This window comes from Ixodes scapularis, unplaced genomic scaffold, assembly GCF_016920785.2.
Source record: "Ixodes scapularis isolate PalLabHiFi unplaced genomic scaffold, ASM1692078v2 PGA_scaffold4__175_contigs__length_147842914, whole genome shotgun sequence".
Taxonomy (NCBI): Eukaryota; Metazoa; Arthropoda; class Arachnida; order Ixodida; family Ixodidae; genus Ixodes; species Ixodes scapularis.
In genome coordinates this window covers 49,400,961-49,510,788 of record NW_024609879.1, presented here as the reverse complement: position 1 = coordinate 49,510,788, position 109,828 = coordinate 49,400,961, and the positions used below count along the sequence as shown (strand labels likewise).

The 109,828-nt window shown below is 44.5% G+C and overlaps 1 protein-coding gene across 1 annotated transcript; it reads right to left on the bottom strand.

The window, feature by feature from the left end:
* Nucleotides 1–14,314: 14,314 nt before the first annotated feature.
* On the bottom strand, nucleotides 14,315–88,538 carry LOC115312829. Its single transcript, XM_040211260.1, has 11 exons — nucleotides 88,405–88,538; nucleotides 78,609–78,674; nucleotides 75,099–75,208; nucleotides 74,024–74,095; nucleotides 47,942–48,093; nucleotides 47,811–47,857; nucleotides 30,759–30,867; nucleotides 22,336–22,485; nucleotides 19,723–19,858; nucleotides 16,291–16,407; nucleotides 14,315–14,374 (listed from the first exon to the last, which is right to left on the bottom strand). The coding sequence occupies exons 1-11, from the start codon at nucleotides 88,457–88,459 to the stop codon at nucleotides 14,315–14,317; spliced, it is 1,074 nt and encodes a 357-aa protein (XP_040067194.1). The 5' UTR covers nucleotides 88,460–88,538.
* Between the last annotated feature and the right edge of the window lie 21,290 nt (nucleotides 88,539–109,828).

Below are 109,828 nucleotides of genomic sequence, written 5' to 3'. Positions count from 1 at the left end.
ATCCAATCTGCAGGCTTCGAAAACTTCGGTACCAACTTTGTGTTTCGGGAGCCAAGCGACCCAGAAGTGCACAACCTTCAAATCTTGCGACTTTTAAAAATAAGCCAAATCCCACGTTTCAATTTCAATCACCGGTAGTGGATTATTCCTGGATCTTGGTTGGCCAGAAGACTCTTTAGACTCTGCGCAGGCTCAAAAAAAAAAAAAAAATCCCGTGAAAATATGAACGTTCCAGAGAATTTGGATTTCCCACGTGCTCCTCAAATGGTCTATAAAATCTGTGGATATGAAGGGCTTAACTTGGATTCCGTTAAAAAGTCATGATTATCCGAGAATTGCGCGCTTACCTAGCTCGGTTACGGGTTCCATGGCTCGAAAAATACCTATTAAAATTGAATGCATCATCATGGCGCCGCAGAGGTTGGTGCTACGGGCAACTCTCCTGTCTACGGTGCCACAGATAAACCTAAGCCGAATTAAATATAAATATTCAAAAGTGCTCAAGGTGTCCCAAAACTTATTACAAGGTTCCTACCTCAAAAATATACAACGCATTGCCTAACGCTCATTCTGCACCAAAATGTACTGCGGGCGGTTCGAACAGGGTGTGAAAGTTTCAGCATTATCCGTTATCTTATAAGAATGAAATAATTTATTATTTTGACGTATTCATTGGTGAAATGTCGGCCCACGGAGCCATCGATTATATGGAGCTGGTTGGCCTCAGTTGCCAAAGACATACCTATTTTTCCTTCAAAAGTTTCAGAAAATTGCTGACAATATTTTAATAGGGTCACGATAAGTTCTGAAACTTTGCTATGCGGTTCAAACCGCTAGAGCTACATTTGGGCGGATGATGAGTTTTCGCGATGCGTCGTTTATTTTTGCAAAAAAGATTGAAAAAAAAGCCACACATATATTTGTGGGAGCGAAGTGGAAGGAAGATTTATTGAATTTCTCGTATGATTACGCTTTAGCACAGCCATAGGGGCACGTTGTATTCACTATTCCAGCGATCTAAGGCCTTTGCCATTGTCGACAAATATGGCAGCCGAAAGCACGTCGTATTTGTGCCATACGTCAGTTCAATGCACACGCCCGAGATTATGCAGGCAAGCATTAGCTTCAATACTGTTTCCAGCAATTTCGACCCGCTGCGTTCCAAACCTACAGTGATGTGCTCGCGTAAGCTAGCTTCAAGATGCTTCGCTTCCTTCGGAGAAGCGATCGCATACAAGAATGGTATATGATAGGCTATTAAAAATTCTTTGCATGACCGTCTGTAGACAATCAGCTTTTAAGGCTATAGCAGCCTTAAAAACAGCTATTGCCTTAAAAGCTATAGCAGCTTTTAAGGCTGTCTATATAGCCTTTTAGGGCGCAGCTCTTAGGCGCGCGTTTTCGACTTGAGCGGCGTCGGCGTCACCGCGCGGTGCATTATGGGAAATGTCCCATAATGCACCGTACGGTACCCTCGTGACGTCACGTGTAACGTCACAAGAATGGCGCGCGGTACATTATGGGTAGAGTTGTTCGTTTTTGGGTCTTATTTTTTTTTAAATTCGGGGGTAAATAGCGGGTGCTATGTTTCAAGCTGACAATCGGGGAGAAATCGTGTGTTTCGTGAAAGCATTTCCAAATTAGGGTTTTTTTTCGGGTAAAATTCAGAAATGTACTCAAAATTACATTCGTTTTTTTTTTTTATTGGTGGATATTACGAGTTTCTTAACGCTAACGCCTTAAAATTAGAGATCTGTTTCAATCTGGTGATAGGGGGAAATAAGGGTTTTCCAGCCCCGATTGCCGTCGGTCGCTTCAAGGGAAGAACCGCCCAGGAAATCCTCCTCTCCTTCAGGTGTCAACAAAAACCCCGACCGTTCGTCTTCGATCTGACACTTCGCTGTAAAATAAACCTGTTAAGTTTTCCCGATCTGTTTACGCGACTGACTAGTTCGGACGTTGTTCGTGAAAAAGGTAGTCCGCCAGCGAGATGGACATGCTACCGGAAAGACCAGGCTGGGCGTCGACACCTAACAGCGGCCGAAGGAAGTGATAGTACATTTCATAACCTGCGTGCAGCAGGGCCGAAGCTACCTGGCGTGCCGAGGCGGTTCCACCTGCACAGCGGGGATGGAAATGTCCCTCCGAGGCCCCAACGTCTGTTGTGGCTTTTCTTCAGCCGGCCTCCGTAGAATGTCACGGTGATTTAGGCGCGCTCGTTGGCCGGTTGGTTGAGAATTGTATAGCGTCGACACTGCTGCACGCAGCTTGCTAAAGAAACTATTCACCGCATTCGGCGTGAGTTTAATACCATGAGGGCGCCACAGTATTCGGTGCCCAATAGACTTCCGGTGGTGTATTTATTTGTTCCTCACCGACGCGCACAGCGTCGGCTAAGAAGCGTTTCTCTCAGCGTTGAATTCGGCCGCTCAGCTTAGAGCGCGGTGGAAGCTACGGGCTCGATGGAACAGTCGCAAGTGTCTGTAATTAAAACCTGCGTTCGTTGTAAGAAATAGGAGGAATAACAAAATGATGAAAAACAAAGAAAAAAAGAGCAAAACTGGAAGCGCGCAGGGGCCCGCCTGTAGCAAATAGTTGCGAGCTTGTTTGGAAATAAACATCGGTGAGGTAGGGTAGCTAGCTTGTGTGCACCGCAAATTCCGTGCGGCGTAGAAATAAAGAGGTTTGTTATGTGGCTTTGGAATTGCGCAAGAAATCGGGTTTAACTCGATTCTCCTGAAACATGTTTGGGGTGTAAAAATCGTGTAAAATCGGGTTTTACCGGAAAACGAACAACCCTAATTTAATGCAACATATCCCGTGATGGAACGCGCGGGGAGGAGAGAGGGGATAACGTGAATGTCCTATAATGCACCACGCAGGGAGGAGGAGCAGGGAGGAAGGGGAGGGCCACGAGGAGAAGGGGAGAAGTGCAGGAGTGGAGGGGGAGGAGGGGCCTAACCTTCCGCTCCGTGCACTCCCCTCCTCCTTCTTAAGAGCTGCGCTCAAATTCGGCATTACAGATAATGCGTCTTTCATTTTTTATTGTCTCCGCTGTAAGTGTCTTTATACACCGTTTCACCTGATGTTGTACAGCAGAGAAGGCTAAAACTGCGAGCTCGTAGGGTTGGGAGCTGCTCTTAAAGCACGAGAGCTTGTGCCGCCGAGATGTGCCATAGAGCAAGGAGCTCGCGTTTGTAGCCTTTCCTGCTGTACATCATAAGGTGAAACAGATTATAGCTTTCTCTATCGCCTATCACTGGTTAGGTACAACTGCATATATATATATATATCTATCTATATATATCTATATATACCTTTCAATGGAGAGCTATAGGATTTTCTGTCGTTTACTATATGGGTCTCTCTCCAAAAAATGCTATATTCGCCTATGTACTTTCTTATGATTTCTTTAACCGTCTATAGCATATCGTATGGCCTGCTATAGATATTTTTAGGTGTTTGTTTTTTCTCTGGGACTCGTTAGCCAGAGTGATATAGCGGCATATGCTTTTCCTACGATTTCTTTAGTCCTCTAAAGCATTTCGCAATGTCTTATATATAGGTTTTTACGGCTTTCTTTGTGGGTTTCTTTAGCCAGCGTGCTATAGCTGCACATGGTTTATTTTCGTTTTTTGTCATTTTTCGTCATAGAAATATCAATTGATTACCTAATGAGTCTCTTTAGCCACCTTCCTATAGACACCTAAGGCTTTTCTTGTGGTTTCTATAGACATCTATATTTTCTTGTATGGTGTGTTAGAGAGGTTTCTGTCTTGCTACATGTGTCTCTTTTGCCGGAGTTCTATAGATGCCTATTTTTCTCCTATGGTTTTTAGTTATCTATAGCTTCTTGTCGGTTTGCTCTAGAGATCTCAATGGACTGCTCTATGTGTCCCCCTAACCCGCGACCTATATAAGCCTATGGTGTTTCCTTTGGTTTCTTTATCCGTCTATTGACCTCTTTATGTGTATCTTGTTCTATAGCTTTTGGTTCACTATACCACCTAATAAGGCTGACACTGCTTTTTGTTCTTTTTATTGCAAAAGTATAAAATGCGAAACGAATTATTTGTTGTCATTGCACATCTTAATGACTAAAAACGCCGACATTGTATCTCAATAAAAAAGAAAGTTAGACTTCTGAGAATTATTTAAGTCATTTTAATCTTTATAAACAAATTTTCAGCATCAAGCCACCCCTTTAACAAAAAAATATTTACTCGCCCAGGTGTTTGAGAAAAGGCAGGTAAACGGACAATAGGGTTTGTTTTTAATTCCGTATTGTAGATAGGTACAAACTAAACCATCTCTAATATGTGAAGAGGTACTACTAAGCCGCTATACAACTGGGAAGGTTGCAAACCAAACGAGAACCAGGGTTAGTTTTGGGTAGTGTCTATTCTTCCGGCAGCCAGCAGAATTTTTTTCTTAAAATTCTAGCGGCAGTGGTGGCTGATTCGCAGTGCAATCAGTTCATCGAATGACGTTTCATTGACGGATAGTTTCATCGACACCGGATGTTTCATAGACATCTCAGATTAGCTCTCTTATTTTTGTAATAAACCGCCCCAGACTGCTGCCTGGAAGCGGCGCGTGCAGGTGGGCCCCACTCTAAACGAAGCCTGTGCGCCTACTTTTCCCTCACGACACTCGGAGAGCCAATCACCGCAGCTTGCGGAGGCAGTTGAGCAAATGACGATGCCGATACATATGTTTAAATAAAAAAAACGCTGTCTGAGTTGTGACATTAAGCAATGCAGAATGTCGCTTGCATTTGTCACGACTCAGACTGCGTTTTTTTTTGTCTAAGCAAAATGTTTCGGCATCGTCATTCACTCAGCCGTCTCAGTAAGTTGCGCTGATTGGCTCTCCGAATGTTATGCGGGAAAGTAGAAGCACGGTTCTTTTTTAAGAGTGCAGGTGGGTTAACATTTTATGTAATGAGTCGCCGCAGAATGTTTCCACGAAGAGGCGTAAACGACTGGGCTGGATCGGTGAGCAGGCGGCTCAAGAATACATGCGCGACAAAATGTCCCTACATAGTGCATTTCGCCTAACAAACGTCGATAAAACGTTAACACGTGTTTCCAAAAAAAAACGGGAAACAAGAAAGCCCTCAGTCTATAATAAACTGCGAATTGGGCTAGTTGGTGCTTTTCATAGGTGGCCAAATTACTCATTTATTGTAATTAAATTAAATTACTAATTACTTTTTAAAAGCGACTGCAATGTAATAAAAGTACTTTATAAATGGCCACTATAGGAACGTAATTAATTGCAATTGCAAATTTCCGCATAAAAGTAATGAAATTACTTTCAAATTACTGTTTCATGTATCTTAAAGGAGGAGCTCAACAAAAAGAAAGAGCGCACTCTGCTCTGCATTTGGAAAGAAACAACCACCAACCTGACACCAAGCCAGTGGGCAAAACCAAAGAGAGATAAAACGAACACATGCCCTCCCAAACCGAACCGACTGACTTGGGTCTGTCTGTGTTGTGGGGTCACGTTTCTTTCCGAAATACCTATTTTGCACTCTGTCGATCCCCGGATGCGTCTGGTTCCGGATTGCATTGATATTGATTATTCCTGTGGGTTGTGCCTTCTTTGTGTGAACTTCGGGGCAAGATAATCTTCAAAGGGGACGGAAGCCACTTTGGGGGAAGCCTATTCTTGGTCACAGCAACACAAACCCAGCAGGATTAGGTGGCACGACCCTTTAGTCCCACCTAGAGTGCCTTCATGCAACGCGCACATGAAAGCCCCTAGTCCGACCGTCACACGAGTCAGTGGCCACAAACGAAAGCCGAATTCGTCGTTTATTTTTCGTTATTTTTTAAATAAGGAAATTTTTTTGAAAATGCAAGAACTGTTCTTTTTGTTCATTTCCGGGCAAATAAAAAGTACATGGTTGGGATATCCAAAAAGTAATTACGATTTTAATTACAATTACCGCCACTAAAGTCATTTATTGCATTACTAAGTTACCTGCATCTAACAGGTAATGAGATATATTACAAATTACTCTCAAAAGGAATTTAACTGCTGTAATTCAATTACACTAATTTCATTACTGCCACCTCTGGTACTTATGCATGGTGGTATATGCGCCTAAAACACGGACAAAGAAAAAAGCACACAGGATGAGGCGTATAGTCTACCATTAGTCTACCTGCAGTTGCCACGTTATTTCAGAGAGCCAATGGCAAGCGAATGCCGATAAACTTTTGTGGCAATTATTATCTCGGCTGCTAGGAGATAAACACTGCTTAATTCTAGATTTAATCCGTACGTGAACCCACTGATGAACGGTCAGTTGTAAACAAGAAGTACGTTACAGGGCGCTCAGAATGAAAATACCGGTTCTTAAAGTTGTCATCCAAGATATTTGTCGGCACGGGCACTGCAGAACAACCACTCGAACACAAAAACGAAAAGGAAAGAATCTGTGAAGATTTCACACGATGCGTCACAAACTGACATTTGCAGAACCGAACACAAAACTCATCACAATAATTTCTTGAGCTTCTTTGAAGAAATCGCTTGTTGCCCATATACGCGTGGGACCTTTAGGACACTGGTAGCCTTACCACACATTGAATGCGTTGTTGCGAACGGTACACTATTTAACAGCAAATCCACGGCAGCTCTTAGGTCGCAGCACACGAACGCCACAATCTCTCGACAACACCCGACAGCCGGTCTTGAACGAGCTCACCTGGAATCGCAACGCAACCATCGTGAGGATGGACATTGCTGGCATCGTAATTCTTCTAATCGTCGACTTGGCATTCGTTTTTCTGAACATATATTTATATGGGCGGCTGGTTTACACCGTGACTGAAATCAGGGCCAACTACACAACAACAAGTGGGTTTCTGAGCTTCTTGGATATAGGCATAAGGTTGCAGCTTGAGTGACAAAGCTATAGTCATTCACGGTTTGAGAAGTACAGAGCCTGGTGAGTCCCGAACATTCTATTATCGCTTCGGCCAGTGAGATTCAGAATTGGTCGATATGGACACCGAAATTATGAAGCAGTGTGAAGATCATAGGCAACGCGCTGATTTTATTTAAATGTCTGTGACCATTGGCAACCTGCAGTGCTGCTTGGTTTGGTGCTATGTAGCAACTGAAGCAAGACACATTGGGTAAGTCTAGGTGTCGCGGCTGCATTGTTCAAATAGGAGCTGTTACTCTGGTGCCGCCGCTTAGTTCAATATCTGAAGCAAGAAATACTCAACCCGGTGGTGTGGGCAAAAGCGCACACGTTTCGCATGGGCGTCATAGCATTTCAGCATGCCACGAAGCTGTGTTGCCGTTACTTGCACCGAAAGGTACAAGAAAAGCAGCGGAGTGAGTCTCCACAAGTTCCGGCAGACTCTGAAAGGCATAAAAGGTGGATAATATCCGTGGATTGATAAAAATGGTCGCCTCGCGCGAACGACCGTTTGTGCGGCAAGCACTTTCTTGATGGCAAGTCCAGCTTCCATTTCAATCTCCGTCCCGAGGCTTGCTTATGTCTAGGGAACCGTTGTCTGATCGAGACCACCCTGATTACGTTCCCATGGTGTTCACGCACAAAGCATAGGCCAAGCGCTCGTCGGAGGCTCGCTGCGCCCGTGCTATCCATTGAAGGAGATCGGCGACAGAACGGCAGTGTTGTAGGTATTACCGAAAAAAAGTAACGAAATACGTTACTCGTTACTTGGAAATAAAAGTTTCGCGCTACTGAGCTACATTACCTAAGAATAAACGGAACGCGTTACCGCTCCTAATGAAAAGTAACGCACGTTACTTCTGTGTTACTTTTTAAAATTATGATTTAACACATTTTACGGTTTTGACTATACAGGTCATATATCAAGAAGGATTATGTTCATGCAGAAACTGAACATACTAACTTTATCTCTTTCTACGATTTCACCTACGTACTCACGAGAAAAAAAAATACAAAGAAAAACGTGGCTTGACACCTAAAGCACAGAAAAGATTGAAGTGTAATTTCTAGTAACGAGTAGGTTACTACGTTATGTAAAAACGTAACGCGTTACCGGCAACGCCGTTATGTGTAACGCGTTGCTGCCAAGGCTACAGAACGGACAAAGCGTTACTGCTTGTCATGCCTTGTCGTCATGAGGGTAGGAAAAATATCATACCTTGACTCGAAGACGTTGTGTATATTTAATCAATTAATGAATTCACTTCCGCAGACCCAGAGTCTGCTGATCCCTCCGGCAGTGCGGAAACCGACTCGAAGTAATCCCAGGCCCCGAGAGACTTGGACGCCTGCACCGTGTCGGCCGTGAACTGGCTTGGCGAAAAAACTAAATAAACGACGACGTGAGCCGTCAACTTCGGTGGCAGCAACGTTACGTCGGAAGTCCAGCAGGGCTTGTTTACGGTGTACGGATGCTCGTAGGCAACGCCGTCCACGCACAGTTTGTTTCGATACAGCTGCCGTTTAGGCTCAGGCATCGAGCTCAAATAATTCGGGCATAGCATACAACATGCGTTGTCAGGAAATACGACGCACAAATAAAGATACAAGTGTCCCTACAACGTCAACAACGAGCGCACGCCAAACAACGCAATGGCGAAAACACGGAGAACCGGGCTGCTTTTGCCCACATAGCTACCGGGCATGCGCGGCCTTCCGGCCGTGTTGGTAAACACAGTCGCTCCGCGTGTCGGTCTATATTCATGTGGCTGAGAGCGAACACGACGACCGTTTCAAGCAAATAAGACCATTGGAGAAAAAGACGTGACCACTCTCCGTAGCACATAAACGCTTGGACGAAAACGTGTCCAGTGACTCGCCATGACTCGCTGATGGGCTCACGGCGGCCGTAGTCTTCACCGTTTGCCAAGTCACGATGATGGTTACAACGCCACGTGGGCCCGGTTTCTGAAATTCGCGCTTGTGTGTTCCGCTGCATTTCGCGCGTTGCAGTCGCGGGCGCGATTTTTCGCCGTGCACGGCTGGAACACGTCCATGACTGCTTTTCAGTAATGGCCGTTTTCTATGTCGGAGTCCATGGAAATATTTTGCTGTGTTCTTTGGACGAGCTTCAACAAAGAACAGCTCATCGGCGACAGCGAGACTCTCGTTGAATGCGGTCATCCTTCTTTTCTCTCTACTTCGTGCTTGCCTTTCTCTGTGCTTCCAGAGTCAGATATGCATATATCACCGATTACGTGATGTCACTGTTTCGAACACAAGTAATCTCCAAGTGTATATCTGACAGTAGTCCTGCTTCCGCCTCGATACACCATTTTGCTGTTTACAAACACAAACAGAGGCTTGCGCCCCAAGCGACTACCGGTCACTTCGTTTTCGGAAGCATGTCGAGTTTGCTTACGTCACCTGTGCTTGAAAGCATTAATGCTGCACAGAAAGCAAAGTTGGAGATTTAACTGGTGTATTCAGTTGTACAAGTTAAACGGGTTGCGAAACGATATTAAGTTGAAATGTTCATGACCTTACAGAGGCGTACTGGTCCTGAACTTGGCCAAAGAAACTCCCACGAACCGGCACTGATTTTACCCGCCTGACCTTTTATTCCGATTGTTCCAGACGCCAACGCGTGCACATAAGGCTGCTCCAGGTGGCTAGCCGCAGTGAGCGTCGCCCCAGCGCTTGATTCTGCTGTTACGCCGCTACCGAACCCGCGACGCCAGACTTTTTTCTATTTTGTGTTGGGCGCAAGTTCGCCAAAATACACGTAAAGTTTTCCTTGAGTCTTTCGTCGCCGCATCAATTGTTACTTGTTGAGTGAAATAGAAAAACAAGCGACTGGACTAGGAGCTGTGTTTGCATGAACCAGGTTTCACACTGTGCTCGTAGAATGCCTCAGCCGTCTTAAAAGTGGGCTTGTGTAGTAACGGTAAATCCTGTGGTACGGGGTCTATGTCGTGACTATGCTCCGTCTCAAACAAACCCCAAGTGCAGCGAGCAACGATCCGGTAGAGCCCAGCAAACAATGTCAAAAGTGAATCGTCACGGCCTTTACCGCCTTTATGAGTGGCATCATTGGCTAAACAAACCACGCGCTGAAAACAAATGCACGATCATGGTGCATTCAATCTGCGCGATTGATTTAGCCGATGATAGCAAAAGCATGAATACGACGAAGACCGGATGACAAAGCACTTTCGGGGCTACTTGATTGGCTATTTCAAATAGCACCGTCGGTGGCGCACGGATTTATTGTGAAACGCAGTATAGCCGTTTTTTTTATTTTTTAGAGTACGCTGTAGGAGTAATTATTGACAACAAAGGCATGCTCTAATTTCTGACACTTCACTATAAAAACTTAATGTTTGGAAGGCTTCAAATTTTAAAAATGCAAAAAGTTAGTGATGCCGTAGTCTTGTTTATATGGTCTCGTAGTCAGCCGCAGCAAAGCATAAACCTGGGCTAGTTGGGGCATGGTTTATTTTGACGAAACATAGTGCCGCAAGTGATAGAGCCTGACCACCTTAGGCGCAGGGCCCGATTATTTGGGGTTAAAAGTACTCAAATGGACCGGGCCCAGCTCGCGAAGGTGGCGTCCCGACAGGGGCGCAAATATGGCTGCGCTCATAGCGTGTCCCCGAAATATAGAACTTTACTCCTTGCTAGTAAACAATTACTTATGATACTAGAAAATACTTTTGAATAATAACTGCTGATACCTGCATACATGTTTTATCATTATCACTTTTCTCAATGTTTCCCTGGCCCGATGGGTTGTGTAATAAACGACAGCAGAAGCGATTGCAATTCTGCACAGACTCCAGTTACCAACTCGCAAAACTTGAGTTGGAAAACTCGATGAGGTAGCACGCAACAGTTGCGCAGGAAATTAAGGGTGTGGCTCAAAAGGAAAATGGGCATGATTTCTGTTCACATTTCCCCGTTTTTGGGGTGACTGTCTCTATTATGGGCTGAAGAAGCTCGCATAGCCTCGGCTTCAAGTATCGTCTGCCATCTAGCGGCCACTGAAGTGACAGAAATTAATTATGACAAAGATATCTTGATATACCACCTATTCTCGGTTGCGTGAGTTCTCAGTGCTTTAAGAAGGGCAGTGTCACACACGTCTTCGTAGAAGCACAGTCTTTCTGGTTTTTGACAGGCGATATACTTGTTTTCTGGGCACCTTTCATTGTGAGACGTTCATTGCGACAGCCCGCGCGATCGTCATTACGAGGCAGGCCGCGCAATTGTTGTTATGTGCGCCAACCCAGAATCGCCCCTTTGAAAAAAAAAAAAAAATAGAAACCGAGAAAAATGTAAATGCAAAGGCTACTCGAGACAAAAGAGCACACAAAAGCCAGAAACAGTTTTTGTATGCCGAATATATCATTACGCACACATATCCTAATAAATGTGACGCGAGCATTTTGTTCGTGTTTTTGCCGTTTACTTGCCTCTGATGACAGGGGCAATAGCTTTACACACTAGAAAAAGATCAGAATAAGATATCTTGAAGTTTTTATTATGTATTTATTTTCCTTTTTATAGATTAGAAATGACGTTCGCCGTTTGAATAAGCATCAACCTTTTCGTTTTTACCTGCTCCTTTGCTCACTCAAACAAACGCTCTGACGTGTGGATTCCTGCTTTCCTAAAGTTGCGTTTGCTGCAAGCAGTTTCCCCAAAGCTGCTTGCAGCAAACGCCATGCGCCGAACGTCTATATTGGATTAGTCGGCGTCCGCAAAAGTTCATACTACCTCCAAAACACATCTGGTATATAAGTGTACACTGGATGGTAAATAAAATCCCTGTTGGTGGAGTTGTCCTTCATAATTGTGTGCCATGCTTGGTGGTTTTTAATTATCTCTACATAAAACCTTTTTTTTTTCTTGGTTGTACATCGCATTAAAACAGTCTTCGAGCGTGAGACCAACATTGTTCGAAAATTGCGAGTTAGGAAGATTATGGAGTTAGATGCAACTGTGTAGATTTGGGGAGTTGAACTAAACAAAACTGAACAGGTGAATTTCGATAGTAGGTTGCTTTTTTTTCGCTTTTACAGCAAAGCAGTTTTTGTCTAAGCTTCCGTAGATTCCTTGTGTGCGTGACCAGAAACTACGCTCGCACCGCACACAAGCGCCGTACCCGCCGTCGTCTTGAGCAGTAAATGCTATGAAGCAAAATCCTAAAACAAATGCCATCTTGCACGCGAGTTCGTCAACGCTTTATTTTGGTTACTTATTTCGAATATTCGATACGGGGAAGGCGTGCACGTGCGGCGCGTGGAACACCATCCCTGCATTCTCCTTGAAGGCGGCGGGCTGCAGGTGCGTGTGCGCACATTTCGTCACGATGACCACTGATCAAGACAATGAATGTGTTTGTAGCTTGTTCAAAATGTTGTATATTTGTGGTCTGCTAAACAGCTTCGCTGGTCGTCCACCTTTAGAAAGTGAAATGGCTCCTAATTTTCGTTTATTTCAATGTATATATAGCAGCCTGTATTCACAGTCTTTTTTGTTGCATGGTGGTTTAAATTCTTGACAAATAACAAGTTTGTCTTGGAGATTTTGGAGCCACGTGAGAAGGTCTCCTTAGAATATATATATATATATATATATATATATATTTACATTTAGCCAGCGTATAACTTGAAGATAGAATGATGAAAATTAAAAATCCAGAAGTACAAGTTTTATTAGGAGCAAAATATACAGGACAACTTATTTAAGAAGGTGGATTGCCTAGCTCAAAGCTTAGAAGATTGTTTAGAAGGTATTTACAGGGTGACCAGGAAAGAAAACACACTTCAGAGCTTCTCAGCAAGCATAACGTTTCTATTCGTAAAAAATTACTTGCGTATTTAAATGTGAAGTACTTTACTTTAATATAATTTTTCTTTACAAGTCTCCTCTAAAAATGTTTTTTTTTTAGAATGTCTAACAAACTTGCTGCGTTTTGGAAGCTGTTTCTATAAAGTCTTCACTAATATAAAATTGTTCGATTGCTTGAAGGTTCTTGATACACCATAACTGATACTATTAAGTGTTTCCAAGAGATCTGCCATGAATGCGACCATCCCGAAAAAGGGTGAAAGCGTGGTGTTACCACCTCCATCAACCGTCAGATTATCGGGAAGCGAGTCAACCGAAATCTGAGGGTCTCCATGAAAAACTTTGGTCGCGAGACCGGAATCTAACGTGAATCGGTGCGGCAAACGGCAAGAAAGTAGCTCAAAACTCAAGACTCACAAGCCTCAAAACGTTGAACTGCCTACGTACCGACAAAAGCGAGTCCGGCTTTAGAGGTATACCGCCAACTTCAACGCCGTGTTGCAGGTACGCTGGGAACGTACCTAATTTAAAGACGAAAAACACTTCACGAATCTCAGCCCGGTCGATTACAATGAGTGGGCAAATTTGGAGGCCAGGAATAGTATTAAGCCCCACACAATTTTGGAGTTGCTGAAGCAATTGCTGCGCCGGGATTGGGACCGAAATGTTCGAAGGAGTTGCGGCCCATCAACCAAACTTTCAAGAAGCACCTTCACCTGGGGCTCTGCATCGACGCTGACGGTTGCCAGCTAGACATCTGCTAAGAATTGGCTTACTTAGGAACCAAAATATTTTATTTCCTTGATCCTTTTTTTATTTAAAAAATATTATAGAAATGCTCCCTGTTTTTTTTAGCCATGCTGTATACTTTCTTTCCAACTTGAGCTCTTAATAAAGTTGTAGCTATTTGTGTGTGCCTTGGCGAGAACCTAAATTGTCTTCGTCTCTGGTATTTGATTCCTGTACGAAGTCATAGCTTTTTGTATATTTGCTACGATTATCCTGTATAAATATATAGGATATATTGTTGGTAGAAAAGTACTGCAACATTAACATTGCCTTAGCTGCACTAGATAAAAAAAACTTATCCAGCTAAAACCATTGCGTCCTTTTCTGAAACGTCTGTAGATCAAATATTTTTTGATGTTAATGGTCATTGGCGGTTTGTATTTATTCTCAGAACTGAATTCTAAATGGTGTCGGTTCACAAAATAATGCCCCTACCCCTCCTCCATTCACGCGCATTTTGTTGAACTGGGCCCTCCTCTCTTGCCTTAATTCTGCCCTGCCTGCAGGGAAGCCACTGATCTTCCCTTCTAATGTATAGAGAGGAATTTACAGGCAAGGTGTTCACAATGGCTAGCTTATGCAAGACGCCTTGCGCACGCTAATAACCCCTGCAATATGTATGAACGTTGCATGATCAATATCTACGTTGAAGTGAATAAAAGAGGTGAAACATTTTGTACTGTTCAAAACTAGACAAATGCCTTCAATGCTTGAGTCAGGCCTGATTTATTGAGAAATAGTGATGTTCCTTTTTCTCTCCATAACACAAGTTCCTTGAAGGCACACCTGGAAAAGAAAATGAATGACACCATATAACTAATACTGTCTGTACAATGGCTGCAGTTTAATTTTACACCGGAAGTTTAAAACTATAGATGGCCACTATTTGCGGTCGAATATGTTTGTGTCATGACATAGTAGTATGCATGTTCAGAATTTTAGTTATGAAATTAAATCACAGACATGTAAACATCATGCGATCTGTAATTTAAATTTTCTGCGATTTAATTATCGTATAAACTACTCACTCACCACTCTGATTCACTATCGAATGGCCAACAATGATTACCTTCCTGGTGTGCCATAGAAAGCATGAACAATATCTATGAAAGTTTTCCGCACATGATGTTACTGAGTGCTATATATAGTCAAACATGAATCTACATTCAATATTTACGGTTTTTGATTAGTTATATCATTTCTAAATTGTAAGGTGCATGCAGAATGCGTCAATAATTATAAAACGGAGGCAAACACTAAGGGGTGCCCACGTGGGCAACACGTTAGAAAAGTGGTCTGGGGCACCCCTTCGTTACCTTCGTGTGTCCGACGTAGGTGTGACGCTGGAATGTACCATTAGGGGTGTGCAACACACCCGTAGGTCGTCTCTCGGCTATACGAGGAAACTTAGCGTAGATCTGAGCAAAGCAAAGGCAGGCCCACTTGGGCTGCCGACGCTGTACCCCCATGGGTTAGTCTTCGGCTCCGCGAGAGCATGCCCAATTCGGGCTGCCTCTGAAATACCCCTGTGATTCCCACCTCGGTTATGGGGGACAATGTGAGCAAACATAGGGGCTCCACCCGCAAAGAATGTTGGCTAGGCCAGACATTTGGATGCACCTGCAGTGCCGACAAGCGTCCCACCTAGGCAATGCGGGGGCAGAGCTAGCACAAACCTTGACCTAGAACAGGGGCACGTCGTGGACATCCCAAACTTGGGCTGTGTGCAATTCTCTCGTGGATACCACCTCGGCCATGCAGGGACAAAGCACAGAGGTAAACTCTGCGAGAGTAAGTTGTGAGCATGCCCAACTTTGGCTCCCCGTGCAATGCCCCCGTGGGTCCCTCATCGGCCGTGGGGGAAGGGGGGAGGGGGGGGGGAGGGGGGTGGTGATGGCGAGGTACAAACTTAGCAGATAGTTGGGCTTCACGGGGCAGAGCGAGGGACTGCCCAACTGGGACTGCCCGCAGAATTCCCCTGTGGGTCCCACTTTGCCTATACGGAGATTTAGCACAGTTTGATCCGGGGGGTAACGCGTGGTCATGACCAACTTAGACCACACGCACGATTTTCAAGATGACACTCTCTGCTTATATTACGAATGTTTTGCACCTTTTGTGAGTGTTTAAAAGATCGGTTTTCTGTGACACCCGATTACCAAGGCAGCGAGGAAAATGACAGAGCTGCGGGGGTTCGGCTACTGCGAGCTCCCGCAGCATGATGCCAGCTGATAGAATGTTTCATGACATGCCTGCGACGGGGTCGCATTTGGAGGTAATCGGTCGTCAAGGTGGAAACCTCAATAGTGTATACAAAAGAGTTTGCAGGAATTATCAAACATGAGGTGCTGGGATGCCAGTTGTGCATGTTTATAGCAGAGGAAAGTTTTAGATAACGTAAATAACCTGTCTAAGGTTCGCTTCTTTACATTGTTTATCACTAAAATGCATGACATCATCGTACAGGTTGTTGTAACGTCCTGTCTGTTGAAACCAGCCGGACTTTTCTTTGAAGAGTATTTAAATTATCTAGGTTCTACCACTCTTCTTTAAATACCTACTTTACCTCGACAGGTAATAAAAAATGAATGCTATTTTGTATTATTCTATTAGAATTATTTGTGTTCTATGTAGTCGCAAACACCGGCCAGGACCGATAAAATTAATAATGAACTAAAGTGTATTGCTTCATTTGACAGTACCTTTTCCTCGTCACATCTCGTACCATCAGGCGAGTCTACAATAACACTTGAGCTGTCAAAGCAGCACCGCATATGGCATGGTGTGTCTGCCGTACCGTTCTCAACGGCCGTCGGTAACTGCGAACAAAAAGCGCGTAGTGGTATTATTTAAAAAGCTTATCTCTTGTATATAGGGTGGTTCAAGTCACCAGGCTCAATCTAAAATGGACCGTAAAAATCGACTCCTGCACGTAACAGTCTAAACTTTTCGTGAAAGGTGGAATTCACGGGTCGTTTTTTTTTATAAAATTACAAGCGTAGCTCTCTTTCTGTAAAAATAAGGTCCAGAAACTTGCCAGAATCTACGGCGGGCAGCAACGCAGACGACAGGGGTCCAGTAGCGGGGGTGCGTTTGGCGTTCGTATTGATAGATGGCGCTACCTCCTTATCGCGACGGCTCGCGCCCACTGTGGTTTTAAAAAAATAAATATAATCTTTTTGAAATGTTCCTTCGGTTAAAAAGCCGCCAGAATAGGATAGTATGGGGCATGGCATGTCACTCCAATATAGGCTTTAACAACCTGACGTACCTGGGGCTGCCGGCATTATATAAGGCCGCTGTGCCGGCATATGCTATTTTACCTTACCATAACTAGTATACTGTAAAGCAAAGCCCATAATACCTTAACTTCCATACTGTAAAGATTACGGATATTATTTTGGTGACTTAACTTTAAGGCTCACTTTAAGATAGACTATGTAGAAGAGAAGTCGCTAATCTTACTTTCAACTTGCTAAATTTTCGCCGGCTTTTCAGTTACATAAGAACAGGTTATAATTATCATTTACTCGCCCCTACGCCACATCCGTTTTCATTAAAGTTAAATTTAAATTATATCAAACGTGAACTGTCAAAGTAGCTACCCTACCAACGTCGCAGATGCGTGTCAAAACATGTTTTTCTTTTAAATTTAATAGCCGGTGTCACCGGCGCCATCTTGGTTCTACATTTGGAGCCACTTACTGAGCGCAGGTAACAATATATAGATGGTGACTGCTAAAAAAAACCAGCAACAGCTGTCCCTCAGAAATATGACTATTACTCTGCCAGTCAAACACTATCCCTTGAAGAGTGACTTCACTGACCTCACGGCCTGACGAATTATTTTATTATGACGACGTTGCGCGATTGGCTACAGCAGCGCTGCGTTCTTGCAGTGATATTCAGCACTGCCTGCCCGGGTTTACGTCGCTAAGTCTTGCCGGTGTCCGCTTTGGTCTGTGGGTTTTCTGTGCGACGACGTGCGAAGTCAATGCTATGGGATTTTCGCAGTCAAAGTGCTTAGTGTGCCCGCTTCATCCAGTCGAGACCTAACAACGGTTGGCACACTTCGTCAGCAACTATGGCTTCTCCTCGTAGGTTTAGAGCTCTCTCCCATCTAAGGAAACTGTAGTGATATCAGCGCTTCTTCCCGATGGTTGCTATGGGTCAACATAAGGATCGTTTTCTTGCCTCAGTACGCTGCGTGAGACTATCGAGCGACGCCGCCGCCGCTCTGCCTCACTGGAATCCGTTTTGTTCTTGTTGGCTTTAACAAATTAATGACCCAAGAAATGAGGCCCACAAAGCAGTGTGCATTTATCCGTATAACGTGGCACTTATGCGATGTCTCGTCGTTGGGTTCGGTTCACGGAAATTTGGGTAAGCAAGGATCGTCTGCCTTGTCCTACCACTATTAAACAGGAAGGCGTCATCTCTAAAAGTTGCAATCGTGTCCTGGCATCATCGTCGACAACACTAGGTGAAAACGTTTTTTTGTCTTCACGATGGCCGTGCGACGCCTTACAATGATACCGTCCCGCTCTTTCAGCAGCGGACCTCTCTCCTTCCACTTGCGCTTGCAACCGTTGTTGTCAATGTCGCCACGGGGCACAGCAGACGAAGCACGATGTTTTCGAAAGCAGAGCGGACACACTAAATTTGGTAGAAGACGCCTTTACCGGGTTCTTAATCTCTCATTTGCTATAGTTTAAACAACAGCTGTTCACAGTCAAGCACAATGAACAGCTACTGGAAGGACATAATACAAATCTGCATGTAAAATAAGAAAATACAAAGAAAAATTTCCTTATAAATACAACTCAATTGTTAGGCAATCATGCAAAATCTAAGCGACTGCAGTCTCTGAGATGTTTTATATTAAAATTAAGCACTGCAGAACCGGAGTGGCCCAATGCAACTTCACTGTAAATGCTAATAATCCACTTTCACGGACAGCGCACCCATAGATGCGCGAGAGACTACCGAGAGAAACTAGTTGCTCCTTCCCCCGAATGGAAGTTGAACCAGCTTTGGGAAAGAATGCGTATTCGAATGCAACGCCACTGTTATATGACTCGTCCGATCAAGTTATGAACGCTTTGACCGGGGCTGACATTACGGGCCCCCTGGCTGGGTGTTTGATTTTATTCGAAGAGATAAGAACAAACAAAAAGCCATTAAAGTTAGAACAAATCTCTTTGGGCAGATTAGCTTTACCGCCAAAGAGAAATAATACGAAGGGCTAATCTTCACAATAGCTTCAATAATCAAATAAAGTTTGTCATTACTCTCCTTAATACGTGATAATTAATATATAGCTTTCAAACGGAAACCTGCAAAGCATGCTCCAAATCCACTAAACCTGTCTAATAAAAAAATAATAAAACAGCAGCACCTGCCAAGCGCGCTGGAGAGCTGAAGTTCAATAATTGAATTAAGATGATGTATTGTCCTATTGGAAAGTCGGGATGTTTTTATAATTATTCCAGAGTCAGGTTGTTGCAGGCGCTAACACAAAAAAAAAAATGTCAAGGCAACGTTTCATAACGACAAGTATTTTTTAAGTATCACCAATATATCGAATTCAAATTTTTTTTGCAATACCCATATTGAGAACGATTACCTTTATATGCCTGATGTTAACCTTTAAATAGCGAATTATATCTGTAATATGATTTAGTATGACAGGATTTTTGATGGGTAATTTATGTGTTTCATCTCTTTGAACGTTTTTTTTGTTTTTTTGTTTTTACTTTGGAGTGACTTCCTTTGCACCAACGTCGAAACATTCATAGTGCTTTTGGGCACGTAATAAACATGAGCATCAACACCAAGGTTCATTGAATTCTATCTCTAATTGCATGAAAGGCTTGTTGATGGAAGGTATCGCCTCAGGTTCCACCATGATCACATTCTCAAGTTAATTCAAAATCTCGTCATGTAAACGTCGGTCGTCGCGCGAGCGTTCCAGCTTACTCTGTCTATGACTCGACAAAAAACTCTCCAGTAGGGCTATCAGTAAACCTTCTAGTATGGGAGAGTTTCTTCTAAAAAACACTTTTTTATTTTGAATGTTAAACCTTTCACGTAAATGGTACCCTGGCCAAACCACAAAATAATTGAGCAGTTACCTCGCATGTGGACGCATTCTTGCGTACAGATAATACTTCGCAGTAGTCAGAATCATTGAAGAAACTCGCCGGAAGTTCGTTGTTTTCAGAATCCATGGGTTCAGCAGTGCGATTAAAGCATTCCTTATGATTTGCACTGCAAAATTCGCCGTAAAATCCGTAAAAATATTGTATGGGTTAGCTATTAAATGATTAATTTCTCAATCAGGTCAGATATAAGATTTTATCAGGTTGTAAGACGATTGTTTTCTTTTTTACCTTTATTCACATGTTGGTTTGTCGTGCTTTCTGGTTATATCGAAATATTGGCAGATAATTTGAGATGTACCTACTGCCTATGTACAAAAGGTTGTCTCCTTACGCTGTTTTTACATTCATTTGTTGGTACGGGTTTGGATCAGATAATAAATCTTTCGCATGAACATATTTGCGGGAAGATCTTTAATCTCGTGTAGAATTCAAGAGTAATATTGAAACAACGTCTTTATGGAAGAAAAAATATACGGGCGAATTTCTTAAAGACGAAAAACGTTCTCAGGCTCACCTCGTCCTTAAATTAGCGAATTTAGAACGGTCTATAAATTGCACAATGTACCAACGAGTTTTAAAACTTATCATAGATCAGTCAATAAAAATCTGTCTCCTTAAATAGGTCACGACAAAGATGTACTAGCGACTAAGAGGCCTTAAGCCTAATGGACCGCGTTTTCTTACTTTCTGAAATATTAATGGTTCAAAGGAGTCATGAAAAGCTTTTCCAACTTTTTCCTGTTTAGCTTTCCTCCTCAATTCATAAATCGCGCATTCTACCAAACAGTTCAAGAAGACGGAAAGGGGGGAGCCCCTCTTGCTCCGAATCTCGTTTTTGTAGCCGGACACAGCCATTGTCCCCCTGGAAGATTATCCCGTCGCTCTCTCGCGCATACCCACGCGCAGAGAATGAGGTCTGGTGATGAGAGGGAGGTGGCTGATTGGTCCGGCAAGCGCGTAGCTTCCACCACAGTGTCAACTTAGGGGTGAAGGGACTAAGTGAGGTCCGGTGCCATATGACGTGCGTTTGGGCCCGATGACGCGCTGCGGGTGCCCGGGGACGCGCTGCGGGGTCCGCAGATGTATCACAGTGAAAAGCCAGAGAGCTTACGAAGGGAAGGAGGTACGAAATAGTCCGCTGTGTTTTCCAAATGTTCGTACCGAAAGTCAGGCGTTTGATATTCTACCTTTGTTCTTTTGGCCCACTGAACGATGCGCTATTAGTAAAATTTCAATATAAATTGATTTACTCCAGCCCAAAATTCGTTCCATGGGCCCTTCAAGATTTAGTGTGCCATGTTTAACAGCTAAATATTCATCTATCGTTTAGGACTTATATAGAAAGTAAACGTTCCATTACAGTATAAATATTTAGGCTACGAAAAGCTTGATTTATCGGTAGCTAACGGCTCGTGTTCCTACCTACGGTTTTCACAGTATTTGATATTGTTTTATTACATTACAGACTTCTTATTTTTGCCTTGAAAATCTATAAAGAGAAATATACAATCTCCTAGGGAAGTACTGTAGAAAGTTTATTTAAAGTTAATTTTTTTGGCGATTTAGAACAAAGAAGTTATAAATTGTTGCATTAATATATCGAAGGCTTCTGATACAAAAAAAAATGTTTCTATTAATGAGGAAACTTGGTCGTATCGGCTACGTCCTTTATAACTTACATGATGTAATCCACCTGATAAAGAAGAACACCCATTAGTTCTCTCATAATATCTGATTGGGTATCGTGTCTCAATTCCATTATGTTATCTAAATTGATATTTGTGTTACACTACACAAATAAATAAAAGCTGGCTTATCGCGCTGTAAGGTTAAACTTTATTTGTTTCCTGCTGCCCGCTGTAAATAGTTTCAATGAGGATCTGTTTGGTAAGACTGGCTCTCATGCTCTTTAGGATTTTTTAAATCTTTGCTCTGTTCAATCTTAAAATTGTGTACATTTTGCAACGTATTTGAACCCTTGCTCTACCAAAAATGCAAGATTCACATATTTACTCTTATGTAATGCAATAACAAAGAAAAAAAAAAAAAACAGGCGCGCATTGCCTCTCGTACGCGTCAAAGGATCAGATTATAATAAGGAGTCGAGTCCAAGATGATGTTTTGCTGGACGGAGCCTTTTAAAATCTGTCGAGCAGAACAAATACTGGAAATAAGATAAAGCGGGCTGCAGTATTTGAATGATCTTCTATACTATAATGCAGGTGGTTCTGCCATTCGTTTTCAAATTTTAAATAAAGGAAGTTCGAAAACAATATTTATTTTTCGAAATTATCTTTACATATAACATCGCAAAGAGAATCTTACGCGGGAAAGAGGGCGCTAAGTACAACGATAAAATATGCCACCCATATGAGTGACGAATGGCAGAACCACCTTCATTAATTATTGCGGGTCTAACATCCGCGACACATGATTTTGGGTGACTTTTCTAATCCTAGTCTTCTAAACGTTCAAACACATGCTTTACCAACGTGTCGCCTGCCCGAATAATATGTGTCAGTAAAGAAAATGTGACCTAGATTGACTGATCGCAATGTTACTTAACAGCAAGTGTTACTTAACAGCAAAAAGTAGTTAAAGTCCCAGGCATCGTAAGAGCAGAAGGAAAAATTTGCTGATTCGGTACGCTCGCCATTTTTAGTCATGATGTAACCGTCAGTAACTTTGCACGGCTTTTCGGTTGACCTCGAGTCGTCCCATTTTATGCCAAGCCTGCAAAAGACAGACGCAAAGGAAGAATGCATAGTGAGGACGCGTGCACAGGAAAACAACGAAATTGATCATAGATGTCCGCTCCCTACTCTATTAGTTAATTATACGAAGCTGTAAATATACTTCACATAAACACGGTAAAAAGAATTTCTCAGTAGGCTCAAGCATGAGTCTCATCGGCACATTTAGAAAAGAGCGAGGCAAGCAAGCTGTGCTCAAACCAAAAAGAAATTAGACATGTGTTACAACGGTCAACAGTGTCCTTCGCACCACCACTGTGAATTCAGAAATCCTATAGGACTGAGCCATTCACTCCAAACGCTTCTAAGGTAGCTATTTTATTTATAGATAAATATACAGAAAGCTCCCCTAGAAACAAATTAACTGCTCTTTGTTTTATGAGCGCCCATTACAAGAGAGAGGGCGGGCGTGACAAAAAGACTTTCACATCGCTTTGAAGAAATATAATCCCTCTGAGACCACTTGTTATATATTATCCTCGTAGTTTTTTTTTAGAATACTTATTATTTATTAAGCGGTTTGATATGGCGGACTTCGGTTCCAAGTCCGCCGAATTCATGTTGGTGAACGTCATCCGTGTGTGTGCTTTCCTGGTCACGGAGGCGGCGGTTTTCAGCTTTACCAAGTTCTGTGCTGTGATCAGTAGCGCCAGCCGCAGTAGTTGTGCTAAAGGAACATCGGCTAGTACTCAATGCTTCAAGTTACATTCGGAGTTTATACAACCCAGAAATTAAAGCGGCTCTTCTGCTCCTCAGATTTTCACTGCCTATGCCCGCGGGCGGCTATGAATGAAAATAAAGAAATATAAGAAATATAAGCAGGCTTGTTTTATTTGCCGCAAATACGCCTCGAATTCGTGTTTCTCTAGTTCAGTCGTTAACGGAGACAGTCGCGTGCTTCTGCATTTTACGAACACCAAAACCAACGCTGACCAAGAATCGCTTAGAAGCCAACAAATAGCAACTATTGCAGAATATTTGAAGAAATACGGCCACAAAACAAGCAGCGAAAGGTTAAAAATCGTTTCGAAAAAGTGCCCTAACGTTTGGTCAGAACTTGCGCTTGCACGTTTTGTGATACGAGCACGCGTTGAATATAGTGCATATAGTTTTTTGTTTGTACCTTGTAGTGGTCACCTATCTAACAAATATGCGCGCACTCTGAAGGGATAAATAAAAAAAACAACTTTACTTTAAATAGATGCCAGCTGTGTAGCGTTGGTAATGATCAAAACCAAACAAATTGTCATGCGCAATTTCGATGCCTTAATCATACGTTAGTAAAATTGGTTTGTTCCGCCGTTGCTTGAGGCTTTATCGTTCTCGTATGACTACAGTAAAGGTAAGCATCACCTACAGAATATTTATTATTTTTGTATAAGCAAATAAGTGGTCTAATGGAGTAGCAAACTGTCCTCGAAGGCAGGCGTGAAGTTCCCTCAGCCGACGCCGCTGCTAGATTCTAAACTCTCGCCTGAAAACACTCTTTATTCAGTTGAAGTAAACGTTAGCTTGACATCTACGGATCTGTATACTCTTTACCTTACGTAATGATACTGGCGTCTTAATTTCACTCTATTGCAAAGGTGACTGCTGACGAGCGCAGGCGTTCATCATCCGCTTCCCGAGTTCGGAAAGGCATACTGCGCCTCGACCTCGTCTGTTATATGTCCACACGAAAAAACAATTCTGACCGGATAGTTCATCGCTGAAAAATAATAACAGGGATGTCGATTTCAGCACTGAACGTAAATGTTATTGGATATATCAAAGATATTTTGAAGTTCGCTGTCGCATCCACGAAGAAGGCGCTGTTGAGATAGTGACCACGTCGTGTAAACAACTACGTTACTCTTCTCAGCGTCCTTGTGGGTGATGCTTTTTGGACTTTTTTTTTTTGCGGGCATTATTGAAATCAGGAGTAAACACGCGAAAACTGATGGATGAGTATCTAAGAAACTATTACCTTTTTTACAAATTTTGTAAATTGATCAAGCCTGCGATAGTTGTTGTCGATACTGTAATTGGAACATCAGCCATGAAACAATTAGTTAAAAAGTTAATCAACAATTTGTTCAATAAATCGACTTACCATGATAGTTATTACCTCATCTAATGTCTGCCGAGCATGACGCTGTAATGGCGAAGACGCCAATCGTGTAACTCCTATCTATTAACAAACAGATTTCCTCTAAAAATACTCGAAAGTTCAAAATTCAAGACATGTTCCCTGGGCCTCCAGTGTACTCTGGAGGCTAAAATTATGCACATTTAGGTGACCTCAAGGCTTCGGCTGCGAAGAGTGAAATTCTTTTTTTATCATTACGCTGCTTTCAGTAGCACATGTTCTATCTAAATACCCCTAGTGAAAAGAGTCATTTGTATGAGAAATTTGTTGTGTCCAATAACACATATCAATCATACAAGATATATAAGAACATATAAGAACCATATAAGGACTGTATAAGAACTATATAAGAACTATACAAGATATATAAGAACCACATAAGAATATGGTGCTTGCATGTTCTTATATACCTTATATAGTTGTTATATAGTTCTTATATGGTTATTATACGGTTCTTATATGTTCTTACAGATCTTGTATGATTCATATGTGTCTATTGGACACCGAAATTTCTCATACAAATGAGAATTTTCAATAGGGACATTTAAGCTCAATGTAGAAGTTACATCACAATTACCATATCGCATCGGTAGCGAGGTATCCGGTCTGAGTAGTATTTATATGTGGACATACGACAGACGAGGCAGACGCGCAGTATGCATTCCCAAACACAGGAAGCAGACCGTGCAGGCCGGCATTCGTTGGAAACAGAGTTGGGCAGAGATACCCCAAAAAGTATTAGGAAATGCAAATACTGAGATATACGTGTTTTAATGCCCAAAATGCAGATACTGACATACATTTCTCGTTTAGGCATCCATGAGATACATTTGCAACATCGGCGAAAAAGAATTCCGGATTGCAGATACAAATACACGTAGAAATAAATTTGTTTCCGAACGCTGCTAGGCGGGGAAGAGTAGTTTGCGGCGAATACGAATGGTGATTGATGCTTGTGCTCCTCTTTTGTGCATCTTTATAATGTTCCGTTTACCTCGAACTTTTTATTGACCATTAATGCCGCTAAAGAAAACACGTCACCGCCGTTGAACTACATAGTTTCGAAACGGTAAAACTGCGAGCCATTCTTTACAAAAAGCGTCTGCCCGAAATGAACCCTGTTTTGTTGTGAGTGTGCATCTCAAACTGTCGTCTTAAAAAGCTTCTGTGTCACCCACAGAGTGGGGTGATTGACAACAGGAACATACCTTTGGTTCACTCAGCTCCTTTACAATGTTTTTCTGCTAGATTGGAAAGAGTGGCGGGCTTAGTGGGAGGAGCTGATTTTGTTAATTTGGCCCGTAACATTTCTTAAGCCGCAGTGTTTTTGTTTTATATTAAATTTCGGTGCCTGAGGTTGATTGTGCTAAGGGCGGGCTCATATAATAAATTACGAAACAACTAGCACCAAACAAATATTTTTATATTTTAAATTTATTTTAAAAAGGACAACCAATGTAGCGACATGCCGAAGCCTGGCAAAGTGTCGCGATAAACGCGATGTAACATAAATGTATCTGACTACTAAGATGCATTGCAAATACAGTTTTCAAATGTAGCTCTATACAAAGATAGATGCTCGAAAGTATCTCTAAGATACTATCGCAGTAGATTTGTATCACGATAGTGCCCAGCCCTGGTTGCATGTTACTTGTGTAGAAGAAGAGGAAACGTAAGAAGCCAGTAGCATTTCCTACAATAAAGGGGATACGGATTACTAGATGTCAGGATAACGTCCTCATCAAGTGACTAAAACGTGTTTTCAGGAGAGCGTTGACGACCTTGCCACGGCATCTCACACCGTTGACACCTCGTTGGCGAAAGCCAGACTGCGTCGCCTAGGATGCGGGCAAATGGACGCATGGTCGGAGAGGTTTATCTTCAAAAAGGAATTTCTCCGCAACAAAGAAAGCAAATACTTTTTTTAATTTTTATTTTTTTTATTTTTTGCTATGGTGAAGAGATGAGGTGGATTGAACATTTGGCTATTTCGGAAGTTCCAGGCCCCGATGCCCACATTGTTTTTTTTTTCCTTTATATTAGGTCGTTCCTGCATCAACTTTATATTTCGTAATATATTCCAAACGCAACAAAGCGATATTTGGGAAGTTTAACACGTGCAATTCAATTATTTTCTCCATGAAAGCAAACGAAAAAAGTATTGTAGCTAATAATCAACTCCAGATTGACTATAGAAAACAAAGGAATCAAAGTGAATTTTTTGGAGCTTCTAATTTGGACTCAAAATGGCGTCTGTTAATATTTTTATTCTAGTGTAAGGTAGGGCATGCTGTTAAGTATTTAGGCGGCCACCTAAATTTATGTGGTACATAAGCGTTTTTGAACAATGATTCTATTAACAACACGGGATTTATGCAAATTCAAGAAATGTATAGCATTATTTCAGCAAAAATAAGATTTATATTTTCGCAAAAGTATTTTTATAGAGTTCAGAAGCCTCTTTACACAAATATTTTTCCTGCATATGCCCATTTCCGCGTTTTTATTTGGCATGGTATGACCCTTCTGTAACTTGCAAGCTATGAGGCCAATCATTAAGAAGGAAAAGAAGATATTGCTACCTCAGAGACATTGTTTTATTATTCAACCACAAATTAGTTAGATTCAAAAGTCTTGCCGCGAAACCGGTTACCACAAAGTAACAAGTCCTGCTCATGGACGTAGCCTATTCTTTCAACACACTGCTGTTTCGTTTTAATGCTTTATTTGATCCTTCGAAATATGCCGATATAGCCACCAACGAGATATGAAAATAAAATTATTTTAGCGTTCTTTTTTTTCTCAAATAGGAATCACGCCGCGATGGCTTTAACGATGCCGATACCTTTGCATATGGATGTGCACTGATCCTCAAAGTGTCCGCTTTATTCGGAACGTCCACTCGCAGACGCGCCATAAATTCCGCTTTTTTTTTTGGTGGGTTCCATGCTATGCCTGCGCTGATTCCTAAATCCACTTTACTCTGACATTTGTCTCATGTCTTGGGGTGCACAAACTTTCAATACAGGAGTGTGTAAAAAAACGTTTATTGAGTCCAAAAACAACGTCTGACTTGGTAAAATGGCGGCCGATGAAGCTCCCCAGTACATGTGGCTGAATGACGCCATGTTACTAAAATGGCCCCATTCCTCCATTGAAATTAAAAAAAAAAGATCCCCATAACTTTTTAATATAATAACGGTTAGTTAGGAAAGTTTACCGTTTGGTTCGGACCAGTAGTACTAATATACGATTAGCCAGATGATGAGCGTTCGGTGACGCGTTGCCTAGTTTTGCGGTAAAAATACAAAGTTTTGCGGAGACATGAAGTACTTCATGATGTACATGTATAGTTATTTCTGGAGAAATTCGCGATAACTAAAAAAATGCTCCACAGACATGCTATACGTAATGTGAGCGGAGTCAGCTGAAGTGCTAGGTCAGGTGACCAGAAAAACTCCTGTTGCGGCTATTTTAGCCGCCGGGAGCGACGGCTGGATTGATCAGAAAACCACCCTTGGTATTAGCGGAACTACATATCGGGTATCGGGAACTGTACCACAGTCAACGTGTGGACGGTTCGGCGCCGCCAATGGTGGCCGCTGAGACGAACGGCGGTAATGGCGTCATTAAGTTTATTCGGTGCCGCTGTCGTTGAGAGTCTTTCAACTGGCGTTACCTATGGCGGCTTCAAGCTCGCCGATCAGATTGCCGAAATTGGACTGTTGACCTACTGCACAAGCTTTTCCGAATGCGCGGACGCGAACACCACCGTAGTCGCAGACCGGCCGGAGGTGTGCAAAGTGGCATCCGTACATGCAACTGCTTACGAAAGCCCCTCTAACAGGGCGGCGACCCCGGCTCTCAATACAAAAACACTAAGCGCCCAATAGTCGGGCGTGTGGCGCCATATCCGTATTGGCGAGACAAGTACACGACTGCGTCGTCTACGCTCTGCCTAGTTCTATCTTCGGCTATCCGATTATGCGCTAGTGAAAAACTGAAACCTGATAATATTGATATTAGTAATGATATGCACGTTATTTTTGTTGTTAATGATTATGTTATTTGGTGGGAAACGTACACCAACGATCGAAATATAAAGTTCATCAGACTGAGAGAATGCAATGTTAAAAAACGTAGAAACAAAGATTAAGAGCGTGAGTTACTACAATGATGAATAAAAATAAATGCAACACTCAGCAACCTGAGAAATCGCAATGTTCAATAAAAGCACAAAACTAAAAAAATTGAGGTATTGCACTTTTAAATAAAAATGCAGAACTCAACAAAACGAAGGAGTGCGAGGTTGGATAAAGACAAAAGGCTCAGAAACCTGGGAGATCGCAATGTTAAACAAAAACATAGAGCTTAAAGGGCAACAAAGAGTTGACATTTTTGCACGTTTAAAACGTGCTAGGTCTTACCTCTGCTTTGAATGAATGTTAAGTTCGATAAAGATATCCCGCTGCAGTGTCGATCGAGAATAGCTTTTACAATTCAGTAGGTGCTTCGGCGGCCCGGTACGCACACAATAAAACTGAAGTTGGTTTAATTTCAGAAAATTACTTCTACAATTTACCACTTCGCAAGGTTTGTTAATTTTTCTAAACCACTCGATAAATATTTTATTTTAGCGTGAATATTTTTTAATAACAATTACATTAAACGCCCTAACATACATGTACACCTGTCGCTAACCATGCCGGTAGTATCATGGGTCGCTCCGGGAAGATTCGGACGTCCGCCATCTCACAGCTCCAGGGCTCAGGAGACGCGGGGGACAAAGACAGACACACTGGGGCGAAATGGTTTGTGGACACACTTAATACAAAAAGATTATTCCGATAAAACAAAACACGCAACGGAGGGTACACGAAGAGTTAAGCAAGTTACTAATAATCGCACATGAACTAATAGGAAGGTTTTACGATTCGAGGGCCGGATGCATAAGTACAAACAGGGGAGAGAGACGGTACGGCATAGTTGAGCAGTCTAACAAGACGGGGCTTGTGACGTAAAGCCGAAATTCCTTCAACTTGCTTCGTCGTGGTGCGGTACTCAATGTGCGGCAAACGGTCTTGAGAGGGCGTAAAACTGGGGCAGTCGTGCAGGGGAAGGACTAGCCAGGCTGGCGCACGGAGATTATCCAATAGGTGATCAGGCTGAGTCCTCATTGCTGCAGCGGTGCGCGTAAGGCAACGTACGGAGTCGAAGATTCTGGTGACTGCTGGCTACCAGTTAGCCACATCGACTCGGACAACTACCTGCCACCAGCAGCTAGACCTTCGACATTGGACGTCACCTTGCGGGTATTACTGGTCTTAAAAACGGTCCAAATTGGCCCTTTCTAAGACGAGTAATGCGTAGCCCAGGAAGATGGCAACGTGCTCCAGCTGAAGATAGTTGGATTTTGAGTTCTTACCCTGAGCTGGTGTCCTTTATGGACTTTCCGAATGACTCTCTGCACACGGACGGCGCAATGGGAGAAGCCATGGTCTCTATATTGTACTTATAGCATGTAAGAAGCGGAAAGGCACGTTTATTAATGGCAATCGTTTTGACAAGCGTTTGTTCAGACAGACGCAGCAATCTTCGTAAGCCGTATCCTACAAGAATGGGAGAGATTCGGAATGATTAATGGCTTTGGTCATCATCGTTTACCACCGATAAGGATAGCTGTTTCTTTAAAAATGCTTCAGGCTGGGATTAGAAATATGTTATGACGTGTACGATGGGTATTTAAATCTGGGAGACGGGTTGAATGAAGTACAAAGAGTGTGAGCTATCTATTAACGCCTCTCTTTGACGCAAGGTCTGAAGGCCGTGTCAACGTGGATTGCAGTGTATCCTTCGGAGATTTTGATATCAACAAATTTCACTGGAAAGTTCTCGCAATGCCAGCTGAGTTTGCTTGCCTCTGTTCTTGTTTCTCGATCCCACATCCTGTGAGATAGCGGTCGTCCGAACCTTCCCGTTGCGACCTGCACTACTACCGCCGTTCGTGTCACCACCTAAACACGGAACCCAAGTAGACATTGCTATAATCTCTGAATTTGTTTCTAATTCTCGATGTTGCTTACGGAGAGTAATGCTTCGTGCAATCGTTGAGTAAAATTGCTCACAGTCGGGCGATTTGCTGTACCATAGCAGGAACGCCAGAAAATGTCTTTCCATCGTCGATAGACAACGCTGTTCGTCGGTTATGACATGGTCCCGAAACATAAGATGCAGCTGCAATGTTTTGAATTGAAAAAGTGGTAGCAAAAGTCAACTTTTAGTATTGAAATTTTCAATTATATAAATCGTAAATAAATCTTCTGAGAATCGGTAGTTATGTACCAAACATTAATGTCGACTTAGAGTTTGTCATTCATTTCATTTACGCTCCACGTACTTCCCCCTCGCTCTTGGTCCCCATCTTTTTTTCCAACCCTTACAGCTGAGATCACAGACAATTAGTGGAGCCCTGGAAACCTCCCTTGAATATGTTTGCGCATTTCATTTGGAGCGGATAACTCAAGGAGTATTTCTTCAATTTCATTAAAATATGATGAAGTCAGTTTCTATCTTTCCACTGTTAGCTACCGCTGAAGATATTCATTGAAACGACGGGAAAATGTGGCACAGCTACGCTATCTCCCGCATAATATGGGATTAAAATTATGCTCCGTTAAAAGAGTCGTTAAGAGACTAAGGAATGCGACCAAAGGATTTGGCGAAGCGCCCTAATAAATTTCGTAAAGCAAAAAGCAAATGAATATCGCACATAACAATAGTAAGTAGGGCTTGTTGATTTGTTCCTCCAGCTGAACGCGCAAAATGACAAAGAGAGGAAAGACACAGCACGAGGCGTAATTTGCAATGAAAGCTTACTTTGAAACAGTCAGTTACAAACTGTACGTGAAAACAACACATCATTTACAAATGCAAATACTTTATCAATAAGGGCCAACGGTGGCCAACGTACACACACTTGAGTATGCTGCTGTTTTTATTTCATAGGCTTCCTGTAATTCCCTTGTCATTTTGTTTCTGTCTCTCTTCATGGCCTTGATGTTCGAAAAATACGGTGCGCGATCGCAAACATTGAGACCCACTGCCAAGTGACCCGACGATGACTGCTTAGTGGTGGCCGCGTCCTCCCATGCGCAGCCACTGACGTATCACTCTTTTGGGCCTACGTAAGAGCGACCGCATGAAGGTGAATTGTCATATATCATCCCCGTGGTGCATTCCACGAATTTGCTTTTGTGCTTTTTCTTTCAGCCGTCACTCTCCAAGTCAGGGCAATTTATATTTCGACACAAACCAAATGTCTTGTTCGGAGCGGAAAAAAAAACAAAAAAAACACCATGACATGTTAGCATTCACCAAATTTAAAGTTGAGAAATAAGGAATGTACAACAGAGCTATCTCCGGCATTTTCCTCTCGCGCTATCAAGTTCTCTTCTGGGTGCCGAAAAGCTTCCTCTTCGGGCCCTCTGCAACGTCAATCAAGGTTTCTTGCGCAAACGCTCTCATCTTAAGTCGGTCGACATGTCGTTGGAAGCTTCTCCCCATTTCCTCAGGACATGACTTAGTCAAAGAGGTTCCAAGGCACGAAGTAGCAAAGCCTCTTTTAATGGGAAAGGATTAACTGTCCCGGAGAGCAAAACGGCGTTATCTGAGTGGAGCCGGCGTTATCGTTGTCTGAAGCAGCGATAAACGGCACCTCAATTCCCATTGTCTGAGCGAAACGGCACCTTATTTCCGTCTGAAGATGCGAAAAACGGCACCTAAATTTCCCTGAGCGAAACGGGACATAAATTCCCATTGGCTGTGACGCATCATATGGCTCCATAGCAACGGTGTTATCGCAGCGAAGGAGCCAGCCGAACTGCTAGCGGCGCAGCGGGAGGGGTGGGCACGGGTCTGCCCTGGCCTGACGTTAAGCCTAACGTTAAGCTTAGAGGCGTTAAGCTTCGTGAACCGGTACCCGCAGCTATGGCGATGATGATATTGAGAGGACACGTGATTTCAGCACACGCCGCGTCGAGCTTCGCCGTCCCGCCCCTGCCTCACCCAGCGGCGCAGCAGACACAAGCGAGGGGAAGTTATGCTTCCGCATTCACAACTTATAAGAAGTGCTTAGGTGTCCTCGGAATTTTATTCACCCGCTTGGACTGGGTCGAGTCCTATAGTATGACGGCTTTTTTGGAGCGGTGTTCCTAGGCCGAGCGAATGAGGTCATCCGGAAATATAAGTTGGAAACAAAAAAATTGGAGGTGTCCGTCACAAGCTTTTTCATGAATAACTTTCAGTCCATCGGAGCAAGCAGTGAAGGTGCCCAACCAATCGGCCACTGTTGCCTCCTTGAGGTTATTAAGTGGTAGAACAATTAAAAGGTAGTCATCAATATGAAGTTTTCGTAGACCGCGTTTCCACCTCCACTGAGGCCTCCGGAATGTTGAAGTCGCTACTGTGACTGTGCGCCGATGGCTTTGACTGTAGAGTTTCCGGCTATCGTAGCGGGTTGCGGAGAGTGTTACGGGACGGAGAAAACGATCCACAAAAACTCCCTAATTTATCTAAAGATCGTAGAGGTCTCCTTCACCTCAAGCCTTTGAAAAATAGCGTCGTCACAGGGAGCTAAGTAAATGTTACAAAGAACAGGAGTGACTCGCGACCTGATAAAAATAACCTAGTTTTGCACCCGTCAATAACCCGTCAAAGGAGACACAGTATGGCCTAGGTAAGAAGACAAAAGTGCAATAAAGCTGTCCACACTAGTCCCATACGCACCTCAGAGGGCCGGCTTTCCGTTGGTGCCTCTAAAATGTCTTACTGCGTTAAAAATATATTGATGTGGGACAGAGTAAAAAAGGTCATCTACGTCAATCGAAAATGTCAAAATTTCTCCTAGGCCTGCTCTCTCAAAAAATTCAAAACCTCGTCCCAACTGGGAACCAAATTTTTTCGCCAGCTCCAGTGAGGAAAAGTGGATACTGAGAGAGAAGACATTTAAAACTGCCACAAATTACTTTCCGTCAATATGTCCCTAAACGGAAAGTCCATTCTGCGCCTTTTGGCTGTGAAGAAAATACCCAGGAAAAGCTCTTTCTTCCTTGAAGGCACCTTCATTTCTAACCCCTGAAGTACTAAAGCACTGCACAATTACTTAACCCTAGACTTCATCTTGATCAGGAATCTTGGCTGGATCCTATCGGCGTCTGCTCGACTTTCGACATGCACAATCACAAAGCTGTGTTGAGATATGTGTTTGTCCTTTGTACCCAATTTGTTAATATCATCTGTTTCTCTGTTGTCCATGTATTATTATAGTTTATTCCGGCTGCACTGACTTGACGTTTGTGAAGATAGTTTACCCGGAGTCGGGAGCGAAGAACTCTTGAGGCCGGGAAACGAAGACTACATGCCAGCAGTAGTGAGCAGCACGCCCACTCTGTAAGCAAGGCACCGATACCTGTCTTGGATCACAACTTGCTCTAACATGCTTCTGACAAGAGAGAGCTTATCAGGGGCAGAACTCTTGGTTCCGCACTGAACTCGAACCAATTGTTCAGGGTCTGTCGGGTTTTATCGGGCAGTGACGAACTGCCGAGGAAAGCTACACCCTCACGCTGTTCCTTGTTAGTCCGTGGCTTTCTTGGCAAGCAAGCCAATTGTTTCTACCATAGAAATTTCATACCCTGCTTGGCGCACGGAAAGAGGAATGCAAAACTCCTCTCAGCTTCTGCTAGTTTTTGACCTTCCGTAGAGTGCAGTCCCTTTAGCAAGCCCTTGAGCATATCTGCTTGTTTCCATGTCTTGGATTTAATGATTTCACGTATCATTTTGGCGTGACCAGCAGACGAGGAACGGCCATTGAAGAGTGTCAAAACATCTGGTGGGAGGCGTCTGGTGTGAAATGCATAAACACACTCTGTTGTTCGGTAGCATCATATGGCCATCAGGTTTTTAAGATCGAGAGTGTACTGGTAAAGGTTTCGAGAAGATAAAAATGATGCGTTGGTGGAAGAAATTTAATGAAGCAAAATATTGTGTTGTGTTAGATGTTTTTGTCATCTCGAAATAAACGCCAAGGCAAAGCAAGTACGCAAGGTAGGAAAACACAAGAGGCGTAACTTGCAATTGAAAGCTTAATTCGAAACACACTCACTTATATACTGTTTGTGAAAATAACTCGCCATTTACGCACTCCTTCTGCAGAGATACAAATTATTTATCAAGAAAGGCAAACAATGGTTCGCCCGCACACATGCTTCTGCCCCTTGTCTTAATTTTATATGATTCTTGTTTTCTGCGTGTGTGTTTTTTTTTTTATTCAATTGCGAGTTACGCCTGCTACCTCATCTTTTTTTCCTGTTTTTTGTTATTTTTTTCCGGTCAGTTCGTGATGAAAAAGCAACTAGGCCAACTTAGGATATTGCCACAATTAATTGCTTCTTTTATTGGTCATTTCTTTAGGTTCTCCTTACACTCTTACTTTTATAATCTGATGATCGTATTGTGCTACCGACCATGAGTATATGTATTAGCCGTTCACACTGCATACCTGGCACCATAAGTGTTAAGGCCCTTCAACGGCTGTCTCCCGTCTGCTGCCTACGCCAAAAGTATATTCAATGTCATTAGGACTGAGACTAGAAAACAAGTGGATAGCTACAAGGAAAGCCTAAATGTGCCATGACTAGCGAGAGAGCAAGAACGAGCAGCAACTGAGAGGAGTTTTGCATTCCTCCTTCGAAGCGTGAAGCAGATTACGGAATTCCGCAGGCAGCAACATTTTGCTAGCTTTCCTAGAAAGCAGGGGATCAGCAAGGACAAGCGTGAGAGAATACTTTATGTCGACGGTCCGTTACTATCTAATGACATCCAACACACACTTCACAACAGGCTGACGTTCAACATGCTACCAAGAACTCCGCCTTTTGAGAAGCTATTGCTGGTCAGAAGCGTGGCAGAGAAAGTGCTGATCCAAGACAGGGACCAGCGCATTGGTAACTAAGTGGATCGCTCTGCCGCACCTATGACCCCCGGACGAGAAGCTCCAGGATGGGAGGCATAGCTGAATAAATCAGAGGTAGCAATCTAAAATTGTTCACCTCCTACAAAGGAATCATTTGCCGCCAGGTTTGAGGAAACTATAATAAAACACTTCAAGTCAGTGCGGCCAGGATTCCTTTTCGAAGTCAAGACTAGAGCTAAAGGATCTTGTAGTGCTTTTGTGCTTTAGCAAAACAAAATTCGTGGAGATTTTCAACACTGGAAAAGCGCACAAAATGAACGTTCCGTTTATACGACAGTGACGAAAGGGATTTGTGACAGTTTTATATAGTCTCCTTCATCAGTACCCAAATTTCCTCAGTAGAGCTGCATGAACAATGTTTGGTCCAAAGTTTAGAGGATATTTTGGAGTTTCCGGGAGAGAAGTCTAAGGGAAAGTGTGACGCCTTTTGAAGTGACGTAGAGGCACTCTTTTATTCTGTCCAGCAACTGCCCATTTTTAACGCAGTAAGGAATTGTATCAACAGCAGCGAAGAGACGGTCTTCCGAAATGCGTGCGGGACAAACGTGGACGGCTTAATTAGACTTTTGTCTGTTGATCTAGACTATACTTTCGTCTATTTGACAGCTAGGTGCATGTGCAAAAATAAGCCACTGGTGTTAGGTCCCGGGTATCTTTTTTGATTTGTGACATTTGCTTAGCGGACTGTGAGGACGCTATATTTAAAGGTAAGGGGAAGGGATATTCGAGATATTTAGATACGTCGATGATTGCCTTGCCATTATTCTACCACGCAATGAATTCGCAGACGCAGTGGTGGCCGATCTGTTTGGCACCTTCTGAAATTGCTCCAATGTATTGAAATTGATTCATGAAGGAGACTCGGAGGGAGGATTCCAGTTTTTCAGCGACTCTGTACATGACTCGTTGGTCGGGTTTTTTCGTGTCCGTCGACAGAGCAGTAGTCGATAGAATATTCGACGTCAACTATCGCACTTGGCTTATTTATCAGTTTTCACGCGCACCTTTCCACTTCTCATCTGGTTTTGCCACTTGTTTTAATAAAATAAACGCAAGACAAATATAAAAATTGCGAAATCGATGATTAGCGCAATCGAACAATGCAAGGCACGTAGAACTCCCCGCATGCTTCACTCGGTAAAGATTGCAGTTGTATAGGCTGCCGCGGCAACGGGAGAGTTAGAGGTGCGGCGTGACGTCACTAGCCCTGCAAACGATGCGAAGCACGTAGCGCTCCCCGTGTGTGTTTCACGGTAAATATTGCGGTTGCATAAGCTGCCGCGGCAACGGCAGCGTATGAAGGTTTTCATATATAAAAAAGTTTTTGTACAGTGCATTTAGTTTTCTCTCGTCAATCATTCTCTAAAGACACTTTTGCTGTTTACAAACGTGAACTGCCGAACACCCCCCCAGCGAATTTTGGTCACACTGTCTTTGGAAGCCTGCTGAGCTTGCTTATGTTACCAGTGCTAGAAAGCATAAAAGTTACAGGGACGACAAGGTTAAAAATTTAACGAGTGACTTCGGCTGTACAATATTACATTTTGGAGGAGGCAAGTTGGTACAAGAATACTGGAAGCATTTTAACAGATTCCGCACTCCTTCGTTCTTTTGGGTTTCACCTGGTGAACTGATGGTTAAACGTTTCATCTATATTTCAAGAAGCGGTGTTAAGGTGGCCTATGTTCATTATTTTTATAAAGGGAAGTACTCTTGGGCGTTAAAGACTGGAGCACCACTTTTTGGCGTTTGTCATAAAAAGGGTCTCTAGGGTGATTTCAGATAAGATCGAACAGGCGGTGGCTGGTCGACCTTTTTAATTTGCTTCATAATTTTATATGCTATTTCCCGATGTCTAAAATAAACAAAATCAGAATTATTTTCACCAAGAAAAAAAATTGTCGGACGCAAAAAATCGTACATCACGTAGAGGTAGAATGTCGCATTTGCTTGCATAGCCGGAGGGGGCAAATTTGGTGATTAATAACTAAAGTTATACTTTTTAGGTGAGTTTAATAATATTTTAGCATAATCTATATGTACTTAGAAATACAAAAAAAAATATTGTTATTGTTTGGTATGTTTTGAAAAATAAATAAAAAGCATCAATTTCGGCTCCTTGACCGTTTTTCCCTCAACTTTGCAGGCCTGTAGCTTAGGAAATAATTTAGTCAGAAACGTCATATTTTAAGAAAATACACTACTTATAAATGGAAGTACATTCATTAAAATTCAAATTTATTCAAGCGCGCGTTGGGGAGATTTTGGCAAGCAAACACGAGACAAGCACCAAAATAGAAATATTTTAAGGGCGATTAAAAAAGAAATCCCGTTCTCGATTGTTTTTAAACTCTGACCAGTCATTCTACTCTATTTGGGGGTTAATATCCATTAAAAACATGTTGCATTATGTTGATGGTGTAATAGATACAGCACCTCTACCGAGCCCCTTCCGCGAAGATCGGCACGGTGTACCCCTGTGGTGCAACGCAGTTATTGCGACTTCTTACTCTGAGAGAAAAGTATTTTTTTATTCATTCGAGAATAGCAAGTAATAGCGTGTCACATCTTTGGCACGTTATAATAAATTGAGCATTAAATATAATAAATTACACATGATATACAACACAGTTCTGCCTTCATAGGTTTCAAAATGGATAGATTTTGACGCAAACATTTTCTGACAGTGTGCACTTGGAGTTTCTTCCAAGGGGACCCGACAGTCCGTGCCACTTCCAAGTCACAGGTCGAAGCTTCTGATGTTTTGCATAACCACACATGCCACGACTGAATACCAGGAAAGGCGCGCTCTCCCACCCACCCTTCATTTTTGCGCTCACGGAATTCAACAACCTCGTCTTCGTCCAGAATTGTGAAATTCATTCCTTTTAGTTTTTGGGAAAGACTGTTCACCATGCATTTTGCAGACTGTATGGCCTTTCCTGGGAGCTGTCTCAAGTTGTGAAGCGTTGCTTGGTGTTTGACAAGCCCTCCAACTCCGTCACAACCGTTTTTTCCGTGCCCAGTGGCCATTGGGCCTTGGGAAAAACATTTTTTTGGAATTCATGAAGTTGGAAGCGATTCTTCATGTGACTGGCGGCACCGTTCCTTACATAAGTCAAATGAGAGTACACAGCAAGGTTGCCATCGACCCACTCTCTCACTTTTTGTACAGCCAGACAGGCATGAGAGGAGTCATGATGCAAGTCGTCACTGATGACGGCAAAAGTGTATGTCGACTTTCTAGTCGTCACCACACACGTAAATATTGAGACCTGTTTTTTGTTTCCAGTGGTACGCTTGAATCTCGTCAAGAAGGATAACAGTTCAGTTTTCAGCAAAGTCAAAGTGGAAGACAATGCTACCACGCTGCGCGCACTGCTTTTCTTCATAGATGACTTTGCCTTGCGTCTGTCTGATATGGTTGTGAATGGTCCACCTCGAGACCGACACACGAAGCTCTTCCATAAAAGTGACCGGATCTAAAGTCTTTTTCACAAGCTCACCTGACTCCAATGCTGCCAAAACTATCTCTTCATCCTCGGAAATGTTGAGTTTTTCCAGTGTAAGAGACTGGCCTTTGGGACAATGGTCACATTCGCTTATAAGGCACTGGCGCGATGGCGGGTTGCAAATGAATGCCGAGTTCAATTCCGCTGCGTCAAGTTGTGAGCCGGCAGCGTTTCGTAGAGAGGCGACACAGAGGTTATAGTTTGCGCAGTATACACAGAAACGCACGCTTGTTGCTGGGGATTGCATTTAACCGATCGGGGTCGCAGAGAGTAAAACTTCGTCAATCCGATGCCGTAATCGGGATGGTCACTTTTATAATCACGAAACGCTTCTCTGATTGACCGTGTCAGAAGAAGTTTCGGTCTGAGCGTTTTCTGGCCATTGAGCACAACGGAAATGACGTCCTTCTGATTGCGACTCTGCCTACAACACTAACTCGTCTTTCATGTAGTACTCAACCGCTGCAGATATGTTTTCAGGGCTCACCTTACACCTTGTATAGGGTTCGGGCACATACCACACGCCGTGGTCCTCCCACAGCTTCCGGGACCTATTAATGATGTAGATCGATGCCTCTGGGAGGATCGTCTGGACTTCATTTCTTGCCAAGGTTGATGGCAAGAGGGTCAGCAATTGACAGCGTTCCCGTGGAGAGGCTGTGGTCGCAAAGGCGCGGCGAATGTTGTCCGCCCACTCGATGCATGTGGAGCACTTTTGCTCCGACGACCCCGATGCCACGTTTTCATATATATATATTTTTTTTCTCTCTTTTTACAAAATAACAAGTTGCAATCATTGCGTCGCAACACAGGGACACCCCGTGCCGAGCTTCGGATAAGGGGCTCGGTAGAGGAGCTGTATCCATTGCACCATCAGTATGATGCAACATGTTTTTAATTGATATTAACCGCTAAATAGAGTTGAATGACTGGGTAGAGTTAAAAAAGAAATAAAGAATGTTTTTTGTTAAGTCGCACTTAAATATTTTTATTTTCGTGCTTGTCTCGTGTTTGCTTGCCAAAATCTCCCCAACCCACGCGTATAGAGATTTGAATTTCAGTTAATTTACTTCCATTTATAAGTACCGTATTGAATTAAAATATGACTCTTCTGACTAAAGTATTCTCTAAGATACAGGCCTGCAAATTTAGGGGAAAACAGTCAAACAGCCGAAATTGATGTTTTTTTATATTTTTTTTAAACATAATAAACAATAACGATATTTCTTTCGTACTGCTAAGTACACATATTTTGTGCCCAAAAATTGTGAAACTCAGCTAAGAAGTATAATTTCCGTCATTAATCACCAAATTTTACCCCTCCGGCTACGCAAGCAAACGCGACTTTCCACTTCTACGTAATGTGCGAAATTTTGCGTCGGAAGATTTTTTTTTCTGGGTGAAAATGATCTTGATTTTTTTTATTTTTTTTTATTGCGGACATCGTTAAATAACATATACAATTATGAAGCAAATTAAGAAGGTCGACCAGCCACCCTCTTTTCGATCGTATCTGAAGTCACCCTGTATCTGTTGTGTAATTTATTCTGTATAATGCGCAATTTATTTTAACGTGCAAAAGATATGGAAGAACTATTACTTGCTATACTCAAATAAAAAAAAAAACTTTTCTTTCAAAGTAAGAAGTTGCAAGAACTGCGTCGCCCCACGGGGGCGCACACCGTGCCGAGCTTCGCAGAAGGGGCTCGGTAGACGTGCTATATCTATTACACCATCAATATAATGCAACATTTTTTTAATCTATAGTAACCCCTAAATAGAGTAGAATGACTGGTCAGAGTTTGAAAAAAATCGAGAACGGGATTTTTTTTTAAATCTCCCTTAAAATATTTTTATTTTGGTGCTTGTCTCGGGTTTGCTTGCCGAAATCTTCCCAACCCGCGCTTAAATAAATTTGAATTTCAGTGCATGTACTTACATTTATACATAGTGTATTTACTTAAAATATGACGTTTCTGACTAAATTATTTCCTAAGATACAGGCCTGCAAATTTGGGGGAAAAAATGTCAAGGAGCCAAAATTTATGTTTTTTATTTATTTTTTAACACATACTAAAGAATAACAATTTTTTTTTTCGTATTGCTAAGTACATATAGATTTTACTGGAAGATTAGTAAGCTCACCTAAAAAGTATAACTTTAGTTATTAATCACCAAAGTTGCCCCCTCCGGCCATGCAAGCATATGCGACTTTCCACTTCTACGTGATGTACGATTTTTTGCGTCCGACAATTTTTTTTCTGGGTGAAAATAATTTTGATTTTGTTTATTTTGGACATTGGGAAACAACATATAAAATTATGGAGCAAATTAAAAAGGTCGACCAGCCACCCCCTGTTCGATCTTATCTGAAATCACCCTCTAGTGCAGTGGGCAATCGTTGCAGGTGATGCCACAGATTCGCTGTCCAACCACCTTCACAGCGTGGATCGAGCCGCAACACTTTGGACTTAAATCTTAAATTTTCGGATGATCACTTTCGAGGGGCCTATCAACGCCGCTCCAAGAAAGTCCTGCTGCAATGCAACTAGACCCACTCCATACTGGGGAAAAGAAGGCATTGCTACTTCGTGTCTTGGATCCTCTTTGACTAAGTCATGTCCCGAGGAAATGGGAAGAAGCTTCCAACAGCAGGTCGACCGACTCATGAGTGCGGGTTCTCCGCACAATCCTTGATTAAAGCTGCAAAACGCCTGAAAAAAAAAAGAATACGTTTATCGGCGCCTAGAAGACAGCTTGAGAGCGCGTGAGGAAAATGCCTGCGATAATTTCATAAATAAACGCCTTATCTCACCATTTAAAAAAAAAAAAGTTGCTGTCGGCTAGAATGTTTTAGTATTTTTTATGCTCCGAACAGACCGGTTTGTGCCGATAACTCAATTCACCTAATGTGGGTAGTGACGGCTGCAAAACAAAGCACCAAAATACTTTTGTGGAATCCAACACGGGTCTTGTGTGAGACATTTTCACTTGTCATCGTTTGCTCTTACGTAAGCCTAACAGGGCGATGCATTAATAACAGCGCAGGAGACCACGCAGCTGCCACTAAACACTCACACTCTGGTCGCTTGGCAGTGCGTTGAATTAAATGGGAGTGAACGCCGCTTTTTTCGCCCATTAAGACAATTGCGAAGCACAGGAACAAGACCACAGAAAACCTTTGAAATAAAAAAGGAGGCACCAGCAAGAGTGTCAACGAGGAACCGTCGGCCCTTCATAAATAATTTGTATTTTTGCAGAAAGAGTAAAAAGGTGAAAATACGTGTTGTTTTCAAGAGCAATATATAAGTTGTTTGTTTTTAAATTAAACTTTCAGTTGCGAGATCGCCTCGTCTTGTCTTTTCGTTCCTTTTTACTTATTTCTTCTGGTTTGTCTTCAGCTCGAGAGAGCAAAGGAATTACAAGTATCTACGAACAAAAACACTGAACAATCAATGCTCCGTGTTTCTCCTTTCGGATTTTATTTTTAGGAATTACGAATATTATTCTAATATATTTATTTTAACATAATCCTTAATTTTGGTCCCGTCAAACCAAAGCGGTTACTGGTTTTCAATTTCCTTAAAATTTTCTTAATAATAGGTTCTTTTGTTGGCACTGTGAAATAGATTTTTACTTTCACACTGCATGGATTGACTGGTGTTCTTTCACTGCAAATTTATTCAGCAAGAATAATCGTCTTCCAATAAAAAAAGTCAAATTTGGGGGTTTTACGTGCCGAACCTACGACGGGCATCTGGCACGCCCCAGCGGAGGACTGAGGATTAATTTGGACCACCTGGGGATCTTTTGACGTGCAACCGAAAGCTCGGTTACACGGCGCCTCCTCCGCAATAAGCCTCCGTCAGATTGCGGAAACCTCGGCCGGGATTCGAACCCGCCACATGGGGATCCGTAGGCTAGCGCTCTCGTCTCGGAGCCACCGAGGCGGCTAATAATCGTCTTCCAGATTTGTAGTGTGTTAAATGACTAGGAGTCATTACTTGCTTGTTCTATTTGTTTCGTAGTTTTTTTTTTTTTTTTTACCGAATACACGTTAATGAAAATATAGAAAGATCTGCGACTCCTTAGGCCCGAGCGCCTTGAAACCTCTTAAAATCTCTATGACAGAGACAGCACACTGACATGCTGGCGCCACTATGTGGTGACCCTGGAACTGCATTTCACTAGAGCGAACATTTAACGGTATTTGTAAAGTCGAATGTTCCTTCAGAAATGTTCGCTTATATCATTGACAAAAGGTTGTCGAACCAAGAAAGAAAGAATGATCAGCAAAACACACAGAACATAAATGCGATTGCCATGCGTTCCACTGCTGCCCGATAGGTGGCGCCAGTGTGTCCTCTCGTCGTAAGAGATGTATAAGAGGTTTCAAGATTCTCAGTTCTAAACAGTCGCAAGTGTGGGAATGATTATTTAGATGTTTTGTGTGCTTGCGCCAGCTCAAAAACATTTAGGGCGTTTTTTTGTGTGTGTGTTTTTTTGTTGTTTTTTTTTACAACGAATTAGCGGTGGTGTCGTTTAGGTATTCACAGCAGAGAGGAGACATGCTCTTCTTGCGACACGTACAAAAAGGCCTTATCGAACAAACAACGCGCTGACTACGTATCTGCGAAGGCTGTGCAAACTAAATGCGTGGAATTAGTTTCTTGCGTCTTTTGCAATATTTTACGTTTCACGGCGCGATTCATACCTGTTTCGACATGAAGCGCCACGAAGCGCTTTTTGCATTTTGCTTGGTTGAAGTAGAGTAACGACTTTGGGGAAGTATTTTGTATACCTTTATATTGTGTTCGTGTTTAAGGTGAACTTTATGCGTTTCGTTATTTTTTGTTAACATAATTTAGTTGTCATTTTTTTAAAGTTTAGAAATGAGAGGAATGGAATGAAACAGTTCAGCAATTGAAGGAGCGGGAATGGACCCAGCGTCTCCATTCCTTTGAGTTGAAAGCGATATAATTATCAGAAACCGTAATTACCCGCAATAAATATGTAATAGAATGGGAATGCCCATTCGGCAAAACTGGTACACGATAACCCTTTTTTTTATCGTAAAGTGCTGAAAAGCGAAGTGTTTTATATAGGAGAGTGCGCTGAACAATTTCATTCCTAAATGTAAAGATTGCTCTGTCTTCGATTCTTCTCCGGTCGGTTTTTGATGTCACGATTTTGGATTATAAAAACGCTTCCAGTGGCATCATTTGTTGTTTGGACACCTAACTCTCCTTATTTAACTTACCTTGTACTTTTCTATACACATATGTATGTGCTGCTTGCTATTAAATAGCGTGAATGTGCCTAACTTTTATTTTGCATATAATTTGGAAAATATATCATGTATTTTATAAGGTTCCGGGGTTGGCGATTCTATGAGTTTATAGATTAGTATCAAAACCAAATTTCGCGAAGACGTGATTTTTTTTTCATTCTTCTTGCTGCATTTGGTTGATTGGCGTATTTGGCATTTAAATTAAGAACCCAACGTAAGTAAAGATTAGTCGTAAGTCAGCAGTGTGGTGTGTTCATCATTCTGTCCTGCGTTCTTCACGCTTTCTTATGCTCTTCGTATGCTGGTAGTAGCTATAGAGCTTGATTAATTAAGAGGGTAAGCTATTACGCGGGGGGGGGGGGGGGAGTGGCAAATTCCCTGTAATGCAAAAAGTACAAGCACCCATTTGCACAAATATGAAAAAAAAAATATTCCGTGGTTCAAATTACACGATCGAGAGGACAATATTAAAATGCCCACTTCAGTGTAGAAGATTTCCACTTAATTCGTGTTGCTAAAACATGTGTATTACCGTAGCCTCCTTTATACTGAAAATGCCTGCCCAATGGTTGCTTTGTCGTCGTGGCGCCTACTTCACATATCTGCTACTAGGGGCGCCAAAACCCTATGCCGAAATGCAGATGATGCTTGTCCGCTGTCTGCTGCTACAGTTTACTGTAGCTTGTGTAAGCTACATTATCCGTTAATATACGTGATAACGTAAGTTTTCCCTGTTAGGTTACGCGGGAACGTGGCCTTACGTGTTCAGATAGGTCACTTGATCACTTAATTTTTTGTGACACGAGTAACTTCTGTCGGTCGTCGTTCGACACGCAGAGCTCTAGAGCGCTTAGCAATAGCCGTCATAACCCAATAGCATGAGTCTGTCTGCGGCTCGTGGCACGCACACCGTGACGCCACACGTACACGCGCGGTCATTTTATTTCTTTTATTGGTCGTGAGCACTGCAGCACCTTGTACTTAGTCCCGACTCCTTGTGCTGCATTTTAAGTCGCATCTCAGATTACTGTTCTGTGCCTATTTGTAACTCGTACTCGCGAGTTGCACTTTCTGGTGGTTATTAAGCAGGCTTCAATGGCTCCTAGTGATTCCCTTCTCAGGCACCATGATAGGGGAAGACTATACTATCCATCAAAGAAGTAGTGAGGGCGTTGTATGCGCTGAAGAACTTCCCTATTGAAAATTCCATCAAGGTACGTAATTTGGGACACTGACTGCCAGTCAGCAGCCTTGGTGGAACGTGATGGACCATCAGACGTCATCTGATGGTCCATCAGATGACGTCTGACTGCCACTGCCAAAGGAATCTCATCAACAAGGGCAGCATTTATATAAGAGTAAAGCTATACGCACTCAGAAATATCGCCAAATGCCTCGATAAAACAAAATGTTCGAGAAAAAAAACGAAAAAAAAAAGCAGAACCACCGTGGATCGAACCCGCGACCCCTTGCGTACAAATCGGACACCGTAACCGCTATGCCACGCCGTGTCATAGAGAACTAGATTTCACCATCCGCTTTATACGAGATGCTTCGGTTGCAAATGCAGTTAAGACTTCCGCATGTTATGCAAAGCACTCGTACATCACTCGCCGTACTTCAGTTCTACTCACCTGCCATGTAGAGTACTTTCGCGCCGTAGAACGATCCTTTTGTTCGCGCGTCTCCGGCCCAGTAGACCTGGTACACCTTGTCGTCTTCAACTACGCCGCTAAAGTCCCTTACATCGTCGGAACTCACAACAGGCTGGGTCTTGTCGAGTAGAAATTCTACTAAAACATAAAACACTGTAGGGCCCGTGCAGGATCGACAGGTTGGAGCAAGCGGGCAAACAAAACGAGTCGAGAGCGATCGTTCATGAAAGCTCGGCGAAGCCTCTATGGGCGAAGCGAAGTCAGTGAAGTGGCGTTTTCGGCGTTTCGGCGGGCTTCTGATCAAGGTTGTCGGTCGGCTGCGTGTCATATCCCTAACATCAGCGGTTTTTTGGGCTCACGTCCCGAAATCGTTTTCTTGTGCATAGACTATTTTTCGTATTCATAGATTTGACGAAATAGTGGTATCCGAACGAACTTTACGTCCTTTGACCGTACGTCTGTCCGCACGTCAAAGCTTTTTGACGTACAGTCAGAGCCCATCGATGTACAATCAGAATCGCCACCAAGACATCTTGATGGCATTTCGCGGCGGCCAACTGCCACCAGGAAACCATCAGAAAGCCGACAAGTGGAGTCTGACTGGAGTTTGACTGTCGGTCAGAGCAACTTCTTGGCCAATCAGACATGTTTGACGTACAGTCAGGCACAGTCAGCGGTCCACTAGAAAACGTTGACTGCCAAGCAGGGTTACATTGATGGATTTTTCCTTCGGGTTCGTAGAGATTTTACTGCAAAAACGAAATATGCTGAAAAAAGGCCTTTGCATGCAGCTGCCGAGAGTGCGGTGGATACAATTAGGCACCATGGGGCTCTGAAATACGCAAAGGCAGAGAAATATTTCAACAATTACAAAGATTTCCTACAACTTCTGTGTACTAACACAGAAGTTCACAAATTACTCGGCATCCGTGACTAATAAGAATGACCTAACAAGATCTCCAACAAGCTACTATCTAGGAAGTCGTTAAAGCTCTATAACTGCATACGCGAAAAACAGTGCGGACCACAAGAGACCTGTCAAAAACATGAATGGGCTGTGCGCTTAAAAAACAAATTGAAAATATTTCTCCAGATACCCGGTCAGAGCGCTGCCAACGGGTGCGCAGGTTTTCGGTTAGCGGGGACGCGTTCGCGATCCTGAGAAAAACCATTTGATTGCCTCATGCGGTCCACGGGCCGAATGTTTTGCAGCTCTGCTCCAGAAACAATAAAAACATTAAGTGGTCCCTGTTTAAAGGTTGTGAAAGTCCGCCAGCCTGTCTATCTCCATTTTAATTTGCATTGACGATTTCTGTTGTCGATATGACAAGCGCCAGAGGTTTGGTAACATTTCAGCATAAAAACAAAACCAAGACGTGAAAGGTAAAATAAAGGTGTAATACTTGTTGTATATATGAAATCTATGATGACGGTGCCCTGCGCTTGCTATGTAGCACGGGTTACGAATGTATTCAATTCACAAACGGCATCACAGTGGACTGTAGCAGCGGGCAGCGAAGAAGAGTCGTCTGCATTTTTGTGTGGGGTTTTGGCGCCTCTAGTAGCAAATATATAAAGCAGACGCAACGATGACGAAGAATGGGGCACCCAACTATCCCGCAGGCATTATCAGTATAGAGGATGCTATGATATTACAGACACGATTGCGTTAAAATATTTTGTGTTACCTTTCATTTCCAGTTTGTAGGCCACCGTGTAGTCCCGAATGTCTTCACTATAAAATGAAGAACAAATACAATTTTATGTGTACTTTTAAATTGATCACATTTTTAGCATTAAGTATTTTGAATACACCAACCTTGTCAGTAGGTAGACAACATCTGCGTCTTGAAATCTTGTGTCATTATTTACCCACCGGTTAAATATACTAAGTGTGAATGTAGGGTCCAGTTTTTTGGTCGTTTCATTTTTAAATGTTTTATATTTCTTGAATTGTTCTTCTTCCACACTCTGAAACAGGTCATTTTGCATTAGTATAAGTTTATTTTTTTTTAATTACAGTAACTCCGTCATGGGTAATGCTATTTATCTTTGACACTACAACGTATCGTGTCTGTATTTTTCAGCACCGAATTATTGTGACTTCATTAGAAGTATCTTTATATAGATTGGTTTCAGAACAAACGCCTTGAATATGATGCTGGAACAATAGTTAGTATTATTACGAAGTTGCTGTGCTCACAGTATGAAGGTAACAATTTCTAATATTGTAATTTGAGTGTACTGTCTTTGAAACAATGTGAAACGCTAAACTATTTTAGATTGCCCTTTTTACACTTCGGCGTATCAAAACGCGTTATTAAGAGTGACCCGCACGAAGCGTTGTTTTTGCTCCTGAAAATCCTACGGCCGACGAAGGGGCACGCGAGCACCGACGCAGGTCAGTGCAGAGCTCAAGTTACTCTACTTCTTTTCCAATGGTTATAGTGACATCAGAAAGACGCCGAGCTCTGACTGGCTCCGGTCGAAGTATAGTGGGTAGACCTTACGGAAGCCTGCTTCCAGCTCTATCCACCATTCTTCAATCCGACCCAATCAGAGCTCAGTGTTCTGACGCCCCCTGCAACAGAAGCATACGAACTAGCAATCCGCATACCACCTATTTTCGTGGGCAACTGAAGTCGCCCGATCATAGAAAAGTAGCGCAAATATCCCTTTATGGTCACCATTGTGGTCCGTAGAATGAACTGTTTGCATTTGGCCTCTACATCCTAATGAAGAGCCTTTATATTGAATGCAACATTTGCATTATAAATTCTTTGTTTTGTATACCAATATTTCGTTATCCACACACCAGCGAAGCAACTGCACAACCTAACTCAGCCACGACTTGCGGCGTCAGTGCTTGGCGGCATCTAACTTTTTCTGTCTCGAATTATGCAAGAATAACGACATCATTGTAAGAGATATGTAGAGATAAGGTTGATTGATAAATTGATTGCATCACAGTGCTTAAGACGCTTATACACCGACAAGGGGACCTGACGTCACGCCGCTGAGGTGGCGCTACTATAGACCTATCTCACTAAGCGTTCCGCGCATGCGTGACGCCGCCACTAGTTTAGTGCATGGGCAGCAGGCGGCCGTGCATTCAAGGGCTCGTGCCGTCTCGTGCTTCACATGAGCAGAGCTGCAGGAAGCTTGTTGGACGTGCAGAAACACTAAAGAGCCCTTGATGCACTGGCTGGCTGGTGGTATCGGCTGGTGGCATCGGCTGGTGATATCGGTCTATTGGGAGGGCGAATGCGGAGACGCTTTCAAATGACCGAAATGGCAATTACCATGGCAACGAGTACCCCCCAGCCAATCGCCTTGCGCGTTTTTGATCGTGTGCATGTTATAAAAAAAGCGCATAGCTTATATTTGCGTTGTCATATCGCCACGCGCATATGTCTTTCTGTATTGATTGCGCGTGACGTGCATCTGATGGTAATCGGTCCTGTCAGCAAAAGGCACACCGTTGTACTGTCGTCTTGTTGCGCGCGCTGGGACTGGTGTGTGAGACGACGGCGACGATGTCTGTGTGTGACGGTTGGAAAGCAATGCTTTCGACCTTGTATGTATAGCGTTCTGGCTGGATGTCTGAATGAGTAAATGGTTGACTCAAACTGAGTTACCTATCTACAACCGGTACCGTTTATTAATGTCCTGTTAGCAGGCAGGGAAAGGCAATAGCGATAATTTTTCAGAATTCAGAACTTTATGTGCAACTATAAACGCTTTGCACCAGACGTGCATGGCAGCCACCATTCTCGTTCTTTTGTTGGTGTTTTCTTATTTTCATTCGCTTTACTTCATTATTACCATAGCAGGCCAGGCTATTGCTCTGTCATCTTAGAGTTTACTGTGCCCTCCCCAGCACTGGTATTTTATAGGCACTCGTGAATGCCCGTTTCGGTGCCTTAATATCTCGGTAAGACAAGGTCTCCCGTGGCAGCCCTAACCTGCCGCGTTTATAAAGTGTCTATGCGTGGATTGTACGAGAATAGGCGGGAAGAAGAGCGTGGCCAGAGCTTTGATCGGCGATCAGTTCGGTAGAGAACTCGCGTGTCTATGCACTTGACTGCATTGTCATAGAAAGTTGCTCCTAAGCATAAAAGACAAAGACTGAGTATGATTTCATCCTTAGTAAATTCCCAAAAATTTCAAAGCAACAAAAAAGGTGAAGCATGACGAATGACACCGCATAGCGGTAGACCTATCCATCTTGGTGCCGCGGCGAGCTGGCGTCGCACTCGTTGCCAGACGTTGCACGGACACGCCGACATTGACACTGAACTGCGAACTAGGCCGCCCTGTTTGTAGCACCCAGCGATGAGGTATGGTGGGGAGGGCGGGGGGGAGCGTATCTATTGTCTTCTAGGTGTTACTGCGTAGGCGCACCCGCAGGCACCAACAGAGAGTAGCCACCACCGGCAAGCTCTCAAGAATTGCTAGACGACACAAACTGCAACCCTCGTAGATATTATGAACACAGATATAATACAACAATTCTTACATAGATAAGTAAAGTTTTCACGTGAACTTGCCGGTCATAGCATACTTTGTTTTGTTTTTAGAGACAGTAATAATTGGAAAGTTTTTATTCGGTTAGGAGTTTTCCGGCAATCCGGAAAGGTAAGCAGTAAATAACATAAATGCCTGTTGGGCCGTATCTAATGTTTTGGTTAAGAGATAGTGTCGCGATAAAACAGAGAGGTTCTGACAATATTTAAATGGAGCTTTTGGGCGAGGGTGAGGGGATAATAATTCCGGTGATGACCGGCCCAGTGTTTTTAGTGAGCTGCTCGATGTGCCGGTCTTTGTTCCAGCTGTTATCAGGACTTACAAAATATGATGGCGGGGGCCATGAGATACGCCATCTCAAGCCAGAGAAGTGCCCCTGGAAGCTACTAAGAGAGAAACAGCGCCAAAAGTACGGAGGACAAAGAACGAGGAGCACACAAGCCGAGTGTTGACAGAGAGGGAAACGGCGCCAGAAGTACGAAGGACAAAGAACGAGGAACACAGCGCTCGGTATTTGTGTTCCTCGTTCTTTGTCCTCCGTACTTTTGACGCTGTTTACCTCTTCATAACTATGCATAAACAACTCGCTTAATTTTCGACGGCGCCCCTGGAAGCGCCAAGGCTGGATTCCGGAAGCGTACCCGTCCGCTAATTAGGGCTTAGTATGATTGAGATGCTGAATGATCTGCTTGAGTCGAATCAGTTCCCTCTTTCTGAAGGCCCGTCGCCTCCCGTAAACAGCTCCTAGATAATAATGTCCAAGGGCTAAATCTTTTTGCGTCACTAAAGGAGGCCACCGTAGACCACAGATTGGACACCACTTTGGCATCAAGTTTTGGCTATTACTCATGTCGAACCTTCGGGAGCACGACTCCTAGCCAAACGCTGGCGCTGTAGTCGTCTCAAAACTCTGGCCTACGGTGGAGTACTTTGGAAGCCAAGGAAGATTCAGCAATTCTAATTTACGCTCAAGATATGTTGGTCCCGTACTTTAGCGGTCAATAGGTGCAGGGTCACTGCCAACAAAGACGACGACGCCTCTCATTGCACTAGGCAGACGGTACGGGAATAAAGCGAATGTTGTTAGTTAAGATCGGAAGTGTTTGTACCCTATATTTTGTCCTCTAACTCGAGCGTGCTACAAACTCGTGCCCGGACTTGATCAGAGAGCGATTTCTCGTCTGAAGGTACCTCGTCCCGTCTTCGCAGGCTTCAGTTTCTGTGAGAACAAACCAGCTGTCCGCCACTTGCGATCAGGAGGCTGCTGATGTGTAGCCTCTAAGTCAGTGGTAAAAGCGTAGGCTTGAGCTGCCAGTTTCCACACTAAACTATGCCATTCGCCGACAAATGGTATCATGCCAAGCTCCAGCATGTGTTTGAATTTCTGCGTTCGATGCTAAGTCACTCGCCGAAGAGTTACTTGCCGAGGTCGCGCAGAGCCTGGAGAACCGCTACCTGCATTGTAATCCGAATCCGAGCTGAAGCGATAGCGTTGTCTTTAATTCCGTGCCATCAGGCTCGTGCCAACGAGTAGCGTCGTAGTCTTTGCTGCGGGGACGCTGAACCAATTGACCGCTACATATAGCTACACTGTAAAGGGCTCATATACTACAAACGTGACAAAGACAACAGTGCAAATTTCTGACCACTAACCTTAATATCTCCTCTAATCTGTTCGTATCTATCCTCTTTCGTTTTATCTTCTCATTCATTTAATTTTATATTTTTCCTTTCGCACGTGGGACAATGTCGGCCTAGTGGCAAGACTAACTCCAGCCGGATTTCCTATTGTTTTAATATAACAATTCATCTCCCTCTCTCTAGCTCTCTGGCGCCCTGGCTAATACCTCAGTGTAAAATATGGCACCCCTGGCTCACGGATAAGCCCAGGACACCAAGGAGCCCATATTCCTACTTTTAGGGCGTATATACAACTGTCTAAAAAAAAAGAACTAATTTGACAGACATCACAGTGAACGAGAGAGCATTATGTCCTAGCGGCGCATGTCGTAAAAATCTTAAGCGCTCAACCCACGTAACCTACTTCCTGCGGCGCCTCCACGCGAGCGACCTTCTCTAACCGAGTCAAAAACAGGCGGGTATAAAAAAACAAGAGCGCGCGCTTGAAAAAAAAAATGACGCCGTGACGACGCCGGCACGCGCAATTCCAAGTCAAAAACGCATCATGAAAGTCAAAATTTTGACTGTCTCCGCCGATAAATTTGTTTTCCCATTGTAATAGTTGAAAACTATCGAGATGCGTTTTTAAGCGTACTCAGACCGGAAGTGTTATAAAACGAAAGAGTGTACAGTTGTCACGATACTCATAACGAAGGCTCGAACGGTGTTTTAATTTATGAGAACGCTAACCTGGGGTGCTATGTTGCGCTTTTTGGACTCCCAGGAGACTTGGAAGAAGGAAGTGACGTCAACGACTAGAGTAAACGCAGATTGGATGTTGACAGAAGGAAACAAAATCAACATTCAATCTGCATTTCTGCGCTGTTTACGTCACTTCCCTCTCCCTAGTCTCCTGGGAGTCCAAAACGTGCAACATAGCCCCCCTGCGTAAAGGAAGTAGAGCTCAATAGAAATCCCCAGAAGGGAGGCCGATCGCTGAACCGTGTACACCACATTATTTAATTGCTCGGTCGTTCTATACTTATCAACACCTTTTCGTACGAAGATGCTAGGGTAGGGAGTAACACAGTCTTGAGGTCACGAAAAGGTACACGGAGAAGATGATAAAGATGTCGCGCGACCACAGGCAGGAAAAGCAAGTCTCACACACTCACGCAACGAGATTCGGCAATTCAGTCACGCCTCACCACGACGACCAATTCAGTCCAATTACTAGTTTCTACATATTAGTGATCCAGACATAACGCAAAGTATCTGCACATTATTTAAAACATATCAACTGCATCGCTGCGTCGTTGGTATGTAGCACGTTACTCACTCACCTTGTCTGCTGAATTTGTTTTAATTTTTCGTATATATCACTTAACACCGCGCAAAAATGAAAGAGGAATACGTTCAGCAAATACGTTTCCTGATGCAGTATCTTCGTACAGTTCTCTCAGGGGTACCCTCCGCACGAACCGTTTCATTTGCCGCGACATTAAATAATCCAGATACATTTTCTTTCGACATTACAACGTGACGAAACCCTCGCATCCTCCATACTGCGTCGCGATAACAAAAGCATGAAACTTGGGGTCAGCAACCGCGACCAATTTTTGCCACCGAATGTAGTTAAACCGGTCAATCTCGAGCCCGACCTGTAAAATTATGAAACAACTGCACCTAACACATGCCACGTCTGATACCCCTACCGACATCGTCGACAACAAAAGCAGCGACCAGTTATTTCAAGGCTCGTCCTTACCATCTAGTGAACGTTTGTCACCTCCCCTTTCTCACTAAAGAGGCAGTATCTGTATCTACCAGTCACTCAAAGAGCCTTCTCCTGCTCGGACTGTACTATCGATCACTGTCATGAAAGAGTTTTCGGCTTCTGCCTGGATAACGCTCCCATGAGCTATGCCTTCGCTCGCGTGTTCCGTATACGTTTGGCGAGCTGTCATGAGAACAGAGTGTGTTTAGCGCTACTTAACGTCAATAAATTGAGATAAGGTACAAATGCTTATAAGATATTGCCAAGGGTGGCGAGGTGACGACGTAAACTAGAGCTGAGGAAACTGAAAGGTTAAATTTAGCGAACTTTTGCCAAACCAAAAAGGAATCTGAAAATAACAGAGAAGTGTGGCGGAAACCGAAGTCGGCGTAGCACGAGGCTCGAGGCTCGAGCGCAAGAGCGAGACTGACTGGGGCTCGCCATACATTGCCCCTTCTGTACACGTATGAGCTTCTTGTACAATTGGTGCAGAAGGTTCGGTGACTAGAGCATTCCAACCTGGAATAAGCAATAGCGTTCTCGAATTCACCAGAACGCGACACCTACAGAAATGACAAAATGGTACGTCCGCTTCAGGGAATTGAACCTCGGTCCTTTGCTTGTAAGTCAAGCATGATAACCATCCGGCCACGGGTGCCCTTGCTCGGAAACGTCCGTAGTAAACCTCCCACCCCTTAGAAGGGCATCGCCGCGATGTAACACAACACAAAGCAAGACAACGCTCAGCTAAAATGTCATCTGAACACGAAAATACCACAGTCCTAACAAGCGTAAAAAGGTTTGAGTCGAACAACATCTACCACCTTGGGTCGTGGTCGGCGTCGTGATGATGTCTGCATTCCGTCGCGCATCACTTCGTAGTTGAGATCCCCGAGACGACGAAGTACGTCGTATAATCCGAAGTACCGTTTAAGCAGTTTCTCGCTGGGTCCGCGGTGACGAATGGGTTTCCACACACACACCCTGTCTTCGGTATTTGAGTGAACGTCCCGACGATGGAGGATGTAGCGGCCACCGTCGACACGTTGCTGGTCTTGAATCTTGAGTCGGGAGAGCTGGCAGACTATTTTTGCCCGTTGGGCGTCCATCTGGATCTCGTCGAACGAATCGTCAGTTCTCTCGTGGAGCAGCATCGCGTCGAGCATAGCAGTCGTTTCGGCCATGCACCAGCTGGAAGGCTGTTACTCCGGTAGTTTTTTTTTAACTACCGCGTTATAGGTAAGCAAATGTGACGTACCGCAGCACATCGTCTTGCGTCTTTTGCTCCCCGTAGACGTACATGAAGGTCATGTCGGCGGTTGTCTTGTTGAGTCTCTCCGTCAGCCCGTTGTTCCACGGGTGGTACGGCATGGTGCGACGATTGCTGGTGTGGCTGATACGAAGAAATTCTTACGTCTGCTACGCCATGAGCGCCGACCCGTGATCTGAAATTAAAACCTCGTGAGCGTCGTGCCTAAGGACGATGGACTTAATGAAAAATATAACGGCTGCAAAAGCAGTTCCGGACGGAGGGGCTTTAATTTCGGCGTATAGTGTAAGATAATCCGTGGCGACAATTATCCACCGGCTCTCTTGCGTCGGTGGAGGAAACTGTACAAGCAAGTCTATTGCGACCTAGTGAAACAGGAAATTTGGCGTTGTAGACGGTTGAAAAAGTTTTCAGGGTTTCGTGGCCAGTTACTTGCGTCGTTGGCATTCGTGGCACGATCGGGTGTGGAGATGAACTGTTTCGGGAAGCTTGGGAAGTAGTACTTTTAAGGATTCTGGCAAGTGTCCTGCTGCGCCGGAGCTGCTCTGCCGTCGGATTGTCATGTTATCAGTGGGTGATGTCTTCTCGAAGGCTGGAAGGGATAACCAACAGCTACGTTCTGAGGTTGTCGTCATAGATGTCCTTGTTCAGCAGGCCTATTTGAAACGTGAAGGTAGACAGGATTTGCTAGAAAGCACGGGGAACAGTACTTCACTCTACCTCTAGGTGCTCGATTAGTGCTTGCAGTTCAGTGTCGTCTCATTGGAGTGCTGCCATAGCGTTGACATCAAGAGCGCCGAGGAGATGCTCATCTTCGCCGTCTTCGGTGCAAGCAGGACCAGCGTCGGCGGGGGCCCTTGACAGGCAGTCGGCGTCGTTCTGCTTCGAACCGAACTTGCACACCACGGTCATGTCAAACTCCTCCATTCTTAGCCTCCACCGCGCGTGGCGTCTGAAGTGTCCTTCAGATTCGCGAGCCAACAGAGCGAGTGGCGGTCTGTGACCATGCTGAAATGAGTTCCATACGAATACGGGTGGAATTTTGGTACTGCCAAGAAACCAGCAAGGCGCTCCTTTTCAGTCGTTGCGTAGTTCCTCCCTGCGTTACATAGCGTCCGAATAGCGTACGTGGTGACTGGCTCTGCGCCTTCCTTCCTTTGGCCGAGTGGTGGGGCGAGTGCGGTATTACTGGCATCCGTATGGATGTAAATTTCAGCGAACTGGTTGAACTAACCAAGAATTGAGGACGTCTGTAGGCTTCGTTTGAAATCATCGAATGACGAATTGTATCCTTCTGTCCACTCAAACTTTACGGCGTTCTTCGTAAGGTGCGTCAGCGGTGCGGACATGTTTGCGAAGTCCCGAGCAAACCGCCTGTTGCAGGTGCAGTGTTCGAGAAATCTCACGGAATTCTTGTCACACGGCGACGTAAATTCGGATATGGCGCGCGTCTTGTTGGTGTCAAAGCACACACCTTCGTGGCTCACGACGTGATCAAGGAACTTTATTTCATCATAGGCGCCACTTTGAAGGCTTGAGTAACAAGCCTGGAGTCTTGATACGTTGAAGCACTGCTCGAAGTGGGCTCAGCTGCTCGTCTTAATTCAACTAAAATACAACGGCATCATCAAGCTGAAAGACAGCTCTGCCTTTTCAGACCTGCCTGCACAGGAAGGTCGCTGGTGCTATACAAAGTCCGAACGTTATTACTTTGAACTCGTACAGTCTGTCAGGAGTCACGAAGAGAGGTTTCTCGTGGCCGCGTTTGTCGACTTCAATCTCCCAGTAGCCAGTCTTTAGCTCAATCGACGAGAAATATCTAGAGCGGCGCAGGCGGTCTAACATATCGTCCATGCGGAGGATCGAATAGACGTCATAGTTAGTCACAGCGTTCAGTCGACGACAGTCCACACAGAACCTCGGGGTTCTGTCCTTCTTTACAAGGACGACGAGAGGCTCCCACAAACTCGTTGAAGGTTAAATTATGTCGTCGTCAAGCATAATCTGGACTTGATCTTTTGTCTTTTGTCCATAGAGAACCTGAACTGTGTTCAAATGAGTCTTGTAGTTACTCCCTGTCCGGAAACGAAAGCAGTATTTTTTTACATGCAACCGACAGTGTAGAGGTATGTTCAACCTTTCTTGGACTCAAGAACTCTTGCAGCCGTGATGCTGACGGTATTCAGATAAGACCTGTCAAGTACGTAATTAATGAAATCGTCCATGTCTTGGTTCATATATACAACTTATGTATTTCCACAGGAACCTTTCCAGACAAAATGAAAGTTGCCAAAGTTACAGCACTATATAAAAAAGGTGATAGGTTAGACATAAAGAACTATCGCCCAATTTCTATCCTTCCAATTTTCTCGAAATGCTTAGAAAAAGTTATTTTAAATCAAATATCGTCATTTTGTGCAAAATATCAGCTAATAACTAAAGCTCAGTATGGATTCCAAAAAAATAAGTCTGTGGAGCTGGCTCTTCTTGAGCAAAAAGAATATATTTTACAAAACTTCGAGCAGAAGCTTCTGACTTTGGGCATTTTTGTTGATTTTACCCAGGCCTTTGATCATATCGATCACAATATTCTAGTTAAAAAACTTGAGCGGTATGGCATAAGGGGTCTACCACTTGAGTTCATAAAATCCTATCTCGGCAGAAGGCGACAATTCGTTTTTCTGAATGGCTTAACGTCTAAAAGCAAAGAAATAATCTCTGGTGTGCCTCAGGGTAGCATTCTTGGCCCGTTGCTTTTTAACTTATACGTCAATGATATTGTACATATATGTCAACAGGCGAAGTTTATAATCTATGCGGACGATACTAGCATATTTCTATCGTCCAGCTCCTACGCCGAGATAACCAATATGGCAAATGATGTTCTACGTAAATTAAGCTCTTGGTCAAAACAGAACCGTCTAAAAGTTAATTCTAATAAAACTAAAGCCGTTTTCTTCTATACAAGAGGAACGCCTATCCCATTGCATCATAACATAGCGTTTAATCACACAAACATCGAAGTTTTGGACACTATAAAAGTGCTTGGCACGTACTTCTCCAGTAACATGCAATGGGACGAGCATGTTAACTTTGTACTAGTCAAACTTAGTCAAATAGCTGGTATACTGAATCGAAATAGGTATATTCTTCCGGAATCAGTTAAATTATTAATCTACAATACGCTATTTGTATCTCATATTAACTATTGCCATCTTGTATGGGGCACAACAACAGAATCTAACCTCCATAAATTACACTTAATGCAAAAGAGAATGATACGCGTTATTGCCAATGTCTCATACACCGAACATACTGACTACCTTTTCAAGAAATATAACATTCCAAAAGTTCATGACATATACCGAAGGAGGCTTATGCGAGATTTTTGTTATAGCATTAGGAAAAATACCTCTACACTCTTAGAAATAGGAAACTTAGAAAAAAGGCAACCTTCGCATAAAACACGAACTCCAGAACCATGGATAGTTCCTCGTTCTCGGACAAATTATGGTGACCAAATGCTTAGGAATACTTTGCCTCGACTACTAAATTCATTTGAGGAGGCTGGCACCGATATATCCTCTATAACACCTTCTGAACTGAGATATCTTTTATGTTCATTTTCTGATACCGGTGCCCTTAGAACTGCCTGAGATGAAAACGAGCTATTTCCTAGAATTGTTTTGTGTTCCTTACCCGACCTAATCATGTTAAATTGCAACTGTATACTAATGTGTGGAGCTGTATCGAATGAGTGAATCTGATTGACCAGGAAGTGTTTTGTTACTGTGTGTGAGTGTTTTGTGAGTCCAATGCTGCCATCATTTAAAGGGGGCCGAGGGCCCCACAAGCTGCGTTTGTAGCTTTTTTCCTCGGCCTCCTCCATTCTGTATGAAATGGAAAACCAATAAAGAAAGAAAGAAAGAAAGATTACCTCCCTTTTCCTCAAGGAGACTCGGTACGGCGACTGGTGGACAGAGAGCGCGTCGTCGTCAGTAACGATGCTTTTCTTTTCTACCATTTGGTGTCGGATCCTTAATGTTGTGACAAAACACTTGGCAAACCAGCTCAGAAAGTAAAGCAGCCGACCTCGTTAACTACAAAGAAGGTTCGAGTCGATGTCAAATTCAGAGGGCGGCATTCACTCGTCCTTTGATGAAGTCGAATCTTCTGAAAGTGCAGCAATTCCGGCTAAGTTCTGGAGTTCGTCGATGCGGCCCACGCCAATACCCTTCGTAGGCTGTTTCGATTCTTATCGGAAATTTGTAACCGGGGCCATGGCGTTAACGTCTTACAGTTCTGCTTCTCCTCTTACGATATTCATTCATCAATCTACAAGCAACTGGACGCTTCTTCATGCATATATCTTTGCCACAGGAAGCTTTATCGGCCCCGACGGGTTCGAAAACACTTGACTGTGGCGGTATTTTTACGGGGTTTGGGAGGACTCGGACCACCGATGAAGTCACTTTGGGTTTCTCCGGTGGTGGGACAGGATTTTGTAGTGCAAGCCAATTTGCTCCTAAATTAATTACGGCGTCGTACTCGCATCCCATAGAAATTATGTTCAAAGGATGATGTCCCTCGCGCAGTGCTGCAGAATAACGAACTTTAAGGGGCTAGTCTCACCATAAATCTCAACTCCTGCAGTGCCCATTCAAGTCGTTGTTATTGGGCGGCATCCGACGGTTTGTATTTGGGTACCATCCCACTGAGTTGTTACCTACCGAAGCTGGAGTGAAAGCCTCCCATTCAAGAGGAGCAGCCTGCTCCGGTGTCCACGAGTTCCGACTCGTCGTTGCCGTCGATAGTCACTTTGAGGCAGTTGGGAACCCATACAAAAATGGTCTATGGTCGTCTATGGAAAATTATCTGGCAGGCAATCACCTCCTACGGCCCTCTATGGTCGGCCAGAGAAATTCATAATTACAGCTACAGCCAGCTATAGAAAAATCTATGCTCCGTGTCTAAAGACTGGTAACCAACATGTTTTCTTTATTCGCCTATAGAAAATTCTATGCCTAAAAGTTTAAAGTCTTGGAACCAACAAATTGTCCTTAACCGCCTTTAGAAAATTTTCTGGCCCTGAGTCTAAAGACCGGGAACCAATAAAACTTCTTTAGACGCCTATAGAAGATTATATGGCCCCATGTCTGAAGACAGCTAACCAATAAAGGTTCTTGACCCGCCTATAGAGAATTCGTTAGCTCCGAGTTTAAGCACTGGAAACCAATAAATTGTTTTTACCTGTCTATAGAAAAAAATTACGGCCCGGAATCTAAAGACTAAGAACCAATAAATTTTCTTTCCATGCCTTTAGAAAATCACTACCGACGCTTCCTTTTTTAGTAAAAACATTCCAAGTTAGAAAATTATATCAATACTAAATTACTGTAATGCCGTTGACAAACCATGTTATCTGCTGTTATAACGAGTCGTGAAAACCGGTAATATTGTTTGTTTGAAAAATCCATTAAAATACGTGTGGAACAATTAAAATTAATCATTACCCCCCAAAATTGAAAATAATTTGCACTGGCGCCGAATACTGCAATCAAGCAATATCTTGATTGAAATCTTCAGCACTAGTGTACTACATGTCATCACTGCATTGTCAACATGATTCATCAAACTTATTAAAAAGATAATTAATAAATTTTAGTTAATTAGCCTAATAATCTAAATTTGCTTTTTTCGGGGTGTTGAATTAAGAGATGGGGGCTATTCCAAGAGGCAATTCAGATAATGTATTAAGTACGACTAATATTTGCTCCGCCTCTCCGTGTTTTTGCGACAAATGATGGGTCACCGGCAAAGTCGGATTCGAAAATTAGACTGCCATATATGCAGCTAGTGCGAACATAGCATATGTTCGCTCCGGCGCCGCTACGTTGTTGCTGTTGTGTGGGGTAATGTTCTGCTTGTGTTCTGTGTATTCTGCGTGTTCAGAGATTTATATATATCTACTATGTAGCGTTCACAAGTCGGGGGAACTTGAAGTAAAATTTTCTTAGAGTTTGCTGGCTAAGGAGAGCCATAGGGTGAGCCGTAGAGAAGTCTTTAGCTAAAGAGCGCTATGGCTGGACAGCGATACGGCCGTAGACAAAGCTAAAAAGGCTGATTGGGCCAAATATCTAAAGCCGACCATACAAAAAAAGTTTCTATAGACATTTTTGTATGGGAACAGTCGCAGAGGTGTACTGATGAATGTCTTTTATTGAGTGGGAGGTCTCCGGCGTTTTCTCAAGGCTTTTTACGTCGTCAGTTTACTGCAACTCTACTTCTACGGGTTGCCGCGCTTAATTGTTTTTTTCGGCGCGACAAGGGAGACAAACGTTCACGACGGGGTCGGTGCATCAGCGAGGCTATACGTCGTAGTCACGGTGACCGGGGTGGCAGCGAGGTGCAGCGGAGGAGCCTCAGGTCGTGGGAGATACTCTTAGATTGCCCGTGTCACTTGCGCCTACAACGCTAATCTTCCTCTATTTTGTTTAGGGCACAATTTCGCCCCATTAAACGTTTAGTTCTTTCAGTTAGTTCGCTTCCTCATCCTTAGTCATTCGTGACGATATCTAAAAACAAACTTAATTCTTTGAGTGCTCCTTCTGATATTTGGAGACGAAGACCAAGACTCAAAAGTAGATGTGCGTTGCAATATACCTTGCTGAGAACTCGTATGTTTCCGCACCCAATTAATTTTTAGCGTGGTTCAGAGAGGTAAACACCGATAGTGCACGCGCAAATTTAAATATTCTATCGCCGCCACTTCGTACAGGACGCTTTATTCTAGAAGGAGCCACAGCAGAAGACTACCAATAGTTCTCTTTTTAGTTCCTCTCTACTCTTCAAGATTCCCGCTGCTACCTCCACCACTACGGCCGGAGACTCTCCGTCCCTCTACGGTGAGCTACGGGGCTTCAGGAGCTACGGCAACGCAGTGGACGGCCGTAGACGCTCTGCCAGCCCGGGCTACGATTGTGACTACGGCGGGCCCTGAGGCAGGCAGCTGAAGAGCCCGGCAGCAGCTACAATGACGGCTACGGCGTGCCGCCCCCCCCCCCCCCCCCCCCCCCCCCCGCCAACAAATCCCGAAACCGTTACGGAGGTCCACCGGTCCGCGATGACGCCAGCAACGGTCCCGGGGGTGCCGATTCGTCCTCGCAGTTGGCGCGCCCGGAGCAAGGGTCGGTGCTGATGATGTTCGACCTCAACAAGAATATTACCGGCGAAAAGCTCTTCAACCTGCTCTGCCTGTGCGCTACGGTCGTCAGGATCAAGTGCCTGAAGGGCAAAAACGGGTGTGCCATATTGCAGACAGAGGACCCACTGGCGGTGGAAAGAGCGACGGGACAAGAGACGAACAAGCATTTCTTTGACATAAAAATGCAGCACGGGTAGTCAAAAAAGGCGTTCCACAATGACCCTTTGAGCTTCCCGACGGCACGCCTTCCTTCAAGCAACCACAACGACCGCTTCGCCAATTCATAGGCGGCCTCAAAGAACCGCAGCAACCACCCCTCGCATGTCCTCCACTTCTTCAGCCCCTCCTTTACCACCACCAAGGGGGCGGGGGTCGGGATTGTGTGGGCTTTGCGTGCCATAACAGCGGCAGAAGGATTCGCGTTCCGCGCCCGGCGCGCAAGAGGTTCACGCGGGACTGCACCCTTTTTTGTTGTTACTTTTTTTTTTCGTTTTCTCTTTGCTGTCCCAATGTGTGAAATGTAAGGGTGCAGGTCCATCTGAAGACACATACATTCTTTTTAATTTTTCTCCCTGCAGCCTATATCAATTGTGCGTGTAAAATAATGTATTAATTCATAGAATAATTTATCGGTAGCGTGGAGTCTATTCGCAACTCCAGCGCGCCGCTCGCCCTCCCGCGGACGAACGGAAAACCAGATGAGCGGGGACGGCGGCGGCGGCGGCGGCGAGGAAACGGTGGCAGGGACTGTCGGCCTTGATGCGTGAAGCCGCTTTAACGAAAAAATTTAACTCATTAAAAAAGGAATTATTGTGCTGCGCCTTGCAACAGCCTTGCACGTAGGACCGGGATGTCTAATCTCATTAGGGACTTTTCGTGCATGCATACGCTGCAGATTTCTGATCTTGTGCATGGCCGCCAGCTCAATCTGTACTCAACGTGACAAAAAACGCTCCCACTAATAATGAAGAACTCTATGGTACGGTCTACGGAAAGTCTATTCTTGGCCATAGGTAGGAGAAAACTCGTCGCAAAACGGTATGTCGAGCAATACAAATTGGGAATGGGTTCGCGTTTTAAGGCCGTTACAAGGAACCTGACCATTTATTCCAAGTACTTCAAAAAGACAGAATACCCGTACTTGCTTTCAAGTGATTACAAAGCAAATAAAGGAAGGCTCGAAGCATTTTAAGCGGGTCTGTGTTAGCCAGCCGTTTGTGACGAGACCTTAGAACGCGCAGTTTTGGCCAGAGGGACCGCACCGTTGCAAATAACACGGTACAAAAAAGGTACGGTATATTAAAAAAATTATTTTGGATAGAGCAATAAATAAAACTCTTAAACACGCCGATTATGTTAATAGGTAGTTTTTGCAGAGCCTACGACACCCCTAAACTTCAATTTAGACGTACAGCGCACTGACGTTCAGCCGGCGCTACCAACTTTCACGAGCGCCTCAATAGTAGAGTTGTGCAATTTATTAAAATAACCCAAATAAGTGTGAATGACTGTAAAAAAAAAAGATAATATTAGTCGGAGGTTTGATGGGCCTACTGCAAAGCCTTGGTTTTCTTTTCTTGGTACTCTTTGATGCGTACTTTAGCTGTTTAATATCCTATAATGCGCCGTCATCAAGCCTCTCGTAGAAGTTGGGGCCGTCAGTTTGACGTCAGTGGGCTGCACGGCGAACTGAATTTATGGAGCGTCGTATATGTGCCAAGAAGTGTAAGGACTACAACGTTTTTTTTTCTTTCTTTTAGAGTGATGAGCACGGCAACTCTCCTGGCGCGCACTGAAAATTGTGCTTCAAAGGCACAGGGCGAGGTTGCGGTTGTACTGCTACACCGCAGGGTAGCCTGCGGTAACTAACTTTCTATCAATAACCATAGAGCAGTTTCATTACGTGTTGCAATACACTAACACCGAGACGGCGAGCAGCGAGTTGTGAGACTGTGACGCGAAGACACCAATACTGTGAACGCTGCTCTTCTGAAACTTCACGGTCACCGTTCTCGGCTCTCTTTTTGGAGAACTAATGGCCAGGCAAAGGGCAAACATATCTTCAACGCCCTCAAAAATATTCTGCCACAAACAGTAACGTGGTCGGTGCCTAAAACGCGCTCGCTCACACCGAAGCTTCGCAATTTGAGGTTTCTGAAACTTTTAAATAAGAGCATGCTCGTTTTCCTAACGTGCATCAGCATATACGTCACCTGTAATATGATCCCTTCCTAACCGTTTCGCATTTGTAGACTAGTAAATAATTTTTAGCGCGCTGAACAGCGTCAGCGCGATCAGGCGCATGGGATATCCTGGAGAATCTATCCCCGTCTCTTCCACCATCTTGGAACTACCGCCCCGCCACCTATAGGGCGTTGGAGTTGCGAATACTACACCCTTGGAGGGAGGGGGGGGGGGGCTGCATGAGATTACGAATTTCTTTCCGGCAGAAAGAAGCGATTGCGCGTTCTGTACCTGCCTGGATGATAGTACCTATGACCCTGGATCCAGGCAGCATAACGTAAAAGCTTACGTTAGATTTGCTTTTTTCGGAACGCGTACTTGTTGGGGGATGAAAACTGAGATAATGCCAGTATCACACGCGAGAAATTTATTCCCGGGAACGCGATTCCATTTCACCTCGCGGGGCGGGATCCTGTGCTCCCAGACAGTGTAAAGAAACTACGTGGGAAAGTGTTCCAGTAGCAGCTTCTTCAAGCAGCAGCTCAAGCACATGTCGGAGCCATTCTCGCAGATATTCACGGAAATACGCGAGATGCACATTCTTACCGCACCAAATCAAAACAAAAGATGCCCCATCTCCCCCCTCCCCCCCCCCCCCCCCAGGTCGCCCACCAAATCCACCTCCAGTGCAGCCATGGAATCCCTTAAAACTGAAGATCAACCGGCGGACGTCTAGAAGAGCGCATTCATTGGTCACCGAGGGTTGTTTAAAATCACTTGCTATCCTTTAGGTTTGTCAACTCTCCCGTCACCTTTCATCACGTAATGGACGCTTTCCTTGGCGACGGGATGTAGGAGTTTGCGAAACGCTTCCATGTATGACGTAGTTGTGTTTCCCTAAACATTTCAGGAGCATCTCGTGAACCTTCGCATTTTTCTCAAACGATTGCGTTAGACCGGTCTAAAAACTAATCGAGGTAAAGTTCATTGGGCCTCGCGTATAATCAACCTTTTTGGCTTTGTTGTCGATAGCGGCAGCCTGCGTCTGAATGAGGGTAGGTTGCCTAGAAATAAAAGAGTACCCACACCACAAAACATTCAAAACCTATAGAGATATCTCGGGATGGTTACATTCTACCGAGATTTCATTCCGCGATGTGCGCAGATAACGGAACCTCTGGACGAATTGCTCCGCAAAATGGCCAAGTGGTGTTGGAGACGACATGAAGAAGCCGCATTTACGTCTATGTGTAAGGCTGTTGCAGAAAACGCATGTCTAATATATCCGAATTGAATCATCAGTTCACCTTGAAGACAGATGCAAGCGACTACAGACTGGGAGGGGTTCTTTTGCAGGAACATGACAGCGTTCATCGTCCGGTGGCCCTCCCCAGTCACACGCTCACCGGATCAGAGAGGAAATATAAAACACCCGAAAAAGAATGTCTGGCGATTATTTCTGGAAATACGCATTTTTGACATCTATCTTGACGACGCTTCGTTTAACATTCAACTGACGACATGGCCCTCTCTTGGCTCGACATTCTTGAAAGCCCTGCGGGGCATCCCGGACGATGAGCTCTTACGCAACAGAGTTACATGCATATTATTGAGTACAAGCGTGAAGTGATTAATTTTGTGGTAGATGCGTTGTCGCGTGCTCTACTTCTCGGGCAGGCACTGCAGGGAAATTCCGATTTGGCGGGACTAGCCAATGCAACGACTATTATACCGGATTCATGGAAGGGAAGCTCTGGTGAGCAGGGACGAACTCTGGGCTGCCCAGCGGTCCGATAGATTTTGCCGAGTGTCACAACGACTGAGGGGGCAAAGAACAGCCGACATTGGGAGTCACGGAGACTTGGACTTGTACTTGTTGAGCAGCAACAGCATCCTTGTACGGTACATCCGCCAGGCGGACGACAATGTCACCGGCTTGCCATTCCAGACCCCAATACTTTGCAAACTGCGTAAGTACTTCAGATAGTGTATGCATTACTCTGCCATAGCCCGCCACAGCCGTTAGTTCGCAATTTGCGAAAAGCTTCCTCAAATTTCAACGTGGCCAGACATGAGGTAAGATGTAATTAGGTGCGCACGTAGCTGTACCTTAGGTCAGACGGCAAAACCCCAATGTTTCCAACCACCAAGGTTTATGCATTCAGTCGAAAACATGCACCCCTGGGAGTGTGTTGCCTGTGCCGTTGCCGGTTGTTTTGCATATGTATAGTCCACGCGGATAACAATATTTGCTAGTTGTGACCGACCGCTTCACAAAGTGGGTGATTTTTTTTTTTTTTTTTATTGTGCAAACTTTACTTTAGCAAAATCTAGGGGAGTCATCTCGAGTCACTTGGGCGCTTTGGCTTTGCCGCAATGCTCAATACGGATAGCGCTTCTTCTTTAGCAAACAAGCTGTTCGTAGATGCGTGTGAGGTACTACGGATAACGGCAGAAACGGATTTCGTTGTACCTTTTACAGGCTAATATCATAAAAAATGTCAACCGTAACCTGAAGACGATGCTGGCAACGCATACCGAGCAACGGAAAGACTGGAACGCGACACTTGCATAAATAACAGTCGTTTCCCGTCCACGGGTTTTACTTCGACTCAACTTTGGAAAAGAGCTCGCATTTCTGCTGGGAAATGGCCTTCTTTCCACAAACCATATGAGTATGCAGCGTACCATTAGGCAGTTCGCATGAAGTCTCCGGAAGCGTTTTACGAAGAACTTACAAGAAGCTCGGGTGAGCCTAGAGGTCTCGGGACTGCAGCCGACCTACAAGTACAAGTGGAGGCAAAATATGCAGTTCAACTAGGAGATCTGGAGCTGAGGCGAACTCATTCGCTGAGTGAAGCAGCTAGAGGCTCCACGGCGTCTCTAGCAAAGATATGGGAGGGCGCTACCGCGTTAGCAAGAAGCTTTCCAATTTGTCTTACAATATGGTGCATCGACAATCTGATGAAGAGTGCGGGGTTATTGATGTCGCCGACCTAAATATTTTTTTAAGAGCGCGAAGAGGTAGATGTGTGCAGGTTCCATATGGCAATGATATTACCGCTCGAAAGATTACGTTATGAGCTTTTTTATTCCCAGAGAAGATCGGGTTTAAGCAGGGTACTTCTTGGAATTAGGAAAAATCTCACCTTCTTTTTGCATGCGGTTTTACCGCACCAAACTAACGAATACATTGCTGCAAGTGTCCGCAAAGGAGCGATCACTTTCACGTTAATTGCGGCATACATTCCACCAGGTAAAGCATTCGACAAGCTTAGACTAGAAGAAATAATTAAAAAGATACCAAGCCCATATATTTTGACAAGCGACTTTAATAGCCATCATCCAATATGGGGCGGTAAAAAGGCTAAAACTCGAGGAAGAGTATTAGTTGATCTGGCCGACAAAAATCATCGTGCGGTTCTCAGTGACGGAAGTCCCACGTATTTCAAGGGGGTGACGATGAGTAGCCCACTAGACACTTCACTGGCCTCTGGCGATCTGGCCATTAAGACATCATGGTTTGTCGACATCGAAACTCACGGAAGTGATCACGTCCCCACCTATATCACAATAAACAAATTTTGCTGCGCAAAACTGGGTGCAAGTTTATCCTACACTAACTGAAAAAAAATTCCAAGAAAAACTAGAAACAAAGTGTCATAAGATGGCTAATACTGATAACCTTGCGCACGCCATTGAGTCAGCAAAATCAGAAGCTTCAAAGTCGTACAAAATGGCGAATTCGCAGACTGATGTTGATACCGAATATGAACGGCTTCGCTCTATTCGCCGTCGTGCAGAACGTAGAGCCCAAAAAACAGGCAATTATGAAGACTTGAGAGCATCACCGCGAGCGCGAAAGCGCATTCAACCGCATTTAGACAATCTCTAAAAGAAACGATGGAGAAATAAGAGCGCAAGCCTAGATTCCAGAAAGCCTTTGACACGCATTCGGCCAATGATAAAAAGCCTTCGTAATAAACCGCGGCGATACCATCCCTTCCGATCCATTCCCTTGAGCCGAAAACGCATAGAAACAGCCGTGGCAGATGAGTATTGTGCAAATATTATCTTTTACACGTCAAGCTCTAAATACAATAGCAGCATCACAGATCAAATAACGCATGCTTGTGGGCTAATTAATGTCCCATTTAGACTAAAAGAGTTAGAGATCGCGCTTGTATCATGCAACACTAAGTCATCTCCAGGGCCGGACGGTGTTGCTTCTTGTGCCTTGACTCATCTTGGTGAAAGAGCACGATGTCTTTTACTGGACTTTTATAACGCATCATGGGAATCTGGCACTATACCAAATGAATGGAAGGTAGCTCGTGTCCTGCCTATTCTCGTACCTGGAAAGTCAACTCTTGATATTAATTCCTATCGACCAATCGCACATCAAGCTGCATTGGAAAGATAATTGAAAAAATGGTGCTTAAGCGGATCAAATGGGACCTTGAGAACAAAGGCCTATATCCACCCCAAATGTCCGGATTCCGCCGCGGAAAACGCAGCATAGACAATGTACTAAGTTTGGTTCCTAGTATCGAAGAGATGAAAATGCAGAAAAAGAAAACAACCGCTCTTATGATTGACATCAAAGCGGCATCTGATGCAGTGGAACACAATGCGATGCTCCTTGACATAATAAACATGGGATTTGAATGACCTGCAGTCACGTGGATATCAAACTACCTTAAGGAAGAAAAATTTACATTATAACACAAGACGGTGACACAGGACACCATGAAGTAAAACGAGGGGTGCCCTAAGGGGGTGTTCTTAGTCCAAGTCTTTTTAATATATATGGCTCATTGGTCTTCTCAAACTTCTTCCAGACACAGTACATATATCTTGATATGCTGATGACGTTTGTCTTTGGGTATCGAGCAAGTTTTTATGCATAAATCGGGCACAACTACAGAAAGCTATTAACATTGTCATAAGATATCTCAAGCCTCGTGGGCTACATATATCTCCCATAAAGTCAGCCGCTGTCGCCTTTACAAAAAGGACACCAGCAAATATCCCATATATGTGGAAGGAACACCGATACCCTATGTTCCTCAATACACCTTATTAGGTGTAACTGTAGACTGATATCTTACTTGGGTCCCTGATTTAAACGACTCAAAAATAAATTAAAATCTTTCACTCAAATAATTCGAATGATAAGCGGAAGAAGGTCGGGTTGTTCCGTCTCAGCAACGATGACCCTCTATAACTCTTTTTGTAGGACTCTTACAATACACCTCACCTGTTATGAACGGAGTCTCAAAGACAGTCATGACAATCTTGAAAGTGCCCAGGCACAAGCACTGCGCTCTTGTTTGGGCCCACCCAAATGCACATCGAAAAACGGCAGACTCGCTGAGGCTAGGGCACTTCCACTTTCAGCCTTAAGAACTCAAAAAAAAATCAGAACTCACCTTCGACATGTCACTCACTATACAGATTACCCCCTTAAGGATATTGTTGAATGTAAACCTTCCTCTAGATTCTCCAAAATCATTACGCTCCTGAATGACTATCTCTCCAATTTATTTGCGGGTGCACAGAATCCGACACTTCCGCCTTGGATGTATCCCCCATTGGAAATTATAGCGAACATTCCAGGTTGAAAGCAGAGACATCAATCGTCGTGGTTACACAAATAGCCTTAGAATATATATATCGAACCTATTCACTCTATGTGCATATTTATATGGACGGGTCTACCACCCTAACCTCCACATCTATCGGTATATATATTCGAACAACCAAAACAACTATTAAAACAAAACTAAGTCATATGACGTCCTCGACTGCTGCAGAGCTCGTGGCGACCGGAACAGCCCTGCAGCATATTATTTTCCAAAATACACACCAATCGGTTATATTCGTCGACTCTAAGTCTGCTCTTCTAGCTCTTTCTTCACTCCGTAAACAAAGTTCAAACAGACAACTTATTCACGCAATCCTGAAGATCCACCAAAATGCTTTGGTTAAGGGGCACAATATAGTTCTCTAGTGGGTGACAGGGCATTGCGGGATCACTGGAAATATTTCTCCAGACAACGCAGCCAGAGACGCTCATTCCATTTTTAAGAACTGATTCCAACACCGTCACTCGAACAATCGACAGGGAAATAACATCGTCGTTATGGACAGACCCACATTATTACTAGAAATACCTAAAACACATTGACCCCAAATTAGAATTTTTCATGCCACGAGGCCTCTCAAGAGCTCAAGAGACAACACTTCATCGACTGCGTCTCAACGTCGCATATACGAAGAAATACCTTCATCTTATTGGCAAGGAAGAATCATCCATATGCTCTTCATGTTCTTCACCCGAACACAGTTACCATCTATTGTGTATATGTAAGAAATACGATTCTGAAAGAAAGACGTTGAAAATACAGCTAGGACTAGGACCAAATGAAAAGCTTGAACTGCACCACCTTCTTGGCCGTGGTCAACGTAGACGGACATAAGGCCACGAAAGCACTAATTCATTTTCTCTCTCATACTCGATTATTCAAGCTGCTATAGAAGTTGGTTTAATAATGTAAATTCGTATTATTTTATATAATTTTTTAAACCTTTTTTTTCTCTCTTTTTTTTCTCTCCTTTCTTGTCCCCAACCCTACACTCCTCTCCTTTATAAAGTAGCAAATCACCTTTAAAGCAGGTAGACCTCTTCGTGACTGTAAATAAACAATTATTCTCTCTCTCTCAAAAGATTCCACATCGGACCCACCAGGATGCTGCCTACGACGGATGTGAAGACGGTGAATGGAGGAGCACGAGCCCTTAGTTGATTATTGTCGTTGCCTGGCGTGGCCACGTTTAAAAGAACTTGTTGGGCTAGTTGGTGTTGACTGAATTGAACCATGGTTAAAAGCGCTAAAAAAAGACGTACACAAAAAAGAAGACAAACACGGGCACTTTGTCTTTTATCTTGTGTACGTCTTTTTTTAGCGCTTTTAACCATGGCCACATTTGTTTTTATTCAGCAGTGCCTCGAGCCAGAGACATATCGGTGTCGCAGGTCCCATCATCATACACACCACGGCAGCATCGGTTCTGTCCGGAAGTGCCAACGGCAATCCGAAGATCAAGTAAGGCGCGAGTTTCACCATCTGCGGAAACTTGACGCTCGGTGACCCAGAATGAATCCATCCCAACACGTCCCAAGCAGTTCCGACGCGTTTTAGAGCGCAGCTCTTAGGGGCCCGTTTCCGGCTTGAGCGGCGTCGGTGTCGCCGTCGCCGTCGGCGTAACCGCGCTGTGCATTATAAGTAAATTTGCCCGCTAAATCTAGCGGAAAAATTTCCCTGCTAGATTTAGCGGAAAAATTTCTCCGCTAAATCTAGCGTAAAAATTTTGCCCGCTAAATCTAGCGGGAAAAATTCCCCGCTAAACGTAGCGGGAAAATTTCCCCGTTAAACCTAGCGGAAAAATTTGTCCGCTAATTCTAGCGGAAATATCTAGCGGGAAGATTTCCCCGCTAAATCTAGCGGAAAAAGTTCCCCGCTAAATCTAGCGAAAAATATTCCCCGCTAAATCTAACGAAAAAATTCCCCGCTAAATCTAGCGGAAAAATTTCCCCCGCTAAATCTAGCGGGAAAAATTCCCCGCTAAACGTAGCGGGAAAATTTCCCCGTTAAACCTAGCGGAAAAATTTCTCCGCTAATTCTAGCGGAAATATCTAGCGGGAAGATTTCCCCGCTAAATCTAGCGGAAAAATTTCCCCGCTAAATCTAGCGAAAAATATTCCCCGCTAAATCTAACGAAAAAATTTCCCCGCTAAATCTAGCGGAAAAATTTTCCCCGCTAGATTTAGCGGAAAAAATTCCTTGGTAAATGTAGCGGGAAAAATTCCCCGCTAAATGTAGGGGAAAAATTTCTCCGCTAAGTCTAGCGGGAAAAATTCCCCGCTAAATCTAGCGGAAAAATTTCCCCGCTAAATCTAGCGAATAATATACCCCGCTAAATCTAGCGGAAAATTTCCCCGCTAAATCTAGCGGAAAAATTTCCCCGCTAAATCTAGCGGAAAAATTTCTGCGCTAAATCTAGCGGAAAAATTTCCCCGCTAGATTTAGCGGAAAAATTTCCGCGCTAAATAGCGGAAAAAGTTTCCCCGCTAGATTTAGCGGAAAAAATTCTCCGCTAAATCTAGCGGAAAAATTTCCCCGCTAGATTTAGCGGAAAAATTTTCCCGTTAAACCTAGCGGAAAAATTTCCCCGCTAAATCTAGCGGAAAAAATTCCCCGCTAAATCTAGCGGAAAACTTTTTCTGGGGGTCACGTGACCCCCCAAGGTCACATGACCCCCCCCCCCCGCCCCGAGAACAGGTAACCCTCAGTACCCTTCCCTCCTCCTCCTCAAGAGCTGCGCTCCAATTCGGTGTTACAGGGAGTTGTAAACGGCTTTCATTTTTTTTCTCAATTTTACAGCGAAGCTGTTATGTGCTAGGATCTGGAAAAAATGCCTTCATATACGTTAACAAAAAACTTCCGTTTTAACGGCGCCCCTTTCTTCCGATCGGTCGTGGCAAATATAAATAAAAGAGGGGGCAACCCGCGTGAGTCAGCCTTCATTGTCATTATTAGATAGCAAAGTCTTGATCCCTTGTTATCATCTACAGTCACCGACTTATCTTAGATAAGAGTGTGTTGTGACCAGGCTGAGGGCAGAACGCCGCCGATCTAGTCTTCTTTTCTTTCCGTTCCGCGATGCTGAAAAAGAGACTTGAGTTCAATGGAAAGAAAAAAGTGGAAGCTGTTTACAACTCCCTGTAACGCCGAATTAGAGCGCAGCTCTCTTCGAGGAGTAGGGAAGGGTACGGGGGGGGGGGGGGGGGGAGGCATTTCCACCGACAGGTAGCGTAGTGGAGTGAGCTACGCGAGAGGCGCTCGACGCTAATAAAGGCCGGAGCAGCGTCATTGGCAGGAGCATTTTACGTCGAAGCACGTTGCGATAAATCTAAATAAATGACTACGTGTTCTAGAACTAGTGCATCGTGTCAGTTTCCGAGGCGGACGGGGCATAGGAAGTCCTGCAAGTTTAAATGACGTAACTGCCCTGTTAAAAAGAAAAAAAAAAGACTGACTTTGACAAGATTAACAAAACAAATTGTGGGAGTAAATTTTGTACGCCATTAAGGTAACTTGACGAATTATCCACGAATAATAACGGAATAACGGTCAAAATCATGCACCCGAGATTTCAACACCTTTGGTTTCAAAAGGCGTAAATACGTCACAATAATAATAATAGAAATACAAGAGAAAGAGTACTTAAAATTGATTTTTCTCCTATAGCTTACAGTTAACGCAGTTACTCCAACAAGCGTAAGTATAAGGTCAGGGCACGTGAAGTTCCAAAAATAAGCCTCCACCTGGAACAAAGATAAGGATTGAAAGTATCAAACTTCAAATTTAATGCATAAAAGCACTCGAAATTACTTCCTAAAAAAAAAAAAAAACCTAGAAAGAAAAACTTTTTTTTTTCATGGCCATATTTTTTTATCGACCACCGCAGGAGAACCCTAGTAAAAAAAATCATTTGTATGAGAAATTTCTTGTGTCCAATAAACACATATGAATCATACAAGATATATAAGAACATATAAGAACATATAAGAACCATATAAGAAATATATGAGAACCATATAAGAATTATATAAGATATATAAGAACCATATAAGAAACTTATAAGAAACTTCCCACTAGTTTCTTATATGGTGCTTCTATGTTCTCATATATCTTATATAGTTCTTATATAGCTCTTATATGGTTCTTATACGGTTCTTATATGTTCTTATACATCTTGTATGATTCATATGTGTTTATTGGACACAGAAATTTCTCATACAAATGAGAATTTTCAATAGGGAATTGCGATCTATGTGTCATGTTCGTTCAAAAGAACGTATAGGATAAACCAGACGGCTCGGGTGAGCATACGGAATGACTTTAGTTTATGGTCTCTGCCTGTTGTGTAGCGAAAAGCAAGCTGAGTTCTATCAGACCATGTCTGATCCACATCTTATCAGATGGGAAAAGAAGCTGGAAGGGGCAGCAAGGAATTGGGTGTCACATGTGCTTTACTTTACAAATACGACACACGAAATTACTCCCATTTCCAGATATTGTGGTTCGACAATGCTTAGTCATTGCAGTTTTACACCCATTGGCACGAGGTGTTAGTCAGGCGCAAGTTCGAGTATTTAGAAACTTGCCCGGCGCGCACAGCAATTTAGAATGAATTTATGGGTACTGCAAGATAACACTTCCATTTACATACTCTACACAAGACATTCAAGTTTATTATTTTTCTTCGTATCAGTCGCGACATTGACATTGACTCGTCCAAATATTTAGACGTCAAGGCATACCTACATTGTTAACAAGTGTTTCGAGGTAGGGCCGGCACTGGGACACATTCTCTTGGTGTATTGCCGCGTAGCCTGCATCCAGAACTAGATATATTTCGAGGTGAATGGTACCAACTGGAAATATAATTTTTCAGAAGACAGTTTAAACAAAAAGGTGTTGTAAACACTTGTATGAAAATATTCAATGAAATACATCAAGACAATGCCAAAATGAATCGGATTTAACATTTGAAGCACGAAATCAGACTTAATTATGATTGGTATTTACAAAAGGGAGTCTCAAAGTGGTATTTATGTCTTCAAAAGGATTCCTCCTTACTCAGAACGTAATAGTTTAAGCTATTTAACAGAGAATAGTTTTTAGAATACCACAGTATTTAGAGGATAAACGTCGCTGTAATAATTTCTGCTTATTGCAGATGAGGTATGTGAGTATTTATTTGCGCTCCTTAGCGCAGGCGCATAAGAGAGGCATGCAGCAAGTATAATAAATGCCTGTGACGCCCGTCTAGGGGGGTGATGGTGATTAGGAGATCACATGTAGAAGGGAAGGACGATGCGATCTTCTGAGAACAGCAAACACCGTTGCCTTAGTCTCGAAGGCTCGGGAAAAGTGAGTGCAAGTCAGCCAGCGAGTCCAGGCATAGGCTGTCGTATACCGATACAGAGAAGAAGAGAAAGCGCACACCGAGGCTGGGGTTTACTAAAACTGGGAAGTGTGCCGACTGCGTCGTCCTCTCTGTAGGAACTGCGTGTCGTGTGGCCCGATTCCGCCACAGGGGCCGGGCGCGGCGCTGCCAGTCACAGCGGGTCCAGGAGGCCGATCAGCCAGCGTTTAGCAACGCTGGCTTGGAGCGTGTTTGTGTTGCTGTTTCTTCTCGTTTTGTGTCGTGTGTAAAGCGATACAATATTGTATGGCTGATAACTGTGCCGAAGAGACAAGGGATTCACAACGATGTCAAATGCGGCGAACAAAAAAACGGAGCTATGATGTTTTGTGCCCGGGTGAGCATCCAAAGAGAAAGACTCCTTGTTTGCGATGCCAAGCGGCACTTTCTGTTCGTGGAATTAAATCGTCTGATTCCAGAAAAAGTACAAAACTGATGCAGGAAATGAAAAACTCTAAGATGAATGTGTGACTGGCATGACGTGAAAGACAACACAAATTTCTGTAACTGAGATGCTTTTCAATAAAAATAGAAGTTGAACTCGCACCATTTATTTTGCCAGTATTGGTGTTTATTTTCATATGATGCATGCTTACTAGATAAAATAAATTTAGACATTTTATAGTGTATAAGCTTTGGCTGATAATGCAGAAGGGAAGAATAGCTCGCGTTCATTTTTTTATGGTGCATACGAACACTGGAACCGAAACTAGGTTTTTAAAGGTATGCAATATGTACCTCTTCCGAGAAGCTAATTTAAGAAAACTACTCAGTAAAGCGGAGAGGAAGGCATCACATATCATATTACTGAAAATACGATTTCTTGAAAAACACACACACACACAAAACGCCTGTAGTCAGCGCACAGCTTTTGTAACGGCAAAGACCCGAAACATGGTTTTCACACCCGACGAGAAAAGAAGCGGTAGCCCGAGGACCGGGAGGAGCACTAGCGGACATTTCATCGCTCGGGACAAGTGTGTTTCGTCGTCTCGGCTCAGCGGGGCGCCCGTATTCATTGTTTGCCGCTCTACCTTTTCATTTCGGCGGCCGCGTCTCGTGGCGATCTTGCCAGGCTTTGCCACCATACAGGAGGCTATGCTACTGAAGACACCAGCACATGCTGCGTGTGTAACTACACTCATAGCATGTACATTTCTGCTTCGAAAATTTAGCAAAAGATCTACTGGGACGCTGTCTGCTTCTGCGTGCGATAACTCCTCGAGTTATTACAATAAACCCTAGAGGCTCAGCTGCCGTAAGTGTCAATGGGACCTCCGTGGCAAATTGAAGCAGACAGCAACCAGTCGACTTTCCAGAATTCAAATGTAGTATTATTGGAAAACGTACGTACTCTTTTTTCGTTTCCCGGCAATGAAACAAATCAGCGTAGTTTATTTACTCGTGACGGGTACTATTTAGCTTTATTCATACTATAAAAGTATAATTTATTCAGTTAATACTTCTTTTTATTACTCAGCGAAGTATAAGTTAGGAAAAATTGAGACCCAGGCCTATATTGTACAGCAGGATGTGACAATGCAAGATATCCATAAATGACAATCGTATTTAATTCAGAGCAAAGACACTCGGCCACTGCTTTATTTCCATTATTCATGCACAGTGTGTTCTAATTCAGTACGTGTTCTTCGTTCCCTAACTCCATTCTTCGTTCTTATCGTCCACTTTGATTGTTTGATTTGGCATATAAGAGCATATTTCTTGTGTTTTGTCCGCACTGGATAAATTGCTCATCTACGGTGGGTAATCATGTTGCCATGTACTGACAGACTAATCTCCTGCTGTATAAGCTACTAACAACTAATTTGTTTGTTTTTTGTGCTATTTATAGCTGATTCACTCTGTGTGCGTCATATCATTAACTATACGCTTACATGCGTGCCCTAAAATAACACTTTGCTACGCCAACACGTATTATACCAGTGTATTGGGATATTTTAGCGCAGTGTTCGACGCCATCGATTCTAAAGAAAAACTCTCTGACATATTTTTGTACATCCGATTGCAAAATGTTTCAAGCTTTTATTCTGCCACAACACTAAGCAATATGTGCTCTTATAATCGCGTGGGAAGAGAAAAAGTATTTGCGTTTTCCCACGAGAATGCTTTTCCAAAAGTCAAAATTAGGCTGATTGGTGCCTGATTCAAAATGCAACACCACACTAGCGCCACCTGCATCTCTAGTGTTAACTGTTAATAAGTTTATGCTAGCAATACCCTGCCAATTGAGTCAAGGGAATCCACTTTAGTATTCCAACGACGTTGCCATGGCGACAATTACCGCGTTCATTTAGGCATGGGTATAACCAGAATCGAAAGGCTATAAAAAAAAATGCGGTGAGGTGATTGCTCATGCTTTGCATTATGAGTAAGGTAAGTCAAAGCGAGAGCCTACTGCACATATCATTGCTGAATAACACTCCCGATATTGCAGCCAGTACGACATATTATTTCCAAATCGAGCGACGCTCGCTCGCAGGGGCACCTCCATATTTCCCCGCCGTCCTTACTCTGCCGGCCACGTGAACTAAAATTCCCCCTTGTAGAGAAATCGGGCTAACCTTTTACCGTGGCTAAAGCTAACCGACTACGAGCATGCGGGCACCAGGAGGTACCAGTCTTAATACACGGCTGCCATCCCCATGCCACATCAGTCAAGGGCTTAAACTAATCGCCGCAGACACATGGGTGGCATTTTTATATCATCGTTTATATCATCGCTAGAGCGCGAGGGAGTTCATGATCGAAGTGCACAGTGCTTGGAGTCAAACAAATATTGTTTTGTCGTTATCTGCCTCGCAGCATGCTGCGTGGTAATTTCTTACCATATGCGCAACGTCTTCTTATCACCTGTTCTTTATAGGATGAACCTCCTTCGTAGCAATTGACACCTGCAAAAATGTGAACTTTTGTTACTTAAAAATAAAATCTTTCAGCCTTTCCACTCTGGTAAAGAACGAAGAGCAGCGGAACTGTAGCTTCTGTTCTCGGCGGTGACTTTCGAGGCGAGCGATCTGCTCTTTTTTTTCGCAAGGAAATCTGAAGCGCTCGACGCACGCGGCGGTTGCAGACCCATTCGCGCACGCTGCTGCGTACGTCGCCACTCCTTCTGCACCCAGTCTTCTTGCCCCGAAGAAAGGGCACCCGGCCGACCCATCGTTAGTCCAAACCGAATCTGATAAGAGCGCAGAAAACAGCGCGTAAACGAGGACGAAGAAGAAACATACGTGACATGGGCAGCGCTCGTCACTTGCGTTTCTTCTTCGCCTTCGACTATTTTTCGAGCTGTTTCCTTCGACGAATTCCCACGAACTCGCCCAACTATTTATTCTTCCATGATAGCTGTAGAGTTCCTGTATAGTCTCCCTACGGGAGCCAGAGTTGCGCGTTTGATTCCACGCGTCGCGTGCCGCCCTCGCCGCTATTCGCCGAGATCCGATCACCTGAGGAGCCGTATGAAGTGTCGTGCAGCAAGGTAGACGTTGCACGCGCCCCGGCGTACGTTCCCCGGCTTTTCAGCGGCGCCTCGAACGCGCGGCGCTGCTATTCGCCGAATTCAGTCACGTGAGGAGCCGTATTCACATGCCATGCATGAACGCGCAACTCTGGCTCCCGTAGGGGACCTATACAGGAACTCTAGATAGCTGGAAAGGTTGCCGCCATCTATGAGTGACAGCGGCAACCAGACTGGTTACCTGGTTCCCGTTGTCGCTTACAGATGGCGCGTAGGTTTCTTTCGGCATTTCTTTGGTACCGCACACGATCCTCGCGAACCTAGCCCTTAACAGCTCCGCTGTAAAAAACGTAATATCAGAATTGATTACATTGTGGCGATATTCTACGCAGTCGTGTGACCATAAAGTATCCAAGATTTCTTATGCGAAGGCCGAATGAATCAGCAAACAGCTGTAAAAGTTGTGGTTCGTAAATTTTGGCTGCTGTAGCTGCGGATTTTTACGACTAAATACTGTCCATACTTAGTTTAATGACAATATAAAATTTAAAAACACTAAAAAAGAAAAATAATTTTTTTTTTTTTTTAATTTGCGCAAATACCGTTTAGAACGAAATTCTGGCGTTAATGACCTATGTAACAAGGGTTCGTTTTCCATCGCACGTAATAGAAGTTGCAAAAAAATACCGAAACACGAGCAGGGTTGACTTCCTCGACTCGCAGCCAGATCAAGCAGCAACGTCATCTGGACCCGATTAAATGCCACCACTGTTGATTATAGCCACGAGCTGGGAGTCGCAAAGCACAGGACACATTCTGAGTTCGAGACATTGTTATGATTCGGCTATTGTCACTGCACCGATTCGACACCGCCAACTACCGGAGGGCTCGTTCAGCTATTAATTATCGCAAGGCCAAGTCGAGTGCTCACACAAATCTCGGGTCCATTCTATGAGCATCATTCAAATATCGTCGCTGGGGTACTGCGACCCCCAGATACGTCATTAAGTCTTACGAAGAAGACATTGAAGGAAAACGCTCGCCTTCTTCCTTGAAATTACACCGTAACAAAAAAGTTTTTTGGTCAGTGGCGTTGCGTGCGAGTATACTTGGGTCTCTATCGTCCTTTGAAGGAGCGGTGCAACAGTATTCAATTGGAATGTTTTTCACTTCACACGAGCTCACTGGCACTAGTCGGACTTATGTATACTCGCACGCGACGCCACTGGCCAAGAAACTCCTTTGTTGCGGTGTCATTTCAAGGACAAAAGCAATGATATTCATTAAATCTCATCTTTGCGAAATTTGATGACGTAACGTGGGGATCGCAGTACACCCCAATGACAATATTGCCGTGCGCGCAGCTGCCCATGTAGGCAGCGCGCGCGTGGCCTAGCAGTTATCGCGCTAGCCTCCCACGCAGAAGGCCAGGGTTCAATTCCTGGCCGCGGCTACACATTCTTGTTGACACTGTAATGTGACGTTCTGGGGAATTCGAGAACAGTCTTGCTCGATTCGAGGTTAGAGCGTTCTATGCGCCGAACCTTCTACGCCAAACGATCCAGAAATCCACGAGGGTACATAAGGGATTCCGCAAGGCGAGCGGAGTCAATCTCGCCCTAGCGCTCGAACTTGCTGTTACGCCGACTTCGACGCCCGCGACGCTCTGTTCTTCTTTTTCGTGTACCCTTCTATTTCTGACACAAGTTCGCTACATTAAACGTTTAATTATTCCTGTTTATTTATTGCTTTTTCGGCCACCACCTGTGACAATATTTGAATGCGGTTTATCCATTGGACCCGAGCATTGCGTGGGCACTCGATTTGGGCTCGTGATAAATACTAGCTCGAGAAGAATTCGGGTAGTGGACCGTGTCCAATTTTTGCAACGACGACAATTGCCGATCCATAACAATGTCTGGAACTCAGCGCGTGTCCTGTGCTTTGACAACTCCAGCGCGTGGCTATGATCAACATTAGCGGCATATAATCGGCTCCAGATCACGCGACCCCATGTTCTGGCTACGAGTTGAGGGGTGAACGGTGCTCGTTTTTTTTTTTTTTTTTTTTTGGGGGGGGGGGGGGGACGTCTATTGCGCGGAGTGAAAAACGAACGCGTGTTTTATAGGTCATTAGACAGTTTTAGTATAGCGTTGCTGGCTCTTGCGTACGCAATACGCAATAGTATATCGTACGCTAAAAATGACCTTTTCGGACCGAATTTAGTTGTGCGTTACGTTTTTGAGTGAACGCCGCGCATGATCTTGGTTAGCGCACACCAGCTCGGAGCACGTGGAGCGAAAGCTCGCGCTGCAGAACCCAGGGATCCTGGGTTCAATCCCCACCCCTGCCCGTTTCGATCTGGATGAGCATCGTACCGGCGTGCGGTCGTGTATCACTACTGCGTGGTGCACGTTAAAGACCCCAGACTAGCGGTTGTACTGCACTGGCTAAATTGCTCATCTACAGCTGGGAGACTCGTCGCCCCTGTGAGGCAGACCAAGTTCTAGGCTGTATAAACATACACACAACCCAATTTTTTTTTTTTCTTTTTAGATTTGCTAGAGCTGCAGAATTCCGCGTGCTTATAGCCCAACCATGCTCCTGAAAAGAAATATTGAAAATGAAAACGTGTCCAATCATTTTATTTCAAATTAAACCAAGCCGCAGCTGCCTCGTCAAGCATGCTTTTCTGCGAGGTACAGAGGCTACGAGTAAAGGCCGGTTCAGACACTTGCGTTTGAGTGCGTTTGACTGCGTTGCATTGAGAACCGCAAGCGAGTCACCGGCACATCTGTGCTTCGTATGAAGCGTGCAATCCAATTCAAAGAATCATCCTAGCACACGATATAAGTAGCAGGGATGTCCTGGTTTCTCGCTGCCGCAACGCAGTCAAACGCAGTCAAACGCAACTGTCTGAACCAGGCTTAAGAGTGCGTAGCCAAATTCGAACACGGAGCCTCCGTCAATCGTCCCGTTGAAACGGTACCTTTTATCAATGCTATCGCGGAATGAAATTCATGACCCTGATGTCCAGTGCATACCGAGATCTTCGGCGATTTCTTTTAGAGTCGTTCGTCCGTCGGCGATGAACTGTGCGAATAGGCTTAGCGTTGAGCAGATCGCAGCGTTGTAACATATTCCGAGCGGCGAACATTTTCACTGTGCACTCCTTCAGCTGCACGACGATCTGATTTGACCGCGGTAGGTCCCAGAAAGAATTGCCGACCTGAATACCACGCTATTTCACGTAACACAGAACTTCGAAAACACCACGTCGCCCTTGCTGCGCCAGTCGAGGTAACCGCCATCTTGAAACTGGCGCTCTCGTTGGGTCCAAGATCTCTCGAGAGCGTCCCGCAAAGCCCGCTAGCCCGCCTCGCAAAATCCCCAGCGTTGCGTGCGTACGCAATACGCTAGCCCTTCTATTGCGTTCTGCGCAAGCGCACTCACGACCCGCAATTTTATTGCGTACGCAAGGCATTAGCGTACGATCTACTAAAACTGTCTATTAACGTGAGGGATCCGTTCTAAGCGGTATTTGCGCAAAGTACAAACATTGTTGCATCGCCCCTTTAATATCTAAGCTAAAATTAGAAGGTTCACCTTGAGCACGAGTTCTATGGCTTCTGCAGTGCTTTGGTTGCGCGGGCATGCGCGTTCGCACTTGTTTTAACAAGGGCAGAAAGCTCGCGCTAAAGGCGGAACTTTGAGTTTCAGCTTAGGAGTGGACGGATCACAGAGCCGTAAAGCTCGCATTAAAGGAGCGATGCAACTATTTTTGTACTTTGAGCAAATACCCTAACGTTAATGACCTATGAAACACGCGTTCGTTTTTCACCCCACGCAATAGAAGTCCCAGAAAAAAATTAAAGAAAAACAAGCAGCGTTCACCCCCTCAACTCGCAGCCAGAACAAGCGGCCACATGATCTGGAGCCGATTATATGCCGCCAATGTTGATCAGAGCCACGCGCTGGGGTTGGGAAAGCGCAGGACACGCGCTAAGTTCTGGACATTGTTATGGCTCGGCTGTTGTCGTCGTTGCAGCGATTGGACACGGGTCACTACCCGAATGCTTCTCGAGCTAGCAATTATCATGAGCCCAAGTCGAGTGCTCACGCAATGCTCGGGTCCTATCTATGAACCGCATTCAAATATCGTCACCGGGGTGTACTGTGATCCCCACGTTACGTCATCAAATTTTGCGAAGGAGAGATTAAATGAAAATTATCGCTTTTGTCCTTGCAATTACACTCCAACAAAGGAGTTTCTTGGCAAGTGGCGTTGCGTGTGAGTATCCTTGAGTCCCAGGTGTGCCAGTAAGCTCGTGTAAAGTGAAAAACATTCCACTTGAATATCGTTACACCGCTCCTTTAAGTGCAACACTACCTAAGCGAATATCGATGCGGGGCTCTTTAGTAGCTAGCGCTTTGGGACAAGGAGATCGCTTCCGTTGATACAGATAGAGGTTCCAGATGATATCTGGATCAAACTTAAAGTTCTTGCGTGAAATTATATCATAATAGACAGTTTTAGTGGATCGTACGCTAAAGCCTTGCGCACGCAATAAAATTGCGGGTCGGGAGTGCGCGTGCGCAGAACGCAATAGAAGAGCTAGCGTATTGCGTACGCACGCAACGCTGGAGATTTTGCGTGGCGGGCTAGCGGGCTCTGCGGGACGTTCTCGAGAGATCTCGGACCCAACGAGAGCACCAGTTTCAAGATGGCGGTTACCTCGACTGGCGCAGCAAAGGCGACATGGTGTTTTCAAAGTTCTGTGTTACGTGAAATTGCGTGGTGTTCAGCTCGGCAATTCTTTCCGGGACCTACGGCGGTCGAATCAGATCGCCGTGCAGGTGAAGGAGTGCACAGTGAACATGTTCGCCGCTTGGAATGTGCGTCAACGCTGCGATCTGCTCAACGCTAAGCCTATTCGCACAGTTCATCGCCAACGGACGAGCGACTCTAAAAGAAATCGCCGAAGTTCTCGCTATGTACTGGACATCAGTAGGTCATGAATTTCATTCCGCGATAGCATTGATAAAAGGTGCCGTTTCAAAGGGAAGATTGACGGAGGCTCCGTGATCGAATTTGGCTACGCACTCTTAAGCCTGGTTCAGACAGTTGCGTTTGACTGCGTTGCGGCAGCGAGAAACCAGGACATCCCTGCTACTTATATCGCGTGCTAAGATGATTCTTTGAATTGGATTGCACGCTTCACACGAAGCACAGATATGCCGGTGACTCGCTCTCGGTTCTCGACGCAACGCAGTCAAACGCTCTCAAACGCAAGCGTCTGAACCGGCCTTTACTCGTAGCCTCTGTACCCCGCAGAAAAGCGCGCTTGACGAGGCAGCTGCGGCTTGGTTTAATTTGAAATAAAATCATTGGACACGTTTTCCTTTTCAATATTTCTTTCCAGGAGCATGGTTGCGCTATAAGCACGCGGAATTCTGCAGCTCTAGCAAATCTAACCAAGATCATGCGCGGTGTTCACTCGAAAACGTAACGCACAACTAAATTCGGTCCGAGCAGGTCATTTTTAGCGTACGCTATACTATTGCGTATTGCGTACGTAAGAGCCAGCAACGCTATACTAAAACTGTCTAATATCAAAACTTTTTCTTCATGTTCTGAGTACGTAAGGGCTTGCTTTGAAGCATATTTATATAAAGACAATACGTAGGGTCAATACATATTAAACTCAGAGTAGTTGAGTTTTTGTTAAATAAAGACGTTTTTAGCCTATGAAAAAAACAAGCATGTTTGTTCATATTTCGTGCAGTTCAAGTGATTAAATAAAGTGTACCCAGTGGTCCAGTAACAAACAATGTGGAAAGCGATTCCCATCAGCAAACGTGGCAATAAACTCAATCTCACTTATTTTCGTCTTGCGAAATCTCTGTGTGCCCGTCAAATTCATGAGAACACATATTCTCACATTTCTCATCTTCTAGTCTTCAGCGCGGTTTTCAACGCGGCACAAAAGTTTTTATTTATCCGAAATTTCCGTTATTATACAAATCTGATATGAGCGCTTACAACAGCCACTGAGCCATCAAAACACGGCGTCTAGTCGCAGTCTCCCTAAATTAAGGGCGGCCCGCTTCGGACATTTCTACAATGGAGCATGAGCATACCTTGCTGCGATAACTGAATCGGAGCACCTGCACCGGATTGGAATCGGTCGCCTTGCCGTAGACAAAATAGTCATGAGCATAAACTTGAAGCTTGGGCGAGTTGGGACGGCATACTTTAAAAGATGCCATACCAACTCGCGTTTATGCTCACAACTTTTACTAAAAAGTCGTGAGCATAAACATGACGATGAATCTGATACAATTCCCTCGCAATTCACGCTCGCGATCCAATGATTTTATAAATAAGGATCCCAGTGGAACGTGTAAAGCCCAATAACATTGCAGCCACACTCGCCGCTGCAGTTTCTTCTGCTCATCACACAATTTCAGCGATTGTTCTTATTCCTACTAAACTTATATGTGCACACGACGGCGACGCAATGATCGCCAGACAACCATAGATTTTGGGAATTGTAACAAAAAAAGCACTCGGAACTAATTCACGCACGACGTCCGTCCCTAAACCCTTTCGCCAATACTCTTTGCGTTGCATACCCTGTGTCAGCGGGCAGTCCAAGAATGCACCGGGTCGAGGGTACGTTGGTAACGCGCTCGTATAAGGTTATGCAAAAAAGGTCTATAGTCCGATCGTCTCAAACAAGCCTGCGAACAACTTCGCCTTTTATAACGGTGTGTCATTTCACTCGCATGGCGCCGGCTAACTATTTGGGCCCAAGCCCAACGCTGAATGTCTTTCGGCGCGTTTACCGGACACGACGTCCAGCCAAACGTTGGCCCTCCGCTTCTGTCAATTTCTGTCTGCGCTCGATCTCAGTGTGATGATGCCTCTACTAAAAAACCCCGTATAACTTTTCAGTATCGGGTTTAAGGAAGTGGGAGTCTATCTGGATTCTTTCTGGATTTCAGGTTTTCGGAAATTATTCCTTTGCCTGCAATCTGGATTGCAGGTTCCCGGAAAAAAATGATGCAGTTAGAATTCTAGTTTCATAATCCAGAGAGTGAAAATTTACACTGGGTTTCTCGTTAACGATAAAAATTAAAATGCAGAGGCTTTGGGTTATGTTAAATGGGTCTATATAAATCGATATTCGAAACGGCAAGAAAATCTTGCAGTTATCTATCAGTACAGATATCACCAGCGCCCGGTTTCAACTTACTGCGTGTGCCGTGCACCATTCGCTTGGAACAATTAGATAACAATCGTAGGCACAACTTTCTATTGCACTGAAGCTAACGCTACATGCGCCCGTGTAATTGCGTTCATTTGAGCGCCACTCAAAGCTGTACACGCGCGTTCTCGACTTCTTCAGAAATATCCCGCGCCTCAGCATACGCGCTCACGGTGAGCGCGAACAATACATCTAAAATAAAAATAAGAATTACAAAAAAATTCGAAAACAAATGATTGTTAGCGTTTTGATAAAACGCGAAATGTGGTACGCTATCTGTTTTGTACGCTTTATTAGCGCTGGTGAGCAGATGCTGAAAGATACTTATGCGCCGTTTCGACATTTACCGAATCAGAACCCAGAGTGCTGTGATTTTTCATCGTTTCACAAAGTGAGCAAAGCACCCGCCATACACGGAACGTATAGTATCGCACCGGCCAGAAGATTGTTGTTTACAAAATGCTGGGCTTTGAAAATCGCACTGCTCAGCACGCGTCCTTCACAGCTAAGCACGCATCTCATGGTCAATTTGGAAAGCGAGCAAAGCACACACCGTAGGTATACGTACATGCACTGAAACTGGCACCCGATCTGAAGCCCTATTCTACCAACGACCGTGGCTTGTGCACAATCTAACGCTACTCATTGCAGGTTCGCATATTAAGTCTGAACTTAGTGGAAAAATTATTAAAAGCAAAAGTTACTGTGCAAAAATGTATTACAACACGCCGCCGCGTATCTGTCGGAAAGCGAATTTCATGCGACAAACAAGCGATGAATGTTGCCAAAGCCAATACATGATGTCAGAACATCAATTGATTGAGCTTTGTATCCACATGAATGATGCACATGCAAACGCTGGAAACCCGAGTGCACTGCCGATGCACAACATCAGCAAACAGTGAGTTCAGAAAGTACGTTTGAACGGTTTCAATTTAGTCCCAATCTTGGGGTCAGTCGGAAACCAGAGCCATTTCGCTGACCTGTGTCTCGCGCCGGCCTTTGACACCTGCCGGCCTTTGGTCCACCAGGGGCCACAGGCCTCTGGCGGATGTTGAGCGAACAAAATCTAGCTCCCCCCGATCGGCGGCGAACAACCCGTGGTGGCCCAAGCTCACCCCGAGCGTCCGACCTGCATACGCAGCGGTGAGCATGCCACTTTTTTGTTCTGGAAAGATTCTGCGCCATCTATGAGGAAAGGGCTGCAAACAAATCGCGAGTGAATCCCGCTTATACTGTATTCTACCTTATGATGTACCGTAGGAAAGGCTACAAGCGCGAGCTCCTTGCTCTAGGGCACATCTCGGCGGCACAAGTTCTCGCGCATTAAAGGCAGCTGCCAACGGTATGAGCTCGCGCTTCAAGCCTTCGCTGCGGTACAACATAATGTGAAACGGAGTATATTGACAACGTACACTCAAAAACGAGGAGTAATGTGTCGTTTTTTTTTTTTTTTTAGCGCCGCTTGAATCGGAATATTTGGCTATTAGTGTCGGCTTTGCTCGCACTTAGTCTGGAATGAAGTACATGGCGAGGTCGTGTGCAATTCGAAACATATGGCATGGTTACAATAAAGGACCTAATTTGGTTCTCAAAAACGTTTGCCACGGTAGAAATATTCTGAATTATTATGTATCTATTTTCCCATGATTTTTATAAAAATAGGTTAAATTAAAAACAATATATACAAAAATATAAAGAAACTAAACAATAACATTCACGAAACAACACATGATGGATAGGGAGTGTCCTTGCGCACTTTAGTAACGTGTCATATTCGGTGAAATAAGCTCCTCACATGTTCACAAATTATGGTAGGGGCTCAATGGGAAGATTAATACGTTGCGTTATTTTGTGAAAAATATATCTTCAATCACGACCTTTTAATGGACTTACCTGAAAAAATCAGAAGAGCCGCCTCCAGAAACACGAAGAAGTCAACCAAAAACATGTCGTGGTCTTGAACACAAATTTGAAAAGTCTTGCAGTAATGAGCGAAAAGGATTGATGTTATACATTTGTCGCAATCGTATCTCAGATTTTCCCCTCCATTTTTTCAGACAAGAGGGGGATTTTTTTTGCTCATGTGATATTTAAAAAGGGCGCATGTCGCTTCCTCCCGTAAAAAGGAAAGGTCATTCCATTGTTTCGTTTGATAACACCACGTCCTTTTCTCCTAAAAGTCAGCAGGCGAGTATTTTGCGTTGTGGGCAAAAGCAATGATTTTTCTGTACTGTCTATAGAAAGGTCATAGTTTAAACAAAAATCAACGTCGAAATGCTCTTTCGAGCTTGCCGATGTGACCTTCAAAGTCCACGATATATCGACTAAACCGCCAAATCCTTGAAGATACTTAGCACACGTGCCGCCATAGTGAAAACCAATATAGAAAACGGAGTTGCGACCACACAACTTACCAAGCGCTCCTCATCTCGGCAGATGCGGGCAGGATCTAAAGCGAGAGGCCGGTTTTTGTCGTTTATTCATCGCGAGAGATTTTAAATACCTGGTTCGGCGCTGCCTTCAGGCTGTGCTCTTGAGTGGCTGGCAGGAGTAATGACGCGCCGCCACCGTAGGTATTTGTGGCACCGCGGCGACTGGTCGCGCAGTGACAGGAGTTTCGTACGCCTTTAAAGATTCTGCTTACTCATTCGATTCAAGCAACAAAACTAATTTTTGCTTCAAGTCCGACTGAAGCCGATGCTACGATCTGACAAAACATATGAAGCAGCGCTAAAAGTGAATTGCCACAGCACTCGTCGTGTTCGAGGGTTTGCCTTCAACGGCTATAGTGATCACGCACATAAAAAAGGGCGGAATGGCGGCGCATTGACCGTCGATGCTTGGCTTAGAACGTGATAGCAAATGCACAAAGACGATGCCCGCCCTGATGGTACACTTTCGGTACTGTGTGTTTGGCTTTATAGAATTGCATGCGTCGGTTGCGGTCAAGCGTAGAGTAAAGTGGACTGTAAAAGGGGCGTCATTCTCCAATAAACCTCTTGCGCTCTGTCTTGTGAGCATCAATGCAATCATTATGTTGAAAAACCACCTTTGCAGGTAGATGCAAAACATACGCAGTGATGTCACTCCGCACTTCAGGTAAAAGTGCTAAATTTTGCGCGCTCTCGTTTTCGTGTTATCACAGATGGTGCTTTGTTTACGAAGTGCGGCAATTCATGTTTGCACCCACTATAATGCACCGAGTTCCGCGCTACGTACAGTCAAGTTTTAAAAATACGATGGCACAATATTCTCGCCTGAAAAGTACCACCTATTCCGCCTGAAGGTTCCGGAGGATCGGGACGGCACGCGCTCCCCTTTTTCGTATTTTATTTTGTAGTAACTCTACGTGGGGAGCGTTTTTTTTTTTTTTTTTTTTTTTTACTTAACATTGCCATTTTGTTTGCAGTCGGTGTAACATGCGTGCTAGTCGGCGATGTTGACGTGCTCGATGTTTGCATAATAAATGCGGTTGAAATCCTCTCGGTCTGGCCGATTCGTGACCAAAACCACCGTTATCGCCATAAATCGTTTGCGCCATGGTTTAAGTGAAGCTAGCGGACGAATAGAATAGACCGATTTCACTAAGCGGTCCGCACCTGCTTGGCGCCGCTATAACTGTAGTTCACTGGGGATGGGCGCCACTGCACGAGATGGCTCGTACCATCTCGTGCAAGGCTGGCACAGAGCTCGAGCGGATTTGTCTCGCGCGGTGAAAGACTACTGATCTCATGATTCATGCCGGCAGCGGCGGCGTGACAAAACCAACTGGTCAGGGCCCGTTTGCTCGAAACCGATTAATTTTAACTGCGGTTAAGCCCTTCCCTACTAGGTACCTACAAGTACCTAGCCAAGTTTGACGAGGGCTAGATGAGCGATAGCTCCGTGTTTTATTATGGGGTGGTAGCTGGTGTCACCTACTGGCTGTAGCGAATATACGTGGCTTCGGTGGAAAGGTTCCCGAAATAGGGGGACCCAAAAAAATGCGCGCTGCCTGGTTTTCGCGACGCAGCGTGGCATACATTTGAGCTTTAGAAACAATTTTTATTGCTCGTGGTACAAATAATCGGCAAGGTAAAACTAAATTAACCCTTGTTTGGAAATTTTCTAAATATTTGGCTGTATGAAGTGAAGAAAAGCCTCGTTGAAATTTCCTTGCGAGTTCGAAAGAGGACGACGAAGTTGTGTCCTAGAAACTATGACAAAAGAAGTGAACTGTGAAAGGCGGGCGGTACACCGGCAGCATGGTTGGCCAGCATGTAGGAACCGTATATAACACCGTCATAAATTGAAAAACCTGTAACTCGGCTCCACTGAAAAATGACCTAGTAGTAAATTGCCCGAACATCGAGGAGAACGCTGGAAGTGTAATTCTACGATCCGCGAGCGCTGGCCTTCCACTTATACAAGATTTGAAGTAAACAATCATAATAAATCTTTGACGAACGCGCGTGTACGGCAAAGTTTGTTTTAGGCGTTTTGCTTCAGAACAGATATTACTGGAGACGCTAGCAGGTGCCGCGCGTGCAACTACACTCGTAGCATGCACCTCGGTGCTTTTTAAATTTAGCAAAAGCTCTCTGGGAATGCTCTCTGCATTTGTGTGCTATCAATACCCGGCCGATTGGGTCAAGGACGTTGCCATGCCGACAACCATCGCGTTCATTTAGGCTTAGGAATGGCCAGAGTCGAAAGTCTATCTAAAAAATGCGGCGAGGTCATTGCTCATGTTTTGCATTTTAAGTGAGGTAAGGCAACGCGAAAACCTTCTGCACCATTCATTGCTGACTAACTCGCCCGCTACTGCAGCTACTGCGACGTATTAGTTCCAAAGCGAGCGGCGCTCACTCACCGGGGCACCGCCATGTTTCCCCGCCGTCCTCACTCTGCCGGTCACGTGACCCAAAATTTCCCCCTCGTAGGGAAATCCGGTTAACCGCGGTTAGTTAATCAGCTTCGAGCAAACGGGCCCAAGTCGGTCTGTAGACCGATCTTACCAAGCGTTTGGCGCATGCACGAGGCAGCCATAACTTTAGTTCACAGGAGGCAATCGGCCGTGCACACGCCTGTTCGTGCACTGCACGCGCAGAGCTCCAGCGAGGTTGTCGCACGCGCAGAGAGACTAAAGTTCCCTCGATGCATTGCGGCAGCGGTGGCGTAGTCGAATTAGCTGGTGAGATCGGTCTATTCTACATGGCCGAGAGAATCTTTACCGCCGCGTGTTGTTGGCCTGACGCATGCAATGACCTTCCGCCTCATAAATGGAAGTGTTAAAATATGCAACGCTTCTTTAACGAAAACCCCTAATAAAAAAGAGGTCCGTCATCGATGTTAACGCCATTAACGAAAAGGATCAATTGAGCTTTACAAAAAGGGCTATAAATATTCCTTAAGAAGAGCTCGGGGGAGAAGGGACAAATGTGGAGTTTTATGTTTGTGCTTTGTCTTAATGGTTCCCCTTCTTTGGCGATTATTATCGTCATTCTTGCTCCTCAATATATCCGTCTGTTCGTCTGTCCGTCTGTCCGTTTGACCGTCCGTCTTTATATTTACCCGCTGATTTAAGTGAGGAAAATGACGTCACGTTACCTTTCTTCACGTAACATGCAGCAATTAGGTTTTCTGGCTATATTTAGCGGAAACAGTGACGTCACTTGACCTGACATCACGCGACAAACCTTCCAGCTGATTTTAGCAGGGAAATAATAAGCATTATGTTATCCGCTCTCCGCAACGACTATTTAAAGACTTCTAAACGAAAGTTAACGAACGTCCCTTAAATACTGCAGTCCATATATTATAGAACTTTAATTCATTGGCGTGATTTTCGTTGCAATATACACAGCTATACGCCTTTTTAGTAGTGCACTGCGTCATAAATATTGCAAACAATTATATCACATGAACGAATGCAGATATTTCAGAATTAAGTAAAGAAGTCCATGCATTTTCTAAATGTTTGCTTTAAAAAATATCAACATCAAGTTTATTCAGGTCGTGGAAATGAAAAGAATAAAACAATTTTTACGCGACTAGAGCTTTGTAGGACATGTAATTATACACAGTTCAGCAGCGCTGTGCAACCAACAACAGGGCTAAAAAGCTTACGCAAAAACAAAAAATCACGCAACATCCATCTATCACACGGGAGTGTAAGACAATCAGTTTACATATTGTTTGATAGTAATAAAACGCCTTCGAATGTTGGTAACAATCATAAAAGACACGCATTAATTTTTTCGAACTCCCTCAATAGTGGATGTGTTTGTCTCTCTGATGCTGTTCCATAACACTGGGGAAACTCATGACGGCTTCACAAAAAAATAGCGAAATATCAAAAAGAGGACTGTGGATTCTTAGAATTGTTCACTTTACGCGTTTGGACGCCAAGAATACTTAAAGAGGTTTTGACAATTTTTGTGATAATCATTATTAAAAATGTCACTGTCTTAATATACACTCAAATCCTTAATTAGAGTCGCACGGCTAATAACAGCAGTTTCTAAAGCACAGCAGCATTGCAAACCGTCACGCTTTCTGCTGATCGAAATACCTAGTCCACGATTCGTTCAATAAAGGTCCATTAAAGATGTAAGCATATTCTCTACAGAGCAAGTGAAAATACAGCAACTTCTGCGATGATACTTGCTTCTAGCCGACATAAAAAATCCGAGTGGCAACATAGGCTCTCACCGAATTTCTATTGCCCACTTAAAAAGCAAATAGCAAGACGTGGATAACTTTGACTTTAACGACCATGCTATTCACTTGCCTGGTGAGAAGAATCAAAAATGCTGAAGAGCACCTTTTCAAAAAACGACCTATACAGTGAAATCCAGTCATAACGATATACGAAAACCCGAAAATGATGTCGTGATAAACGATTATCAGTGTATCTGCACTGCAAACTGATTGAAAATTACCATTATAGGCAGCAGATTTTTATATGTGGTATCGTTAAAAGTCGATTGCCATGTAATAGCTTAAGCTCGCTACGATTTTAAGTAGAAGTGTCCGGAAACAACTCTAATTGGCTTAAAAGATCAACATTGTTGAAAATATCGAAAAGCAAAATTGTTCATATTCTGTTTACGTTGAGGGTTAAAACAAAAATCGCACACTGTGTTGATTTATATTAAAATATTTAATTATAAAGTGTATGAGCAGCGCAAAACATAAATTAAAACCGATTGTACACAAAGTTACCAATATATGCGCGTAAGGTAGAAGGGCCATAGAAAAAAAGATAATGCAACAGGGCGATCCTCCAGGATTTATTCTGTTGCTTCTCCTAATATAGAAGTTTGTAACTATTGTAACAAGAATACAGGGCTCCCCTAAAAGAAATGTACCCACACCACAAACTTTTTGTTTATTGTTTTTGCACCTGTGACGAAAAGGCGCATAGTGAAAAAAACAAAAACAGTTTCTTCCTAAAACATTTTTTTCGAAATCGTTTAAAAGTATTAGGATAAGTAAAAATCAATCATTTATGTTCAAGTTAAAGAAAAACTATGCGGTTTTTAAGATAATGAATTAAGGTGTCGACCTTAATTCATTAGCATAAGCATAAGCATAAAATTGAAAGACAAGTTTCTGACGCAAGTAGCAAAGCAATACTTTTAGAAGGTGCGGTTTACTGAGGGCCATTTATGGCTGACCTCATATGATAGACTCAATGTTGATTAATTACCAGTTAGTGAAGTAGTTTATAAAATGCAATAAAATATTATCTATCTGGAATAAAAGTATATTATACTATTCCTTATAGTACTCAAAAATGAGTTACAACATCTTGGCTTATGAAACAATGAGAATATTTAACTCGAAAAAGTTTATTTTCTGACAGAAGAAATTGTTATGTATGTGCGAAAGATTATAGGGAAGAAAAAATTGAAATTTTTGTCAGGAGCAACTTTCTATTATATATAATATTCTCAAGTATGGTATTTTGTGTCGAAGTCTCACAATAGATAGACGGAAACAGATTTTCTTCCACAATAACAGCAAGCCTGAGTTCGTTTGCTTTTCAAGATTTAAATCGAAAGACGCTCATAATAATAACTTTCGTGGTTAAGTTCAAAGCTCTAGGTCCATAAACCCTTTAAAAGCAGATGGGCAAGTCTATCCTGCTAATTTTGTTTGTAATTTCAAGTTTTCATCAAGATGGTGCTTGTGGAAAGTGAAGTTTCCTTGTCATGTTTAACGTGTCCTAAGGTTCAAAGTCGACTACAATTGTTTTAGGTTATCTATATGTAAATACGTTTATTGAGAATATTCCATTCATGGTTTTGTTGATGTTAAATTGTAGATAATTTGTTTAACGCCCTTTTATAGCAACGGATTTTAAGCTTGTCGCATATTGGTTAAAAATGGCGTAGCGATAATATTTTACTTATTTTATTCCACATGCTGTTTGAAATTTTGCCGTATAGATGTGTATTCTTGCGAGCTTATTGTTATGTCTGCGGGCTAAAGTGTGGCAGGACGAGGAAGGACTAGCAGCTTTATTCCGCAGAGGCCGGCAGCGGTCTGGCTGCGCGTATGAAGGTGCTCTTTTTACAGAGCGCCCGGTGACGTCATTAACACGCGTGCGGCTGATAGCAACGGCGGCGACCTCTAGCACTTCCTCCACCCCAATTTGGACGTCATGAGGCTTGATAGCGGTCGAGGGGTCTTCTCTGGCGTTTTGGGTACCGCCGAGGGGCAGCGTTACTGGGGGCGACGGGCACTGTTGGCCTTGCGGAGACAGTAGACGGAGGTGATACGTCTGCTTCAGACGCAGGATAGATCGTGACGGTATCGTCCTCCCTCACCAGCGATGGCGCTGTCGCTGCAGTAGACGCTAAGCGCAGGTTGTTCTTGTGTCGCCTCCAAGTACGGAGCCCATCCGGCGTCCGCACCTTGACCACGTAGGACACTGGCCCCGTCTGCTGCAGTACTGTTGCGTTGAGCCATGTGGGGCCGCTCGTGAAATTACGCACGAACACTTCATCGTTCACTTCGAACACACTGTTAGCAGCACTGCGCCGTGAGGTCTGTTCAAACTGACGTGCCCTAATAGTACGATCCAGAGCCGGCTTCAGTGCATCCAACCATGTCCGTGGCTGACGACCCAGAAAAAGAAAAGATGGGGTTTCTTGAGTCGTGGCATGCGGAGTGTTGTGATATATCATTAAGAATTTTGACAAGGTTCCCTCCATACTTTCAGTTGCAGGGCCTTTTCGAAGCGCGTTATTTAGGGTTTGCACAAATTTCTCTGCTATTCCATTGCTGCTGGTGTGATATGCAGAAGTGAAAACCTGCCGAACTGCAGGTTCTTTAAGGAACTCTTTAAATTCACACGATGTAAACTGCGCACCGTTATGACTAACCAGAGCGTCTGGTGCCCCATACCGAGGGAATAGGTCGCGCAGTTTTGTTATCGTTGGTTCTGCGGGGATAGACGTCATGACGAAGACCTCAGGCCATTTAGAATGCCCGTCTACAATGACTAGTAGCATACGACCGCGATGGGGGCCCGCAAAGTCGACCTGTACCCGTGACCACGGTTGCGTCACCCATGACCACGGGTGCAAAGGTTGCTTTTTGGCATGTGGCGCTGCTGTTGGCATGCCGCACAGTGTCTCACTTAGCTCTCCAAGTCTCTCTCCAAGGAGGGCCACCATTCCTAGCTTCGAGCGAGTGCTTTGCTCCGCACGATTCCTGGGTGTCCCTGGAGTAGCTCCTCCAGGACCAGCTATTGAAGCTTCGGGGGCACGACGACTCTCATTCCATGCATCAGGCACCGCTCGTGGACTGTGAGTTTCGTGCGTCTGTCAAAGAAGGGTTTCAACACTATATCATCAAGATGCGATAGCCATCCCTTCTTGGTGAAGTCTACGACTAAGCTGAGGACGGGATCACGCTCTGTTTGACGCGCGATGTCCTTACTGGTGACTGGTAGAGATGCCAACCGCAGCGTATAAAACGTCTCGTCGTGACTCTCGTCTACATCTGTGGGCTGTAATGGACGTCGTGAAAAACAGTCCGCGTCCGCGTTGTCTGCTGACGTCCTGTATACAAGTTTATACTTGTAGGCTGAAAGCGTTACCGCCCACCTCTGCAGTCTTGCGGCGGCGATTGCCGGGATGCCACTTTTTGGCCCAAGGATCGTTTGCAAGGGTTGATAATCAGTAATTAACGTGAACTCCCGATCATAAATGTAGAAGTGGAATTTCTTGACGCCAAAGATTAGGGCGAGCACCTCTTTTTCAACCTGGCTAAAGTTTTCCTCGGCCTTTAATACCGTTCGGGAAGCGTAGGCAAATGGCCTTACCATGTCATCTTTCATGACGTGCGACAGCACAGCGCCGACACCGTACGCAGACGCATCGCAGGATAGCTGCAGCGAGCGCGCCGGGTCGTAGAGTGCCAGCACCTCCGTCGACGACAAGACTGCCTTGATGGCTTGGAAGGCATCTTGACATTTCTGATCCCAGCACCAGTGAGCACCCTTCTTTAGCAACCTGTAGAAAGGCTTGGGAAGCGTTGCTAGCCGCGGCGTAAATTTTCCATAGTAGTTTATCAGTGCAAGCAGCAAACACAACTGTGCGATGTTAGTAGGTGCTGGGGCATGCAACAGCGCTTGAAGCTTTTCCTCGCTTGGCTTGACGCCGTTCTCGCTGATAATGTGCCCCAGATACTGCACGCTTTCTTTGAAAAACAGATTTTTCACGCTTGACGCGGACACATTTCTTGTCAAGTCTACGAAACACGGATTCAAGATTTCTTAGGTGTTCTTCAGCGTTTGTTCCCGTGACGAGAATATCGTCAAGGTAGCATATGACACACGGTAATCCGTTAAATATGTTGTCCATATTGCGCTGGAACAACGCGGGCGCAGACTCTACTCCGGAAGGGGGTCTGTTCACCGCAAATAGCCCTTTGTGCGTGTTTAATGTGAGAAGTTTTTTTTGAGTCCTCCGACATCTCTACCTACTGGTATGCCCTGCTAAGATCTAGCTTGGAAAAATATTTGCCTCTGGTGAGCGCAGCTAGTATTTCCTCAAGCTTGGGCAGAGTTTACTGCTCCGTGTCTAGGACAAGGTTGCAGTAAAATATTATCTATTTGGAATAAAAGTATAACAAACTATTTTTTTTTATTTTACTCAGAAATGAGCGACAACATCTTGGTTTGTGAAACAATGACATTATTTAACTGGAAAAAGTTTCTTTTCTGGCAGAAGAAACAGTTACGTATGTGCGAAAAATTATATTGGAGAAAAATTGATATTTTGTCAGGAGCAACTTTCTATTATATATAATAATCTCAAGTATGGTATTTTGTGTCGAAGTCTCACAATGGATACACGGAAACAGATTGTCTACCACAATAAGAGCAAGCCTGAGTTCGTTTGCTTTTCGAGGTTTAAATCGAAAGACGCTCATTATAATAACTTTTGCGGTTAAGTTCAAAGGCCTAGGTCGATAAACCTTTAAAAGCAGATGGGCAGGTTTATCCTGCTAATTTCGTTTGTAATTTAAAGTTTTGATTGCAAGAATCAAGATGATGCTTGTGGAAAGTGAAAATTTCGTTGTCATGGTTAACGTGTCTTACGGCTCAAAGACGACAAGAATTGCTTTAATTTATTTATATGTAAATTCGTTTATTGAGGGCATTGAATTCATGTTTTGTTGATGTTAAATTGTAGATAATTTGTTTAACGCCCTTTCATAGCAACGGATTTTAAGCTGGTCGCATATTGGTTAAAAATGGTGTAGCGGTATTGTTTTATTTATTTTATTGCACATGCTGTTTGAAATTTTGCCGTATAGATGCGTATTCTCGAGCTTATATTCCCCGACGTTTAAGCGTAGTTTTCATTTGAGCCCTTTGCTTATATAAGTTTGATCTTTTTCTGGGTCGGGTATTTGCAACGTTTAAATGTATTTTCTTGTATAGGGTGTTGCCTTAAAGACTACAAATTTGACGCGCCTTCAAAAATTCGAATTCCAGTAATAAATACCTAAAACTGTGCATGCGTACCTAGTTTCGCCAGAAGATGTATTTCTTTTATCTAGAGCTGAAGTATGAGGCACTGAAATAGTAAAACTAAAGCAACATTGGAAGGCCTCAGCTTTCTATGGAGTAAACGAGCCAATTCGTCATCTGCACACTGGTTTATGAGCACGCTCCCGAATGTCTTGCTGAAGGCAAAAACGCTAGAATTTAATAGCAAAGGCTGATGCTAAACAATATAATCGCTATAAATATTAGATCTAACTAAATAACAATGGGCACCAGGGAAAAAGCTCAAAAACCAGCGTGAAGACAATAAACTCCTATATAGGGTGGCACGTTGTTTTCAGTTGGATCACCAACTAGGCCAAGACAAAATTCTTTGAAGCCTCTACACGCCTCAAAAAGTCGCTAGCAAGAGAAGAAAAAGGAGGATGACGGACAGGAGCTCAAGAGAGGCGCGCGGAATTATTAGAATGGTCCCACTGAGAGCCACTAAGTGAACTACACTTAGAGCATTGGCATTCTGTTCCTCGATAATATTGTGCGCGCCGCCATCTTGGTGCTCAGTACAGAGCAGAACCAACGGCCAATCGTTATGATTCAAAGCTGAGACTTCCTCAGCACTAGATTCGGTGTTACGAAGCCCATGGAATATTGATTTCCTCCGTCGAGAACTGTCGGAACATTTGCGGAGGACGGGAATGTTGTTTTTGTGACTTTAAATAAAGCTTCATATTGTCACGAATGATAAGGTGGCGAAACAAAGAATGACTGAGGAAACTAAAATGTTTAATGGGGAGAACGTGTGCCAAAAAACAAAAAGGAAACAAAGGATAAAACTAAAGCGTCGCATACGTCGAAGTCGGCGTAACAGCGAGGTAGAACGCTGGGGCGCGACTGACTCCGGCTCGCAAGGCGGAGTCCCTTATGTACATGCGTGGGCTTCTGGAACTTTCGGCGTAGAACGTTCGGCGCGTAGAACATTACGAACTCTACCAGACGATAATGTTCCCAACTTATGACAAAGTCAGGCTGGAATCATAAATAAACGAAGATTCCACTAAATGGAATCGAAGCTAAACTTACGCGCACTCAAGGGCTGCCAATGTCACTCTGTGACGCGCGTGGCATTACTCCCTCCTTTAAAAAGAGCATCGTCTCGATGCAGCCTGCCGGGAACTGAATAAAATAAAAAAAAAATAATGAAAAATACAAAGGCGTGCAAAGCACCGTACTATCGACCGTAGTACAAACAGGAAGTTCACAGTCCTGTCGATGGTAACACGATTTGAAGAGCACGACGTGGACGATTTCGGGTCGGGGGGGGGGGGGGGGGGGGGGCAGCGTGATGAAGTCTGTGTTCTGTCGGGCAGCACCTCGTAGTTGAAAACCCTGAATCGACGAAGCACTTTGTAAAGTCGGAAGTAGCGCTTCACGAGTTTCTCGCTTAGGCCGCGTCGTCGTATTGGGGTCCAGACCTAAGCGGTGTCTCCGCGCTTGAAGGGAACGTCGATACGACGAAAGTTGTACCGGGTAGCGTCAGCACGTTGTTGATCTTGAATCCGAACTCGGGCGAGCTGGCGGACTTCTTCTGCTCGTTGTGCAACCACCTGGGCGTCGTCACTTCCGTCGCGATCTGACTCGTGATGTAGCATGGCGTAAAGCATGGTGGTCACCTGGCGACCATGCAGCAGCTGGATTGGTGTAACACCAGTGGTCTCTTGAACCGCTTTGTTGTAGGCGAACGTGACATACGGCAGAACCTTGCCAATCATTTTGTGTTCCACGTCGATGTACATCGACACCATGTCGGCGATGGTCTTGTTCAGACGTTCCGTCAGCCCATTATCTCAAGAGGGTACGCTGTGGTTCCCCGGTGGTTGTTGTTGCTGAGACGGAGGATCTCTTGCATCCGCTGTGCCATGAACGATGCGCCGCGATATGTAATCAGAACTTCGGGAGCGCCGTGACGGAGGGCGATGATCTCGATAAAAAACTTGGCGACTTCCACAGCTGTCCTTGAAGGAAGTTATTTTTTCTCGGCGTATCATGTTAGATAATCCGTCGCTACGATTATCCAAGGTTTCCAAGGGTCGACCGTAGAAAAGGACCAAGTAGATGCATTCAGGTCTACTGGAACGGTGTGATTTGCGGAGGAATTGGTTGCAGGAGACCTGCCGGTTTCGTCGGCGGTTTCTTGCGTCGCTGGTACTCGGGGCTGGTCAGGTTTAGAGGTGGGCGGTTTTGGGAAGCCAAGGTGTCCCTGTCGTCGGGTCGTCGTGACATGCTTGAAAGATCTCCTCTCGAAGGTTGGTCGGGAATACCAGCAGCCACAGCGAGTTGTTGTCCCCGAAATTCTTTTCGTAGAGTACACCTTGTCGAATTGTGAAGGTCGGCAGAGCTCGTGAGAAAACACGTGGATAGGTACTTCCGCGCTTTTCAGGTACTCTATTAGTGCGCGCAGGTCAGAATCGGCATGCTGAAGCGCTGCAATGTCGGTGACATTTACTGCGCCGAGAAAACAGTCTTCGTCATCGCCGTCGGTGCAGGCGGGTACGGCGTCGACGGGGGCCCTTGTCAGACAGTTGGCGTTACTGTGCTTCCGGCCGGACTTGTAGACCACGGTCATGTTAAACTCTTGTAGGCCGAGACTCCATCGAGCGAGGCGTGCTCAAAAGTGCTTGATGTTCGCAATCCAACAGAGTAAGTAGTGGTCCGTGACTATGCGGAAGAGGCTCCCGTGCAAGTACGGTCGAAACGTTGTGATTGCCCAGATGACCGCAATACATTATTTTTCATTCGTGGAGAAAATTCTCCCCGCCTTACACAGTGTCCGACTTGCATAGGCGATGACTCGCACGGTGCCTCCTTGCACTTGAACCAGTACCGCGCCAAGTCCTGCGATACTTCTGTCCGTCTGAATCTCGGTTTCAGCATCCTGATCAAAGTGTCCATGTACAGAAGGAGTTTGGAGTCTTCGCTTCAGCTCGTGGAATACCTGCTGCTGCTCCTCGCCCCATTCGAACTTTTCGGTGTCCTTCGTGAGGTTTGTGAGCGGTGCGGAAATTCTTGCAAAATTCCGAACGAAGCGTCGATAGTAGGCACAAACACCAAGGAATCTTTGCACGGCCTTTTTTCTGTCGGCGCTCAAAAGGACGCAACGGCGCGAGTCTTCTCGGTGTCTGGGCGGACGCCTTCGTTACTAACCATGTGGCCTACGAATTTCAGTCAGTTTGCTATAGGCGATCCGACACTTTGACGGCTTGAGGATGAGTCCGGCGGTTTGTATGGCTTGGAGAACAAATCGAAGTCGTCACAAGTGCTTGTCGAAAATGCTTGAAAACACTACGACGTCGTCAAGTTAGACGAGGCAGCTCTGCTCCTTCAGTCCTTACATTACGGTGTCCACGACACGCTAGAAAGTTGCTGGTGCCGTTCATAGTCCGAAGGGCATCCCTTTGAACTCGAAGAGACCATCCGGCTTGACGAAGGCTGTCTTCTCTCGGTCGCGTTCGTCGACTTCGATCTGCCAGTAGACGGTCTTCAAGTCCATTGATGAAAAGTATTGAGAGTTTCGCAGCCGGTCCAGTGTGTCGTCGATGCGGGGGAGTGGATAGACGTCTTTCTTCGTCACCGCGTTCAGCTGCCGGTAGTCTACGCAGAACCTAAGCGTTCCGTTCTTCTTCTTAACCAGTACGACTGGAGAGGTCCACGGACCGCTTGAAGGCTAGATTATGTCGTCATTCAACATTTTTTGCACTTGCTCCTAGATTACCTCACTTTTTTTTTACAGAAGCACTGTAGGGCCAGCGATGCACAGGGAGAGCGTCGCCCTCGGTACCGAAGTGGTGCTCCGCCAAGGCGGTTCGACACACCTTTGACGACGTTGCGAAGCAGTCGCTGTATTCGGCGAAGAAGTTAATCAGCTGCAGTCGTTTGGGGCGTGGAAGCTTGGAGTTAACGTCGAGCTGCTCTGGCGGCGTAACTGTCTTGTTTAGGTGGCGAGGATACTAGAGTAATCGCGGTGATTTCGGCGAAGTCTTGGAGTTCTTTGACATGGCCCAGAGTGACACCTTTCGTGAGGTTTTGGGCTTCTTGTCTGAAGTTCGTCACAAGGACCACAGTGCGTCCATTCTGCAGTTCAGTTAGCCCCCTTGCGACGCCTATTCTTGTTCCCATAAGCAACCGAACGTTGCCTTCTAGAACAACTTCGCAGCAGGTAGCTGCATCTTTTACGACGGGTACAAGAACAGTTGACCGCGGCGGCTGGTTCACGTGTTCGTTAAACAACTCGGACGGCAACTGACGTTGCGTGGAGTTCCTCCAGAGGTGGGAGAGGTTTACGCAGTACCGATCTGTTCCCACCAAGGTCGACGACGGTGCCATATTCACACTTGAAGTTCATGCCGAGTATGACGTCTTTGGCACAGTCTCATGGAACGACGAATTTCACAGGGGACCTCTCACCATGGATATCGACGCGAGCAGCGCATCTCCCGACGGATGCGATAAGAGGCCTTCCGGTGATTCGTATTTGAGGTCCACCCCAGGGCGTTGTCACTTTTCTCAGGTGGCGAGAGGCCCTCGCACACAAGTCTGAGTAGTCTGCTACGGTGTCCACAAGTGCCGATGCGTCGTGGCAGTCGATGACAACGTTTAGGTTGCTGGGAACCACTGGAGGAGCGTGATTGCGTTGAGTGGCGTCGGAAGAGTGTGAGTGCTCTGGCGTTCTTGGAGGCACTTTACTTCGGTCGTCTTCGGCAACGCCACCTCCAGGTGCTGCCTCATTCACTTTTCCCTGCGACGCAGGGGAGGCAGGCTGTCTCGGCGAAGTCGGGGCGCTGAAGACTCTGAACGTCTGGGTGATGGTGAGCGAGATGCACGGCGGAGAGGCGATGCTCGGGATTGTGAATGTTGAAGGTACTTCTCGATGTCATGAGGGCGTTCGCCGTACCTCGAGCGTGGGTCTTCCTGACGTCGGGGATACTGCGGCTCTTGAGGCTCTCGTCGGGAGACCGCCATGTACGGGCGCAAGGCTGGTGGCGTTCGTCAGACCATTGCTGAGTAGCTAAGATCGGGCTCCTCCGGTTCTGTTTCGGTGACAGAAGTCTCCGGGCGGAAGTCTTTGTGAACCTCCTCTCGCATGTCTTCGGCGAGAGAGAGAGAGAGAGAAGGCGGGCGATCAGCAGCGGGTAGCATCTTGCAAAGCTCTTCCCGGACGATGTCGCGGACCATTTCCCGAAATCCGTCGACAGCGGCGGTGCTAATGTCCAGTCGGGATGATGCGACGGTTGGAGGAGCAGGCGCGCCGGCGAGTCGATGGTAATTGCTTGCTCTGTTCGATAGCGCGCGCTCGATATTGGTGGCTTTAGTTACAAAGCTGTCGACGGTTGTCGGGGGATTACGGAGAAGGCCACCGAAAATCTCAGCCTTCACGCCAAGCATGAAGACGCGAAGTTTCTTCTCCTTGGTGGCCTCCGGATCGGCTCGGGCACATAGGCGCATGAAATTTTCAACAATGCTGCTCACGCTGTCGTTGGCACCCTGCACCCTTGTTTGGAGAAGGCCCTCCGCTCGCAGACGACGGTGGTGGCTGAGAAACGTCCGCTTCGATTAGGTGGCGCGGACTCTTATGTACAGAAGGCCGCTTCGTTGTTTTCAAACCAGTCTCTCGCAGTTCCTTCAAGCGAGAAGTAGATGTTGTGGAGGCACTGCTCAGTCGTTCATCCGTTGCGGCGTACTACACGTTCATTGTGTTGCAGCCAATCCTTGATGTCCTCGTGGATCTCCCCGTAAAAAGGTGTCCGAGTCCGGGGTGCGACGGACAGGTATACGACGGCGGCGGCGGCCGGGGCATGCGACAGCTGGTTGTCGATGGTAGGCCTCTTTGACTGCTTGGTGTTGAGTGGCAAGGATCGAAGTTCGGGGGGTAGGCCTTGGTTTGTTGCGACTTGATCGGGTTTTGGTCTGGTCTTCGCTGTGTTCTCGGGGCTTGGGTTTGCACTTGCACTGCTGGCCCTAGGAGGGGTGCGCTGTAGGGACATGCATTACCCGGCACCTCCACAAAAATGTCACGAATGATGGGGTACACGAAACAAAGAATGACTGAGGAAACTAAAATAATTAGTCAGGCGAACTTGTGCCCAAAACAAAAAGGAAACCAAGGATGACAAGAGCGTTGCGTACGTCGAAGTCGGCGTAACAGCAGGAAAGAACGCTGGGGCGAGACTGGCTCCGGTTCGCCATCTGGAGCTCTTTATGTACACGCGTGGGCTTCTGGGACATTCGGCGTTGAACGTTCGGCGCGTAGAGCATTAGGAACTCGATCAGACGATAATGCTCCCGAATTTACGAGAAAGCCAAGTTGAAATAATAAATAAAAGAACATTCCACTGACTGGAATCGAACCCAGAAGTCCTGCGCGACAGACAAGCGCTCTAACCATTGGGCCACGCACGCTTTTTTTTTTTCTTTATTGCTTCGGCCACGCACGCACTCACTCTGCGAGGCGCGTGGCAATAAAGCTAGCAACCATAATTTTAATCCCCGAAACGGGTAAGCGTCGTTACCCTGAAGCGTAGCTTATTTTGGGGCACTAGGCCCACCGATACGACATCGGCACAAAGGCTTTATAATTTTTCACAAAGGCTTTATAATTCCAGTCAGTATTAGGTCCACTTTTGTTTTTACTGTATATAAATGATATTGCAGATGATATGCCGCCAGCTGTCCAGGTAAAGCTATTTGCGGATGACTGCATGTTGTTTTCAAAAGTGCGTACAGTCGAAGACCAAGACTTGCTTAATGCCTCTCTAGAAAAACTTTACTTGTGGTGTGAAAGGTGGGGTATGGTAATTAACTTTGATAAAACAGTATTCTGCAGCATTACAAACAAACGAAACATTTTAGAATATTCCTATAACATAGGTGGCGTGCAACTGCGAAAGGTGGACGAATTTAAATATTTAGGTGTTATTTTTAGTTCTACCATGCGATGGAACAGTCATGTAGATTACGTTTGTTCAAAGGCCTACAAAAAGTTATTATTTCTCAGAAGACAACTTAGGCATGCTAATAGGGATGTTCGACAACTTGCGTACATGTGTTATGTTCGCCCATTGTTAGAATACGCATGCACTGTATGGGACCCGTATAGAAAATGCCACGAATCACAAATTGAAAGAATACAAAATCTGGCTCTTCGATTTATCTTCTCCAGATATAAACGTACAGAATCTGTTTCTTCAATGAGACAAGAGGCGCAGCTTGACTCGCTGGCAAAGCGACGGAAAATATCAAGGTTAAAAGAACTCTTTTCCATAACGACTGGAATGACAAAGCTAGATCCGCAGCTTTACTTGCGGCCTTCAACGTCTCGTTCCCAAAGGACTAGCAACGTCAGGGCGATTGCTCCGTTTCAATACAAAAATGATGTATTTAAGTATTCTTTCTTTTGTAGGACAATAGTAGAGTGGAACGCTCTGCCAAACGAAGTCGTCAGCTGCTCTAATCTCAAGTCATTTGAATTATCATTGCGCGAATTTTTAACTGAATAATGTATGTGTGCGGAATACATCTTCAGATGTGCAGGGTGTGACGCACCACTGCATGTGCATAAGTGCTCACTTGAGTGTGAATGCATTTTGCTTGGCTTGTACAACTTATTTTTCTTTCCTGTGTTGACCGTAAGGTTCACAGTATTGTAAATAAATAAATAAAAATAAAATAAATTTCCGGCTAGCTTACATTCGCGCAAGCTTCGTATCCTGTTTTGACCTGCTTGGTCCTAGAGTAAATGTATGTGGTCACGTTCCCCGACTTTGTTGACTCGTATACAGCGCTCCCACGAGGTCAGCCAGGGAAATAACAAAGGCAATAAAAATGTATGGTCGCGGTTTTTGCCTTCTTTTATATTTTACCACCTAGAACTTGAGCTCTGACAAAATAGACATAAAATTAGTTCGAAAATACGTTCGCATGCCCAATTTCAGTTACTTTTGATTGGAATACGAATTTCGGAAGGCTTGATTTTATGATATTCCTTAAGATCGCACCTTGTTATTTATTTTAATAAAAGATTAACTTATTAATAATAATAATAATAAGCAATCGTACTACTACTACTACTACTGCTACTGCTACTACTACTACTGCTACTACTCCACTGTTAGCGAAAATGTAATATTCACCCTGTTTACACGCCATTTTCACTCCTTAGCATATTCTTACACTCTCTGCTAGTGATAAATCGTCAAAAATTACTTGGGGTAGTAAAAATTGGTGTTTCGGTTTCGGTTTACACGACTAGGCGTGTAAGCAACACTGAAATCACCCCAGGCCAACACCCCAACGCTACCCCAAAACGTCGAGCGCCGTGTTGCTTTTGCCACGAAGCGGTACGGCGGTCTTAGGAGTCGAAGGTGAGCGTTTGATTTTTTTATCAAGTTTGTATACAACGTAGCACGTCTCAAATTTGTATTACGTACTGTTCAAGACCGTTACATTTGCTTTGAGCAAGCCGGCTCAGGTCTCTATCGTGTATCACGCAATATCGTTAGGCCCGATTCACACAGCCGGCGTTCAGCCACCCCGACGATTGGAAACGACTTGACTGCTTGCCGGTTCTTTTGCGCAAGCTTTCGCTCGGGCGCTGAGAACCGTACAAACTGTGGTGCGCAAAGCTAGCACAATTAGGCACGGCTATCGTCCCGGTGGAAGCTGCAGAGAGCGGAAACCGAAGACACCGTCGCATAAGAGTGACGAAGCCGCTATCCTGCGCTGATCGTTGTCCCGCCGCTCTCACCGGCACTATCGACACTTCGCTTCTGGGTGTCTCGTATTCCGACGTTGTAGAGAAACTTAAGCGCGAGGAGTCTCTATATTGTTTTCTCCGCCGCCTGCCTAAATAATCGGCTCCAACGTTTTCCCTGTCCTTTATGTACTAAACTTGCTGTTCAATGACGCCTCATACCGCATATTGCAACCGGTACTGCTTCGTTCGCACTGGCAGATCAGTAGAGGTTTTTGGTTCATATCCGAGGAGATTGGCCCTTCTCGGCAAGTCCGAGAAGATGCTGTGGAACCTCTCTGCTACTCCCTCGGCGTCGGTCCTCTGCTGAGGGCTAAGGCCCGTCCCAAACACAACGTCTTTCGAGCTCTCGCTTGCTTTCATTAGTAAAGAGAAATCCCGTTCGCGTTCCTTTTCTTCATAAGTTACTATGTTGCAGGCATTGGTCGCCCCCTTCGTCTGTCGCTCTTCGTACTTCGTCAGCAGGTTGCCATAAACAAATTTGTCAAGTGCCCCAGATCCACCTCCTTGATAACAAACTCGCAAGGATGTCTCTTCTTCTTGAAAGTCATTTCCTTGCCCTCGTTCAGGAAACTGCTCCGGAGGCCCTCGTCCTTACGTTGTTCTGCCCCAAGAGCTTCGGGAGTAACGGTTTCATTTTGGATTTCGGGGACCTTTAGTGGCTTAGATCCAGCCGTCTGGCTGTTCTTCTTTTGAAGCCTGGTTTCCACGGCGGCACTCGTAGTAGACTCGACTTCATCTTTCCTGTCGGCTTCGGTGGTGATCCCGTCGTCAGCTGCGTCTAAATCACACTCGGGATCGGGCTCTCCTGCTGCCAGAGCCCCGGGAATGTTGCCCAGAATTATGTCGTATAATAGACCCTCCATGCAGAGTGCTGTTACCTCGCCGCTGAAGAAGGGAGTGCGCACCGACAGCCTGGCTTCGGGGAGTACCCGGACCGTGCCATCCACCAGGTAAACCGCTTTAGACGTTCCCGTGAGGTCCTCATCTGCGATAAGGCTCCTCCAAACGACAACGGTGTTGCCCCCGGTGTTGCGGAGGATCGTGACGACCCGTTTTCGCACTTTTCCATTTCGTACAGGTACTCCATCCATTAAGGGCTTCGTTTCGGCCGCAATGATCGAACTTACGATCGGGAGTCACTCCCCATTCTTCAATTTCTTGTACCCGTTCTGAATGAGCTCGTCGGTCATCTGGGCTTTCTCAGCAGCCACGCAGCAGAACGCTTGAGATCGCCCCCTGGGTCCTTCTTGGGATCCTTCCTGGCAGCAATTTGCGGTATGGCCCGCCCGACCACACCGCCTGCCGGAGGGAGTCTTCGGTAATATAGAAAAAATAAAAAAAACTCGTGCAAGAAATCGCAACACAAGCTGAAGACTACGCTTGACTTCTCGCGACTCAGAACTGCAACATTACTCCTTGAACAGAAACCTAAGCATGCCATGCGTCTGGTAGATTTTGAGTTTTAAATGGACAACCAAATTTTAAATTTTTAAAAAGCGCGAAAAAAACAAGGACAAAAAAGACACAAAGACGACGGAACGGGCGCTTACTCACAAGTGATTTAATTAGAAAAAACATCGTCACTTCTAAACAGAAATTCGTTTGCCACACCCGCCATACAACCAATCACCACTCTCAGAGGCAGCTATTTAGAAAAGTTACTTCTTTTTGGAGCTGAAAAAAAAAGAAGGCATGTTAACGCAATTGTTATCTTTCCTGTTAATTTAAAACGCCTCTATAATCTATCTCGGTTTCATTATCTTTTTTTAAAACCTTGTTGCAGCCAAAAGAGGCTTGCAGTCAGCGCATCTCCTGCAGTGGTTAGTAAAATGTACCCCAGCGTTGTTGCACAGAAATGATATGTTCCCGTGCCCTATCGATAAAAGAGCGGCCAGTTTGCCCGGTGTAGACTTTCCCACAGCTTAACGCTACCTCGTATACGACATTGGTGACACATTCAGTGTACTGTGCTACATGCTTCTTAGAGCAGAGCGCTTTTTTGCCGTACAAGGATCGGACATAATTGTTACACAGCAGAAAAATAATATTTTGGTTGCAAAATGTCAACTTTGATAGGGAGCTAGTAAACAAATCAACGAGAGTCTGGGATGAACTTCCATAAAAGCAAACTGGACGGCTGAAAAAAGTGGCAGAATTCTGGGGGCAGCTCGTTACATATATTTTCTAGGGTGGCGCCGACCATGTCGGGCTTATTTACCCTCAGAAAGTTTTTTGAAAGTAGACTGCTGTAGAGATATGTGTCCTGTAAAACAGCCTTTTACATTCAAATTTGTTGTGACCTCCACACTCATCTTGGTGTCAGCTTCAAAGAACCATTTTGCATTCTCTAAAGGAAATTAGCAAACTGGCAACCGTACCTCCAATTTCAAAGTTAGTGTATCAAATGTGGATGCATGTCAGTTCAAAATACAACTGAGAAACTTTACTCATTCGGTCCAAAGTGTCTTGTGCAACAAAAAAGTAAAAGGTACCTAAAGATA

Coding starts and splice junctions, on each gene's coding strand:
- LOC115312829 (XM_040211260.1), bottom strand. CDS start 88,459: ATGTTTTTGGTTGACTTCTTCGTGTTTCTGGAGGCGGCTCTTCTGATT. Junction 78,675..88,404: donor GGCTCTTCTGATTTTTTCAG/GTAAGTCCATTA, acceptor ACATTTTTGCAG/GTGTCAATTGCTACGAAGGA. Junction 47,858..47,941: donor GTTGTCTACCTACTGACAAG/GTTGGTGTATTC, acceptor TTCATTTTATAG/TGAAGACATTCGGGACTACA.